The sequence below is a fragment of the Notechis scutatus genome, chromosome 2, assembly GCF_049901735.1.
Source record: "Notechis scutatus isolate UNSWTSFEM ecotype Mainland chromosome 2, rNotScu1.2, whole genome shotgun sequence".
In the NCBI taxonomy this organism is placed as follows: Eukaryota; Metazoa; Chordata; class Lepidosauria; order Squamata; family Elapidae; genus Notechis; species Notechis scutatus.
This window is the reverse complement of record NC_142010.1, coordinates 140,449,001-140,593,179: the sequence shown is the minus strand read 5'-3', so window position 1 is coordinate 140,593,179 and position 144,179 is coordinate 140,449,001. Positions and strand designations below refer to the sequence as shown.

The following is a 144,179-nucleotide window of genomic DNA, read 5'->3' as shown; positions in this document are numbered from 1 at the left end:
ATTGTATCTTAATTTAATATTTTATCTCTTATATTGTATTGTCTGCATTCTTTCTTTCTCATACACAACACACACATTATGTTAAATAAATAAATAAAATAAATGCTGATGCTTTGTTAAAATTTGTATATAGTGATCGCATGACTTCTGTAGATGCCATATGCTAAATAAATAAACAAGACTAATAGGATATAGGCCTAGTTTTAGTTGTTAATCAGTGGAGTCTCTTAATACAGTTGTTTAGCATTTTATATATATATTTGTTTCTGTTCTTCATTGTTAGACAAGGTCAGGCAAATCCCTATGACAGTGGTCCCAACCTTTACGGCTTGGCAGCCTAGTGGGAACCAGCCTGTGCATGCAATGGAAAGGCCTCTGTGTGCATGCATACACACTGGCCTGTCCAGTTCTGAACAGGCTGTGGCCCTGTAGTGGGACGCAGCCAGGAGTTGGAGACTCCTGGCCTATGACATTTGGCCTCCAAAATGAGACTCCTGCCTATAATCAGCACTGCCTTGATTTCTTTATACATGGACAAGGAGGTTGGCAATTACAGCTCACTGTTTCTAGCTCCGCTATCTGCTACATGATGAAACTAACCACTGCCAAACTCTATTTCCATCAAATGCAATGCTAATCCAGTGGCAGCCTTACTAGATAGACTAGACCAGGAAATCAACTCCAAAGGAAGATTAAAACTTAAATATGAGTCAGTTGCCAAGCGTCTGAAATTTGATCACGTGATCACGGGGATCCTACAAAGGTTGTTAAGGGTGAAAAATGGTCATGAGTCACTTTTTTCAATGCCGTTGTTAACTTTGAATGGTCACTAAATGAACTGTTGTAAGTGGAGGGCTACCTGTATTTAGAATAAGGAAAAGAAAGAAGAAAGAAAAAAAAAGGCAAAAACAAAAGTGCAGAGGGGAAAAAAGACAATAGCTCCCAATTTAGAGCAGTTATTGAGTATAAATTTACCTCTTCCTCTATAGTTACAGCATGACTTTCATTTCCCCCCCTATAATCGAGTTAAGGTGCCAATGGTTTTCCATTTGTAAAACAGACCCTTCCGGAAAGTTATGGGAACTCCCTTAAGTGCCCCCAGCCATGAGAACCATCCAAGAGCAAAACTTCTCATCAGTAAATTGCGCTTAGAAAAAACTTCCTTTTCAGAATCATGCAGGTATATGTTTCCAATTTTTCAATACTAGCCATGTGCCTCCACTCTTTGAAGGGTTTTGAAGGACTCTTTGATAGAGGACAGGCCTGTCTTTGAAAATGTGCCTTATTTGAAGGGCCAGTTAGAATATGGGTTGTTTTATTTTAAATCTCTAAACCATGTTTTCTTAAAAGAGAAAGCATAAGGAAAAAGAGCGGGCAAATTTTAGAAGTTCCCCACCAGCCCTTAGCATCTGCACCACAGACCGTGCAGACACGCAGACCACCTACTTTTAATTTTCCCCATCGTGTATTGTATTCCTATTTAAAATATAGGAGTGTCTCTACAGTTTCATCTGGATAATAGTAAGAGTAATCATAACTTTGACTTGGTAAGTTCTTTTACCTCAGTAAAGGAATATGAGCAAAACAATAGCAATTACAACAGTGGGGGGATTCAAATTTTTTTTATTACCGGTTGGGTGTGGTTTGGTGGGTGTGGCAGGGGAAGGATACTGCAAAATCTCCAGTCAGAGGTGGTATTTGCCGGTTCTCCGAACTCGTCACAATTTCTGCTACCAGTTCTCCAGAACCGGTCAGAACCTGTTGAATACCACCACTGAATTATAGGTAGCCCTTGACTTATAGCAGTTCTGTTAGTGACTGATCAAAGTTACAACACTGAAAAAGTAACTTATGACTGTTTTTCACATTTATGATCTTCACAATTCAGATGCTTGGCAACTGATCCATATTTATGACGGTTGCAGTGTCCTGGGATCATATTTTGTGACCTTCTGACAAGCAAAGTCAATGGTGAAAAGCCCGATTTATTTAAGAACCATGTCACTAACTTAACAACTGCAGTGATTCTGAGGCAGGAAAGGTTGTAAAAATGAGGTAAAATTCACTTAACGAATGTCTCACTTAGCAACAGAAATGTTGGGCTCAATTGTGATCATAAGTCAAGGACTACCTGTATTATGTATATTGAGAATTTATATGTTTGGTGGATCATGTATACATGATTACCTTGCTACCTATTAACTGGTGGTGGGGAGGTTTAAGGAAGTCTTCACCTAACTCTGAACACTCAACCAGAACTTTGCATATAGAGAATTCACTAGACCAGTGATGGCTAACCTATGACATGCGTGTCACTCGTGACACGCCGAGGCACTTTGACTGACACGCCTGTTGGTGTGGGGAAAACCTGCACATTTAGAGGCTGCCTGTGCTCTGCTCCAATCCCTGCTCCCTGCTTGTTGCGTGGAGGCGTGGTGTCACCGCTGCCGCAAGATCTTTGCAGCAGAGAACCAGTTTTAACCGCCATAAACTGAGGTTTGTCAGTTTCATTACCTCAGGAACGCTACAGGAGGAAAGGAGATCCATGAGGTTCACAGCCCTGTAAGGTGGCCTTCCGATCCCACATCCTGCACCTGCAGCCCTGAGACCAGGGAGATGAGTTTCACAGCCCTGTGTGATCACCCCAGCCCAGTCCGTCATAAACCAAATTATTGATATTTCTTGAAGTGACACACGACCTGAGGAAGGCTACACTTTTTCCCGATTTTCGACACACCAAGCTGAAAAGGTTAGCCATCACTGCACCAGGCCATCCCTAGCACATTCAGGTAAAAGGTGAACTGAACTCTAGCTGACACCCTGTGAAGTGCCACAAATTAGATATTACTGGGCAAGGCACAGAAATATTCCAACTAGGTAGAAGATTGCTCCCAGTAAGGAATTCAGATAATTGTGTCTATAGAAATAGCAAGATCTTTTTGGTCAAGAGCTGCATTAATTGTACCAATTTCTCTCCATCAAACCAAGACAATGAGGATGGGAAAAGAAAACCTCAAGAAAGGATAATATTCTTTTTCAGGCTGGTACAGTATATCTAAAACCACAAAAGTACAGCCTTCAAAAAATAATAATAATGGTTTTGGGATTTCATTCAAAAGCAATATTGTGCTGAGAGTAAAATCTCTATTCAGAATCTAGATGTTATGCTAAAATTGGTAGCGTCCTATTATAAGTGAATGGCGTCCAATGATGGAAAAAAAAACAGGATAATATTCTTATCATTGGTGAACTGCCTTTCTTCGTCTCTGAGATAAGACAAAGATCACACGATTTCAGTACAATCACGTCTTCTTGGCTTGGTTTGGCCTAAGAACATTCAACAAATCCTGCCTGCCTCCCCTCGATGACCGTCATCACACTTTCCCAGATTGCTTGTGTTGGGGGAGGCACTTTTGTTGAGAAGCTCCCTCAGGAATGTTGGCTAACTCGATGTCTCCTCCCCGAGACACCCCTGGCACAAAGAGAAAGGCTGATGACAGCCTGCTGAGTGACTTGTTGCTGTAAGAGGAAGCGATAACACCCATGAGTTCTGAGCCTTGCCTTCTTTCATTGCAAGTTTCTAACTTGTAAGGAAAAAAAGCAAACACAGAGGGAAAATTCTGAGGAAGTGCTGGCTTACAAGCCTTCCTTGACCTATCACGCGTGCAGAAATGTCATCTGGCAGGCACCATTTTCTATTAGTAATAACAATACCAACAATAACTTTTCCTAGAGCCACCGGTTCTTAATTCAGTAGAGACTCCATCTAACCACCTGTATAGCTTACACCTGGGTGCTATTAACAGACTGGAATTTCATTTCCTTAGGAATTTAAATGACCATCTATTCTCTGCCTCCCGAGTCCCATCTGATCGGCTGGGTCTTCTTTTGTTGCCCTGCACAGGAGAATGGATCTGGAAAGCAGGTTAGTGGGGTGGGGAGGGAATGGGATTTTGCAATGTCCTTTCCCTGCCACGCCCACCAAGCCAAGCCCATTAAGCCAAGCCACGCCCACCAAGCCATGCCCACAGAACCAGTGGTAATTTTTTTTAATCCCATCACTGTTTGGGGGGGGGAGAGGGAGAGATGATAGATAGATAGATAGATAGATAGATAGATAGATAGATAGATAGATAGATAGATAGATAGATAGATAGATAGATAGATTATTTTGAGTTAGGGGGAAATCCCTAAAAGGATTTTCATTCATTTCAACCTCCCTGAACCATTTCATTTCACATCTCATCCTCAGTGAGTTCTCAAATTATTTCATAAATCGTATAGGTTTGAATGATTCCTATTTCAGAGAGTAGCATATTTTGAATTAGAGCATTTGTTTGGTTTTATTCCTTACAGAGACCATGGGAGGGTGGAAAAAACAAGACAATGCTTGGGACCTGATTTAGCAGAGAGATTGAAACAGACTATTCAATATTTGGATCTATACATCAGTGAATGAATGGTCATTGAATCGTGATTTTGCAAGTAAGTAGCATCTGTTGAAGTTTTTCTTAACTCTTGGCTCCTATTCTCCACAACAGTGGTTCTTAAACTGGGGATAATTGCCCACAAGGGGGTAATTTGGGTATATCCTAGGGGGTAATGGAGCAATTTGTTACTGCTTGTTTGTGAGTGGAAGATTCATATTGGAATTGCAGCTACTGAAATGCTTGTGTAAAACAACAGAGTTGTCCTTTTTTTAAAAATAAGGCCAGGAAAAGGTGCAATTGAGTCAAACAGGTTAAGAACCAGTGCCCAACAGGTACTAGAAACAGGCATGGGAGTTGTAGGGACCTAAGGATGACATATAGTGAAAAATAGGAAATGCAATATAGTACCTGAAAATCCTTACATTTCCAATATTGTTGCCTATTCTTAAACATTTCTAAAGTTTATTATCAGCAAACACATGTGGTGTTCAAAAGTCTATGTAATAGCATGAGATTATTACTGCATTGTAGTTTGGTCATGATGTGTTTTTTTACTTTATTTTATTCATTTGTCAAACATGTACAAGATAACAAGTAAACATGAACAATGAAAGTAAAGATAAATTGGGACAGAAAGACAGGGTTGGTAGGCACACTGGGGCACTTATGCACGCACGTCCCCTCTAAGGACCTCTTAGGAATGGGGTGAGGTTTTGTTTTATATTTATATACCAGCTGTGGCTATTTTAGTTTAGTTTGGTGTTTATACAGTTAATAACTTTTCCGATCAGCATTTAACCAAGAAAAAAATGCCAGATGACTTTGATTTTAGTGTGTAGAATAGAATAGAATAGAATAGAATAGAATAGAATAGAATAGAATAGAATAGAATAGAATAGAATACTTTATTGGCCAAGTGTGATTGGACAAACAAGGAATTTGTCTTGGTGTAAATACTCTCAGTTTACATAAAAGAAAAGATACATTCATTAAGAATCAAGAATCATAACATACAACACTTAATGATAGTCATAGGGTACAATCAGCAATCAAATCATACTAGGAAACAGTCAATGTAGTGTAGTACAGTGTGGTATGTACATAGAGGGAATTGTGTTGAAGAAAGCACCATTTCAAGATTTTTGTACTTACTATTCCTATTTCAGCCAATAGAAAGACAGAGAATGCTATGTGTGTGTATCTAAAAAGTCACAAGTGCACAACTGAAGCCTGACCATTTTTATTATTATTATGTATTTATTATTCTGCTATTGAAAGCCCTGAACCTTGGTTTGTTTCTGAATTATACTTTATATCTGCTCTTCTGGTTCTCTGGTATCATTCTGATTCCTGGTCTAGACATTTCACTTTCTTGTTGCCTTCTGTCCATCATTCATAATTCCTATGTATTTAACTTTGCCCAAGCTATACACTCTACTTGCACTCTTTTGGAGGAGAGAAAGACAACCACAACTGTAGTATATTCAAATAGAGACTTCTAAGACTACATTCCTATTGGTTAGTTAATGCAACATAATGATTGGTTAATAACGACAGTTTCGGATTGGCCGCCTAAGCGGTGGGAAGTTTAAATAAATGCCATTGGTTGCGAGCCGCGAGCAGCCGCTATAAAAAGGGCTGCCGCGGCTCGACTTTAGTTGAAGTTACTGGTTACTAATAAAGAGCTGAATTCAACTCCGGTCTTTGAGTCTCTTTTGTCCTGGCGATAGAACAACAACCCTCAGGCATTAATCCTTTGCAGCAACTGGGATTCTGAAGCTGAATATAGAGACCATCCCTGTGTATAGCAATAGCACTTAGACTTATATACCACTTTACAGTGCTTTACAGCCCTCTCTAAGCAGTTTACAGAGTAAGCATCTTGCCCCCAACAATCTGGGTCCTTCTTTTACTGACCTTGGAAGGCTGAGTCAACCTTGAGCCGGTCAGGATTGAACTCCTGGCAGCAGAATGCAGAGTTTGCCTGCAATACTGTATTTTAACTACTATGCCACCACGGCTTTTATATATGGTGAACACCTCTAGCAACTACTCTAAATGCATTTACCTTCTGTGCATTTGTACACAGATAGTCCTCATTTAACGACTGTTCTTTTAGCAACTATTTCTAAATTATGATGGGCTTCCCTAGAACTACAGTACTTTAGACCTGTTTTCAAAGACACACACACACAAAATCACATGACAGCATTTGGGGGATTTGGCAACTGGCCCATATTTACATCCATTTGCAGTGTCTCGTGATCACACGACCACGATTTCCAGCGTTTTCTTGCTGGCTTCCAGCATTTACTTCCAATTTCTGGCAAAAAAAAAAAAAAAGAACAGCTCCCCATGGGTACAACAGATTCGCTTAAACTATTGCTACGTTGGCTTAACAACCACTGTGTTTATTTAACAACCACTGCATTTGCTTAACAAGCACTGCAAAGAAACACACCAGTTTGTAAAATCAGATGCGGTCACATGGTAACCTACTTAATGACCACCAAGACTTGCAACTCTAATTCTGGACTCAATTATGGTTGTAAGTTGAAGCCTACCTGTTCACACACACACACACACACACACACACACACACACACACACACCCTGCTAAATTTGGGTGCCTACCAGACATGGAGCGTGGTTACTTGGAAACCGAAGGCTCCCTGAATAGCCTTCCTCTCTGGAGCTGGTCCTACCTTGCTTGAAGAGTTAGCTGCCCTTTGACTCTTGGTGTATCTTCATGCTTGACATAGCGATGAAGCCAGCCCATGGAGTGAAGCCTTTTGCCGTTTCCATTTCCTACTTTCTAATCCAGCACTCGCTCCCTCGCCTCTCTTCATTTATATTAACAGGATTATAATATTAATAAGTCTGTTTATTTCACCCCGTAATTAATAAGGGGAAAGAAAAAGAAAAAGGCAGATGAACAACTCGCCTGCCTACTGCTAATTAAGGTGGTGTTATAAGGATGGCATTGACACTGTGGGGAGTCTGGACGCCTGTGATGTTTAATGAATGCTATACAACCCGTAGTGTTATTTAATTTAATAGGAGAATTAATATCAGGATGAAAAGAAATTGCCTCTACTCTGCAGATGGGAGCGGGATGCAACATTCATCTTGTTTTATTCCATGCATCAACCCACCAAGTGAGCCTCTTAAAGGCTATTTGATTATGCCATAATGGGCATATTGGCCTTGGTGGCAGGAAGCAGGAGCAAAGGCCTGTGCACCTTTGATAGCAGAACAAATGAAATACACACCTAACCCTTCACCCAGTGCAATCCACTGATAAAGTTCCCCAGTCTTAATTCGATCTGTAAAGATTAGCCCAGCAATAAAAAGTATTACAAGGCTGACGTCCATGGAGTCTCCCAGGGCATTTGACAAATGGCTTTATGACAGTAATAGGAGAATTAGAATGCAACATTAAAATCCGTGCACGGTTTTGTTGAGCTAAACTTCACAAAAGAGCAGCCAAGGCCCTGCAGATTCTGCAGAGAAGCACTATGCAGCCTTTTCTCAAGAGTCACATTGAATTGGAAGTGAGACCAGTATGCCAATAAATAACAAGGTCTGATAAAAAACCTGGGCTGCCCTCTTTATTTATTTAGGATGTCTGTTATCACTGTGTGCTCAGTTCCCCTGGTTTGGTCTGGAGACACGACATCTTGGCACGAAGCAAAGAGGTTTTACAGCGGTTTTACGGCCCACTCGATAGGTGGGCTGTGGATCATCTTAAGTGATGTTTGTTCTTTGGATGAATATCATTTCCAGAGCCTCACAGTCACTTCTGAGCATTTATAAAGTAATTGTTTAACGATTCTCACGTGGGATGTAATCCACCAAACAACTCTCTGCCTGTGGTGTTCAATGCCCTGGGATAGATTCGTGCTACTGGTTAAATAAAGGGATGTGGTGGCTCAGTGGCTAAGACGCTGAGCTTGTTGATCAGAAAGGTCGGCAGTTCGGTGGTTTGAATCCCTAGCACCACGTAACGGAGTGAGCTCCCATTACTTATCCCAGCTTCTGCCAACCTAGCAGTTCAAAAGCATGTAAAAAATGCAAGTAGAATAATAGGGACCACTTTGGTGGGAAGGTAACAGCGCTCCATGCGCCTTTGGTGTTTAGTCATGCTGGCCACATGACCACGGAGATGTCTTCAGACAGCGCTGGCTCTTCGGCTTTGTAATGGAAATGAGCACTGCCCCCTAGAGCCGGAAACGACTAGCACGTATGTGCAAGGACAACCTTTACCTTACTGGTTAAATTGCAATAATTGGGGAAGGGCACCTGAATTAGTGTTTGTATACTGGTGTGGCTATGTTGAACAGGGGCAAAAGGGAATTGAAAGTTACTTCCTGTCACAGTGGCCCCCAAACCTTTTGGGCAACAGGAGCTGGTCCTATGGAGAAAGGTTTTTTTTTGGTGGACTGGAGAGGGTGTGGTTTTGCAGGCTGCCTGCATTTCAAGGATGGGGCTTCACTTGTTTATGCAGCCCTGTTTCTGGCAGGTTGCGGACTGGTACTGATCCATGGACCAGGGATTGGGGAACTCTTTCCTTCCTATCGCACCATCATTCTTTAACATTCCTACTAGCATCACTGGGCCAATGCTTATAGGCAGATCTCTGGCCAGCTTCTCATCATTCATATACAGGTAGTCTTCAAGTTACAGGCATATGGAGCCTGTCCATTGTGGGTTATAAGTTGTAACGGTTATAAAATGATTTTGTGCTCTTTTTTTGGTAACAGTTATTAAGTGACCATGGTAGCTGTAAGTGTGAACGCTATGAAAACCACAGTTGTTAAACGAACACCGCATTTGTCAAGCAACTCTGTTATTGGCATGGTTTTGTCGAAAACTGATAATGCTGGTTTTCAGCAAAACTGTCGTATAATATGGCCACATGCAAATGGTCATCAATATGGCCACATTGCTGAGTGCCCAAAGTGTGGTTCCATTAAGGGGAGGCGACTGTCAGAATTTTGGAATTGGGTCAAAACTTCCCTTTTCAGAGAGGCCATGTCTTCAAATCTTCGCTATACAACTTGGTTGTAAGTCAAGGACTACCTGTAATTTGATGTGGATGACCTAAAGCTGATTCCACCTAGATGGAAAAGGCAACATTTTACCAGCCACGCAAATCCTTTGATGTTTTTTCATCTACAGTGACTTCTTCACACATGATGGGAGAGGAGGTGTCAGATGAGGAACACACAGATGTGAACCAACCCATGATAGAAGCACATTGTTCGGAAGCACAGTGACACCAGACAACAAAAATGCAAAGAGCACACTCTCTTCAGCCATGTTTAAGAGTTTCCCCTCTAAGAAATATATAAGCTGAAAAGTCTGAAAGCAAGAAAAAAAAGTTGTAATCAAGAATGGTCCTCGGAACACTTATTCTATATACATGTAGTCCTTGACTTGTGACCACAATTGAGGCCAAAATTTCCATGATTAAATGAGACAAATAACAGATAACAGTTAATCAGAGTTGGAAGGGACCTTGTAGGTCATCTAGTCCAACCCCCCACCCAAGCAGGAGATCCTACACCATTTCTGACAAATGGCAGTCCAATCTCTTCTTGAAAGTCTCAAATGATGATGCTCCCACAACTTCCGAGGTCTGTTCCATTGGTTGATTGTTCTTACTGTCAGAAAGTTTCTCCTTATTTCCAGGTTAAATCTCTCCTTGTTCCGTTTCCATCCATTATTCCTTGTCTGGCCTACAGGCACTTTGGAAAATAGCTTGACCCCTTCCTCCCTGTGGCAGCCCCTCAAATATTGGAAAACCGCTATCCTGTCTCCCCTGGTCCTTCTCTTCACTAGACTAGCCATGCCAAGTTCCTGCAACCGTTCATTGTATGTTTCAGCCTCCAGTCCCCTAATCATCCTGGTTGCTCTTCTCTGTACTTTTTCTAGAGTCTCAACATCTTTTTTATAGTGTGGAGACAGTTGTTAAGTGAGTTTTGACCTATTTTATGCCCTTTCTTTCCACAATTGTTAAGTGAATCACTGCAGTTGTTAACTTAATAACATGGTTCTGAAGTGAATCTGGCTTCCCCTTTGATTTGCTTGTCAGAAGGTCACAAAAGGTGATCACCCAACCTCAGAATATGGCAACCATCATAATAAATATGAACTAACTGCCAAGCATTTGAATTTTAATCACATGACCGTGTGTCAACAGTTGTAAGTGTGTGAAAAATGGTCATTTTTTTTCAGTACCATTGTAACTTCGAATGGTCACTGAACAAAAGGTTGTAAGTTGAGGAATATCTGTAAAGGGAAGTGGTTTTTTTTTTTTTTTGTTCTGTAGTAGAACCATCCAGAACGTTGCCTTCCTAGAATTCTCCTATCACATTCCCAGAAGCTTCTGTTACAGGCAGAGTAAGAAATCTAATATAGACATATAAAGCAGAAATTGCTGAAGGAAAAACAATAGAACTAAACAAAAAAAAGGCAGAGATAATGGGGAAGGGGAAGGGGGAGAGATAGCCAGTTTGTTTTAAAAGGATATTTTTATTCCAGACTAAATTTATGCTGGTGCCAAAAATGTACACATAAAAAGCAAAATAATAAAGCACTATACACAATCCAATTAAGACATCGCTAAAACATGCGGATTAAAATATGCTCATCAGAGAAAAATTAAGGAGCAACTATCAAAATCAGACTTTCTTTAGAAACAAGTCAGCTTAAAATTAGAATTCCAATTATATCGTATTTTCTCTTCAGGTCATACAACTCTCTTTCCCTGTTCCCTGATCTAAAATTCTGATTCAGGGTGCCTGTCAGAAATATAAATAATGTGGCTCTAACTAATGTGGCTCTTTTTCCAGCACCTGGTGGTCTCATGTTGCAGGAATATTCCTGCTGAATTATTAGGAAAAGCTGGAAAAATCAAAAGGAGTTTGATGTGGAACCAATTACTCAGAAAAGTGATGGGCTCTCCTTTTCTGGATCCATTTAAATGCAGGCTGGACAGCCATCTGTTGCTTTAATTTGGATTTCTGCACTGAACAGTGGTTGGACTCAACTGTCTAAATGGCCTCCTTCCAACTATATGCAATTGAGACAAGATTCTTGCCTGAAGATACATCGCATACAGCTCCTAGCTGTTATCACTGAGAAGCAGCTTGGAAACAACCTGTGATCATCTTTGTGGCCTCCGATCTTGCATGCTGAGAACAAGGGGCAAAGACCAGCGGTAGAAGCACTGATGATGTTATCGAGTCAGGTAAAGAAATATCTGCAAGAAAGCAACCAAGCTCAGAAAACACCAAGGACCCCATATTTCAGGGGTGTCAAACTCAAGGTCTGGGGGGGAGGATCTGACCTGCGGGGTGCTTATATCTGGCCTGCGGGGCCACCCTGGAAACAGCAAAGGACCAGCCCGCGGTTCCTCTGCCAGCAAAAATGAAGCTCAGGAGGGCCGCACGCCCTCCTGAGCTCTGTTTTTGGCCGCAACGGATTCCTGCAACCCTTTGCCAGTGAAAACGGAGCTTGGGAGGGCGCCCTCCCAAGCTCTGTTTTCACTAGCAGAGCGCTCAGTGATGTTGAGCTGGCCACTCCCACCCCGCCCACCCCAAGGTCAAACACCATCCTGAAGCGGCCCTCAATGAAATCGAGTTTGACACCCCTGCCATATTTCAACCCTGAGCTATAGATATTCTCATTTATTGGACCAGGATTCTATCCTGAGCTGCTACAGGTCTGAAACTTCCTTTAATACAGAGAAGGAGGGAGGAAAAAAAATGACATCAAAAACCCAAACCGCAAGGCAGCTGTCTTTCTGTTAGTGCCCTGGCCTCCCAACACTTGTAAAGGGTAAAGATCAGAAACATGAAAGAGAACTCAGGTTGTTCAATGTATCTGGAGAACTCCACTAGAAGAAGGCTGTGGAGAGGCCTATGGAAGATCAATACTAGCATGTGGAGTCATAGCCAATTCCAGACTGGCTAGTGAATGCATGGTCACAAGGGAGATACCTGCTTCCTAACTCTGGCTGATTGATTGTTTGAACTATAGCGATCCAGACCATTTGAATGTTCTAAAGCTTTCTAAAAGCCAAGGGCCATCTAGAACATATTACAACTGACCAAGAGAGAAATCTATGGTTTCTATTCCCAAAGAGGCAACCAATTGATATATTTTTTTTCCTGATCTAAATAAAGCTACAAAATTCCCCTTTACGCTCAATCAATCGGCTTATAATCTCTAACGGTAGTCCTCGACTTACAACAGTTCATTTAGTGACTGGTCAAAGTTAACAACATCACTGAAAAAAATTACTTCCATTTTTCACCCTTATGATCATTGCAGTGCCCCCATGGTCATGCGATCAAAATTCAGGTGTCTTGGGGTCATGTGATCACCTTCTGACCAGCAAAGTCAATGGAGAAGCCAGATTCACTTAACAAACCTGCTATTAATTTAAGAATGGCAGTGATTCACTTAACAAGTGTGGCAAGAAAGGTCGTACAATGGGGCAAAACCCACTTAACAAATATCTCACTTAGCAACATAAATGTTGAATTCAGTTGTGGTCATAAGTCAAGGACTACCTGTATTTGAGAAGATTCTCAATTTAAAGATTCCCCCATATGCTCAAAATCCTAAGAAAAAAAAATTCTTGCCTATATGTTTTTAAAAAATCTGTACAGCTGCAGCATAACCTACACATTGTCTTCTCCTCCCTAATGAAATGCTTTGCTTTTCTAATTTAATTTTAATAACTGTCTGAATTTGTATTTATAAACTACAGATTTCGCTATGCATATTTTATCCAAATTGGTATCAGTGCAAGACATTGCCAAAATGTTTCAACAGATCATCATGGCAATTATAAAATACAGAGAAATGAAATCCTTTTGAGGTTGCTACAGGTTTAGTAGAAAAGGGTGGCTTCTCTGATCATTCCCAATAGGGGAACAAACATTTAGCCAATTAGCAGTAGCCCAAGATGTTTTGGAGCCTGGAATGGAAATAAATGATACCTTAAATGCCACCGTTAATATTTCTCAAAGCCTTGATAAAATATTCGGACAATAATTTCTGCCTTCCTCGACCATTCACTGTTGCATCCGGAATTGTTGTTTTCAAAAGAACTAAAACAGTATCTCACATTCTAATGGATGTAAATTCTATTAGATCGTGAACTCATCCACCGAATATTCAAATTCAATTTAATTTTCTTTTATATACTGCTCAGGAGTATTATGCTAATAGGTAATTGGATTAGACTCTTAGAAGTTGCTTCCAACTTTGATTATATGAAGTCATAGATGGAATAAGAATCAATTCTTTTAGATGTACATAATTATTTGTTTGTTTGTTTAATCCTGCCTTTATTATTATTTTTTATAAATAACTCAAGGTGGTGAAAGAATATCTAAATATTCTTTCCTCTTCCTATTTTTCTAATAACAACAAGCCTATGAGAGAATGTCTGGCCCAAAGTCACTCAGCCAGCTTTTATGCCTAAAACCTAAAACTCACTTTTTCCTGGTTTCTTACAATCACTGAGCATACATTGGAATAGTCTGGTTTTCTAAGTCATGGAGAATAGTGGCCATTGCTGTACTTTGCAGCAGTGAAGCTTGTAACTTTATAGCAATAGCATTCAAACGTATATACAGTAGAACCTTGGGTCACGAATGCTTCTGACCACGAACAAATCGAGTGACGACCAAAAATTTTAGAAATTTTTTTGCATCTGGTCGTGAACACATCTTCAGGTGGTGACCAAACACAGCTGCGGTGATTTTCCCTTCCGCACATTTTTTTTTTGTCCGCGCATGCGCAAGTCAGTCTTGCTTCTAGTCATGACCAAATCAAGTTGCAACTGAAGGCCTGGAACTGATTACGGTCGTGACCGGAGGTTCCAATGTACTCCAGAGTGTTTTACAGCCCCCTCTGAGCAGTTTATAAAGAGTCAGCATATTGCCCCCAGTAATCTGCGTCCTCATTTTACCGACCTCAGAAGAATGGAAGGCTGAATCAACCTTGGGTCAGTCAGAATCAAACTACTGGCAGTCGGCACAATTAGCCTGCAGTATTGTATTCTAACCACTGTTCCACCACAGCTCCTATTTTTTAATCTTTATATATATCATATAAACAATGATAGCTTTAATAAGGGGGAAATATTGATTAATTTTAATGGTGATTGGAAGCCCCTTCTTTTTGCATGAAAGAGAAAAAACAAAATTATGGTACATGGATTTGATGAATGAAAAAAGTACATAATAGAAAAATAAAAGTTGTAAACTTAGAGTAAGAGTTTAATGTAAACTCATACTTATATCTGCTGTGAAAGAAAGTCAGAAGTCATTTCTTCATACAGCATTTCTCCTTTTTTCTGCACTGTTGGCTTTGCTTTCATTTTCATTCTTTACCCTTTTCACCTTTCTATCTTAGTTATTAGTTTTTATCTCTTTATGTTAAAATTGTAATCTGTGTCTGTGTCTGTGTATATCTTGCCTTGTCTCTGCACTTGTCCAGAATAGTGCAGTATTAGGAACAGCTAAGATTCTGCCCAGAACCCTCAAACTCCCAGGCCTCTGGTAGAGGACCTGAAGAACCAGCTCAGTGGGAAGAACAAGATCCATTTCATGCCAATCATCAGATACCCTACTGATATATTGAGCTGGCCAAAGAAGGATATGGAACAGAGGTGGGTATTCAGCAGGTCCTGACCAGTTCTGGAGAACCGGTAGCGGAAATTTTGAGTAGTTCAGAGAACCAGCAAATGCCACCTGTGACTGGAGATTTTACATATCCTTCCCCTGCTGTGCCCATCAAGCCACGCCCACAGAACCGGTGGTGAAAAAATTTGAATCCCACCACTGATATGGAAGCTGCCAATGTGAAGATCTGGAAGCTCCTCACAGAGTCCATCCAAAGTTCAACACCCAGTGACTGTACACAAACTGGAAAGAGAGCAGGTGGGGGTCTGGTGAGTATCAAAGCTAGTGTCTTCTATGAAACCTAGCATAGAGAGGAACACATCAGTAAGGTGGCCCCCAAAGACGAACTGCTAAGAGAATGCCTGAGGTAGCAACAGGGGAGGAAGATCAAACAGAGGAAGTTCTATGACCCAAGAGAAGACCCGGCATGGGATGTACCATCTGGATGTTCCAGATAGCTGAGGTGGCATTTCCATTGGGAAATCCTACCAGTGGTTGGAATGAGTTGTACCGAAAGACAGCACTGAGGCATTGATCATAACAGCATAAGAACAGCACAAGAATAGATCAAAGCATCAGATCCATAGGAGCAGGGTTCTAACCACACTAGACAGGATCTAAGGTGCACATACTCTACAGACAGGTCTCAGAGATAATTCAACACATAGGGGCAGGGTGTAAGATGCAGGCAGGAACAGCATACACTGAATGGAATCACTAAGTAGCTGGCACAGAATATGAGCTAGATGGGAGCCAAGTCCAGATGAGAGATCCTACTTTCTTATTCCATGGAGAATATGAAAGCTAAGATCCTGTGGGACTTCCAGATCCAGACAGACAGGCCAATCAACCAGACATCGTGGTAACAGACAAAGACCAGATGACAGCAATGACAATAGATGTAGCAGTGCCAAATGACCACAGCATCACAAAGATGAAGTATGAAAAGCTAGAGAATATACAATGTGCAGAAGTTTCCATCCCAAATCCAGAGCCTGAAGGAGAAAATAGAGAGGATGTAAAAAAAAAATTTTAAAGGCAGGATTAAACAAACAAACAAACAAATAATTTTGGCCCCAGTGGTGATAGGAGCACTTGGGTGGGATTCAAATTTTTTTACTACCGGTTCTGTGGGCGTGGTTTGGTGGGCGTGGCAGGGGAAGGATACTGTAAAATTTCCAGTCAGAGGTGGTATTTGCCGGTTCTCCAAACTACTCAAAATTTCCGCTACCGGTTCTCCAGAACTGGTCAGAACCTGCTGAATATCACCTCTGTTGGGGAAGCTGTAATTCCTAAACCGGAAGAGTGATTCCAATAGATTCCAGGAACAACATCAGAGCGCTCCGTCCAGAGAAATGCAGTACTAGGAACAGCTAACAACTCTCAAACTCTCAGCTCTTTAGTAAGAGGAACAAGGTTGAGGAAGACATATATGCATCTATATGGGTGAGAAGGGATTTTTTTTCCCCGTCATATGAACCTGATATGTCACCTGGTAGTAAGACTATCTGAAGAGACATTTCTTTTTCTTTCTTCGGACATAGAACATCTGGTGTGGGTGGGTGAATGGAAGTAAGAGAAATATTCCAAGCATGGCCTACCGCAGCACCTTACAAAGGATTACTGATTGTGTTCAATGTTCAGAGGTGGATCTGACTGCGCTTAAAGTTTGTCTATTCCCTGGACCAAATCATTCAACTATATCTAGCCCAGCGGACCGTTTGTTAATGCCCCTGAGAAGATGATGAGGGGAACAGAGATTGGTAGTTTCCTCCTGTAATAGATCTCGAGTGCCTGGCATTCAGAGCTAAGAGGTGTCATGTTGATATCCATCCCAGAGGTGATGAGTGTAGCAGGGGGAGGTTTTAGAGGCTAGAACTGCAACCGAGCTTGTAGCAGCCTTCTTTTGTGAAGGCCTGATAGCTGTTGTTTGAAACAGAGCAGTCAGTAGTGGACACCCAGCAGTTATGAGAGTATACCTAGACAAAATATGTCGATCCCCATTCATATACTGGAAGTGGATCATTTCAGTCTGAATGAGAGGCCTACTTGGGAGCCGGACAACTTGAGACTAGTTGATTTCACAGCACTACATACAGTCTGATGGAAACAGGAGAAGATGTATGGAATGGGAAGTAACATTACTGTTCTCAAGCACCAGTGGAGGCCTCTGTAGTAAGCCATTTGCAAGCTGTGGTTATAGCTTTGTCCATTAGTGGAAGGGGAGGGGTGAGTGTAAAAGGAGAAGGGTTGCTGAAACATTCATTACTGAAATTCTGAGCTTGCAATGGACCAAAGGCCCCCTTCTGACCTTTCTGTCATGTTAGATACAATTGAGTTAGCACCGAGTTTTGATTTAATTCCATGAATAGAGTTATAATTTGTTTATAGGAGACATTTCCCTGAAAATGCCTGCATTAGACGTCTGCAGGAAGGGTAGGGATGAATGCTCAGTACTACAAAGCCGAGAAAGGCTTTTGGCATTATAGCCTCTGGCCCAACTTTACAGGCCTCACCCTACTAAAACTGCCTGTTACTGGGCATATTGGGCTTCTCAAAGGCAGTTGAAGACCTGGCTCTTCCCCCAAGACATGTGTGGTAAATCCAATAATTCACCATTGTACTGAAATAACATAACGGTATGCTTTATTATGCCTGAGTGGATCTGTCTGGCCTTCCTAGATCTAACGCAGGCGGGGCAAAAACTGGTATTATTTGAAGAGCTAATTTTGATTCATAGGAGTACTATTGCCTTGTTTTACTTAGGAGGAGCCACTGGAACATTGATCAAGAATCAGAAACTAATAATGCAGAGGTGTCCAACCTTGGCAATTTTAAGACTTGTGGACCTCAATTCCCAGAGTTCTCATTCCATACTGGTTGGAGAATTCTGGGAGTTGAAGTCCACAAGTCTTAGAGATGCCAGGGTTGGACAGCCCTGTAATGGTATTTATAGCAGATCCCACCTCTTTATTTTCTACAAACACTTGCCCTTTGCCAATAGCGCAGTAATTTGGGGAAGACCCTATTTTTGCAAGGGCTGATAAATTTAGAGATTTCACAACTGTAGAAGCCTGATGTTTGGACTTCTGAAGTAGTGAGAAGATTTAATGGCTGCAGGACAAAATAGGACCTTCTAGAAAATCAATAGCAGGTTCCTATATTCTATATATGGTAAGCAAAATGGATGGGGGGGGAATCTTTCCTTATCTAATTCTACTAATTGGGACCCTGGATGTCTGCCCAAAAGTTCTGTCTGTTGACAACGCCAGTGTTTATCAACGGAATTGTATTCTGCTGTATTTTTATTTGACATTGTTGTTTTATTGTGATATTGTAAATCTCTCCTTTTTGGGGTGAGTGCTATGAGTAATGTATAAGCATCAAAAGGTTGTGGGTCAGAATATTTATCAAGCTATATTAAGCCCTAATGTAACAGGATTTTAAAAAAACATCAAACCTGCAAAAATTGATTTCTAGAATTAAGGGTGGGATTTATGTTGACATGGGATGAAGAAACTTCCCTTTCTAGAGAAAAACATACACTCAGTGTTACAGTACTTTGCCTATTGGGATCCTCCATTTATAACAACAGTCTACCCGGAAGTACATCTTAGTCTTGAAAAAGTGATTGCTTAAATGGTACAAGATGAGAAATCAAGAAGCAAGCAATAAAGGTCCTGCCTCATTATTACTATCAACTGCCAGGATATCTAAGTCTTAGATTAGCTGTATTTGTATTTCAGGATACTCAGAAGAGTAAACTGTTTCACCTAATTTATTGTAGGTAGTACAGTTTGCAAAATGTTTTTGTTTGTTGTATTTCTTGCCTGCCTTTTCACTGAGATTGATTTTTCTTCTTCTTCTTCTTCTTCTTCTTCTTCTTCTTCTTCTTCTTCTTCTTCTTCTTCTTCTTCTTCTTCTTCTTCTTCTTCTTCTTCTTCTTCTTCTTCTTCTTCTTCTTCTTCTTCTTCTTCTTCTTCTTCTTCTTCTTCTTCTTCTTCTTTTTGTACCAAAACCAGAAATCATATTGTTATTCACAATGGAAAGGCCTAAGTGACAAAGTAATTTTTCCACAGGTGCCTAAAAGATGTATACAGTGGGTTGGAGCATTTCATATTCAGAAGCCAGCCCTGCAATTTTGCTTTTGCCTCGTTGTCCCCTTGACATTGTCTTGATTCCCAGCATGTGAAAGAAAACAGGCTTAAATCATCCTTAGCACTAGAATAGTATTCTTCCTTTGCTCTAACACTGTCAAAGAGCAATCTAAGATTAAGGGACAACAGATTTATACTGCACCCCACTTTTAATAATTTTTAATAGATTTAATTATTTATATGTACTTCATGTGTCAAAGCAAATTAAGATTTGCAATAAAAACAGTAAGAAAAGATATATATTTAAAAGCAATAATAGTATAAAACAATATCCACTTAAGCATAGCTTCATACCATATGGTATCAACCTTGTTAGCTCTCAAGACATTTCGCTATGTATTCAAAATGGACTGATTTAATAGAGATCTATATATGTGTGTGTGTGTATGAATATTTACAGCATGTGTGTGTACACACACACACACACGCACATACACACAAACACTTTCATACTCCTATATACCGTATTTGCCGGCGTATAAGACGACTTTTTTGCCCTGAAAAAGATGCCTCCAATTGGGGGGGTCGTCTTATATGCCGGGTATCCTTATACGCCGGCAAATAGTAATTGGGAAGCACTGCGGCTGCCCGCGGCTGAGGCACTTTGCGCACCGTGGAAACGAATCCCGTGAAGCCGAAAGGAGCAGCCAGCCTTCTCCCAGCTCCCAAGGAAGCGAGGCTCGCACCGCCCGAGCTCCGCTGAGGTATCCGGCTGGGGCTGTCAGGAGTTGTTACCGCTGGCGCGGCTCCGCGCGGCTCCAGTCCCGCGTTGCCTCGGGAAGGGAAAGGCAAAACCAGGAGCCGCTGCTGCCATTGCAAAGCGCCGCCGCGGCTCTTCCTTTTTGCCTTTCCCTTCCCGAGGCAACGCGGGACTGGAGCCGCGCGGAGCCGCGCCAGCGGTAACAACTCCTGACAGCCCCAGCCGGATACCTCAGCGGAGCCCGGGCGGTGCGAGCCTCGTTTCCTTGGGAGCTGGGAGAAGGCTGGCTGCTCCTTTCAGCTTCACGGGATTCGTTTCCACGGTAGACAAAAGTGCCTCAAAAAAAAAAAAAAAGTGCAAAAGTGGAAGGCGTGCGGAAGAGGGGGCGAGTATATAACAAACTATATTTTGAGTGGAAATGTTGGGGGGTCGTCTTATACGCCGGGTCGTCTTATACGCCGGCATATACGGTACTTTTGAGAGCAGGCACCACAATTTAATTTTAATGTGTGCCCGTGTGTACACATAAAAAGTGACAATTGAGGTTATCTTATCATATTCATCTGAAAGATAGGGGAAAGAAAGGGAAAATCATATTCTGGTATTCACAGTGAAAAGGCCTAAGTGACAAAGTATTTTTTCAACAGGTACCTAAAAGATGTATATAGTGGGTTGGAGCATTTCACGGTACAGACTATAGAGAAGTGCCAGAGTGCCATTATAGAGAAGTCCCAACTCAACAAAATAATGTCAACAAAAATAGAGGATGTGATATGAAAGGATACACAACAATGGTTCCAGCCTTCTTAGAAATAAATTATAATAATCCCAGACAGTTTAGCTTTGCCAACAGGAAGTCCATGCAACAGTAAGTTATCTTGAGTAAGTAGGTTTACTGCAATTCACTTATTTTACTATTTATTTATTTTATTTGTATCCTGCTTTTATTATGATTACAAATAACTCAAGTTGGCAAACACATCCAGTCAGGGGTGGGATTCTACCAGGTAGCACCTATTCGCTAGAACGGTTGTTAACATTCTAAGCAGTTCAGAGAACCTGTTGTTTGAAGAAATTACTGGCCTAATCCTGTAAGGAAGGCAGGAAGGAGACATTCTGGTGTTGCTTACAGAAACTGCCTCTCTGTTAATCCTTATTACATTCTTGGCAGGACTAGACTTCCTGTCTCAGGAATGTCTCTGGAGTTTTTTTCCCCTCGTTTGCTGGCACTTTGCTTGTGTGGAGTGACCATTCAAAGTTACAATGGCACTGAAAAAAGTGACTTATGACCATTTTTCACACTTATGACTGTTGCAGCATCCCCACAGTCATGAGAGGCCAGGCAAGGAGATGCGTGCCTCGATGTGAGTGATGTTGAGTTGGCCAAACCCAGCCAATAACATGACCACCAAGCCACATCCACCCAGTCACATGACCACCAAGCCATGCCCACCAACTAAGTCACACCCACAGAACTGGTTGTTAAAAAAATTGAATCCCACCCCTGCATCCAGTGCACCTCCTCATCTTATTGTCTCCATAACAACAGACATGTGAGGTGATTTGAACAGAGAGAGAGAGAGTGACTGGCCTAAGGTCACCCAGCTGGCTTTCATGGCTAAGGCGAGGCTATAATTCATGATCTTCCACTTTATAGGAGTCATGGTGGCACAGTGGTTGGCATAGGACATATAAAGAATATAATAAAGAATATGTCCTACATTTGTATATTAAACAGTCCCATTCAAGTCAAAAATTGATTTCCCCCACAACTGAAAAACCAGTAGGCCAGGGATGGGGAACCTTCTATGGCTCACTCAGGAATTCTGGGAGTTGAAGTCCATAAGTGATAAAAGAGCCAAGTTTCCCTACCCCTGCACTAGACCAAATTGACTCTCAACCTTTGAAGTTGCAACTGAAGCAAATTGCAATTTAGGACCACTCATCCATACCAAATGACACTCATTCTGAGATTGTGTACTGGCTACCAATAGGCTCTTGGGGCCAAATTAAATACCTCCTAGACATGGTATCTATCTTATCAAACATGATTCTCCCTCTCCAGTCAAAACATTGAGAAAAGATCTACTAAATATCTCACCATCACTTAAAGTGAAAGGGTCTTGTACAGAGGTGGGATTCATAAATGATCTGTGAGCATGACTTGATGGGCATGACAGGGGAAGGCTACTGTAAAATCTCCAGTCAGAGGTGGTATTTGCCGGTTCTCTGAACTACTCAAAATTTCCACTACTGGTTCTCCAGAATTGGTCAGAACCTGCTGAGTACCACCTCTGGTCTTGTAGTAGGAAGCAGATCTTCTTAGTAATAGTCCCCACATTATAGAATATTCTGCACCCAGTCATGCAGTTTACTCCCATGAGTCTCACTTTAGGAAAGCTCTTAACACCATCCTATTCTGACAAGTCTTTGAATCCTATATAATTTTGTTTATTTACTAAGGCTAATTTGCTAGTTCAATTGAAAATAACTGAGCAGTTTACACTCCTAATCCCATAATAAGACTACAAGACAAACTAATACTTTCAAACCATATGACCCAACACTAAGTTATTCTCCTTGTGCCACCATATCCATCCACAACCAGCGATCAAGTAAAATTATTCCATCAATAATCACTCAACATTTGTCTGTCTCCAAAGACCCTCCAGAAAAGCCAAGTCTTAAAATGGTTTTCAGAATAGCACCATCTGAGGACATCCATCTATTACTTCGATTCAACTAAAAGTAGTTTATGTTGAATGGATTCTTATTGTAATATTTCTTAATTTACATACAGTACATGGTTTCTGGATTGCTCATGTACACATCCGATTCAGTCAGATTTGGGTTGTTCATCAACATTGTAAAATAAATAAGCCAACAAAATATTCCTTCGTGCATTCCAACCATAAGAATCAGACTAATAAGCAGCCACATAGGTTTATCAGATCTGAGAGTTAAAATATTTTTAATGAGAAGATATAGAATTGCAGTTTGAGCACAATATAGTATGCAAATTTATTACATGATATTATGTAAATCCTGCCTGTATACCAGAGAGTTTGTTTGTTTGTTTGTTAAATTTGTTTGCAGCCCATTTCATTTCTAACAACTCCTGGGTGTTTCATGATGGATCTGAATCCAGGTTGCTTGGAATCCTGTCCATGATGAACTATTCCATAATCATCTATCAATTGGCAGGCTTAAATCCAGGAAGCCCTCTCTGGCACTTGCTCAACAGCTGTCTAACAACTTTGACATCAATATACAGTGGAAAGCCAAATGGGCTGCTGAACACCCAGATAAAGGCATAGATGACCCTACACAAAAGGTGCCAGGTTTTGACCTTCCTCGCCAATATTGGTCAACGCTGAACAGGATCTGTACCCAACATGGTGACTGCCAGGACTCATTGCTTAAGTGGGGTCTTGCCTCTACCCCTCAGTGTGGCTGTGGTGCTCCTCGACAAAATATCCATCCCATTGTGTCCGAATGTCCATCAAGAGCTTACACCAGCCCAATGTCTGGTTTTTTTTCAGCATAGATCTTGAAGCGTGTCCTTGAATGGCTGAGTGTACTGGACATTAACATTTGAACCACTATAAGTACAGACAATAAAACATGGTAATGAAATATGTAGATTCTTAGAAAATAATAAATATATAAAGATGTATTCTTTTCTTATTATATCTACAAAATGATTATAGGATAGATTTGAGATGATAATATGAACTGTCATAAAACAAAGTAAGTAAAATATGGATTATTTCGTAAAACATGAATGAATAAAAGTATAGTCAAAGGATTGATTAACAATGATATTAATGTATTTAATATTTGATTGAAAATATGAGAATATATACAATGTAATTGTAATTGAAGGCTATGAAATGGAAGCACAAAACAATTTGTAAACCAGCCGGCACACTGTATGTATATATATGGAAGTTGGCTTGATGTTTTTATGTTTTGTTTGTCTATGTTTGTCTTAAAAACCAATGAAAATTTTATAAAAAAAAAAAAGAGCTTACACCAGCCCAATGTCTGGTTTTTTCAGCATAGATCTTGAAGCGTGTTCTTGAATGGCTGAGTGGACTGGATATTAACACTTGAACCACTATAAGTACATGTATTTGCCATACGCTAAATAAATAAATAAATAAATAAATAAATACATACATACATACATACGTACATACATACATACATACATACTCCATAATATCACAAGCGGGTTATTTGTGAGGTGTTGAGGGGGGGAGTCAAAATGGTAGCAATGACTGCAAGATAGAAGCTTTGCCTTTTCTTCCATGCTTCGAAAGCATCACATATTATCACACACACACACACACACACACACACACACACACAAATAGAGCTTCAATCCCATAGTCATGGTTGCCATCTTGACATTTTAATACTTCTGCCAACATAAGGAGCATTTAAACACGTTCATGGAAAAGTATCCATTACATTATACCACAATGAAATGCATTTAATTATTTAACACATGCATTCTGCTTTGCATTTCTAAGGTTGTTTTTCATTTTAGTTATAACTAATTGCCTCAGCGAATTCAGCGCTACATCTCACAAGTATTTTAGCTAACAAACCGAAAGAACAATTTTGAAATAGCCTTTTTAAAAAGGGAAGGGGAAAAGGCTGGTCTTGAAAGTAATCACATCTCAAGCAATTTAAAGTCTGGGCTAACGCCGCTTTAATTAAATGTAATTTAAAATTGAATTAAAGTTTCTTTCTGCAGTTATTCTGCAGCTCTAAGAAACCGAAAGAAAATAGAAAAAGTTGAGCAGAGGAAGAAGAGATTATTTTTCTTATTAACTTTAAGGGGGAAGAGTACATTTAATCTCAAATAAAGGAACAGGCTCTTGAAGTATGGAACTGCCAACAACAAAGATTCCAGATGAAATTCTCTCATTCACGCTTACACAATTGTCACCTCACTTAGCAGCCCTAGAGCAGGTCTTGCTCTCTTATCCTGAAGTGCACTCCAGGAAAGACAGTCGTGACATACTTGAGAGCTGTTTTTCAAACTTGACACTTTAAGATGTATGGACTTCAATTCCCAAAATTCCATAGCCAGTCCTGCTGGGGAAGTCCACATACTGTATCTTAAAGTTGCCAAGTTGAAAAGCACTGCATTAGAGGGTTGTTGAAAAGATTCAGAAATAATGCAAGTGAAGTGGACTATTACTCTCATAACAATTTTCAACCAAAATATTTAAAAAGGTATTCCGTAATTCCAATGCTTCATTGGCTCTGTTTCCATCACAGCACCCACCGTACTGGATACATATTTCTCATATCTGTATTCAAGATTGGCAACTGTCAGGTTTTTCCCCAATGAATCAGAGATGGTATCCAGCAGGTTCTGACCAGTTCTGGAGAACCAGTAGCGGAAATTTTGAGTAGTTCAGAGGACCGGCAAATATCACCTCTGACTGGAGATTTTACAGTATCCTTCCCCTGCCATGCCCACCAAGCTATTCCCATAGAACCAGTAGTAAAAAAAAAAAAAATGAATCCCACCACTGCACTGAATGTACACACGCACAATTCTTATTCAGAAAAGTACTGTCTGGATAAATTAATATTTCTGAATAGAGCAATGAAGAACGGCAGTACATCATGCATAGCCTCTCAGGTCTAAAATGGGACTAGAACTCACCATCTCCTGGTTTCTAGGCCAGCATCTGAACCACCTGATCAAACCAACGCTATAGATATCAGAGATAAATTCCTTATTCCTTAAGTTCACAGCTAGCCCTAATATGGTTTAGCAAAAGATCATTGCTCTAGTCTAGGGACTTCCCATAGCTAGTGCGCCGCTGTGCACAAGTGCTTATCTTTTGCCAGCAAAGCATTCCAACCTCAGAGAGATTGGTGTAGAGAATTGGTTGATGTAAACCAATCACACAAAATTAGAATTCTGTTTTCTCCCTCTTTTTTTTTCTGCTTTGAATTTATTCGGCCCTCTGCCCATTTCTTTACTACGTTTGGCGCAATGCAACTTACCCCGAAAGCTGACAATGTGTTGGCCTTGTCCATATCTAAGACCAGGCTGAACATTCAGTGATAAACAGACTTCCATTGACCAATCCCTTTTACTGGAAACGCTACAAGGATAGTAGGCTATAAAGATACAGGAGAAAAGAGGTTGTGTGCAGCTCACAAAGTATACACAAGTGGTAATACCACTAAAGTTAGTAGTATAACTTCAATGGTTAGACAACTGGTTGTATCAAATGAATGGGCATCAACCACACAAAAAACATATAAGAATGTATGCACTGTTCTCTTCATCCCACCAAGTGCTTACAGAATTACTATTAACCCAAGTGGAAAGTATATATAGCTCACTACTACTACTACTATCATCATCAGCAGCAGCAGCAGCAGCAGCCCACGTTCCCCAATTGTTACTACTTAGAATTCTCAGCCAACCTCTTTTTGCCAACCCCACTGGGAATTTAGGGACTAGGGTTCTCCTAATACATCCAGACGTACATGAGTAGGACTTTACCTCCCTGCTGTTTCCTTGGTTTTATGGGCTGGGGAAGCCAAATAGCAGTGTTGCAATGGATTAATACTTCATTTCTAATTTGGGGAAAGTTCTCTTTTTCCTTAATGAAATAACACAGCAGGGTAAATGTTCTTTGCCATGGGGAATCACATTGCCTGCAAAAAGCAGCATTATTGCAAGATTGTGAGGTGAGTGTCCTGTGGAGGAACGGCTCAAATTAATAATCAGGTTCTTGAAACTGGATTACAGGTAGTCCTCCATTTACGACTCACAACTGAGCCCAGAATTTATGTTGCTAAGTCAGAGATTCGTTAAGTGAGTTTTTGCTCCATATTTACGACTTTTCTTGCCACAATTTTTAAGCGAATCACTGCGATTGTTAAATTAGTATCACCACTGTGGAGTGAAACTGGCTTCCCCATTGACTTTGCTTGTCAGGAGGGCACAAAAGATGATCACGTGACTCTAGGACACTGCAACCATTGTAAATATGAACCAGCTGTCAAGCTCCTGAAGGTAAATTATGTGACCGTGGGGCTGCAGCAATGGTCATAAGTCAACTTTTTTCAGTGTCGTTGTAACTTTGAACAGACACTAAATGAACTGTTGTAAATCGAGGACTACCTGTACAGTTTTAATCCCATGCTACGTTAAGCTCATTCCGTCTTCAGGAAGTTGCGCTCTCTTAATCTCGAAACCTGATCTTTCTAGCATGCTAGCGCCCATGATATAATAGAATGCCCATAATGGGCAACGCTAGTGAGAGACATTTTAGTTTCGGGGTCGTTTTTCCAAAATTTCCCTGGAAAATCCATCTACCGGGGTTAATGAGAAGTTATTCATTTAGGTTTAAATTACAGGGGACTTGGATTATTTTAAAGTTTATTTTACGAATTTCAGTTGTGGAGATTTGCACTAGGAATTTATATTGCTTGAACAGTATTCTTACGTGTGAATTTAACTGTGCATGAAACTGGATCATTACATTTATAGAAGCTAACATTTATAGAAGCTAAAGGCCTTGCAAAACAGGTCATCCATTACTTAGTGGGCAAAAAACTGGGTTGTTCAATCAGGTGCAGAAGGTATTGCAATTCCCAAATGTGCCTGGGGAGGAGGGAGAGGGAATGAAAGAATTTAGAATGTTAAGGATACGTGTTATTTGTTTGGATATCATTAGAACCAAAAGAAGTTTGGCTTATTGATGACCCTTGCAGTGATTTTGGTTAGATCAGTGCTGATGTCATTTAGTCTGTTTGCAAGTTGTGGAGCCTATCATATATGGTCAAAAAACCCTGTAGATTCCAAATGAGATAAGATAATTATAAAGCATATTACGGTATTAAGCTTGTGATAAAAGAACAAAGAAAAGCCAGTGTGGATAGGGGTTAAGACATCAGCTAGAAACCAGAAAACTGTGAGTTCTAGTTCTTCCTTAAGCTAGTTGGGTGATTTGGGGGCCAGTCACTTTTTCCCAGCCCTAGGAATGAGGCAACGGCTTCTGAAATCTCATCAAAAAAAACTGCAAGGACTTATCTAGGCAGTCAGCAGAAGTCAAAACAGACTCAAAGGCACCAATAAATAAATAAGTAGAGAGATAATTATTTAGCCACATTTTAAATGTAAGCCTGTCAATTCCAGTTATTCACATGTTGGGTGGATATGGCTGGTACTTAGAGGGGAAATGACCAGGGAGCCCCGGGCCTTATGTTAGACTGAGGAATCTGATAACAAGCAGAAAATAATGGCAAGCCATTTCCATCCTGTTGCGAAGCAAACATTGGCTATATCTGGGAGATCTCCAGGAACCCAGCTCCACTCATAGAAGGCTTTACCTGTCATCATAAATAATGGACTTATAAGATGTGTTTGCTAGTTTACTAAGGCTTATATACCACTCAGATCCAGAGGGGACGCCTAAAGTCTTACATTCCTTTCTTTTGGTGAGAAAATATGACGGCAAATCAATATTACAAAATTATAATGTAATAACTTGTAACAACTGTATTAATTATATTACAGTAGAACCTCTGGTCGCAAATGCTTCTGTTCACACCAAATCGGGTGACGACCAAAAGTTTTTACCTCTGGTCATGAACGGGTGCTCGGGTAGCGACCAAACACAGCCACGCTGATTTCCCCTTCCACACCAATTTCCCCTTTCGCACTGCGCCCTTTTTTTTTACGCGCATGTGCTTCCGGTGACAACCAAATCGGGTGACAACTGAATTCTCAGAACGGATTACGGTCATCACCGGAGGTTCTACTGTATTAATATATTTTAATATAAAATTTTAAATTATATTAATGTTAAAACATGTTAATGTTTTAACATTAAAAAAAAACCTATACGTACCAAGGAGCAAGAAACACCAAAACATAAACTAAAGTGAGGGCTCCCAATTTACATATTTCTTTTTTTATTTATTCCCTTCTGTGGGTCCTCATATACAAGTCAAATTTTAATGGATTTCCAAAAGCTCTGTAACGTTGTTGGAGCTAATCTAATTTTGAGAGAAAATGGGCTGCAACTGACAAGGCCAGAGGTGGTATTCAGCAGGTTCTGACCAATTCTGGAGAACCGATAGTGGAAATTTTGAGTAGTTTGGAGAACCGGCAAATACCACCTCTGACTGGCCCTGCCCCCATCTATTCTCTGTCTCCCAAGTCCCAGCTGATCGGCTGGGTCTTCTTCTGTTGCCCCGCACAGGAGAATTGAGCTGGAAAGCAGGTTAGTGGGGTGGGGAGGGAATGGGGATTTTGCAGTATCCTTCCCTTGCCATGCCCACCAAGCCATGCACAACACACCACATACACCAAGCCACGCCCACAGAACCGGTAATAAGAATTTTTGAATCCCACCACTGGACAAGGCGCAGCTCTTGAGAAGGCCATGTACATGGAAGTTCTTGAAAGAAGGGTCAAAAGTTACCCTTCACTACCTGGTCTTAGTTTTTGGTCAGAAGCCACTGGGTCTGAAGATATCCAGGTCCTGAGCCACAAAAGGCTTTAGAAGTGACAACCAGTATCTTGAATTATTCCATTGAAAACAACTGGCAACTGTTGAGTTTCTTGAAATAGGAGTGTTATATGAGCCATGATGGTGCAGTGGTTAGAGTGCAGTACTGCAGGCTACTTCTGCTGACTGCTGGCTGCCTGCAATTTGGCAATTCAAATCCCATCAGGCTCAAGGTTGACTCAGCCTTCCATCCTTCCGAGGTGGGTAAAATGAGGACCCAGATTGCTGGGGGCAATAGGTTGACTCTGTAAAGCAGTATATACATCTATTGCTATTGCTACATGGGAAAATGTTGACATTCCTATTGCTTTTTTTAATGGCTCTTTTTGCTGCAGTTGTTAAGTGAATATTTGTGGTCATTAAGTGAATCACATATTCATTAACTGAATCCAGCTGGGAAGATCCTACATGGTGATCACCTGATCCAGGGATGCTGTAAATACATACTGATTACCCAGCATCCGAATTTTGATCCTGTGACCCAAGGGACGCTGCAATTGTTATAAGTGCAAGAGCTAGTTGTAAGTCATTTTCTTCAGTACCATTGCAACTTTGAACAGTTGCTGAATGAATGATCATAAATTGAGGAGTACCTCTATTGTAGCTACATAGCTCTTCTACAGAGATAAGCTAATAAAATAAAATTATATTTAATTTACAGCAGCGGTATAGATTGATATAGTCTTGCCCTTCTTTATTTGAAACCCATAATTAATAGTCCATTTGCATACAATGAACCATGAAACTGAACCAGATCTCCGTTCTTTCCACTAATAATTTTTGTTCTTAGGAAAATATTTTTTAAACCCAGGTTCGTTTTTCTGCTGTCCAAACTCCTATTACTTTATTTCAGATTATAATCTAGATGTTGCTTATGTCAGCAATTGTACCTTCCCCCAACAACCTTTCCGATTAATTTTCCCTTCCACGTTTCCTTTGCAGATTGTGCTTCAGCTTTCTTCCTTTTAAAGCAATAGCCAAAAACATACTAATAAATTCAAGCTCTTGAATTATGAAGAAAAATAATATTTTTAAAAAGCTGTGCTTTTTTTAATAACAACAACCAAAAAAAAACCTGTATACCAACTCTCAAGTTTGTTGGTAGACCAGAAAAGATAAAGTTCTTGTCCTTATTAAATATTTATCAGTTAATTACAATATGTAGATTGCACGGGTGGGTCATTCATCTTTTAAGGGGGAAGACAATAAAAAACAGGGGAAAGTTGTGTTATCATAATTGCCTGCTGCCACTGGAAGCAGCCAAAGCTGCTGCAATGTATTTTACGTTTATCTGCACCGCCGCATTCCCATTTTGTGCACACAAAGCTGCCTCCGTTATTATTTCACAGATACTTAATGACTGCAACCTCTGCATTTTCTTAGGAGGGCTCTTTGCCAAAAGAGAGTTGGTTATCGCAACAGCCTCAGGGCGATCTGTCTCTTCTTATCCTCTCCCACCAAAAGAAAATAAAAGAAAGGGTGATTAGAACCAGAGATTCTCTACTTTCTTGCTGCTTTAGTTCTAGTCCAGTGATGGAGAACCTTTTGACATGGCTCTGTATATCAAAAATTCGGAAAATGCCTTGTCTCCTCTGTCTGTCTGTCTGTCTGTCTGTCTCTCTTTTACACACACACACACACACACACACACACACACACACACGAGAGAAACAATTATCTATCTCTCACCTCCATCTAGGCCAGGGGTCCCCAAAATTGGTAACTTAAAAGACTTGTCGAAGTCAACTCCCAGAATTCTAGGAGTTGACGTCCACAAGTCTTTAAGTTGCCAAGTTTGGAGACCTTTGATCTAGGCCATCCTAAAAAGAAGCATTCAGCATCGGGTGTTGGTGAACAGTGGCATGTTGCCCGAAGTGTTATGATCACAGATTCACCACTGCTGGTCTAGTCTGAGACTGCCAACTGGACTCAATAGAGTACTGACCAGAAGTGGTACATTCAGCAGGATCTGACCAGTTCTGGAGAACTGGTAGCGGAAATTTTGAGTAGTTCAGAGAACCAGCAAATACCATCTCTGACTGGCCCCGCCCCCCCATCTATTCCCTGCCTCCCGAGTCCCAGCTGATTGGCTGGGTCTTCTTTTGTTGCCCTAAAACAGGAGAACGGAGCTGGAAAGCAGGTTAGTGGGGTGGGGAGGGAATGGGATTTAGCAGTAACCTTCCCCTGGAGTGGGGTGGGAATGAAGATTGTGAAAAACTGGGAGCCATGCGACATGTGCTCAAACAGCTCTTGAGAAATGTGCACTGCATTCCCGTAAGAGCTCCCTATGAATCAACCCTTGGATAATCCGTACCTCTAAGTCCTTCCTTCGCGCGGTGCACGGTGTCACCTGCTGCTATTATTTACTTGTTTTGCTTTCCTTTAACTCCGAGGAATAAATAAATTGGAACCTACATCTTCAAGTTGCAATGCATCATCTTATTTTTACAAGGATGCCTCCCAGCTCTGTGGGCTTTTTTTTTTTTTTTTTTTTTGGAGAACATAAACAATGAATAGCTGATGCTTGGGGTTTTATCAGAATGGTGGTCCACCTATCCAGAAAAAGAGCAAGAAAGATAAACTACAGTAGACAGATTGGAGGTGGATTTAAAAGGAGGGGGGCAAGTTTATAGGGGTTTTTTATTAGTGGTTCTATCATAATTATTTCCCTCACAGTGGAGCCATTTAGTCAGCTCCAACTTGTTCCCAAATTCCAAATGGGGTCCCAGTGTGGAGAGCTTTTTAATGGTTAATAATTGAGAGCTCTGTCTTGTCACTAGTTCTACAGGCTATAAACCTGCCTTTACCAATTCCTGTAGCCTGTGGGCTTTCCATTGGCCTCTGATAAATCAGTAGAATTTGAGCTGACCCATGAATATACTTTAAATATTTTCTAGTAGAAAAGTGGAATAAAAACACTTAAAGTTATTTTGTTTTTCTTTAAATCAATGTACACATTAAAACAGTAATGTAGAATGAAGGTAAGCAAATACGAATAAATAGAAGAACTGGAAAGCCACGGTAAACTGCTTATGCCCTAATTCTAAAATTCTGCTTCTGAGTGTTTCTTAATTAATCCATAATTCAGGAGGAACAGAACCTAGGGTGCAGTGGACCAGAGAAACAATAAATGAATAGAATAAGTGAATTCTTGCTATCTCTGCTCACGTTTGGTTCTCATCTCTAACTAGTACCGAGAAGCCCTAGCAATTTGGGCAAATCATCGCATTAAAACCATGGGCCACAATTTCACAAATGATTTGTCATGCATTGCAAGAATTGCATTGTCGTGGGGAATTCAGAAAGGCAGAGCACAACACTGAAGTGAAACAACCAACCAATTATTCAATCATTATTGGATGCCTGCTTTACAAGAAAGAGGAATCCCAAATTCTTATGGAAGATCTGGGTAGGAAATCCTAGAAATTTGATTTGTTGGCCACCTTTAGTGAAGCCAAGCATCTTCTTGTCTGTGTACCTATGTAACAGGGGTGGGTCTACTTTTAGGCAAAATGGGCCTTTCAGGAGAGCAGCAGAGTTGGGAAAGCCCATTGTTAAGATGATGGAAGGCTGTGGCCATCTTAGAGCTTCAGTGCTACCACACTGGAGCTAAGAGATAGGGAGAGACAGTTCGGGCTGTGTAGTCAAAACAAAATATTTTCTCTTGGGAACCAAGAACGTTCTACCCTTGGCCGGATGAAGGAGGAGTGAGGTCACCTGACCAGTGGATGCTGCTTTGATTGGACCATGGGACTGATGTTTGGAATTGGGGGGGGTGTACTTTCACTTTTAATTCGGTGAAAACCTTGGGACCCTTCAGAGTCAGTTTTCACCAGATACGTGCCAATATGATATTTCCAATAAAGCTATTCTTTGAGGAATCTACTTGCTTCAGAGTTTTTGCTTGCGATGGAACCCTGACAAGTAAAACTAAGTATAAGCAAATTAAATAAACCCAGAGAATGTCTCATAAAACAATGTGTTCATGTTGCCCTACCCCAATCAGTAAGAGCTGACTCCAAATTTAGACATACGCTTTTTTTTTTCTAATATTGCTGCCTGGCCACATAAAAGCAGAATTAGAAGGATTCTCAGGGACCACATCATTGATTCTCTTATAGTGCCCAGAATAACTACTGTACCCTACTGAACATACAGCTTCTGCTTTAAATCTAAGAAATGTTAATGTTTTTCTTCTTCATTTTCTGGAGGTTTAATATAACCAGTTTTTTACAACAGGTTCCTATAGCATTTGGATTCCTGATTCATCAGTTTTGTCATTATCCACCTCTTAAGTGGATCTGCCATGAGTGGGATACAAACTCAGTTACTTTGCTGTCTGTAGAGAAGATTCTTAGTCTGCATGTACTTTTAGATTGACAAAGTAGGAAAGAAAACATTTAAAAATGTTCAAAAGTAGAAAAATGTTGCTTTAATGAGCTATTTTTAACATTTTTGCTTTTCAAATTTCGTTAATAGTTGTAAAAACTATGTGAGAGAACTGATCCAGCCAAATTGATGAGGAATTCCTTTGTTTTCGTGGGGAATATTTTTCCTATTGGAGTTGATACCACTCAGAAGTATTAAACTTTGGCTGATGTTCATAATGGAAAACTAAAATTCATATTCAGTTTACATTCTGATTCATTTTTTAATATCTCCTAAGGTATAAATGAAATTTTCAGCATCAGCAGCAATGATGCTTGATAACAGCAGGTGCCAGACCTTTAACCTTAACTATCTTTATAATAACATTTCACATTTTTCAATGTTTATGCTATTGAATTAAAGGAAATCAATAGTTAGCAAATAAGAAATAATTGTTTTGAAAGAGTGACGCTTAAAGCTGGATTTTCCAAAGAAATTGTTTCTTACTTTTAATACTCTTCAGAATTTTCCAGTAATCTTTCTTCTGCAGAAAAAAAAGTCTTCTCTTTCTCTAATTAATTTATAGAGTGTTGTAAAATTAAGGGTAGCCACTTTTATATTATTGTGAAAATAGGGAGTGCTGTATTTTTTTTTCCAACTAGGCATCGCTCCATAATTGTGTATCTTCCCTGGCTATTCAATTTGAAGAAAGTCCCATGGGAGCATTTTCTTATAATTTTATGGAAATGTGGGAAGCCAGAGAGGTTACAGACATCAGGAGAAATGATTAGAAGTGAAAGACCAGAGATAAGAAGAGATTGGACAGCCATTTGTCTGAAATGGTATAGAATAATGCTTGAGCAGCGGTTAAACTAAAAAACCTCCAAGGTTACTTCCAACTCTGCTATTCTATTATTCAGATATCCATGTGCATCCTGGCCTTCCTATACAGATAGTCCTCAACTTGCAACAGTTTAGTCACCATTCAAAGTTTGTTTAGTCACCATTCAAAGTTACAGTGCCACTGAAAAAAGTGACTTACCACCATTGGTCACACTCCTGACCTTTGCATCCTCCCCATGGTCATGTGATCAAAATTCAGTTGCTTGGCAACTGATTCATATTTATGACGGTTGCAGTGTCCCAGGGTCATGTCATCCCCTTTGGCGACCTTCTGATAAGGAAAGTCAATGGGGAAGACAAATTCACTTCACAACCGTGTTACTCATTTAACAACAGTAGTGATTCGCTTAAGAGCTTTAGTAAGAAAGGTCGTAGAACTCACTTAACAACTGTCTCGCTCAGCAACAGAAATGTTGGGCTCAATTGTAAGTCGGGGACCATCTGTAACTAGGAGGAGTGCAATTCCACAACTGAACCCTAAGAATAATGCCTCCTTTTCACTTCTTCTTTGAGGAAACAAAATCAAAAGCTGCTACTTTTACATCAAGTGGAGTTAGAACAGACGGGGGTGGGAAAGGTATTTTTTGATGCACACAAGGACTTATGTTACGGCCCTCCATTTTCCCACACGCTGTAGAAGCTGGGCCTTTTCACCACACATAGGCTTTCCATCCTTGTGTTGAAGTCTCGCACCTAACACTCCTCGCTGGGCAGAAGCCACTTCAAGGGAGCCTGGAAAATCTAGCTTACCCTGTCATCTCCGGAAATGGAAGCCGTTTAATGGAAGGCAGGGGCCAGTTGTGGAGGGATTGGGGAGGGGGAGAACCGTACAAGCCAACTAAGCTTCAGAGCTGCATAGTAACTGGGAGATGAAAGAGCTAGAGGCCTTCTGAAGTATGTGCTGTCTCAATGATTAATGGGGGTGAGGGAAGGGTGAGGCCCAGCCCTTCGTATACTACAAGATGGCAAAGTGATTCTAAGAACAACAGAGCAGTGTTCATGGAGGAGAGCTAGGCTGCCTTCACCAAGAAAATCTCCTGGTGTGGTTTTTAAAAGTCTCTTTATTTCCAGTATCAAAACACTACATTAAAATAGATGCCAGAGAGCCAAGCGATCATTAAAAAATAAACCAACAGTGACGTGTAACGTGTAGCGAAAGTGTGGCTCACAGCAGCCGGTCGGTTCTCCTCCTTCTGATGCATTCTTTCAATTCTGCTTCAGATAGTGAGACAATGACCCCGGCTTGCAGCCATTCGCTCAGCCAAGAATCCCAGGACAGCAGGTAAAGAGTTTACGGCAATCACGGTTTCACAAGAGATATTTGCGTGGGTTTCTTTTAAGGTGTTTTAAAATACAAACTTGTACTTTGGGATTTTTACGAGGTGCTTTAGGAAGGCCTTGTTCTCCACAGAAATGGAATGCTTTCTCTGTCTCTCTCTGTCCCAAAAATGGGCCTTTAAGGTTAAGTTGGTTTGGAACAGAGTTGGCTGCTTGCGTCCTAGGCACTTAAGGTCAGCTGGGCTTGGGGAGAAAAGGGGAGAGAGGTAGGAAAATATACAACCAGCTATCTCTGCTGCAGAAGCATTAGTCTTGTCTGGAGATGTTTATAGGAGGCAGATAATAACAAAACAGGAGAGTGGGGTTTAAGAGGCTATTCTAACCTCTGTGTTGGGGTTTTTCATTTTACCTGGGGGTGTTCTCAATAAAAAGAATTTAGACCTAGCATAGCCTGCTATCAATCCACCCCCTGCAGATTTTCCTTTGCAATGGCCAAATTCAGGGGTGTCTTCAAGTGAAATTTCATTTCAGTTGAACCTTGAATTGGTTCCTCATGGATAGGAAGGACATTTCCTAGCATTCTTCTGGGGCCTGGGACTGGTTCCTCAGTGAAAGAGACCAGAAGAAAAGGTTAAAAACTTGAAAAAGGGGGAAAAAGAAGACATGTAAGTCTACATTTCCACTGAGGTTTCCAGGTAAACACTTGGAAGCTCCTAAACAACTTTTCTGAGAGAAGAGAACTTCCGTCACATCTTGTCAGGCTTTTAAGAAAGGGAGAAAAAAAGTTAATTCCTGGGGACCATTTTTTGCTAAAGGGCCCCCAGTTGCTTACTCTGCCCTCAGTTACACACATGTTGTGGCGAGCAATTAGTTGTCTGTGTTTGCCCATTGAACTTGTAAAGATCCCTGCCATTAGGGCAAGATGACTGTAGCGACAAAAGGAAAGTTCCACCCTGTAGATAAATGGAATAAAAAGGAAGGCCCTGAGATTCTCAAATAGGCTAGGCAAAAAGAACAAGGCTTGGAAGTATCCAATTTTAATTACTTTAATTTTAGGGAAAGCAATGCCTGGAAAACGAAAGTAAGTCAGATGAGACTTCCTTCCCACACCTGGGGGCAAATGGCTGTTTCAGCTACTGAATGGCTGAGATCCAGAGTTTCATAAAAGTATATTAGAACATGTGTTTCATGCAAGAAACAGACCAGATTTTTAGTAATAGTAGTAGTATTAAGGTCCGTTGCACAGACAGCCAGATGTTTAAACTGGAGTTGGAATTTTTATCCACCTGTTGAGTCCTATCCCCAAGATAGGCAAATGCTGTTGCTTGATGGTGTTTTTATTATTATTATTATTACTATTATTATTAAACAAACTGATCTTTCCTTGAGTAAAACATCCAACAGTGGCTTCTACCTTTCCCCGGCCAATAAATTTTACTTCAATACAGTTAAATAAATAGGAGGTAATGGGTGGGCAGGAAGGGAGGGAGGAATACTATTGGTTGCACTTAGAGGTATTTGTTTTAATGAGATAATAGGACTGTAGCAATTTCCCCTGCTCTGCTTCCGTCCAGGCTGCTCTCACAGATGCATAAGATTTACAGGTCCCTGAGAATCTCCCTGAGGCACAGGATGTGTGGTTAAATCTGTGTAAATGGGATATGAGTTGGATGGCCCAAGCTGGGGATGGCTTGGGATTTGAGCAGCACAGCTGTACTCCAGGTTTCCAGAGGAGTAATCAGGGTAGCTGAAGAAAGAGTCAGCCCCGGGCACATTTCCCAAGTAATTTTCTCCCACTGCTCTTGGGCTCCCTTGCAGAACTGGAAGTCCATAAGGATGGCTTTCTCCTGGCCCAAAGAAAGGGCCATAGTCCAAAGAGATTGAAGTCACAGGGCTGTTACAGTGGGGACCTGAACCGTCAATCTCTTCCAGGGATTTGCTGCATGAATTCAACGGGGCTATCTCGTAGTCGGCCTCCACATGCCCGTAATAGTCACCCACTTCAAGGCAGTTATTGGGCGATGCCAAGATGGTGCCCTTGACCCTGCTGTCTTTCTTGTACTTCATTCGTCTGTTCTGAAACCAGATCTTGATTTGCCTCTCGGAGAGCCTCAGAAGCTGGGCCATTTCCAATCGGCGGGGCCGGCAGAGGTACCTGTTAAAATGAAACTCCTTTTCCAGTTCCACCAGCTGTGTTTGGGTGTAGGCTGTGCGAATTCTCTTGGAAGAGGCGAAACTTGATGGAGAGCTGCTGTCTAAATAAATGGAATGAACATTCAGTTCAGCTTGAACCCTAACCATTCTGCATTCTGAACAAATTCATCGCCTTGCAGAATATTCATCCTACTGAAATCAACACAGAAATAGGTCATGTCATGTAACAGCTACCCAATGTTGCTCACACCCATATGTGTGTATTAACTCTACACATAACTGAATGATGAACATGTTCATGTGGTGTGTGTGTCAAACTAATGGCTTAGCATGAAAAATACCAACACATGCTGTTCACTCTTGGATTAAAAAGCTAGGAAACAAGTTGTGATCATTACTTCATATACATTTACTGGGCCAGCAAAGTGCTGCCAGCTGAAAGTAATAAATAGTGTAGACAAAGTGTCCCTGTACAATATTTGTTTATGAGTACAGGTAGACCTCAACTTACAACCACAGTTGGGATCAGAATTTCCCAAATTTGCTAAGCAAGATTCATCATTAAGTGAATTGTACCTGATGAACTGAAGGTTCAGTGGTTAAACACTGGAAAGCTGACAATCCAGTTTGAGATCTGAGCACTGCACGATAGTGTGAGCTCCCGTTCCTTGCTCCAGCTCCTGCCCCACCTAGCAGTTCAAAAGCATGTGAGGAGATAAACAGGTACCACTTCGGTGGGAAGATAAAGAGTTTTCTGTGTGCTTTGGCGTATAATCATGCTGGCCACATGGCCATGGAAAGTGTCTTCAGACAACGCTGGTTCCCACAGCTAAAAAACGGAGGTGAGCACTGCTCCCCTAGCGACGGATAACTGGACAAGGGAAAACTTTACCTTACCTGATTTCAATACACAGTTGGGCTTTTTGTTAAGGAAATCACTGTAGTTTGTTAAGTGAGTCATGCAGTTGTTCAGTGAATCCAGCTTCTTCTGTTGACTTTGCTCATCAGTAGCCAGTTGGGAAGGTTGCAAATGGCAATCACATGACCCCAGGATGCTGCTGACAGCTGCAACCATTGCAAATAAAGGACCGTTTGCCAAGTACCTGAATTTTGATCATGTAAACCACGGGGGATGCTGCAATGGTCATAAGTGTGGAAACGAGCAAAGTAACTGAGGTGCTGTTGCAACTTAGAATGCTAAACTAATGATTGTAAGTGGAGGACGACTTGTAGTTTGTTTGGAAAGTCTCAGTCAGAAATTTCTGGTGGACTGCATTCAGATCACTGGATAATTTGAAAACAAATCTCGGAATGGTTGAATTCCAGCCACATCACTTGAGATGGAGGTAGAAACCAGACATCATAAGCAGATAAGTCCTCGACTTATAACTTCATTTAATGACCATTTGAAGTTACAACGGCACTGAAAAAAAATGACTTATAAACATTTTTCACACTTATGATCGTTGCAGCATCCGTGATCCAAATTCAGATGCTTGGCAATGGATTTATATTTATGATGGCTGCAATGTCCTGGGGTCACGTGATCACCTTTTGCGACCTTCTAATGCAGTGATCCCCAACCTTTTTGACGCCGCGGCCCGGTACCGGCATCAGCTGGGCGCCGCGGCCCGGTACCGGCATCAGCTGGGCGCCGCCATCTTTTTTTGATGAAAAAGTGCTTCCGGTGACCTCACGGAAGCACGTTTTCATCAAAAGATATAGCGGCAGCGCTCGATGAGCTTTTCCGGGTAGAAATGGCTTTCTACCCGGAAAAGCTCACCGGAAGCGCTGGCGCCGCCATCTTTTTTTGATGAAAACGTGCTTCCGGTGAGCTTTCTACCCGGAAAAGCTCACCGGAAGCGCTGGCGCCGCCATCTTTTTTTGATGAAAACGTGCTTCCGGTGAGCTTTCTACCCGGAAAAGCTCACCGGAAGCACTTTTTCATGAAAAAAGATGGCGGCGGCCAGCAAGCCGCGGACCGGTAGGAGTTGTTCCGTGGACCGGTACCGGTCCGCGGACCGGTGGTTGGGGACCCCTGTTCTAATGAACAAACTCAATGGGGAAGCCAGATTCACTTAAGAGTTGCATTACGAACTTAACAACTGCAGTGATTCTCTTAATAACTGTGGGCAGAAACGTCGCAAAATAGGGCAAAACTCACTTAGCCAAGGTCTCACTTAACAGAAATCTTGGACTCAACTGTGGTTGTAAATCAAGGACTATTTGTACTTTCCATCTTAACGTTTTGAGCCCAGCAAGATATTATTAGAATGTACAATATGTCTAGAATGTAGGTCTGCATGTATGTATATGTATTGGGTAAGAACTGAACCAGAATTCCAAATAATGTGTTTGCAAGTATTTCCAGTGATACTGAAGGATCTTCCCTCCTCCGAAGTTATATTGTTCCAGTACTCTGCAAAGAATGGTTGTTTGTTCATTCTCATTGTATTTCAGAGACATCGTGAGATTTGAAAAAACAGCTCTCTAGCTGAACTACACCTTATTTAGTTTTGTTGCCTCTGATCCTACTAGTAGCCTAAACCAGTGATCCCCAACCTTTTTGACGCCGCGGCCCGGTACCGGCATCAGCTGAGCGCCGCCATCTTTTTTGGATGAAAAAGTGCTTCCGGTGACCTCACCGGAAGCACGTTTTCATCAAAAGATGGCGGCGCAGCTTTTCGTGAGCTTTTCCGGCAGAAATGGCTTTCTACCCGGAAAAGCTCACGAAGTGCTAGCGCCGCCATCTTTTTGATGAAACGCTGCTTCCAGTGAGCTTTCTACCCGGAAAAGCTCACCGGAAGCACTTTTCATGAAAAAGATGGTGGCGCCCAGCAAGCCGCGGCCCGGTAGGAGTTGTTCCGCGGACGGTACCGGTCCGCGGACCGGTGGTTGGGGACCCCTGGCCTAAACCCATCATAGGCAATGGCCACTGGTTATTTCGTTTTTCATTTTGTCTAGCCCTGACACTTTTTAAAATCATCAAAATTATTGCCCATAAGTTCACATTCATTCAGCTAACCCAGAATGACTGCATATCCCTAATGTCACACCTGCTGTATAATCTATGATTGGATGGGATTACTATAACTTGTTTTAAGAGAAGGAGAAACCCCAGGACAAACTTATAAACTGGCACCAAAGAGGCAGGATCAATCCTAGATAACGAGTATTGGAGAAAAGTGCGTATTAGGATTCATGAGTGTTTCATTAAAATGGTAAGCTTCTACTAAAAGTCTGAAGCTGAAACCTCTTCAGTACCATAAAGAAACTTTCTGAGTTCTTATGAACATCATTTAAAAAAAAAAAACTTTTTTCTGTTTAAATATTTGCAGAAAATGGAAATGTTCTGACTATCTACGGTATTTATACTTTCAGTGATCTGCCCCGCTGTGTGTCTAGATCAGAGGTCTCCAACCGTGGCAACTTTAAGGCTTGTGGATTTCAACTCCCAGAATTCCTCAGCCAGCTTTGCTCTGGGAGCTGAAGTCCACGAGTTTTAAAGTTGCCAAGATTGGAGACCCCTGGTCTAGATCATGTTATTTGTTCCTACACTCTTAATGAGTAGCTAATCAAAATGATTTTCCAAAATGTAATACAGATAGTCCTCAAATTATGACTGTAATTAAGCCTGGAATTAGGGTCTTTAGTTATGATAGTCGTTAAGCAGGTCATTACTAGAGGGCACCCAATTTTATGACCTTTTTGTGGCAGTCATTATGCGAACGCCATGGTATGTCACTGTCATTAAGTGAACACCATGGTCATTGAGCGAACCCATTGTCCACAATGGGCATGTTTTGCTGGATACTAGAAGTAAATGTTGGTTTCCAGCAAAAATGTAATAAATCGCAGTCACATGACTGTGGAAGACTGCAACCAGCGGTAAATGTGGGACAGTTCTGGGCATCCAAAATGTGGTCTGCGGGGATGGGGTGGCCATGTTCAAATCTGGGTCATAAGTATCCTTTGGGGGAGGTCTGTTGGAACTTCAAATGGTTGCTAAGCAACCAGTCAAAAGTCAGACTGCCTGTGCTTAGATACTAGATACTGTATATAAGATCTGTTAAAAAATTTCAGTCATATGAGTATTACTTTACTTTTTTTCCTGTGAAAAACGAAGAAGCAATGTGTTATTAGGGCAAGTGGTAAAATAAAAATGTGTGTCTTATAAAGCAAAACTCCACTCAAGTGGCAGCAATTCTAGATTCAAGTAAATCTAGAATTTTGCGATTTTTAAGATGCAAGCAAATAAATAAAAACACAGAAATACTTTCCAAGAAATTTCCCAGACACACTCATCTAGAAGCACACATCTTAATTTAGCTGCTAAAGTTACGAAGCTACACCCAGTATGTGGCTAGATCTGGATGGGGTAGTAGCACCAAGAAACGCTATATCAAGGTTTGCTTAGCTCTTTTGAAAATCAGTGAGTGCAAAGAGGTGAAAGAAATGCCTAAAGTACAGCATAGGAACAGTGACTTAGAAAGTTATTGTCTACTCTGTGCCAACCTTCCCCAACTTGGTCCCTTCCAGATATATTTGACGACAGCTCCCACAATTCCCGTGGAGAAGACGACAGTGAAAAGAAAGTACCTGAAAAAGGAAGGTTGGTCTTCTGCTTGGTGCTGTGTCTTGTTTCTTTCATCCAAGGGAAGACCTGTTTGGGTACATGGCCGCTACACAGTTTGCTACTGCCATTGGTGGGAGTGGCCTCGTTGTCACAAGGACTGGAAGAGGTAACCAATGACAGCTGCCCTAACCTGGAGGTCTCATCATGACTGTTTCCTAGAGGTCTCAGGGATGCACGTTGGGAACCTTTGGAGCCCTCTGAGGAACCTGTAGGTGCTTCTGACTCCAAGGATATCAAGGAGGCTGGAAGGTGCTTCTGGCTAAAGGAGGGCCTCCTGCTGAGAACTCGGCACCAGCTGTCTTCTGAGGCCTGTTGGTCATCTTCCTCCACAGCCTCGTGCATGTCCCGTTCTTGTCAGACGGAAGGGGTGGATTGAAGGGGTGGGTAAGGAGACGGAGACCTTGCAATGGGTGTGGAAGGAATCCAGAGACACTGCCAGTTCTTACTGCTGAGAAAAAGACCCCTCCTCAACCACATGCTCCAATAGCTAAGGGCAACCCCCCCCCACCCCGTAAGTAGGTAGGAAGGACGTTCCCTGGCCTTCCTGAGGCAACCGCTGCTTAAAAAAGGAACAGGAACCTTAAACAGAGGCAGCCCAGTTTGGGTTTCAGTGTTTCTGAGTGGAAACAAATGTGTCTCCCAGAATGATGATCTGCAAATGTGGTGCTGAATATGCACTAAAGAGTTGACATCTGTAATCTGCCTGATGGTGATGAGTTTATTTTATTATTTAGCATTTCAATACCAGCAAGCAAAATGCCGGTGCTATTGGGCTCTGAACTTTGACTTGAGGTTATATTCAAAAAGTGATTCTTGGGGGAGGGGGGGAGTGGGCAGTTAGAATAATGCTTACTTATTTGACGTAACAAGTAACAATAATCAATTCCATATCCTGTCTTCTGGGATCTCTTCCCACTTGATCAGATCTTATTAGCTGCTATTTTTAAAAAAGAAATGCTTCTTTCCTTCCCCACAGTTCCCTCTCTCCCTCCCTCCCTCTCTCTCTCTCTCTTTTAAAAAAAACTTCTCATGGATTTTTGGAAATGGTTAAAAAAAATCTAGCTTCTCTGGAGAGCCTTTGGGCTAATTAGCTGTTGGATACCCATCGGTACCAAGATTTGCATATCAATATATTAAATATACGTTATATTGATTAAATATGGTTTTGTGTATGTGTGTGTTTATGAGTGCACTGTGTATATATTTGATAAAGTTTTACTGACGAAATGCTCCTATTTATTCAGGAATCCTGCCAGGATCCAAAGGACTCAGTTATGTTCTTAAATCTATGAAGTTCTCAAATTCTGTGAGAAAGGTTAGCACCAGAATAACAAAATATGGTCCTGGCATTTTGACTCCTTTGGAATATCCATTCCAGTGTCCATCTTATCTTTGTAGATAACGGTGCAGATAATAGCTGCTAAAAGAGGCCACCTGAAGCTAAAGAAACAATAGAATATGGAGAACTCACAGATTGTTGCATCAATAATTATTTTCTATCCAGCAAAAAACACTTTATGTGTGTACATATGTGTGTGTGTTTGTGTTTGTGCGCGCGGGCATAACAGAAACTTCTAAGTATCTCCCTCATACACATCTCTAAAGTGTGAAGGAGATGATAGATACAATGCTAAAGCCTATTGCTTGTGACAGGATAGCTCATTTTTCCTAAATCCACCAGCCAGCAATGTTGTGCTGGGGTAGGGCGAGAAGCTGTGTACTGATTGGGGCGGACAGATTGGAAATATTTATGGAATGGGGGAAAAAAAGTCACTGGAATGTCATTAGTGTTGCCCTTCTAAGACTTGTCCCATAAAATAAGCCTCCTAGAGCTCAGCAAAATGCCATTCTAAGATATGTCCTATGAAGTAAAACTTGCAGAGCTCCCTAAAAACATTTTTTTGATTAATCAAGCAATAGATTTCATTGTAAGCTATGATTTGTACAAAAAAAGCTATTAAAAAATCACAATAAAATAAAATAAAATAAAACCTCTGCATTTAAAACCACGATATACACTTCGGAAAGTTGGTGAAAATTTCTCTCCGTTATTCTCAATGGTCTTTCTGCAAACTGCTTGCCTTGCAAGGGAGGGGCAATGGGTATGGATAGGGCACGGTGGGGGGAGAGGAAAGGAAAGGAAGAATAAATTGTAATGATCACAGAGGAACCCAGCCATCAATTCCATTATTCCCTAACCAGGGGGAAAAAATCTGCATTTTATTTCAGCAAATGGGTGGCCTCTGGGGGCAAGAAACTTGTAGCTGTTTCAGTCTTGCTGAACTTCGGCTCCATACAGCTACAAACTGCAATGATTGGGGGTTGAGGGGGGGAGGGAGAGTGTTTGAGGGGAAGGAGGAAAGAACATCCTGAAGGAAAGTGTACTTTAGTGACATGTTTGCAAACCTGCTTTTTACATTTACATTTTTATGTGTACAAATTTAAAATTATAAATTGTCATTGGCGGTCCCTGCTCTCAGGCAGGGTAATGCACAAAGCAGACTTTAAGAGGCACAAATCTCCTGGGTTCGTGATCAGGAAAGAACTTTTTTTTTTCTTTCTTTCTTTTTTTTGGCTTTCTGGGGGATGAGAAGTCCTCCGTGGAGGTGTCAAAAGAAGGGCTGTTCAAAAGCAGACGGTCTGTATATGCCCCGCAGCCAGGAGATGAGCTCCTGTCTAGCCAACTCAACAGTGAGAGAGTGCAATGGGGTAAAAAAAAAAAAATCAGTATTTCATAACTACCATTGATGCCTATGTTAGAAGTAATGGCTTATTTCACATAAACATTAAAATCATTTGTGGAATAAAAAGCCTTGTGGTCAATACAGCATTTATATATACTAAACTGGCTGGCTTCAAATGGCAGAAAATAAGCAGGGGATATTTTTTTTAAATTCCTCCACTATATCCGGGGATAAATACTGACATAAATTATTTAGTGGGAAAGAGATGGTGATGTTGGCGGTGTTTATATTTAAAATAGAACGCTATTCTCAAAGGGGCAACTGAGCCTATCAGCAAAATCATTGCTTTCTACAAACGTTGACAGGCATACAAGGAATCTCACAAAGAACACATTAGGAACTAATATATATAATAAATATATATATAATATATATTAGGCCGGTGGCTGAGCTACATAAGAAGTCCTGATTGTACTGATAGAAAGGAATTGGTCAGGATTTTAGGATTTTCTGAGCTGACTGCGTTGCATACTTGGGGTCGATGCTCTTTCCAAGCTACTCTGCAACTTGAAACATAATTAATATATTCATTTATTAGCCCGTATAAACAGAAGGCTGATACTGACATTCCCTAAACTCCACTGAAGATGCTCTGAGAACTTCATTCTCTCATATTCATTTATTTATGCTGCTAACTTAAACAAAGAATTTGGCCAAGAAAACTTTGTAACCCTGATGTTTAAGTCACTAGGAATTTGATTCACTACTTTCATCAGACAAAGCCCGTTTTTGTTTTCTAAAAACTGCCTGCTACTATTGTAAGGATTTTTAAAAAAAATTAAGTGAGCAGGCAGTATATGTTCATCCTTTAATATTAATCCTCGCAAACAGGGTTTTCTTACGCACATGAACAGAATGATGTAAAAAACCTGAAACATAAAACAACAAAAGGATCTGAATGCAGCCCATGCATCATAGGCACTTACTCTTCCTGTGTCATATTCGCCAGCAGCGTGTGACATTTTAAACTTTTGAAAATTGCACAGACTCTACTAAAGGTGTGATGGTTTAACTTGCCTCTTAACTACTAACACTGCATTTGAGGTACAAAAACTCAGAATGTAAGGCAGCTGATTGACGGGAGCAGATGGCTCATGGATGTTGGGCACAAACCAGCAAGTTTTTATCATCACAAGTGTAAAAAAGCAACAGCAAACTTGAGTTGCATTGATTTCGATAGCCCTACAACTCTTTTTTTTTTTTTTGCATTGGATAATGGCTGCAATTTGTATGTCTGTGTGTCTGTGTACAGGTGTGTATGTATTGTGTAATATGTTTATTCACTCAAACTGGTAGAATATTATGTGTACGGGTAGGGGAGGTGATATTCTATCAGTTCAATGTTCACAGATAGTTAAGTCTGTAAGTTGAGCAATAGCATTTCAGAAAAGATCAATTAAGGAAAATTCATGCAATGTGGGTGATGATGGTGGTGATGGATAGCAACAATAGATGTCTATAGGTTTCACACATTAAGTATAAGACTTTAGTTGTACCACCATTCCATGTAAATTATTACAAGTAATTACAATTGCAATCTTGAGTCCACTTTTCCCAGGAATAAATGCCACTGAAGAGACTTACTTTAGAGTAGGCATAGATAAGGAATCACTGCTCATTTGCCTAATGCAGCCTTTTTAAAAAGCAGGGTGGTGGGGAGGAGGAGAGATGAGAATAGCCTTGCTGGACCCCCGCATCTTATCTCCACACATGCACAGTAGTTTTGGGGATTCCAAGCAGGAGAGACTGTGGGGAATGACTTTTGACTTTTCTGGGATGAGCCTTGGCTACAGACAATGCCCCTGTAGATGGATGTGCTATTCAACATTTCAAGCCAATAGCTATACTGTAGGCAAAGTCTATCTACCCCATGAATTTTCCTAGCTTTCTAAAGTTTTTTTTCTTTTCTTTTCTGGATTATCCTACACCAGATTGTTAGAGAATACCTTGCTTAATCACGTGGACTTAGGCCCATTTACCTACAGCCTTTTGACTCACCCTTGATTGCCTGAATGAAATTTTCTCTGAAATGATCTGCAAACCCCTTGGAGTCAGAACAGAAAACTTGAGAGAGAAGAGGGGCAAGGAGGGAGAAGGGGAGAGAGAAGAACAGACAAACGAAGAGAGAAACTGGTGACACATTTACAGATCTGCTTAGGGATGGCGATTTATAGCAGATTAACGGAGGTAGGCCACTGATTTAAAAAGATTGCTTTCTTTTAAGTTCTCCCAAGGAAACCATTTCAGCAGAGTTTGGTACAAACGGCTTCGGCAGTTTTGCTGAGTTTTTGTAGGCCAGCCCACCCCGGCCAGGGACGTGACAATTGAAAACAAAAAAATATTTTCAAGAGGATGCTCCCAGGGGCAGGACAATTTAAGACAAAATAAAAATATTTTCAAAAGGAGGCTCCCAAGTCTCGAGGGGCCCGTCAGCCAAGCAACCCCAAACCGGTTTTCGGCCTTATTTTTTTTTTTAAATTTATTTCCCCACCCCTCCCCCGGACTTATTCGACCTGGAATTCATCCCATCTCACTTGCGCGGTTTCTTCCTGTATTAACCCCACACCTGAGCTAATTGTAACGGGCCAGAGAATCCATCGTTTGCTTTCAACGGAAGATTTGTTTTCTCCCTCCACCTCCCACGGCTTTTTCTTCTTCTTTTATTTTTAACATTTCGTTCTAGGGTTTTGCCAGCGACCTGACAAGCATTTGGGAGGACGATGGATAGCTTTGAATTGCATTAACAGAACCTCTCCGCGGTTCCCTGTTATTTCATATGGATTTATGCATCCCCAGCCGCAATAGGTTTTCTAGAAGCCGTCTGCATGTCCGCACACGGGACAGTTGAAACTTGCGGGGAAGAGCGACCAATCTTCAGAGCAAAACACTTTCTTTAACCAAAGGCTTTGGTTTGGGGCGGGGGGGGGGCGAGGAGAGAGATGGGGCGCCTCCATTTCTCCTTATTTAAGGCCAAGCAACCCCGAGCGATCCAGCCTGGCCTTCTTTCCAAAGCTGGAAAAACTTCGCCGGCGAGACCCGGTCCCAAGCGCGCTGAAACCAGATCCACTATCTCTGGGAGGCTCGGAGCTTCTGAACCGGACTTAGAGGGAAAGGGTTGCTTATGCCAAGAGTTCGTTTTGTGGGCGAGGGAACCGAAACTCCGGCCGGCCGGCGCAGTTGTAGTTGAGGAAGGCGCTGACCCAAGATCCACAAAGTGAGTCAGGAAGTAGGGTCAAACTTATGGAGCGTCTCTTTGGGGAAGGCACACGGCCGGGAAATCGCGGTTGCAAATGCCTCCGGCCACAAAATTCCCTGGGAATCGGGGGGGTCCCCTTGCAAACTAAAGTGCTTTTGGAGCAGGACAAAGCCTCACCCCATTCCCGTTTAATTTAGCTGTGCTAGCAAGGCAGACATGGCTGGCACGGGGGCTTTCTGGACGACCGGCCCGTCCCGAACAAGCAAAGCGATTTGCGACTGGCACTAAAATCTGGGCCCACCAAAATCGAACGCGGGGGGGGGGTCACTCAACCTGGCCGAGCATCCTAACAATGGCCATCCAGTGAAAGCATCTTGCGGGGCGGGGCAACGGGTTGTATGGATTAGGGTGAGACGAGTATTAAGGGGCTGACTTCGCCTAAAAACGAATTGGGTCGGCCAAAGGAAGAGGCGGCTGGATATAGCGAAGTTTGAATCTCTCCCCTTGCACCATCGCTAGATGGGCAGTAAATCCAGCTTCCCGGGTTTTCTGAAATATAAACTAGACGCGGGAGAAATCCCTGTGACCTCTGAGACCCTTTGCACGATGCTCTCCGTCCCAAGTCTCCTATCCATCCACAGTAATACGGGTCTTTTAAATCAACCTAACGAAATTTGTCACCCGTTTCTTTTTTTCCTTTTGTTCCCCACCCCTCCCAATATTTCGAATTGTTCCATTCCAGCAAACGCCCTAAGGGCTAACTTTTGGCAGGCAGGTCACGTTATGCAAACCTGGGCTTCGTGATGTTGCAGCTTCCTTTTTTTTTGTAAAAAAAAATAAATAAATCCCCAAACGCTTATATATATTTAATAAACGTCGTGCGGGGAAAGCTTGTTTTAATAACACTTAAAGGTGGAAACACGAGGGGAGGGGGGAAACAAAGGCAACGAATAATGCAGGGTCGCTCTTTGCTCTTCTCTCTCTCTCTTTCTTCCCCTCCAAGCAAGAAGCGTCCCCATTTCTCCGAGCTTTAACAGGAGGCCAGCTTCAAATGGCTCCCTCCCTCCCATCCTCCTCGCCTCGCAATTCTGCTTTCTCCCTCCCCAAGTCAGAGTGGCAACAAAGAAATGGGGAGGAAAAAAGGAGCGGGGGGGGGAGGAAAGGCTGCCTGGGATCCGACCCAGTCCCCCCTCTAAGATCCTCACTTCGTTTGCTCTAAAGATTCCTGTGTCACTCTCTGTATTGTATTATGATATTGTATTGTATATATTCTAAGGCACCTACCACGCATTATCGCTCATGTCTATTGTATATTTGTTCGCCCAACCTTACATGCACCCACCCCCTAAAAGGGATCTGCTATAAAATGTCTTTATGTAATCGGTTGGATCCCTAAGATGGGAGGGCTGCCCCTTTTAAAAAAATAAATAAATCCGAGGCTTTAAGGTTCAATTTTAAACGATTTTGCACTAGAAGGGAGGGGGAGGGGATGGGGGGGGGAGAAGAGAGAAAGAGGGAGGGGAGGGAGGGAGGCATTTCGAATAGTCACACTTGTCAAGTGAGACCATCTTTTAGCTCTCAGAAGCAGCAAATCCATGTGAACTCTGGGTGAACCAAGATTGAAGCCATAAATCACCGCTACAAAAGCCGGCTGCTGCCTACGAGTTCCAGACCCTTACCTTTAACGCTTTCGCGGGCGAAGACGGAAAAGCAGAGCTACAAAAGTTCACTTATCTTTGCCAAGCCCAAACAAGGAGGAGGGAGGGAGGGTGGGAGGGATGCAGCTCAGGGGAAAGAGGGGGAGTGCCAATCGCCTTCCTCCCAGCGAGCGGGCTCGGTTTCCTGGAGTGGTGGTGCTTAGGAGTGGTGGGCTAGGGCTGGGAGAGAGGGAGGGCTGGTGCCGGGGAGGGAGACGCGGGACACGTAAGCCAACGTCATTCAACAAAGACCAGGGACAAGAAAGAGCCGGCCAGGCACGGGGTGGGGGGTGGGGGGTGGGTGGGGAGGGCGACGGGAATGGGAGAAGAGGACCCATTAAGGAAAAAAAAAAAAGAAACCAGACAGCAAGCGTTAATCTTGGGGCTTGGGGGTGGGTGGGAATCCCTTGATACCCTTGCTATCCTTTCCCCTTTAAGTAAAATCAAATCAAACACGGAACCGCCTGGCAACCAGAAAGGGCGACGCATCTGAAAAGGACCGCCAGCCCTTTTGCACTCTCGCCAGCGGAATAAGACCGGCGGACCTCCCAGGGAATGGAGGGGCCAAGCGGGCACTCCGGCCGCCCCTGGGCAGCCAGGTTCTCACTCTGACTCCCAGCCGACCCACACACAAGTTCTCTCATTGGCAGGCGGCTTCGTTTGCCTTTCTTTCCCCACCCCCCACCCTCGCTCCCGGGTTTCATCTGAGGAGCTGCCTCCATCCTTCTTCCCTACGTCTTGTGGAAGCGACCTGCCGCGGGCTGCGCGCAATTGATGCTCGCCCTTCCCTCGCTCTCGGAAGCAGCCGAGGCTTGGGTGCGTGGGAGGAGGAGGAGGAGGAGGTCCGAAATATCGCGGGTCCTTGCCTGAAAATTAGCCCGGCACCAAAGGATTGGGAAGAAAAGAAAAGAGAAAAGAAAAGAAAAGAGAAAGTTTCACGCACGCACATCCATCGTTGACTAATCTATTATGACAAACAATATGATGGATATAGCTTATGTTAATCGTCCTGGCCTTTCCTCTAGAATTTAACTGTCAGTTAATGGACACCGGAAACTGGAATTCTACATGGCTCGCTAATGGGTTTAGGTATTAGCTAGTTCTAACGATGCATACAAATGCACTTGTCTCTGTGGGCTGCCTTAAGATTTATGGCATTCTTTTTGCCTTCGGTAGCTGTAAACAAGGAGAGGAAAACAAGAGGAAAGCTACTAACCCCAGCTTTGGTGCACTTTCTACCGCTTAAGGAGCCCTTTCGCCAGGTTAATTCCCCCTTTCCTCCCCCCTCCCCCCCACCTTGGAGAGAGAGCGGGCGGGGAAGAAATTGTCCAAGGTGTAGGAAAGGGTTTTGATGAAGTCCCAACTCTCCCTAAGCTAAAACACCGTCCTGGGGATTTCGGGATGGGTCTTTCTTGGCCCACGCTTCCCACAAGCGAGATAGAAAGGCCTAGCGAATAGATAACTAGAAGTTTCGGGGCAGAGGCGTTTCCCCTCCTTTGGGAAAAATATGGGGGACTGGGGAACCGGGGCGACGATAGTGGGGAGTTAAAAAGAGCCGGCTAGAAATTTGCCCTCTTGTCTCCCTGTGGAAACCACGCGCTCTGATCACAGCAACCTTGGTGTGCCAGCTCCTTCAAAGGGAACAGTTACGTTTGGGGCAAGGGAGAAGAGAGTGCGAGAGCTAAGCGTTTGACTTGGTCCGTTTTCTCTTTATAATCTCCTCCCTCGCTCCACCTTTCCTTAGTAGATTTGATTTCTCCGGAGTTCTTTTGATAGATCCAAAGCCATCCGGAGTTTTCGGAGAAAACGGCTGTGTTGGGGTTGGTCAACGGAGACGAAGGAAGCCGTACAGCCCGAGGAAGAACACATGGATGGCTGTTGTGTTTGTTGTTGTTGTTGTTTTAACCTGACCTAGTAAACTGGATAGAACGATTCCCAAACAGAGGCGCGCGTGGAGGTGTGGCGTTTGTATTTCTCCTTTCTTTTTCTAGGTAGGGATACCTGAAGGAGGGAAGGCCAGGGGAAGGGGAGGAAGAGGAGATAAAGTGGACGCCTCCCCCCCCCCAAAAAAAAACCTCCAAAATCCCAAAACGAGGAAGGCTGGGGTTGCAGCATCCTTCTCCGCGGTCAGAGGTGGCCTTGCGCCCTGCCATTCGGACACTGAGCTCCTGGACGCCTTTGTAGGAGCGCGGCGGTGATCCAATTCAGCTGCCCGAGTCCTGGCAACAAAACGCGAGGTTTCGCTGGCTGGCGGCAGACGGGGAGGACATTAATCCCAGATTTAGTTGCACTTTCCCTTTAGGGTTGAGGGGGGGTTGACTCTCCCTTCCTCACTGAAGATGGGGAGCAGAGAGATCAGGCAAGAATCCGGGCATCTATTCATGCATTTAAAGTCGGAAGGCACTTAGGATACCTTTTCAAGTCATCAGTCTGAGTAACGCATACCTGGTTGTGCTCATCCGGTTGTAGGGTCTTTATCATTATAATCGTTTTAGGTGGGAAATCTAACTCTCTCTCTCTCTATCTCTCTATCTCTATCTCTCTATCTGTCTATTTATCTATCTATCTATTTATATGTCTTCTATATTGATATCTATATATCCTTTAGTTTTTGTAAGGAATCGAAAAAGAGCAGGGCTTCATTTTCGGAGGACTTTCTCGGCCTCAAGATTAGTTTACAAGAATTAAGTTTTAGGCACTAAAGTTACGCCACCTTGGATGAGCAAAATTGCAGTTTCAAAGGAAGCATAATTGGTGGGGGAGGGAGTACCCCAGTACATAATACCCCCACCCCCACCCCCAGCCTACCTATCTTTACTTGAAAGGAAGTCCTTGTGATTTCAATAGCGCTTACTCCCAAAACCTTGTGCCTCTATTGTTGCTGGTATTTTTGCTTCTACACCTCATTCAAGGTGTTATTTTCAAAATAAAAGAGAACTTTCTTTCAAATGCAGTGCACTGGGTCTCAAATAACGATAAACTAAAATACATTTGGGGTGCACTTTGTTCTAAAGGAGTTTGCTAAACACACTCTACCTTGACTGGAGGTGGGGAAATGAAACTGAGAGTAAGATTTACAACAACAACAAGACCCTCATTTCTGAAAGTCCTACTTGCTAATTTCTCAGGGCCTCCTTACATTTCCTTAACAAAGATGTGAGATCCTAAGGAAAGAGAGAGGGAGAGAAAGAGAGAGGGAGGGAGGAAGGGAGAGGGAAGGAGAGGGAGAGAGAGGGAGAGGGGGAGAGGGAGAGGGAGCCAAGGTGTTTTAAGCTGACTTAGCAATTATGTGTGTACTTTGGATCTCTCAGGGCAGATTAGATATGCCTTAGCATTTTAATTCTCCAGACCAAACACTCTTCTTGTGTAAATCTAAAATGCATCATTGGGCAGAGGAAAACAAAGAGGATTTTACAACCTTAGGATATTCCAGTAACTAATTTTGTTTACTCTTTTTTTTTTTTTTTAAGCAGTTGATCAGGACAATCCAGCCCACGCATATTCTCTTCCTTGGAAAATGGAAAAATGTAACAAGAATGGCAGAACTGAACCTTCCTGGGGGAGTGGGAATAAGGGGAAAAGGTGAAACAGAATGGAAAGGGTATAAAAGGCTTTGGGAAGATGTGTGCCACTCATTCCAAGGGAGTCTTGCTGTTTTGCAATGTTCACTTGGAGATCCATAACATACTTAAAACTCCAAGCCAACCTTTTTTTCTATTTATTACTGTGTATAATTCAACATTATTGCAGATTAATAAGCTAATAATGATCATCTCAATAGGGAAAGTATACTAGCCAGGCTGGTTTTATGGCCGCCCTTATCCTTTCTAATGACCTTTGAAGTAATAACTCATTACAAAATGAGCAATTGTCTGGAGTGCCTTTAATTTTTCTTTATTTTTCTCTTTCTGTCTTACTTTCTTTACTCTTCCTTCCTCCCTCCCTCCCGTTTACACACTCTGCTTTCAAGATCTGCCCAATAGAGTTTTAACTTAGTCTCCAGGGAGGGGGGGGGGGAGATCATTCGGGGCAGTCCTTCTCCAGCTCTGTTGCAACAGTGGTTAGAAGGACAATTTTTCAGAGTTTCTTGACTGAGCCAGTCATTTTGTGTGTGTCTCTCTCTAACAGCAACAACAATGCTTTACCTCTACTGTGATTAAAGATCCTTGTAACATCTCTCTTCAGGAAACTTTTAATTGCTGTTAGACCATAAGGGAGATCAGAGATGTTAAGAATTGGAGTATTGATTTGGAACACAGGGAGGCCCAAGGACAAGATCCTGCTCAGCGATGGAGCTTAGTGGGTAGGTGAAGCTAACCATTAATGAAATAGCAAGGATAAATTGGGGGGAAAGTGTTTGAACTGCTTTAAAGAGTATTGAGCCCTTAGGGCCAAGAGACAGAAGTATTACCTAAATAAATAAATGTTTTGTTGCAGAAATGTATGTGCCAAATTTAAATGATGTAGATTTTTAGTAGGAAATAAATCTCTTGGTGCTGAGACATTTCTTAAGGTGTGCTTATTTATAGCTGAGACTCTAAAACTGCTTTCTAAGGTTTGTAAACTGAATGGTTTCTTGGCACACACTGTCATATCTCAATGGAAATTTGCAACTAGGAATGGGCATGAATTTCTTTAACCTCCTAGGTACTATGTCTCTTTAATGAATTGCTTCCAACTATATTACTGGCAGCTTTTAAAGTAAAACATAGCCATCCTGCTTTAGAACTTTAGATTTCAATTGCCGTATACATACATACTGACTGGAAATCAGGCTAATGTGTTCCTTGTACATGTTCTGAATGAAAGCATGCTTTGATTTTACTAGATGCAGCCATGAGGTTTCATTTTAAGTAGATATTTCAGCACAGTGATAGTTATAAATAGGAAGGGAAGAGATCACTTTAGGCCAGGGGTGTCCAACCTTGGCAACTTTAAGACTTGTGGACTTCAACTCCCAGAATTCCTCAGCCAGCTTTGCTGGCTGAGGAATTCTGGGAGTTGAAGTCCACAAGTCTTAAAGTTGCCAAGGTTGGACACCCCTGCTTTAGGCCTTCCCTATCTGTATAATTTTGTAGGTTACCCAATTGCAAAAATAAAAACTAGATTCATTCAATACACGATCGGTATAGAAGCCATCCATTATTACATCCTTGTACCATTCCCTATAATCAAATGTAGGGGGGGGGAGGAACACATAAGGAAATCAGGAGCTTAGAATATGGCAAGGGGTCTACTGTTCCCATAATTTGCTTAGCATTGGTTTCCCAAATTGGGATGGAAAAAAAAAACAAACCCACAGGAAAATTTGGAGCCATTCCAGTATGCAAGGCAACAGAACATTTCTTACTAGTTATATGATCCAGAGATTAAAAACAAGTGCTTTATCGTAAAACATCCATGAGGTTTTAGCATCTGCAAAGGCAGTCTTTTACCACCCTGAATTGCTTTGCTAATTTAGTTTGTGATGCAAATGAAAATCCGATGCATAAATAGGAGAGTTAAAACTTCCAGTGTGAAATGGTTGGGTCAGAGCAGGTGAAGAATATCTTTCAGTGGACTTGATCGTTTCCCACATCCATGTAAATTCGCTGCTGCCCTACTCTGCGATGTATGGAGCAAAAAATATTAATCATGAGAAGACGGCCTCATGTGCAGAGATCCACAGTCCCATATACTGTGATTGAAACTGGCTGAATAATTTCAAGCATCCTGTCATGAAATCCTTTTTGTTGTTGTTGTTGTTGGTCAAAATAGGAATAAAAAAGCGAACCCAAGAAAGACAAAGATCTTGTTGCTGCTTTTTTTTTTTTTTAAGGTGAAACACTTTTTGGCAGGGTATATGTGGTTACATAGCCATGTGCATGCAGCAAAGGTATCAGCTAATGGATCACTCATGAGAGTAGCAGCAATACTATCTGCTGCTCTGAAAAGGAGGAGGACCAGTCCTAGAAAATGCCCCAGAGTCTTTAAAAATAATGCAAATGTGGATTTCCTGGATTTCATCTGGGTGCCACTAAAGATCAAGCGCCCACGCAAGAAAATTGCATTAGAGAATGGCAACCATATTTTAAAATGCAAAGGAGTTTTTCACACCTACAGTAGATTGAAGACTTATTCTGTCACATAAGCACTTCAGAGCCATCGGTCTCATTCAAGAGAATGAATTTCCCTAGCCAGCCCCCCCCCCCAAACCATTCAGCCCAGGGTATATTCTTTTCCTGTGGTGGGTTGGTGAGGTTGAGGCAAGTCAATAGGAATGAATGCTTGCCGGTGGACTTCTGCATACTCTGCACATAGCACAGACCTTAGTTATTTCCACAACTAAAGCAAAGAGCCAAAAGAATATCACCTCCCACATGCACCGGGTATGCTTGTGTGTGAGTGTGCATGTGTGTGAGAGAGAGTGGGAGAGAAGAAAGAGAATCCAAAAATGAGCACACCTCCTGTAGATGGACATCAGTGATGTTAATGGGAAGAGGGCATAGTTAAGACACCCCATGCAGGAGATGGTTGCTCAGCTGTTCCAAAATGCATAGCCGCCATCACCCAAATCCTACCACCCGTGGAAGTGCTCGTGCAGACTGGTGCTGAGATCTTGCTGTTTAGCCTACAGTTTTTTTAAATCCAACAAGGTGATAAATTTGATGCCAAGTTTATTCCAAGTTTATTATCTTAGCTGTTGCCATAACAACAACATAACCCATGGAACAATGGAATAATAGAGGAGGGAAGGGAGGGGGAAAGAGGCAGGAGAGAGAGGGAAAGAAATTGAACACTTTATTGCTCCAATGCAACTATGTTTCTGTCCATTGGGCAGAAGATGACATCATAGCTTCCACAAAATCCTCTGGTTTTTGGCAGCCAAATGTATGGAAGTGAGCACGTTAACCACTGCATAGAAATAAATATGAGTTTCAAAATGGTGGACTGATACTGGATCTGGAAACTTCTGCTTCATTTCCTAGTATAATAACTAGAAGTTATCAAATGAAAGATAGTCAACATCTTCATCCCCATTTCTCCTATACTGGAGGTCAGTTCTGAAGTTCAGTTCCCAGGGCAGTCTTCAAAGTGACAAATACTCTTTATAATCCCAGTTCTTTTTTTATTTAGGCCAAGGATCCAGGGAAGTAAACCATGGAATGCTTTTTCAGAAGGTGCTCTCTTACCTTGGATATATTTCTGTGAACGGTATAAACAGAGACAGTATTCAGTTTCACCAAAACAATTGCTAGAGGGACATAACATAACATTGATTTAATGCTTCCACATTGTTTTGTCTTAGATTTATGGATGACGAACAGTTCCATGCTGGATTCCCATAATTCCTTATGAAATATGAACTCTTATCTAGTGGTTACCTCTGCGTTGGCACTGAAAAAGCGGAGGAGGAGAGAATGACAGGCTGGGGAAAAAAGGATCCCATCCAGTTCTAATCGCTGATTTGGAAAATTAAATCCCATATGAATTGTTGATTTCACTCAATCAAAAGCAAAAGCCCATCTAATCAATTTGAAGCCATCCAATTCTGCTCAATGATTTGATTCAGAAAGCTGACTCGATTCAGAGATTTGACAAGGGCCTTCCTATTAATTCTGCTAATAAAATAATCACACACTAAAGAGCATTTGTTGACGCTTAAACAGGAAAAAAGCTAAATTTAAGTGTGCTGGGTGATATCTAATTCTTTAAATGATCTGGGATGGGCCTCAATGTCAAGCCATACTGTCACGATATATACCTGCTGTCTATAGGTAAAAGCAATCCTGATAGTAATTGCCACATATAGATAATCCAGACAAGCTCACCCATATCCCCCTGTCTTTTTGACAGACATAGGCATTTAGAAAATGTACTGTGGACACCAGTGTGAAAAACTACAGAACTGGTAATACATAACCGTATTGATCACATTCCACTGAGGCTAGAAAATGTCACGAACCAATTTCTAAGGATCACCATATTCTGTTCAACTGAAGTTACTTTTAATCAAAGGGCACTGAGGCTTTCTTGTATCACACCCCAGAGTAAAATACTATCTTCCTATGGTAGCAGCTTTTAATGAATTGCAAGGAGAGTAAATATTTTCCAGGGTGGATAAAGCCAACCGAGGGCATTTAACACATCCAGGATCATCTATAATCTACTACCCCTTTGCAAAGAACCTATAGCTGGCAACTTTATAAAGGGCAGCACTTGCTTAAGAGCAGTCTGTTTATTGGCCAACTTAGTACAACCATACATCAGTCCCTCCAGCACTGGAGGGAGCGAGGGAACGTCCTGGGAGAGATTGGGGGGGGGGGGAAGCAATGGGAAATTGCTCATACTAATTCTGATTTATTGATGGCAAAACAAATTCATTAAGGGCTGATGGTGAAAGAGCTTACCTCTTAAAAAGCTACCCAAGGTGTGGAGCTCTTAAAGGCCTACTCTGTTAAGGAAAAGTGAAAGGAAATTAGCATGAAAATGAACCAGCCATTCATCCTGAACTGTGTGTGTGTATCTCTACACTTCCCATCCTTTGCATTTTAAGATCTTAGCTACTGGATTTGGGACCGTACACAAAGAAATCCACAGCCCCGCTGCACTGATAAAGTTCCATTTCTCTTCTTGAGCGATAAGATTTCAAGCAACTGGTATGATTCTGATTATTTCAAATCAACAGGAATGCTATCTTCTGAGAAAAAAAGAGACTTGCATTTTACTCCATATCACCACAGGCTTTGATTATATCTTACTCTGCCTAGGATCAACCTGAAGGCTGTTTATGCTTCAGCTGTGTGCCTGTGTTTGGCTGACACATGGGCTCGGCATGATACTCACAGGTCAATTAGACCTCATGTGTGTACAGCAGATGCTCAGCTAAAGTGCATGATCTACAGTACTAAACTTTGCAACTGATTAGCATGCTGGTATTTGTTGATATCAGAACAGAGCTGATGCCCAGTAGTGATGAAGGGTAAAGTCCTACTTGAATGCTGACCTTGTCTGAATTAGAAATATAAAATAGCGCTATATAAGATACTGTCCAGGGTTTCCTTGAGGTAAGATGGGTGGCCTATGATTTTATAAACAGACAAGTAAAATTTTGCCTGCCACTTCCCATTTAAGTTGGTGATAGGGAAAAAATATTTTTCAGTGTTATTTCACAAGAGAAGAACTTAAAATAAGTTCTCAGGGCAAAGCATGAGGTTCTTACATTTATTTAATAATGAGATGGTCACTGCTATTCAGGATTGGCGGTAGTGCCCAATTTTTCATTATTCCATCATTTCTACCAGCAGTTTTCAGCCTTCCTGGTTTTCAACCCTTACATTCACTTGCAACAGAAGGAAGATCCTTCCTGGGCAGTTTCTTTCAATCAGAAAGCAGGAGTAGTCAGGGAGGTTTCCAAATAATGGAGAGAAGATTATAGGTAGTCCTTGACTTAGAAGAGTTCATTTAGTGATGGTTCAGAGTTTCAATGGCACTGAAAAAAGTGACTTATGACTATTTTTCACACCCTATGACCGTTGCAGCATTCCCCAGGTCACGTGATTTACATTTGGATGCTTAACAACTCACATTTATGACAGTAGCAGTGTCCCAGGGTCATGTGATCACCTTTTACAACCTTCTGACAAACAAAGTCAATGCGGAACCAGATTCACTTAATGACCATGTTACTAATTTAACAACTGCAGCAATTCACTTGACAAATGTTGCAAGAAAAGTCATAAAACAGGACAAAATTCATTTAACAAATTTCTCACTTAGCAATGCAAATTCTGGCCCCAACTGTGGTCATAAGTCAAAGGCTGCCTGCAATAGAAAGCATATCAGCTGAATTTCTCCTAATATGTTTACAGTAAATTTAAAAAAAATGCTACCTAAGAAATACAAAATTAATTTTCAAGCACCCTACAGATAAAGTGGAAAAGCCGAAAATGCTTTAGATGTGGAGGAAATCATTAAGCAGGCTTTGACACAGCATTGTGGGAAACTTAAAACTTGTTTCTGAAGTACTGTTGACATCAGAAACATTGTCAATTCCATGTTGATCTTATTATATTCTGCAGATCCCAATGAAATCAGCTTTGTTAGAGGGCTATTCTGCATCAACCAGCCTTAATCCCACAATCCTATGTGCTCTTAGTAGCAACCTGTTCTGGTTTTAGAACTTGAAAATCCATTGTGTAAAGTAAGCATTAGAAGATACATATTGTACACAGATGGCTGTAATTTGCAGAATCAGATACGCTATGTTTTAATGTTATCAACCAATAGTAATATATAGAAAAGCAGAGTACTTGGCAGGACTCTTCAACTAATCCATTCTGCAGGGATACAGGACATTTTTCTGATAAATATCTGTGGATATTCTTCATATATTTGTTCTACAGCTGCATATAGTCTCTCCAATTAAACTAAAAGTAGGATAAAGTGGGAGCCAGGGGGAAATTATTCAAGGTCACACAATAACAACTTCAAAATTAGCAAAGATTTTAATCTAGGACTTTCTAATCTTATGCTAATTTTCTGACCGTGACACCAAATTGATACATGACTATGTTAACCCAGTGGAAGTTTATATTATTAGACTAAGAAACCATAGTCCGCCATTCACAATTGTTCTTCCAATCCAGTACCTTTCAGATGTTTTGAAACAAATTTCCATTATCATTGGCTATGGTAGCTAGGGTATAATGAGAAATGGCAAACATACACAGCTGGAAGAATTCTTATCTATAACTACCATTTAAAAGTGTTCACTTTTTAGCCTGTGTATTCACCGTTCCAATAATCTGTTTCTGAAAATACCAATATTATGGAGTCATATTTTCACACTTATTTTCTTCTAGAAATAGAAGAACACTTAATATTCTTACTGGAGATGGTAAAAAGGAAGTTTATACTATCTTCAGTAAGAATATTCAGTGTTCTAAGGTCCCAGAATTCTTTGGCATAAGGCCCTAGCTTGAGATTGCTGGGGGAGCACTTGATGGGAGGCAGATGTTACAGCTAATGTCACAATCACTCTATCCTTTCTCTTCCTGGAATCTAGAATCTATCAAAAGAAAGTGGGAACTAATGATCTCTAAGAAAAGTCTCAACATTTCATGGCGCTGCCACAGTCAATATATGGAGATAAAGCTACATATTTTTACTCACTTAGCAACTGCCTTGTTTAGCAATGGAAAATGCGGACTCCACTGTGGTCACAAGTCAAGGACAGCCTGTATTAGTCATCAGATTATCTGTCTATCCAAATAGACAGGATTAGGAAAACCGCCTAGATTCAGAACCTGATAGCACTAGCAGTTATCAGGTACCATTGACTAAAACAACTGGAAACTAATATGGGTTGGGACAGGTTTTCTATTTACTACACATTGGGAGGAATGGGTTAATGGGGATGAACACTCCATCCATTACCTGGATTCCAATTTTTTTTCCTTTCTATTTTACACAGTATTTTAAAAACAGAAAGTGTCCATGGAGATTCTCAGTCATTCAGGTCATGGTTGTCCAAAACCTGATGTTCAAAAGGCAACTGGACTTTCTTGCTTTTTTTTCCCCCTTGAAAACATTTCGCTTCTCATCCTCTTCTTGAAAGTCCAATTGCCTTTTGAACAGCACCTTTGGAATTAAAAACAGAAATGTAAGTCTTCTGGGAGAGATATAAAACTCTCATGCCAGAAAGTGGCTTCCCCATCACTTTCTTCTCTCCCAGTTCCCTCCTCCTCTTCCCCAATTATATTCCATTCTAGTTCATCACCAAGAGAGTGGTCTTTAAGCACCTGCTTAAATTCACTTCCCTCCCCCCAAAAGCGTTCTTAATCACGTGCTTAACTTTGATCAAGTGGTTAAATGTCACTGCGAGCCAGTGGGACTTAAGCAGGTGCTCCTAATGTTTTGATGACTTTAGACAGCATTTCTTATTTCCACCTATGGATGTTAAAAGAACTTTTCCTGAGCTGAAGCTCCTTGATTGTGGATGTGAGAGAATTGCTTTGTGCTCATTTCAGAAGTGAGTCATCCTCCTTTCACTTCTCTGGAGTCTCTCCTTCCCTTCCATCTTTTTTTGCCTGATTAAAACTTCAGATTCTGACTTGCCCTAGGAAAAATCCTGCCTGCCTACTAGAGAACACTGACTTCCAGGAAAAAGTAACCTTAATGCAAGATTGCATTCCACCATCCCTGTGGATCATTTAATACATTATGTGGCAGCATATGTGGGCCTGCCACTGAGCGCACACCTAGCAGACAGCTGCAGTCATTACCAACTCCATGGCAAGGATGTCTGCACAATATCCAAGCTATTTGTATTTTCTACTTCACATTGTTGCCAGCCGCCCAAAGCTGCTTAAGATGGGTAGCCATACAAATCTTTTAAATAAATATTATAAGACTCTATGCTTTGCATAACTCTACACTATGTGTGCATTGATCTGGCACATTTCACTGTTTACCTTAAGATGTAGGTAAATCTTTTTTTGCTTGTAATCTCTAACTACTTGTTTGAATCCCAACCTGAAGCAACAGAAGATAAATTGTGCACATCATCAAATATTTGAAAGGCGGGGACATCAGTGGCAGAGGAAGTTTGCTTTCTCTGTTGTTCCAGTTTTATGTGTGTGTGTGTGTGTGTGTGTGTGTGTGTGTGTGTGTGTGTGTGTGTGTGTGTGTGTGTTTTCTTTTGACTCAGTGTTGACTCCTGGAAACTGTCTGCAGTTTTCTTAGCAAGGTTTTTCAAAAAGTGATTTGCCATTACTGGTTCCTAGGGTTGCAAGAGGATGACTGGCCAAGGTTACCCAGCTGGCTTTGTGCCTAAGGTGGAACTAGAACCCACAGCTGCCCAGTTTCTAGCCTAGTGGCTTAACCTCTACAACAAATCGGCTCTCAGGTTTTCTCCCAGGTCATCAAATTTCACCTATGATTTCATTTATTCAAGTACCACATCTCCTCCCAATAAGAAGATTCCTTTGTTTGTTGTTGTTAGTTGCGAAGTCATGTCTGACCTATTGTGACTCCATGGACAACATTCCTCCATGCCTTCCTGTCCTCTTATTCATAGCAAATATATAAGCTGTTATATGCACATCTTCAGTTAATTTTGCAGTGATCGGGTAATATAATAAATATTCAAACAAGCCCATGGAGAGATCAATAAATAACAGAGATAGCTTTGTCCTGCTAAATGTTTTTTTTTTTTTACAGATCTGCTAACATAGGTGGAACTTCTTTGTGACAAAGATGATTCACTTTAAAACTGTATGTGGTTTCCACTATCACAAAGAGTTGGTTTGTAATTTCTAATGTACTTACTCCACATCACTGAATTGAATTCCTATTTTCTACCAACTGGTTATTTCACGTAGTCCCAATTTCAGGACAGCTGGAATGGGCTAAAAAAAACTAGTACAATATTTCTAGAAATTATCATTCCTGGACATAGAATTACCATTTTTAGAAATATTGTAATACTACAAATTTAGAAATATTGTAATACAAAGAAATACTGTACTAGTTTTTTTCAGTTAAGCATCAGAACACCCAAGTACACTGAAGTCTGAGTAAGCATGTTTAGGATCACTGTATAAATGGTTCAATATGACCTTTGTTTCTATCAGCCCCAACTTACTATAGCAATTACAAGGTGCAGAACTGGCATATAAATCAGTTTCAAAATCTACTATCTCAGGAGTTGTTCCCTTAGACCCATATTAACCATTTCCATATTTTAGATACAAGGAGTTGAGGTAGTGTATCTAGGCCTAAACATACCATAGCAAGGTTAACATATAAACTGAGGATTTCTTCATTCATAATGATTGTTAGCTGGTGTAATATATTGTGGTTTCGCATTTTTGTTAGATATTGTTTTTTTCCCCTTTTCTTTTGTAAGCCATTCAGAGTCCCCTTGTTGATTGGAAGCCATGTAAATATAGGAAATCAATATTTTAATCTCATAGTGCCTACACCAGCTTGGTAACTAATAAGTTAGATCCAGATTGGGAGATTTCTGCTTGGCTTGGAAGGGGTAGGGTGAGGATTCTTATATTTTTCTTGCCTTGTTGTTTCGAACTCTGCCAAAAAGCTACCAAAGCTCTTTCCAGAAATGATACGATGGGCTACAAAGACAACCGGTGAAGATCCCTGGTCCTTTTTAGTTAGATGTGCTTGCTGGTTCTTGGTGACATCTGTGAACAGGAGGTACTTTTTCATTCATACAATACTCCATCTGGCTCCAGCCCAATAGCTCATGTTTTTCTATTAAATTATTTATTGAAAAGATTTATATGGCATGTTTGAAGGCAAACTCTCACATGATTTACCATGCCTTTTTCTGGGGTGTTTTTTTTTAGCTTCCCAGCCTAATTTATAACTCTAGCCTTTCCTGGTGGTATCCTACGGAAATATTATCCAGATCCAACCTAGCTTAGCTTAATCAAGATTAGCCAAAAGCAGATAGTTACTGCCAACTCTATTGTAAAGATATTTGGGGTGATACATTTATTAACAACCATGAAGAAGTGACTTGCCATTGCCTTCTTCCAAGATAAACTAAGGTAAATAAATATGTCTCCGGGTTCCTCTTCAAACTGTCTAGCAATGGAGTTAACAGGAATCAGGTCAGAGTCTATAAGCAATAGTTGCTATAGGTATCCCTCTATCTTTCCTTCTGGCTCATGTAGTTACTCCTACAGCTAGGCACATACAGTATAAACATACGTACATAGAGATACTGACTTCAGGGTGTTGGAAAGTTAGAATGAATGAAGGAAATCCTTCCTGTGATCTAGATTCCAAATATTTAAAGCTTTTAAAATCCAATCACACTTTCATTTTGATCTGGAAATGTATTAGCAACCAATACAGTTGGTTGGAACTATCTGACAGCACAACACCTTCTATGGCTTCATATATGCAATAGTTTGATCTGGTTTTTTTTCCTAAACATTTTATTAGATTATAGAATAAATTATAAAAATATAAAAGCAAATAGGAAGACACAGTAGGGAGGAAAACAGGAAAGAAAAGTGGGGGAGATGAGAAAAGGGGGTAAAGTGTTCACTCTGATGCAGTGGAATAATGTGCTTGAGGTGGGGGGGAAATGGAACTTTGATTTTGAGCTTTACTGATTAGATTGATTTGTCGTCATAGAAATGGCTAGTTTATATTATTACAGAAAAGTAAAGCGTTGAGGTTCGATGTTAACAGTTTGATCTGATTATTGAAATGACCAATATTTGAGGTTCATGCAATAGAGTGAACCATACATGAACTAAATGGGTTAGCTCCACACGGATGCCAAGCCACAAAAGAACTAACGTGTGATAAGATTGCAGTTGGGAGTAACAGCGCACGCAACTAAGGAAGCACACCTGGTCAGTAATGCTACTTGAATACCCCATTTTGGACCAAGCTGAGGAGGACTCTCTGACTGCAAACAAGTAGTCCTTGGCTGACAACCATTTCATTTAGTGAAATGGCACTGAAAAAAAGGTAACTTATGACTGTTTTCACACTTAACGACTATTGTAGCATTCCCCATGATCATGTGATCAAAATTCAGGTGCTTGGCAACTGGCTCATATTTATGATGGTTGCCGTGTCCTGGGGTCATGTGATCACCATTTGCGACCTTTTGATGAGCAAAGTCAATGGGGAAACCAGATTCATTTTACAACCACGTTATTAACTTAACAACCGCAGTGATTCACTTAACAACTGCAGCAAGACAGGTCATAAAATGGGGGGGAACTCACCTAACATCTCAATTAGTAACAGAAATTTTGGGCTCAATTGTATACATGGTATTTTAAGCAAAGTGCAACTGGTTCATCCAGAGTGGTTGATTTCCCTGATCATGGGTACCTATTTTTTTGTACAGATTATATTTCAGCATGCTTTCCATTGCCCAATCCCATCCTGCTTCAGGTCACCAGTTCAAAAGTCCTACAGCCTCCCTTCATAAGCCCACAGAGGTAGAAGTTAGGCCTGGAAATCTTCAGTACGTGAAAGTAAATCTACAGGATGATTAATCTAGTGGTTCCATGTAGGTATTAAAAACCATAGGAAATAATTTTGTGACATCCATTAATCTATTAGGCCAAGTAGAGTTCTAATCCCTAAGCACCACTTGTGAGATGAGTTCTCTAGAAAGGAATGAAATTGTAATAACATCCAAGCTGGACAGTTGATTCAGGAAAAAAGGTGATGACATCAAAAGATCCTCTGAAAATCTAAAAGAACTGATAAGAGTTCTATTTCCCTTGTTCCACATTTTATCCACCAATATAACCCAACCTGTTTTTTTATCCTCAAACCAAATATGACACCAGATCGGATTGTATCCAAATAACATCATCACCACATCATCATAAGTGTTTCCTGAAGAGTTCAAAATGAGATTCCCGGGTACTTATACCAAATTGTATGAATCCCCTAAGATCAAAGATGTTTAATCTTTCAAACATGAAAATATAACAGATACCACCGGCACAACACAATAAAAAAACAACAACCAGTCCTTTGATCCACAGACCTAGGCTCTTTCATATCGTTCAAGACAAAAGCAAGATAAGTGATTTTTGATGCAAGTGCTGATCCAATGTAGGAATACCCTTATCCAGTGATGTCACCATCATATTTTATTTTAATATAATCAGTTCTGACTGGGAGAATGCTTACAATGTTTTAAACTTCCTTGCCTTACTTAACTCTGAAAATTGAAGCTAAACTTTCCACACTAAATGTTCAACCACCGCACTATAGTACTATCCCATTTCTTGACTGGTGAATAATAACTATAAGCTACTGAAAAAAGTTATCCTAGCTTAATAATCAGATGAATTGATGTGGTCCATTCTGTTATGGGAATTCAGTGGTCCATTCTGTTTATGTGAGCAATTCATATAGCACATTAAACTCTGATGCTATTTTCAGAGTACTAGACCCCAAATTGCGGCTATGGAAAACAGACTCAAACATTTGTAGCTCTGTCAGAAGATAATATCCAGAAGCAGATTCTGTGCTTCAGCCAAAAAAAGGACAAAAGAATTACAAAGACTTGTTAAAATGATTAGGGGGCTTAGTTTTAGTACTCCATTAATATAAGTTATCATCGTTTGGGTTATGATAATCATTTGCAGAAGAGAAAATGGATATTATTATCCCAAGTCTCTCATCCCAAATAAGCAGTGAAACATAATAAGGCATATTTCATATTTATCTAGTGGTTCAGACTTGTGTGAAAGCTCTTCACAAATGTATTCCCAGTAATTCAAATAACAAAGTTGTATAAAGCTACTTGCTCATCTTATTCACAAGCTGTATATTCAATACTGTGGTTTGGGAAATGTAATAACCGAACTTAAAGAACCTTTTCCCCTGTTGCCAGGAATTCAGGACTGTGGGTGGTTAAGAAATTGCCCTTGCAGTCATTCACTGCCACTACAGAAAAAGCCACACATTTTCATCTGCATAATTGTTGTGTACTTGCCACTTCTTGACACCCAATAAGTCCAAGTCCCTATTCAGGCGACACTTATATCACATCTCAGATTATTGCCACAGTCTACTGGCAGGTCTCATCTCTTATGTTCTTGCTTGTTTTGCTGATCTGAGTTTAAGATTCTGCAGTCTAGGTTCCTTTGAATCTTCCCTCTTTCACCCACATTTCTATATCTCATTATTGCTTCCATCTTATAGCACTATAAAATCTTAATTCTGGACAGTATATACACTGTGGCCTGGAGCTGCTCCTTAGTCATCCTCATTATTGTTTGTAAATGTCCTCCTTGGCATTTTGTTGCTACTTCAATAGCAAATTCAAACTTAGTACCTTTTGAGACTTGGTTCCATTGCTTTGGAGTCAGCTGCCCTTACTCTTTCGATGATGCACGATTTGTTTTGTCTGTAAATATGTGTATAAATCTATTTTTGTTTGATTCTGAGAAATAGGGAAGAAATTGAGACTGGCGGGTTCTGGACTGGTTTAGTTAACAGACTTCCTTAATCTTACGTTAGATATTGTTCATTTTACTTAGTTATAATGCTGTATACAGTTAACTGGTTTTATATAGTCTTTTTTATTTAACAGAAGCTTTTAACAGATTAACAGAGTTGGAAATCCAACCCCACCACCCAAGCAGGAGACCCTACACCATTTCTGACAAATGGCAGTCCAGTCTCTTCTTGAAAGTCTCAAGTAATGAAGCTCCCACAACTTCCAAAGACAAGCTGTTTCATGGGTTGATTGTTCTCACTGTCTGATAATTTCTCCTTATTTCCAGGTTGAATCTCCCCTTGTTCAGGTTCCATGCATTATTCCTTGTCTCGCCTACAGGTGCTTTGGAAATCAGTTTGACCTTTTTGTCTCTGTGGCAGCCCCTCAAATATTGGAAGACTGCTATCATGTCTCCCCTGGTCCTTCTCTTCACTGACTAGCCATGCCCAGGTCCTGCAACCATTCATCGTATATTTTAGCCTCCAGTCCCCTAATCATCCTGGTTGCTCTTCTCTGCACTTTTTCTAGAGTCTCAACAGCTTTTTTATAGTGTGGTGAAAAAAACTGGAGGCACTTTTTAAATTGTAAATACCTGCTTGGTGTTCTGCTCTATTTCTTTAGAACCTGGCTGCCTAGTTTTGTGATATACCATATTTATTTTCATATTAAATTGATATTCTGTTATTACTGTCCTGTGCTTATTTTTTACAAGTGCAATGTTGGAGCGTGCAATACAGTTACTATTGTTGATGTTTCAACATGTACTAAACCAGTTCTAATATATATGAAAAGCTTTCTTTTTCTAATGAGCAGAATCTGAACTTCTGCCTCAGTGTCCTGCCTTGAGGTACCACTGGATACAAATTAGGGCAAGGGTCTCCAACCTTGGCAACTTTAAGACTTGTGGACTTCAAGACTTAAAGTTGAAGTCCACAAGTCTTAAAGTTGCCAAGGTTGGAGACCCCTGAATTAGGGTGTTTGAATCAGAGTAATAAAGGGTTTTCTAGAAAGCCCCCAAAGGAGGTAGAGTATTCCATGAGGCTTCCTAGTTCATAACTCGCAGCACAATCCTACATACTTTCAGAAAAGTGAAGTTTCATTGCATTCAATATTATTGGGAAAGGTTGTGTTTGATTGCAATCTATACAATATTGTGTTAGGAAAAGAAAGACACAGGTCGTCCTCAGCCATTCATTTAGTGACCAATTGAAGTTACAACAGCATTGAAAAAAAAGTGATGAAGCACCGGTCTTCGCACTTATGGTCATAAGTGCGAAGACCAGTTTGCACTTATGGTCATAAGTGCGAAGACCAGTTTGCACTTATGGTCATAAGTGCGAAGACCAGTGCTTCATCCCATCCCATAAGTGCAAAGACCAGTGGTTCATCCCATCCCATAAGTGCAAAGACCAGTGGTTCATCCCATCTTTCCCACAGATACATGATCAAAGTTTGAGAGCTTGACAATGGGCATATATTGATGACAGGTGCAGGGTTATGTGATTGCCATTTGCAATCTTCCAGCTGGCTTCCAACAAGCCAAATCAATGGTGGAAGCTGGATTCACATAGTGACTGCAATGAATCACTTAACAACCACAGGAGAGAAAAGGTTGTGACTTTGGGCATGACTCACTTAACAGCTGCTTTGCTTAGCAACAGAAATTCTGGTCCTAATACAGTCCTAAGTGTTGCACTTATGCACTCAAATGTATAAGCACCTACACAGTACATCTGAATGGCATGTTCAGCTCTGTAATTAGACAGTTGAATGTTTTTTTTATAATAAAGTTTGGGTACTTTATGAAACTACTCAACATTTTTCCATATATCCTTTTTGTTGTTGTTTCTAGCCCCCTGCCTCAGAAATACAGTATACATACTCTCAAAACTACATTTAACACCACTTCAGTACTTTCGGAGTAGGGTGTCTTAAGTGCTTCAAATATTTTGGATTATGAAAATCCCAGAGCGCCTGGCCATCATCCATGCTGACTAGAAGATGCAAAATAGATTTCTAGTCCAAACATTTGGATGATACTAAATAGCTTGTCTCTGCACTATATACAAATACAGACATATCCAAACAAATTTCCCCCACCGGTTTGGTAAGAATGGATGATCAGAGTTGTATCCAACAAATACTATGCAGTGAGGTGGGGGAGAAAGCTGGTTAAAGCTGTTCTAACTTGGACAAGTCAGCTTGTCCAGTGAGTGACAATGAGTTTGTTTTCATCGATCGTATACCTAAAACAGGCTTTTGTGACCTAGTACAGTCCAGATCACTAGAAGAACCAAAATTCCTTTAATTTTTACCCTGCAAGAAAAATGGCGATGGGGGTTTGGAAGTTGTATTCCTAAAATATCGAGATTCTAGACTAGAGGATAGTAAATTGGAGAAAGATGGCCTTAAACATACAGGAAGAAGAGCTGCCTAATGTTCTCCAAATTCCAGGTTTGATCAAAAACTATCATTTCAGTGAACGTTGAGAAAACCAGGCCCAATGTCTGCTCTTTCGCCTGTTTTTCCTGTTTTTAACAGAAAAGTTCAAACAATTGCATGCTCTCGTTTCCGAGATCAGCCTTCCCTAGACCAGATACTGTCCAACCAGGTTCCTCGCATTTTCATTCAGAATTCCTCTCTGAACAATTTAGCAAGAGGAAAGAGGCACCAGGACTAGTGTTTTCTCTTGCAAACCATCCAGTTTGAGGGAAAAGTGGATATGGGTGCACTATCAGATCATACGTGGCAATGCTTTTGTTTGTGCAAACTGGGCGTGTGTACTCACAGCCCTTTGCTAGATGGTAGATGGTGGTTCACCCAGGAAAACTAAAAATGAGAGCAAGAAGGTTAAAAACTGAAAACAGATTGTTGTGCTGACAATTTGATGAGCATTCACATATCTTGGATAGTGAATGCTTTCCTATATAACAAGCCTGCAAACAGTACAAATCAGTGTTACTGTTATACTCTCTGAAACAAAAAGTAGAAAACAGAACACCTTGTCAGTTCTGCACAAGCTTCCTTGTTGGGAATTACTATTCATCTGAATTGGAACAGCTTGGTTGGCCCTCACCTGAACCGCACTATAGCGCAACTCATGACTGTATTCCACATGCCACACCCTTGACTCTGCCCTAGACTCACAGAAGCACAAAGAAGCCAGCTATGCAAATGTTATGCCAAAATTAGAACTTTTCTCCAGTCTGTCACAGAATTTAAAAAAAAAGAAAAAAGGAATGCATCAAATTCTGAGCTATAAGTTATTTCTGGCATCTCCAGCCATTGTTTGCCTGCCATATGGGACAGGCTAATTGTCCTTTTAAAAGAATCTAGACAATAGAGATCATTCCAATTGCAACGGGGTCCCTGTCCTGGTACCTCTCTCTATCTTAGGATCTTTAATTTAATGCTAACTCTCTTGCTGCTGTCTTCGCAAAGGTCATGCTCTTTTGAAGTATCCTGCTCCACTGACACCGGCTCCTTGTACAAGTTAATACATGGGCTTCATACTTATGTAAACAAAAGGATGCAAACAGTTCTCTGTTTGACAGACTGTCAGTCCTCCGTTTGAAGGCATTTTCAGTTTGGCAGGCTGGTTTTCCACATCTACTTTATACATAAGGAAAGGGAGGGAGGGGCCATCAAGGACAACAGAATGAGCAATCATGAAAGTCCCTTACCCACCATTTTTTCAAGTTTGTGAATATACTTTTAAGTGAATATGCATACAATTTATGGAAACCTATAACTCCTTAAAAATTGCAATGGTGGGACAGACTATGCAGGTGTTCACTTCAGAGTTTAGATTTGAGGGAATTCCACCCAAATCTCCAAATCATTCTGAACTAAATCACAATGTCTGTTTGAAAACGGTATCAGAAATTTCCCAACTGATCTTAAGGATTCACGCTTTCGTACACATACAGAAACTGGGTTTTCTTCCCTCGTAAATCAATTTAGAAACCTGACTTAGATAAACCAATCTGACTATTTGCTCTGGACATCTGAACTGAATGGCATCAATTTTCTAAATCAATCAATGTTTGAATGGTATTTTACTGATGTACACTCTTTATTAATAAGTAATGAAAGCATCTTAGGGGTCAAACAAATTTACTCCAGGTAAAAATTAAATAAAGTGTTTTTTATTTCATCGTTGTCAAACTTCTCCTTGTTAATATAATGCGTCACTATTGCATTTGCTGCCACCAAAGCCATTCGAAATTTCTAGAAATGGATCAGCAGTGAAAATAAACACAATGAATGTTAGAAGCACATAGATAACAATTTCCAAATGTAACCACCAGCAGATCAGCCAATCTTCAACAAATGGTGAGCAAACAAACAAACTTCTGGCATGATAGCAAAAGCAATAGCACTTAGATTTATATACCGCTTCACAGTGCTTTACAGCCCTCTCTAAGCAGTTTACAGAATCATCATATTGCCCCCAATAATCTGAGTCCTCATTTTACTGACCTCAGAAGGAGGGAAGGCGGAGTCAACCTCGAGCCTGGTGAGATTCAATCTGCCAAACTGCAGGCAGCCAACAGTCAGCAGAAGTAACCTGTGTACTGTATTCTAACCATTGCACCACCACAGCTCTGATAAACACATGTGATACGTGAACTATCTCATCTGCATGCTACAGCCACTCCTTGGGATCCTCAACCTCTGAAGAATACAGATGCAATTACAGAGCAGCCCCTGAAGGATAAGCCATCTTATTTGCCAGGCAGTTATACGCTCCTTTATGTTTGGATCTGAACCCGCCCAAGAAATTCCCCCACCCTTGCATACAAACTGTTAAAGTAAAAAAAGGTAGTCTTCGACTTACAAAAATTCATTTAGTGACCATTGAAAGTTACACCCAAAAAGTGACTTATGAACGTTTTTCACAGTGACGACTTTTGCAGCATCCCCATGGTCATGTGATCAAAATTCAGATGCTGGGACAACTGGTTCGTATTTGTGACGGTTGCTGTGCCCCGGAGTTATGTGATCACTTTTTGCGACCTTCTGACAAGCAAAGTCAACGGGGAAGCCAGATTCATTTAACAACCATGTGACTAACTTAACAAATGCAATGATTCACTTAACAACTGCGGCAAGAAAAGTCGTAAAATGGGGCAAATCTCACTTAACAAATGTTTCACTTAGCAGCATAAATGTTGGGCTCAATTGTGGTCGTAACTCGAGGACTACATGTATTTGATCCCAACGCCATTAGGCAACCTGTGTACGTGAGCTAAAATTCATTCCCACGCATCATCCTAATAATTGAGGAGTGGCTGAACTGTGTACAAACTGCAGCTTCTGTAGCTATTTCTGAGTGATCCCATAGAGAATGTGCTGGGAGTTTGGAAGGAATTTGAGACATACTGTAGCACAAGGGTCTTCCAACTTGGCAAATTTAAGACTTGTGGACTTCAACTCCCAGAATTCCCAAGCTAACATAACTGGAGGAGGAATTCTGGGGGTTGAAGTCCACAAGCCTTAAAGCTGTCAAGTTTGAAAACCCCTGTCGTAGCAGCACACTAGGCTGTTCCAAGCAAAGCTGCCTTTTGCAATTGGCTACTGGTGATTTTGTCAATGTTGATGGTGTTCAAGTGCTACATAATGGTTGCTCACACAGTTTGCCTACCTATTGAATCCTTCCGGAGGATTTGAGATAGGCTGATGTTATTTAATGACATTCAAGTTATTATCACAGGATGTAAGCTATTCTAAGTAAAGCTGCCTTTTGCAATTGACTAGGGTGATTTTGTTAGTGTTAATGGTCTTCAAGTGGTGTTCCAGATGTTTTGAAACCACAACCAAGGACCTATTGAAATTGGTACTATTGCTTTTTTTAAAGATGTTCCAGTCATTCTATTTGCAGGTGTTTATATTTTGTGATTTTCTCCAGTGTTTTCTCTTCTATTCTGCTGTTGCCAGGTATTACAACATACACTATGTAGACTTTTTTGTGGTGATGCATTATGATTTATTTACAACAATGTGAATTCATACCTGCCAGTTTTTTAGCTGGTATTGGCCTTCATATGCATCAAGTTCTTCCCAAGAACCTAAGATGACATAAGGTATCAGAGCAATGTATGTGTGGATCCAAGCAGTGGGGTCTTTTGTAATTGACAGGTGGAAAATTTGTTGATGTGCAGACTTTTTTTTTGAATGGCACCCAGTATGCCAATAACCACTGGGACTACCATAGCCACCTCATGCCATGAGCTTTCAATTTTGATTTTCAGAACTTGATAGTTTGTGATCTTCTCTAATTCTTGGCCTTCTATTCTAATATCTCCTGCTATTGTCACATCAATTGTCCACATTTTTTTCTTCTGAAACACAGTTAAACTTGGTGTGTTACGAGTGATGACTTTTGTCAGTTTGTATTTGGAAATCTCACTATATTTAACCTGCTCATTTTTTACTACTTTTTCAACTCTATGTTCCCTATGTTCAACTCTATTTTTCATTACAGGAACATGATAAAATTTACAGATGTTCCAATGAGTCATTTTGGCAACTGTGTTATTATTTATTATTATATTATATTGTTATATTAATTATATTATTTGTGACAACCTTGAATACGATATTCATTTTTATCACAAATTCACAGTCATGTGGGAGTGCCAATATGGTACAGTGCTGAAATTTTTGATCACAGCTAGGAAAAGGAAGATTCACACTCAGCTACTAAAACTCACTGCATAATTTTGGGCCAGTCACTCTCTCCCACCTAGTAGTATCTACAAGGGAGAGGAAAGTAGTGATGAAGACTATGTTTTAATAATGTGGTGATCCCCTCTATATTTATGCCACATTAAAAATGCTATTCTTAAGAAGCCAAGAAGTTAAAAGTATGTTTGTTACATTCACATTATAACATAGATTTATTTACCTCAGAGTATGTCTCACAGCAGGAGCCAATTTGACGTAGTAATTATGGCACCAAGCTAGAAACCAGCAAAATTCTAATACTGCTTGGGCAGAAAGCCAACTGGATGACCTTGTGCCAGTCACTAATTCTCAACCCTAGGTAGCAGGTAAGGGCAAACCACTTCAGAAAACCTTGCCAAGAGAACTGCAAGGACTAGTCTAGGCAGTGCCAGGAGTCAAGCTGACCTGAAGTCACCAAAATAAATGTCTGACAGCCTCTGTCAGCATCCAAAGGTGGGGTCCAAAAATGCCACCACATGACTGAAACCACATATAAAATAGACAGGACTTTGCATGTTTATGTGTATTGTCTTGACTTTTTGGACTCTCCCCAAGTTGACCCTGCCTCACAGTGTTCCCCATCTGTCATGTCTGTGATATACAAGTCCATTTATTGCATGGAAAGCACAAGATTTTACTCTTTGCTAAATGAGAGACAAAACAAACATGCACATTTTCTGTAGACAGCTCTCTTCCAAAGTCGACTTTTTTAAAAAAGTGCAATTGCAAGTTGGGCAAATTTCTGTGTACAATTTTTGATGTTCTGTGACAACGAAAGAGCAGAGAGGTGGAAAGTGTGGCAGCAGATGGGAATCTACAAGCCCAGAAGCAAAATGTCAGAAATGCATCAAGAAGAAGTAAGTTGCTAAAGAGAAAGGTTTTCATGTGTTAGTTGGAAATTACCATCCAAAGGGATCTTGTGAATGTTTGAATAGCAATATCACTTTCAAAATGTCACACATTTTACACACTCAAGTTGTGGACACCTGAAAAAGCCAGCTGATGAATTAATTAAAATGTAACCTGCTTGTGTGAACTAATATTAATTAATGATTTATTTAATATTCAATATAAAAAATATGTAAAGAGAAAAAATAAAGCAGCAGTCCAGTAGTAAGGGTACTATATCCGAGTTACAAAAATCCAGACAACCTCTGGAGGGCAGTAAAAACATACCAACACACAGATTATTTGCTGCCATCTAGTGGTCATTCAGAGAGCCAGTTTGGTGTAGTGGTTATGGCATCAGGTTAGAAACTGGAAAACCTTGAATTCTATTCTTGCCTTAAGTATAAAGTCAGCTGGGTGACATGGACCAGTCACTTTTCTCAGCCCTAGAGATGGAGGCAAAGGCAAACCACTTCTGAAAAACCTTGCTAACAAAACTGCAGGAATTTGTCCAGGTAGTCACCAAGTATGAGACATAATTGAAGAGAAGAAGAAAAAAAGTGATTTATTTTTTTTGCAGATCAAGTATGGTAAGTATAGAAATTTTATATTAGTTCAATTTTCAAAGGCACTCCCACTGCCACATATTGATCTACAAATAGTTCTAGTGCCTACACGATGTCCAGGCAAAGGACACAGTTTAGTGAATCTCTTTTTTGATAGGCAATAGTATCCTACGGTATGTTTCTCTATTCTGGTGTCCTCCGGATATATTGAATTTCAGCTCCCTACAGTTCCACCTGGGTTACCCATGGAGTCAGGGAGAAGTCCAACGACACATCTAAAATGTTCAAGATTGGAGCAAACTATGGGATAGGAATTATAAAGTAACAATGTCAACTGTATAGAAAGAAAATTTATATTAAATGTTTTATAAATGGCATTTTCCACCAGCAAGATTAGAGAAGATGTCTGCTAAGTGTTGGAAGTGTAATCAGATACCGGATTCATATGTGATGGACATGTCCAAAGGAAAAAAAATATTGGACAAAAATACATACATGGCTAGAAAAAATAGTAGAGCAACATATAGATCTAAAGCCAGAAATATTTTGGGGGGTATTTTACCAGAAAAATATAATAAAGGGAATACATATTTAATTTTACATGTGTTAACAGCAGCCATAATTGTGTTTGCACAACAATGGAAAAATGAAGAGATCCCTACAGATGAAACTGGAATAAAAATATTAGAATATGCAGAAATGGATAGATTAAGAAGAAAATTAAAATTAAGAAGAAAGAAACTGAATATTTTTTAACATGGGATTTGTTTTATCAATGGCTAAACAGCAGAAACAGAAGTTAGAAACCTAAAAGTATAAGAGAAGGATTAATTACAATGAAGATTTACTAAAATGGATAATATTATTATTAGATTATTATTGATATTAAGAATATTACTATTATCATTACTATATCTCAAAGTCAATTGCACTCAGACAGCACACTGTTTATATAGATATTGAATTTTTATGTTTTACAGTTAAAAAAATAAACTTATATATAAAAAAAGATTGCAGCAAGAGAAAATAAATCACAATTGGCCACCTGCTTTCTCTAACACTCTGAACTAGTGAGGTGGCTCCCTTATTGTTAATATTTTTCTGCCTACTAGTTTCTTTCTGTCAGTTTCGTTTTTAAAGTTTTTAATGCTTTTTAATTATTATGTAATGATTTTAGATAATGATTGTTTCATATTTCTACTGGTTTATTGGACTGTTGTACGCCATAGAGTTGCTTTATGAAAGATGGGCAGCCATATAAATTTGATAAAATAGACAGACAGGCGCTTTTCAAATTACAAAGGTTCCATTTCAGGCATCTGGGCTTGGGATCCTTCTACAACATGGAAGAGCAAGGGAGACATGTGCATGAAGTAGATTTAGTGGTAGCCATTCCCTCCAGCTCTGACAGAATGGCTTAGGCTCTCAGAGCCAATACTTTTAGCAATGTCCCAAAACTAAGGTAGGACTCCTTGAGGCTAGGTGGGGAAGTCATATTGAACATTAAATAATGAGTTCTTCGTTTCACTTGCATAAACTCAGCCACAGAGAATGGCATGGAAATCATGCCTTCTGCAGTCCCTCCAAGAACCCAGATGCTCATTGTGCAACCTGTTACGGGATTGGGGTTATTCAGAGGAATCCTGCCAAGAGAACCTTCCAGGCTGCTATGGAAATGCGTACAACCTGGCTGCAGGCTTAAGCCATAATGAAGGGTCTGGACTCTGGGCATTCCCACTGCTGAAAACTGAATTGTGGGGAGAGGGGGCAGCGAAAGCAAAGAATAGGCAAAACTGGGAGGAGAGAGGAGCTGCTCCACTAGCCAGTGACCTCTGAGTGCCCTCACTTAACGAATTCAGAAAGACAAAGCCACAGACTTGGGAATGGGAGGGGGAGAGAACTATGATTGCGACCCGCAGTATAAACTCCCAGAGAAGCTGCCTAGAACCTTCGCTGTAGAAAGGCCAAGGCAGATGGGATGGCTTGGGTAGGGCGGGACAGAGAGAGGAGAGCGCGGCGTCTTGCTGAAGGTTAAAGTAAAGATTATTTTTTATTTTTTGCAAACATGCCCTCCCCGCGAAGGAGCAAGACCGGAACTTTGTTCTCTGGCTGGCCTTGCTGGGAGGCAGCCTTCAATCCCAACCTTTGTCCTACCACAATGCTGCAGACCTTAGTAATCAAATGTCGATTCACAAAACGTTCAACGCAAATGAATGGATGGCAAGCAAAGGCGCCATTTAAGGAAGTCTCTCTCTCTCTCACACACACACACACACACACACGCACACACACACACAGAGGGACTAGAGGGAGAGGGAGGGAGAGAGAGAGATTCATTTCAAGTCATCCAAGATTGTCAAATACATACACATGCAAACTCAATGCTTTTTTCTCTCCCTCCCACTTCTCTGTGTTTGAAGAATATGATATTTTGCAGGGTTTGAAATGAGGCTCTGAAACAAATGGGGGTCGGGTGGAGAAGTTGTATCACTGTTGTAGCAGAAATAACAAAGAATCTTGTAATTTTGCATTTGAGGAAATGAGGTAGAACTGGATACTTCAAGAGGAGATTCCCAGTTAGGAATGTCCTCCTTGCCAGCATCCCAACATTTGCATTTATGAAAAGGAGAGGGGTTTCCAAAGGGAGAGTAGGTTTTTTTTCTGGGTTTTTTTTTTATACCACCAATTTCAATGCAATAAAATCATAAAAGTCCACCGAGGTGCCGAGGTGCCGTAGGCAGCATGGAGGGGAAGTCCTCCACATCTGGAGAAACAAAAACAAAAAACCCAGCCCATCCAGATGAGAGAATTCATCAGTCTGGAACTTGCCCTCAGGTGAAACCAGTCTGTCAGCTCCTCTTTCTCTCCTGGTCTTAAAAAGCCTTTGGAGAAGGAGCTGCTTCCATGGGTGAGTAGTTAGAGCCATAATCTCAAACGACTGGAACTATCCAAGGGGGGTTGGGCCCAAGAGGATGTAAATAGAAAAGGTCAGGCTCAGGATCTTGTCTGGAGGCTGCCTTTTCTCATCACACATTTATCTGAAACCCAGCAGCAGAAAACACGCTCCTTTGGATATTCTTTGACAATTATCCTTTTTTGATTTTGAGCTCTCATCTTTTCAGGACTTAGCCCTACTATGGGAAATGGCTCATTATAATCAGTTTTATCAAGTTTGGACTTTGGATGTCTCCCAACTACCCATTCTCCCAACTTACCATGAAGTGTAGTAAGCGATCCAGCTGTGTTTGGGAACCCTCCATCTTGTTCTGCCCACAAGCCTAATCCTATAGTTACCAACAACTCATTTAATGATTTATTTTATTGCATTTAAATAGGACAGTGCCATCACTAAGCATAGACTCCTAAGAATGTACCAAGGACAGCCAAGAAATAGACCAATGGCTCCTTGAACAAATCATCCTAGAGTTCTCACTAAGTGATCAGGCTCAAATTATCCTACTTTGGATACATTATGATAAGACTTGTCTTTCTGGAGAAAGCTCTAATGTTGGGAAATGTGGCAGAAAAAAAAAAAAGAAGAGGACCAGTAGCAAAATGGGTAGATTAAGTTATAGTAACATGAATGCACCATTGGAAGAGCTGAAGGACTAGTTTAAGGACAGATTGTCATGGCAAAAACGTATCTATGTGATGGCTAAGTCAATAATGACTTGACGGTACATAATCATCACTAGGCAATCTGTAAATAATTTGAGTACTCTTAACATATACATCCAATGTATCTCAAGTCACATATTTTTAAAATGTAATTTCTGTGTCCCTTTTAAAAAAAAATGCTGCAGCCCCCTCCACAGTTTCTGGTGTTAGTGCATTAGGAAAAACCACATCAGAAATTTGCTCATGAATTATTGTCCCCTTTATTTTCATTCAACACTTTTAAGCTGATTTTTTTTGAGGGGGGAGTGGAGTATGACTAATGAAGAATTCTAAAATGTGCACATCACTTTGAAAACCTAGTAATTAAATAACATTATTGAGCTGGATTTCAGTTTTGGTTTCTTTCACATTAGCCATTGCTGCTTTTACTTTTTGGCTTATTGTTTTAGCTTATATTTAGTTGTTTCAGCTTATAAAAAGCCTCTTTGTTAAATCATACTTGTTGACAGCTGAAATAGTAAACATTTAACAGTTTTATAAATATGATCATTGCTGGGATGGGGTAACTTAAAATTAATAATTTAGACTACAGATCTGACAGTAATAATGTGTGACAAACCCATAGTAAGTATGGAATGCTATCATCTGGTTGTGATCTGGGAGTAAGAAAATAAAATTGACCATAGAAAACAGTTTTGTTCAGTTTATGGTTAATTATGAATTCAACTAAAATCATGTTTAATTGTGAATTCAATTCAAAAAAGGAAGGAGAAAAGTGATTTCAGGAATTTAAACTCCCCCCCCCTTTTCTTTTTCTTTTTTCTTTTCTTTTTTTTCTATTATTCAACAAGAAACAACAGGACAATAAAAGTATATCCTACCCTTGCTTCCCAAAACAAATCTTTCCATTCATCATCATAACGGAGATCCATGGATTCCAAGATATACATTTTTTTTTTCACTTTGGTTTTTTTTCTGAACAAAAGTTTGCTATTATTATTCCTGCAAAATTTGGTCTGCACCACTGCATTTTCCAAAATATTTGGTTTTTAAAACAATGGAATTACAAATAGCATCTTCTGACTACAATCACTGGGAAATTCTTTAGGAAAAGGGATAAAGATCTGGGATCAGTTCCTCACTCAGCCACAACTTTTATGAGATTCCTATTTTTTTAAAATAAGGGTAAAGACCAAGCAAGCAGCTGGACCCCTGTACTTCATTAATCTATTTATGAAAAGATAGATTAAAGAGGAAGATCTGTGTGAAGTCCCTTCTAGACAATGAAAGTCAGTTTGATATAAGCAAAAGACTCTGAATTGGCTTTCTGGTTCATAAATTAAGAAGAATATGTTATGGGAGATGATAAAATGCTCCAGATTAAACTCCACAAATTGAATTTACATCTGGCATTACTTTGGACTTTTTTGGTAGGAACTATGCAAATGATATTGTAATCTAGAACGGCTCTTGTGCAAAACTAGTGAAGCAATTGTCTTTGGACTATCCCATGTGACTTTCCTTGTCCTGAGATGAATCTCCAACACCCTGTTAGAGGTAATTTGCCCTTCGTGTGACCCCTTCATAGAAATCGATTGACAGTCTTAGTCCAATAGATCAGTGCAACCTATGAAGCAGTTGGTTCTCTTATGTTTGTTTGTTTGCCTGTTTCATTCTGGCTGCATTTACTGGCCTCTAACTGATGCAAAAGCTCACGGGAGTGAGTGAGAAGTTACATGTAAAGTATTTATTTAAAACTGATGATTTCAAACTTGTAGAGGGGAGAGCAAAGAAAATTTAAGATGCCTGGAATTAAGCCAGTTTTCTTTGGTCCAGATTCAATGAGATGCTGTGTTATTCAGCATGGGTAGCCTTGATTTAACCACTGCTCCATCCTCTTACTCATTTGCAAATTGTAAACAAAATGGCTATTTCTGGGTAAAGATCAATTGATGGCCAAGATTAAAACCAGATTTCATTTTAACAGTCTCACTCCTCAGAAGTAAGCCTATTGAGCTTTACTTTCAAGTAGGTACACAAAGGACTGTGCCCCATGTGTGGCACTTGGACAACATTTAGCAGGGAGATAAAAAAAAACAGCTGGCATGTGTGGGGTGGGGGATATATTAGTTGTCTGAAGCTGAACATATCATTGGGCGAGCTCTTAGGATCAATGGGAGGGAGGATTAATTTGAATGGGGTCAAGTATATTTACATTGCAGATTTAAACTGCTTTCCAGCCCAATACCTCAAACTTAAGGGACCTTGGAATTGATGCTCTTTGCAGCAGCTAATTATCTCCAACAAAGAATTTATGGCAGCCACTCCACAACAGTATCTAAGGTTCTTGGGAAACATTGATCATTAAATCACTTTCAAGCTGTTTAAAATTGGTTATGGAAGTGGACCAATTCTCTGAATGAGTGTTAAGCATCAAATGCCCCGGCCTCGACTGTGAAGCCATACATTATCATTCAGGTTCACCTGGAAGTAAGCGTCCAGGTATTTACAGGGGCTCTGCTTAGTGCCAGATTTAAGATGCTGCAATCCTTCTGGTTTTACCAAAGAGTCCTTAAATCTCCTTCATTTCAGTTAAGCACATCCGTCTCTTCCCCTGAAAAGGATTGTTGTTTTTTAAAAAATGATTTACCTGCTCCTTTTCTGGATTTATTCCTCTGTATCTTTAGAACCCAAGCAATGGGAGGGAGTGGATGTTAGGGAATCTATTTGAAGCACTAAAATCACTTCTAAATCATATGAGACTACTAGCAACCATGGTTATTTTACTGACAGAATCCTGAAGGCAAGATAGATAGATAGATAGATAGATAGATAGATAGATAGATAGATAGATAGATAGATAGATAGATAGATAGATAGATAGATAGATAGAGATATAGAGATATATATTAGATATAGAGATATAGATATAGATATATAGATATATAGATATAGATATAGATATAGATATGAAAGATGGTGCAGTAATTTATACCTAGTTGGGATTTCAATGCTGTGTGGCTAAATTTGGTCTGCATTCCCTTTGTGACTTTAAAATACATCCCCACATGATTTATTTACATGGTGCATGCTGTATAGATAGAGTCCAAGGCTGTTTCTCCTCCCACCCCACCTCCCGTTTTCATCCCACGTAAGTCTTCAGCAAGGCAAGTTCACCTCTGTTTCTGAAGCAAAGCTGGGGTGCTGAAGATGGTGAGAAAGGAGGAGTGCTTTGGAGGTCAGTCTTGTTAAATTCAGCAGGAGTTACTTCGGTATTTAATTCTCTTTCTAGGGAATTTACTTCCACCAGGACTGTTTATTCCTGAAAAACCATTTAAACAGAGGAACAATTCAGTAGAAACACAAGCTTCCTTTTTGTCTGAAGACCACTCCTTAATTTTATGCCTCAGTCTTAGAATATGCAAATCTGCCATCAGTGACAGTTACCCCCTTTCAAGTTGGTCGGAGGGATGTGAATTTTTAGGTAAGAGTGTGGCAAAGAATGCGAAGAGTTCTTTCTCTTTATAGCTATTAGCTAAAATAATGACTAAGAGTCAGAAGTTCACCTAAAGGTCCGCAGAGCACTAATTTTCAGTAAAGCTGTCCTTTCCGAGCAAAGTTGGCTGGTGTTGGTAAAAAGATTTGGCAGAACCTTAGGGAGAACTGACACCAGCTTTCAGCAGCAAATTGCCAGTTTAAAAGAGGAAAGCAAACTCTAAATCAAAAAGAGACCAAAGAGGAAATGGTATTAAAGGGAGAATGAATCTACCAGCCACCCAAATGAACCCTGTGTGAATTAGCAGAACTGGGCAGTGGGAAGAACATTTAAGCATCTCCAAACAGACCTGATTTGGTTACAAAGATATCACAAAGTTAGCAGCAGCCATTGTCTTCCCCATCTGTGCATGCTGCATGCCAGGAGGAAGCACAAGGCTTACAAGCGAGATCAAAATCAGAGAATTGAGAATGGCTTTTGTATAATCTAGGAGGAACATAGACAAGCTGGTCCTTTAATAAGCTTCAGGAATGCAGCTAAACCCAGAGAGAAGAATGGAATTTGTTTAAGAAGGCAAAGAAAGGAGTGGGATAGGGGTATCCTTCTCTCTCTGCCCTGGGTGGATAAGAAATGCACTCCCACTCTTTCAAGTTCTGCCCCACTCCTTAAATCAAGAGAAGTCAAGAAGAAACCTCAGCGACTAACTGATTTAAAAGAATTTTTTTCAAAAAAAACCTAAAACCAAGAAAAACAACCAACCTGTCTCTGAAATCTATACACACAAAGAGAGTGATAGAAACTTGATCAATCATCGAGAAGGATAGTTGCCCTAGCCATAAGATCACAGCCCCTACACTGTACTCCATAAAGGCCAGGATGGGGAGAGAAGAATGACTTTTCACAACCTCCATGACCAGGTTCCTACAAAGCTTGGCTCCTTTTGTGGAAATTGTCTCTAAAAATAATTTAAAAAAAAAATCTCTGGAAGAAGTGTTCCCCACATCTGCCAGGAAGCAAAACCAGACCATGGGGTGATTCCAGGAGACACTTTCTATATAGAACCTCCTAGCTAGGGATGAGTTTTCCTACCAATCCTCCCAAGGCTCCTTGACAGTATAAAAGGCTTAGAAACCTGCCCATTTCAGTCACCTGGACTTAAGGGTCACCTATGGGAAAGATAAGAGCCCATGGGAAGGAAGCCCATTGGATTCTAATGAAAGGTCCTTCTTTGACACTGTCAGATTTTCGTTATAGAGGGTGTGGAGAGAAATGGCACCAATAGATCCATATATCAAAGAAAAGGGCAGCAGAGCCTCTCATGCATCTCTTGTCTCTTTGCAAAAGATCACACCATGCAACGATATCCCCCCCCCCCCACCCCAATATGCTAGAAAGGGGTATCACAGCTCCACCACCTCAGGCAGAACTTTTTCTCTTCTCCATTCAGCTGTCATTCATTAAAATAAATACATTCATTGCTGAACTAAAATGTAGCTAATCCGGCTTTTCTACTTCCAAAGGGCTCTAAGTGATGGTAAAAGTTTCTGCAGAGAAGGCAACCCTACGAGATCAAGTTTATTTAGAATCAGAGAGGAAAGGAACATCCTTGGGTGTTAATGTTGCAAAGTGGGATATGGTACGGTAGATTTTTTTTTAAATTTATTGGGTTTATTTATTAGACTTATATCCCATCTTTATTTTGTACAAGTCAAGAAGATATACATGCAATGCTTCTTGCCCTTTTCTTTTCCACACACCAACCTATGAGATGGGCTGAGCTAGGGAGACTGATTGGCCCTAAACTGATTTTCATGCTTAAGGCAAAACTACTACTCATAGTCTCTTGGTTTTTAAGTCCTGCACCTGAACCATTATACAGAATTGGCTCTCTGCCACTAGATAGTATCATGATCACAGGTGAGTAGCACATAGATGCTGGTCTTCCATAGATGTCATTCCCAATGGCCAAGGTTTATAGGGTTTGTAGTGGAGTAACAATTCTAGAGGGCCAAGTATTCCCCATTCATAATTAACTGATGAAGTTGGATTCTAATTCCTGATCAGACCAACCAACAAATCCAGTGGTTAAAATAATGGGAGCTACGGTCAGAAAACATCTGAGGAATGACAGGTTGCCCACCATTTCTGACAGGCACAGCTGGTATAATAAATGGGCACATCCCAGATGGGCTGGAGTGATGAAGCTAAGGCAGATCTTTCTGCCAGCATATCCCCAAAATGCTGACACAATACTCACGGGTTTGGGCCTTTATCACCCACTAGACATCAGCTGCACCTGAACTCTATTGCACATTCAATCACACACCTATATAAATAATCTTTTACAAATGGATACTTCTATCCTATGGAGACATCATCAATAAGGGTGCACATGGGTTATCATTGCAGTACAATTCTATGAACCAACGCTTTGGAGGGGGGAGGGGAAAGGCATTTGTGGGCATACCCAACTGCACAGAGATATACTGTCCACCCAGAAATACTGTATTTATATAATATAAATAATGTAACACCATACAATATTAAGGAACTAAAGACCTATCTAATTTAACAAAAATTCCTGGATGTAAGCAGACAAATTATATTATCATCATCATCCTCTAACTCCATCTCCTGTAACTTGCAGAGGCAACCATTGAAGCATTTTAACAATAACTGCAACACCCTAAGTGTATTTAAATACTGGTGTTTAATACTTTATAGCAAAAGGAATTGGAGGAGTTTGGGGCAATTGAGTCTCTCCCCTAGTTTAGTGGGGCTCGTTTCTGAACCGAAATCGAGAAACAGAAAGTGTGATCGAAATATACAATCCGCAAACCCACACACACGAAAAATATTGGAGAGATCGTTTTCATTTCTAACTTTCTTGTTAAAGATCAGGAACAGACGGACACATACACGCACCCCAATAAGAGGATATCCCAGGAAGCATTTTAAGGCGGTTGCCAATCCCAGCAAGCTCCTGCTATAGTCCTCCACCATGGAGGCGCGGAAGATTTTACTTTTCTTCTTCGGTCTCTTTGAACCGGCGGGTCAAGCGCGTAACCTAACAGAAGCCTCCGAAAATCTGGGGCCGCCGATCCGCCGAGCAAGTTCAGCGGCCCAAGCCCGAGGCGCTTGCTGCTCAGCTCAGTCCCACCGACTTTCCTCGGTTTCCACGGCAGGAAATTCCCCCGGATGAAATCGGGGCTTTCCAAAAGCTGGAGAAGCCGAGGCCGCGGCAGTTCCACTCCGCCTCTGCCCCTAACCCCCTTTGGGATCCGGGAGGCAGCCGGGGGATTTTTGAGTTGAAAGCGCTCGGGTTCCAAGGAAAGAGAGGGACTGGCGGCCTCAGATGCCTTCGAGAAGCTGGTGGCGGACAAAGTCCCCGAGCCCTTTTATATACTCGCTGTACGTTGGGAAGGCTGAATTTCTTCCGAGTGTGCCGAGATACACAGGCCCGCGTGCGCACCCCTCGCCCAGGACCCCCAGAGCCTTTGGACACGATCCGTCTTTTGGAGAGCTGGCCGGGGGTCGATTCCCAGAGCGAGATTTTTTTTTTCATTTATTCATTCTTCCTCCCCCACCCAATTTAGAAACGAAGCCCCGAGCTCAACTCAAAGATTTAAAAAGAAAAGAGAAGGATTTCTAAGCCGCTGTCCTTTCCGCCCTGGGAGAATAACCAATCTCTTTCCCTGGGCCCTGCAGTAGATCTTGGGGCGTGTTTGGGGTGAGGCTGGGGACAAGAAACCAAACCAGCCGCCATCTTAAACCAGAGACTCGTAAGGTGGCTTTTCCCCCATTTAGAATGACCTTCTACGAGGTCCTTCTGGGCCTGGTCGCCCGCTTCGCATTCATCTTTCTCTTTGTGCAGGGGAGGGGCGGATAATTCAAACTCATGCTTATTCAGTGGAGGGCAAAAGCGGAGTGAAAACCATTTCACCCAATTCCAAAAACCCGGAGTACCTAACGGATGTTTCATACCACTATGTTACAAAAGACCTACGAGTAACTTGAACCTTACTAGATAAACGTAATGGTGAAGCATGTAACCAGGCATAGTTGAGAGTTTAGCCCCTAAACTCGGTATTGTTTTGTCAACCTTTGCTGTTATCTGGTCACCAGATCAAATATGTGTCAGGCAGGGCGGGATGAGTGGAAAGAGTGTGGCGCATTTAGGCTTAGATCACATTGGTTTAATAGATCACATTTTTTTAAATTTTTCTTTTCTTTTACCCTTTAGAAACAAAACAAACCTGGTGACCCTGCTTTAAATCTCAGTCAGCTCAATACAACCCAGTCAGCTCAAGGCCGCCTGGTGTTTAATTTCTGACTGAATTCCTGGGTCTTTAATCAGAACTCCGTAGAACAAAACTATAGAATGGAAGCTGCCTTATTGCTCCCGATTTACAGAATGACCTCCTCCTGTGCTGGAAAGGGACCCTGGTCAGCTCTTGTTCTCCACTCCTCCCTTTCATGCCACTGACTGACCACTTCTACTTCTGGAGACCAACTCTAGCAGCCAGGGAACCTGCGGATCCTCTTCCTTCGGCCTCAGAGCCTAACATACCCCTCTGCCTTCTGCTTCTTCCTTACCCCCAGGAACAGCATCTGCCCTCAACCCATCAAGAAACAGGGGTGACTCTTGTTCCTTTTGTAAGTGCAAAGACTGGGTGGAGGGGTGGGGTGGGACCTAGACAATGCCTATACCCCTCTGCAGAATTAAAGGGAGTAAGTGGGTGCTGACAGTGTGGAGGGGAGCTTTTCAGCACCTATGGTTTAAGTGTGATGCCTCCTGATGCACTGGTCGGTGGGGTGTCTTTGCGTGGAGGTTTCAGTTGGGAGGAGCTGATCTAGACATATCACAATAGGAGTCTTTTGTTAAGGAGGCGTGCAGTTGTTTATTTTCAATTAATGCACATATTTCATACCAAGGTCACTCATTTCTCTTATGTGTTCTGTGCTATATAGAAGCGTTCTAACTGCGGCTATGCTGTGCCAAATCTTCCTTGTATGGCAAGAGTCCCTAGTCGGAGGGTGTGAACAAAGCCAAATCTAATCCTGTCTCAAAACCAGACATCTGGGATAATCAGATTAATCTTCTTTAGGATGTCAAGTCTCAAATATTCAAACAATAACAAATTTATCCTTATCTAAAAAAGGTGGGTCCCAAGGCCAGATTTCTCTGCAGAGAAAGCTGGAGAGAAAGGAGAAGAGGGGAATCATTCTTACACCAAACTAGGAGTGAACACATTTTGCAGCTTTAAGTTGATGGCATCCTTTTAACATTTATGTACGATGTAATCCACAGCTATAGAAGTCAAAGGGAGAATAAAAAGGGTGTACCTCAGATTTGAATGCTACAAGGGGCTGTAAACCACGCTCTTCCAGATACTGTACATCTAAAAGAGAAAATCCAAACCAGATAAACAGCAAACGCAGGGGGCCCACTCTGTCCTAAAAGGCTCAAATGGCCACATTTTCCTGCTAAATCATTCTCCTTGGTGCCAGCCAAATCAGCTCTGACTTGTTTGGAGCAATATGTGCTTCAAAAGCCTGGCTCTAATTTACATGGGAGGAAAGTTCCTTGTCTGAAATCTGCATCTTGGAGCACCAAAAAGTAGTTTGTCCCAGGAAAACTGATTTTCTACTAAAAGATTCAGAAGGGACTCTCTTAGAAGTGCCACCTTGAGATGGAGGAAGATTTCATGGGTACCTGGACTGCAAAAAGGGGCTGTGAAAATGTCACCCTTCCTCACTGCCTAACCATTTACAAATAAACATTTTAGCAATTTTAGCTAATATTCCAGACCAGAAGGAGGATTATTTTTCATCCCTCCCCGAGTAGCAAAGTTCTCCTTCTAGACTTGTGAACTTTTGCCCAACAATCACATTAACCTGCTGTTCCAAAGAACAGTCACTCCAAGAGGATGTCAACAACCAGTTTTCAAAGCAACCCTCCCCCATTCCTTTGTTTTGCACTCCGAATTTGGGGTTGTGACCCAGCTGGGAATGGAGTAAGTAAACAGGTTTTCATGGGGCTCTTTTAAATATTGCAGACAGAACCAAGATTCTCTCTCTCTCTCTCTCTCTCTCTCTCTCTCTCTCTCTCTCTGTGTGTGTGTGTGTGTGTGTGTGTGTGTGTGTGTTAGGGTTATGAAAAAATGAAGGTTCTGGAAAAAAAGACCCAGGCCCCTTGGTGGCATTTATGACACTGTGGAGGGGGGCACTTGCAACATGACAAGTCTTTTTATGGGTTTAGCAGAGGGTGGTGAAAGAACCGTGGTTTGTAAGGATGCCCTTATGGGCCAAGGCCTGGTTTGGTGAGATACTCAGAGCAACAGCCCTACAAGACTTCCCCATCCTTTTATTTTATTTTATTTTATTTTGCAAGGCCCAGAAGGAAGCCTTGATAGAAGGAATCAAGGTCCCTTTCTTTAAGAGAGGATCAGGAGCCTTCTCCCTTTTCACACACACACACACACACACACACACACACACACATGCTAACAATATACAATACAGACCCGCACAGGAGTGTGTTCAGTGCAGGGTTTGTCTTCCTATTCCACAAATCAGAAGGACCTTTCTGCTTCTGCTTTTTGCTGCCTAAGCACGCTGTGGATTTTCTGGGAAGCTGTTTTAATGTTAAGCAGAGTGGAGCGGGGGATGCAGAGAAGGTCCCCCCCCACCCTTCTAGGCTTCACCTGCATAGATGGGTAAATGAATCTGAGCCATTGAGAGCTCGTGGGTCAAGGGAAGGACTATTGGAGTTAGGGAACCTTTGCTCAGATGGCGAGAGATAGAGGTGATCAGCACCAGCTTATAAGATAGTGGGGAAAGCCTGCTAGCTTAAGAACAGACAGGGAAAAGAAATATAACAGTAAGAACAATAATAATAATAATAATAATAATAATAATAATAATAATAATAATAATAATAATAATAATAATAATAAATATGTGAACTGCACTTTGCCTGTAATTGAGATAATATTTGGCTGCGGAGGGAGAATCCCATATTTTTCATCTTTGGCTGCTGTGGCTCATGAGGTCTTGAATCCAGCATTTTATCCATCGCTCTTTATCCCTCTTCTTAATCTACCCTCCAAAATCAATGATCATCTTATGGCTGATCTTGGTTGGGTCAAGAATGTTGACAGCTTGTAAGCAACTGCAGCCAGCCTGGAGCCTTTGGTAGGACTCCTACCAACCAGGATGCTTTTAGGAGCTCTCTGCCACAGGGCAAAAGGCATTGTGCCTCGCCTGCCAAACTCCCTCATGCAAGGAGCTCCAGCATCATTCCCCTTCTCCCCACCCCCCCTACACACACACATCCAAAATCAGAATTTGCCACCAAACAGGAAGCAGGAACTGACTCACCAACACCAATTAAGCACCTCTGAAGCCTTCTAAGCCAGATCAAGGGGTGTTGGCTTCCCTTCCTAGAAAGGGAGAGGTGTTGGCTAAGAGTGTGGCAGGCAGCTCCAGGACAAACAATAAGCTCCACTTTAGCCTTCCTTCCTTTAGCCACCGGTCAGGTCAAGAAAAAATAAAAATTCTCAGAAGAGGCAGAAAGTCAGCTATAGAATCCATGAAGGACCAAGACCAACATTCAGGGCAGAAGTGGGATGATCAACCCAACCCAGTCAGGCAGAGTAATAGTGCTCCCCAGTATTCTCCCATCAGACCATGAAGTCAAGACTAAGATGGTCTTTGTGATGATGACCCTTATTGCTACTGTATTGCTGCTACTGCCAGGGTATTGTTTGGTATTCTCCATATAGCTCATTAGCTCTAGAAGACCCTGGTTAGTGACTCTATGGGATGGTGGGAGAGACTTGCAGAAATCCAGGTGACTGGGCGTTAAGAGTAAACCCACCCATCTGGGAAAGCTTCAGGATATCCTTATCCATCCTGGTGACCTGCAGCCATGGTGGGCTTTATTTAGGTCTTATAATTCTCAAGAAATCCACCTTTGGGCTAAAAGTCATAAAGGTGTTGTACAATATATATTTGGAAGGGTTGAGGCTGAAGAAGTAATTCTACAGGTTGTAGGAAATGCGAACTAGAAAAAAAGATGCATTCGCATTTAGGGGCTTCTCACCCTTTCCCTCCTCCAGGTTGCCTTATTGCTCCCTGTGGCAGGAGCAAGAGAAGAAAAATCTCATGCTGTTCGTAATTTACAGGCTTATAACATTTACGAACAAGTGTCCAGAGTGCAGTGAGAAATAAATGATCCCTTTTTTCTGGTAATCCTGGGACTTGAGGGGTCACCCAATAAAATGATTCTGTGATAGTTTCAGAAAATTATGAGTCACATGTGGGGGGTTATGATTTACTATAGAGAACTCAGAGAGGGCCACTGGTTTGGAGGAACATCAAAAGGGAGGAGCTAAATTCATGGTGATATTTAGCAGGAGCTAACGGCCTATTGCATTTCCATGTTCAGAAGTTGTCTATCCCAGAATGAGTGAGGCATGCTTGGAATGGAAGCAAAACAATATGTTTCATCCCCAAACATCACTTTCCTGTTAGCCAGGAGTATATAGTTGGCTTGAGAATTGAAGGTGCCTTTGATTTGGGTTAGATGACTGCGAAAGGATGTCAGTGCACTGGCTCAACCTTTCAAAAAGAAGAGTTTTGCTGTTCCCTCTGATCCACCTGGGATCAATCTTGCATTGCACGGTGTGCCCCAATTTTTTACTTAAGAAAAAGTGCTGAGAATTAGGTGTATAATACCCAATTGCAGCCTAGTAGTCTTCTCTCCCTAACAGGGAGTTAAATCATAAGTCTCTTTATCCCGGTTCATTTTAAAAAAGAGAGAGAGGTTATTATTGTGCCTGTAAGGATTTGACTGTCAAATAGCAACTGCTCCTTTTCTCCTTTTATTTTTACTTTAGGTATCTTAATACCCCTCCTGTAGCAAATAAATTAGAAAGAGGAAACTGAAAACTTATCCAGTCATTGTAAATAGTAATAATGGCAATAAATAAATAAAAAATCCGGGTGTATTTACAGTTCCATATGTTACAGAAATAGGTATGTATCTAGCTATGTATGAATGCATGTAAAAGCAGATGCAGGAGCTTATGAAGGAAATATTACTCTCTCTTTTGGTTACAGCTGCATTTGGTCTGCTAATATTGCCCTGATTCTTTCTTTATAGAACAGAAGCTGAAGGTGGTTTTCCATCCAAAAAAGTAATTTGTGTCAACTGAAGTGCTACTGTACATGAATGCCTATAATATATATGCCTACACACAAACACACAAACATACATGCATACTAAGAAAAAGAAGACAAGAAACAACGAAGGCAACAATTTTGCCAGAAATCAGTGCCATCAACATAAAAACTATTTATTGGCTGTTTGCTAGGAAATACTACTCTTTCAGTAAAGTCCCAAAATGTTTGGTTTGGTACCTTGCCCATCAAAATAAATCAAGGCGACAGATTAGGAAGTACATAAAACCGTATCTCTAGATAATGATATACGAGACCACAATAAATATAAGTTACATGTTGAAGCTGCTGGCAGTTATGGTTGGAAACCTGTAACTCATTCATTTAACCCTGGAGGAATGTTTGTCTTTTAATTACAATTAAACGGCACACTTGAACATCCCCCCCCCCCAAAAAAACCTGTACAAGAGGAAAGAAACAGGGGAGGGGGAAGGGAGAGATAAGTAGCAAAGGAAGAGTCTAGAGCTGGGGCTGTAGAAGGGAGTGATCAAACTCTTTGCTTAAGAAGGTAGACTATGTCAGGGATGATTTTTTTTAAAGGGGGGGCGGGTATTGTCTTCCTTTTCTCTCTCTCTCTTAAAAACACAAGTCCTGTCCAACCATACAAACTCTCTTCAGCTTCTCAGCCTTTCCTTTTGAGAGGTATTTTCCTAAACAGCATCAGAAGTGGGGGGGAATTTGGAGATCCCAAGGAATCTGGGACAGCTCTTTCTGGGCAGGAAGTTTCTTTCAGCCCTCTCTCCATCATCTCCAAGGAAAGAAGGGGGAGGGGTGTCTCCCAGGGCCCGGTTTCCCAGGATGGAGGTCCCCATTTGGCTTCCCCCTCAAGCCCCTTTGCATCCTATGGAGACTTTATCAAGGAAATGAAGGGAAAGGACTTGAAAAAGTTTTGCCCGTAGCCTGGGCACCCGAGGGAGGCTGTCAAACCAGTCAAACCAGGAGTTCCTCCAGAAATGTTTCTACAGGGCTCCTGCTGCATAACTCCACACACCCCCGCCCCCCATCCCTGGGAAAAAAATAATAATAATAAAAGGAAATGGAGGGGAAAGGTACTGAACAACCCGAGCTACCTACCAGGAGAACAGGAAGGAGAGTCTTGGGTGCTGTGGTCCCGAGGGCCCAGGTGAGCCAAGGGAAGCTTCAGAGACAGATCCCGCCACCACAGTAGGAAGAAAACCTCGCCAACACAACGGAGCTGGAGGCCCAAAAGTACAGCCATCAAGCGAACCGCTGGCCTGCAAGGGTTCCCTCAATTGGCAGCCAATGGCCAGAAGCTTCCAATCCGGATTTGTTCAGGAAGGTCTCCCCTCCTGCCAGGCTTCGATTCCCAGCCTGGACCAGAAGACTGGCTCCCCTGTTTCTGGTTGCCTTCGTCCCAAGGAGGAACTTGCCTCTTGCACGCAGCAGAAACCCCAAAGCGTCTTGGCGCACCTTAACCAACGTAACCGATTTTTTTCGCTTTGCCTCTTGGCATTAAACTATATATTTTTTCCCCTTTTCTGAGAAAAACCTACGTAGAAAGATGAAGCTGTTTATCTGGTGAAGTCCCCCCCCCCTCGCCCAAAAAAACAAAAAAATAAAAACAGGCAAGCGAACTTACTTGACGTTGGGAAACGTTGTTCTCGCCTGGACTAGCCCGCTATAGGAAACCTTTCAAGTTACGGGAAGGAGGGGAAACGAAGTAGGCAAGGCTTGGCTGAGACTTCACCCTGCCTGCTTTTCTCTGGAGTTATTTTGGTGACAGCACCGACCGATAAAGCGCATTGAATCTGCCCGAAGCCCAACTATCCCCGCTTGCCTCCCCCTCCCCTCCCCGCGCGCCTCCCCACCCACCCGGCTCTATTACGAGGGAAAATTTCTTTACAAAGAGCCGAAACAGGGGCGATGCCTTTAAGTTTGTCTAAGGCGCGTTGAGAGGGAACACGTTGAGAGACTTCGCTCGGGTCACCGGGGGCTCAGAGGTCAGCCTGAGCCGTTAAGAATAAAACTGCTGGCCTAGAAAAGTTGTCCTCTGAATGAACCCACTTTTTCCCCCCTTTCCCCCCTCGAACTTCAATGAAGTACCTTTCAGGCTCTCGACGTGGAAGCTGAGAAAGAGGAGAGTAAAAGGGAAGAGGGAGGTGGGTAGGGTGGGGGCTTTGTATCTCTTTAACTTTCTTTTCTCTTCTCCACCTCTCACTCCATACCTCCTCTAGGCTTGCCTTTATAATCATAATCTATGTTGGGAGGGGGGGGGGAAATTATGTCATGGCCAAGTCTAAAGGCTAAATTAGATGATTTAACAATAAATATTAAAAGCCATTGCAGAAGGGCAGATTGCAGAGGATGGAAAGGGAACTTCAGGAGGAAAATAAAATAATGCAGGAGAGGATGGGGGAAGGGATAGAGGACTATACATATTATGCAGCCGCATATTTAAATAAGAGGTTTGTTGAAAGGTTTTAAAAAATGGAATATGCAGACTATAGAGTTGCAAATGTGATCGATCACACACACACACACACACACCCCTTTCCCCCCCTCCCTGGCTTCATAGGCAGGCCCAGAGAATGCCCCCAATACAAAGTCCCTCCACATTCAGAAACTGTTCTTGGTGACAAGGTATCGAAGTGTGGTGTGTATGTGAGAGAAAGGAGGACGTTAAAACAAACCATCTAGTGCAATACAGACACATCCATATAGTCAGAACACTTAATGGTTTAAGTATGAGATATCACTGGGGTGGGTGGGGTGTTAGAGGTTTGTTTGTTTTTTTGCAAAACTGTGACCTTTCATTTTTACCATGAAAATCTATTGAGAACTTTGGATTTTTTTTGTACCCCTTTATTTTTACCCTTTATTTCACAGAGGGCCTAGGTATGAAAAGTGTGTATTTACGTTGGTAAAGCCTTTGAGAAAAATGAGTGTGTTTGTCTTCTTACACCAATAGGCCAACAATAGTATACTTGAATTCTTTTTTTAAAAAAACTGGGCAGCTGATAAACATACACAGTTGAAGCATTAAATATGTAGCTGAGGTCTTATGCATGCACAGTAAATCTGTGTTCAATGGCATTTCCTCAAAAGTTAGTCTGCCCAGGACTGCAGTCTGAATGCTTATCTATTTCCCTCTCTTATAATCTATAAAATAAGAGGCCTGATAGTGTGATAAGGAAACGTTTTAATTTACAATTCCCATACACTCAACACGTAAATCTGTATTTTTTACTGGGAATAAGTAAAAATAATGCCATAGATTTTCGCCTGGCTGTTCTGTCAATCATCTCTTCAATATACATCAGATGGATTGAACAAGTAACAGGCTGAACTGTCATCCTCTTCAGCTGGACCTCAAGTTTCTTTGTGAAGTGGTTTGTAAATTAATCTGGATGATTACTACTAGATTTAATTATGCACCATTTGAAAACCACAAAAGTTCTATATTAACCTGAATGGAATGGTTGAATAATCTGAATATGCCTGTCAGTCATTTCCTGGGTGTTCCATAGGCCTTGGATGCTAAACTGATTTTCTTCATCATCAGGCTATAATAACATGCCCTTAAAAAAATCATTTCCCAAATCTTTCAAACTCCTGAAATGTATATATATATTGTTGTATGATAGCCCACAATTTTGCACACAATTTAAATGTAACAGTCATATATACAAATAAATTGATTCTTCTACTCTTGCAATCTAACTAAGTTTTGCTTTCAGGCTGTTAAAAGATTTACCCAATGCAAGTAAAAATCTCAGGCACTGCTATCTAAAAGAAGAGTTGAAAAGCATAATTTGATCACCTAGTTATTTTTCCATTTTCAGGGCCTGCTGATCAATAGGATAATCAGTGCACTTAAAAAGGCACTTGCTAAAGTATCTATCTTATCTATCTACAATCACAGTAGAAGTATTCCTTGTGCAAACACATCTGTGCTACATTTTTTCCCAGTCACCCTTTCTGTTTCCCCTCAGAAAGTAAACATCTCCAGATTCTCTACAGGATTACTCTTTCTCTCTAGCATCTCCAATATATGCTAGAAACTTAAAGTACAATAACAAGGGGTAAATTTGAGCTAAAGTTGTTTAGGCAGCAAAAGAAAGCAATTAACTCGATAACATGATTAAACCAAGGGAAAGACGCTCATGTACCTATAAAAATTTAAAAGACACGTTTAAAAAAAAAGTAATGCACAAACACATCCTGAATCAGCTGAATCTATTTCTAATCAAACGTGTGTGTGTGTGTGTGTGTGTACCTCCAGGGCAAAGATTGCCTGGTAAAGTGTGAGTTCAAAGAAAGTGCCCATCTTGTGATGTCACAGAGTAGAAGGAGTGCAAGCCACAATTCCTAAAATCAATGGCAGATTGACAATTAGCTTCCATGGCCCTAGAAGACTTTCAAAAAGAAAAAAATACCCCATACCTAACTATGGAAAGTTCTTCAAACTTAGATTTAAAAAGGGTCTTTTTTACTCAGGTAATTCTGCCCCTGCCTATTCTCCCAGCATTTTATTTTATTTTTTAGTAGCAGGCAAAAAAGCAAAACAACTCACCAAACATTCCAGAGTCAGTCTGTGTCACACTCACTGTTTTGTTTTGTTTTGTTTTATTGAACAAGGGGACTTTCACATATACACTTAAACTCCTTTATTGCAGGTTTACAATGATCATGTAAAATTAGTCCAAAAACACAAGAACCACCACGAAAAGCAAAACAAAAAACAAAAAAACCTACCCAGATTTCCCCCCCTTCAATTCACTGTCTAGCTTGCTCTCCTTATCTCTTGCTGCTCACATTGAACTAACCAGACATTTATTAGTTTCTACTAGCTCCTGTGTGCCGTCCCCACTTTTTGTAAAAAAAAAACAAACAAAAAAAAAATCTTTCTTCGCATTTATACAAGAAAAGGAAGAGGGGGAGGGAAGCCTTCAATGGTCCTCTTTTTTTTTGTTCTCCATGTGTAAACTCAGAGAGCAAAATAATTACATTCTTTCCTTGCCTGTATAATTATTAGCATATGCCCCGATTTTTCATCTAAAACAGAACATTTAGTTCCACAACCCAACACGCACACGCTTATATACATACACACATCCCCATGCAGACACATCAGCATACACAGCCCATCCTTCCATTCTTTCCTTTTTTAAAAAATAAATAAAACCCTGAAAATGGTGATTAAAAAACCCCCCCAACAGGTATGCCACCTGGCCTCTCATGCTAATAATACATGCACCTAAAGCTTGAGATCTCCAAGAGACCTCATTCTTTTGTGTATGTGTATGTATGTGTTTCTCTCTCTCTCTCTCTCTCTCCTAAATATATATACACACGCACGCACGGGAAAACTACGAGGAAAAAAAACCCAAAATATATAGATATATATTAGATTCTATAAATAATCAAGAGTCAATTTGCATGGGGCGTTTTTTGTTGTTGATGTTGTTGGCTGGTTTGTTTATAACCTTGTAATATCCTCTGCTCGTGGCTCCTGAGCTGAGCTCTGCGAATGATCTTCGCCAGCAATCGCGTTGGAAGAAGAAGCGGGCAAGGAGCCGGCCGAGGAATTTGCCGGAGCCGTGGATCTCACTTTGGTATTGGGCAGTCGGTGGTCTTTTTTCCATTTCATCCGCCGGTTCTGAAACCAGATCTTGATCTGTCTCTCCGAGAGACATAAGGAATGGGCAATCTCGATGCGCCTCCGCCTCGTCAGGTATCTGTTATAGTGGAACTCTTTTTCTAATTCCAAGACCTGCTGACGGGTGTAGGCAGTCCGGGACCGCTTAGGCTCGCCTCCATTGTAATTAGGGTTCACTGGAGAAAACAAACAAACAAGCCAAACCAAACCAAAGATTCGCATGGATGCAAGGAAGCGGGGGAAGAGGGGGGAAGGGTGGGAGACAGAGAAAAGAGCCAGCGAGATCTCCGGTGGCTCAGGGCGCCGAAAGAGAGAGGAGGAGGAGAGGGAGAGCGAGATCGAAAGAGGGAGAAAAAGGGGAAAGGGGGGGAGAGAGAGAGAAAGCCACCCGCCTACTGGGTTATAAAGAACCCAAGACTTTTTGCTCCTAAGAAGAAGAAGAAGGGGGTTTCCTTGGCTTGGGAAGAGCCTGAATTATTTATGCACCCCTCTCCAAGCCTTTGGAGTTTCACACATACATAACAGAACGAACCACATGGCTGGGGCTGCCCAGACTAGCTCGGCTATAAAATTTATGGTGGGTGTAATTACCCGCTTGGAGTCGTAAATCCAGCTCAATTGTGCTAACCCAAAGACTCTCGTCGAAGGCAAAGGAGGAGACGGGGGAAAAGGGGAGAGAGGGAGGGAGAGGGAGCCTGAGAGCTTGGTGGGAAAGGGGGGGGGCGCAAACACACACACACACACACGTCTACACACACACACATCCGAGAGAAAAGGAGCAGAGGAGGAAAAGTTGCCTACCAGTACTGACGTGGATTTTTTTCATCCATGGGTAGACTATGGGTTGCTTAGAGGCCGTGCTGCTGGGATGCTCGGGGTTTTGCTGGTTGCAAGCTGGAGGGGCTGGGGAAGGAGAGGTAGCCGCGCTGGAGAGAGCCGTTTGGTCACAGAGCTGCTGCGCTTTCTCGGGGAGATGGTGGCCTCCTCCGGGCGTCTGTCCATGGCCCCGTGGATGCGCGGAGGGGTTGCCGGGACCTTGGAGGCTGGCACAGCTGTACTGGCGCTCAGGGTAGCTGGGTCGCTGTGGAGGAGGAGGAGGAGGTGGTGGTGGAGGTGGAGGGTACAATTCCTGGTGATGATGCTGGAAACTGGACTCCCTAGTCCGACTGTAATATTCCGGACTGTGGTCTGGGATGTAATTATTTTGCGAATATTCTTCGCATGGAGGAAATTTCGGATCGATGTAGTTAGAGTCCATCAAATACGAGCTCATGATCATTAATTTCTGGAGTGGAAAATAATTTTTCTCGCTTTGTCGTTTTTCTGCTCCATAAAACCCTCCTACTAGCTGGCGACCCCGTAAAGTTACTTTCACCATGTGACTCGTTGCGCCAATCACGCCAGCCGCGCTAGTCCCCGGATAAGGAACCAAAAGCTTATTCAAAGTGTATGCAATTTGTGTGCTCGCGCGAGTGTGTGTGTGTACACGAGCGTGTGCGTGTGATCTTCTTGTTTGGTCGGTGGTCTCTCTCTCTCTTCCCTCCCTCAATTCCGAGCAGAAGGGAATTTGGGGGGGGGGGGGTTAAATAACGTAGGCAACTAGAAATGGCTCTTCTCTTCTCATTGCATTTCCTTCTGTGTGTTTTTTTTTTTTAAAGGACCACGTCAAGTCAGGAAGATGGTCGAAATAAACTCCATCATTTTTGGCGGAGAGATGGGCATGTAGGAAAAGCTTCTTCCCATTAGGTTTTCCCCGCCCCCACCCTAACCCACCCATCGCCTTTCAGGTACCCAAGCAAGCCCTTTCTTGCACACAACCAAGAATGGAGTGAATCTCGCTTAGGAGAAAACACCCAAGATCTCTTTGCAGTGCGGAGAGAGGAAAGCGCGCTCAAAATTGCTTTGCTTCTTTCACCTTAAAGAAAATCGGGACGGGAGAGGGGGGTGGTGGTGTTGCCTCCTCCTCCCTCCCCTCTTCCCCAGAATCCAGCTAGTATAATTGTCTGCAGAAGCGCCCTCTCTGCTCCTCCCCATAGACCACAAGCTCCCTTCAAGACGCTCGGGCTGAAAAGTAGGAAGAAGTTCAAGATTTGCATGCCAATGATCTGTGGGCGAGAGGGGGGGAGGGGAGACAAAGAAGTCAGTTTACCTGGGAGGGAGGGGGGGGGAGGGGGTTTGGGAGAGGAGCGGGGGCATATGCAAATCACCTTTGCGTCCTTTGGAGTGTTCCAGGAATGCTCATTAACCTTTGCTTAAGGGCAATCTGAGGAGTTGCAAGAAGAGCTGGAAACTAAAAGCGGAGGAAGTTCTTCTAGGCAGCCATTGGGCAGGTCCATTGCCCTTCCGAGGGTAAGGAGGAGGAAGGAGAAGGTGACAGTAAGGAGAAACACACAGATAGCTCTCTTCATTTCGATCCGGACTTCAGTCAAAGGTCATGGTTTATATATATATATATATATCAGCTGAATACCATATATATACAAAGCTGAATACCATACATGTAAGTGCCCGCGAAAACTTCACACACACACACACACACACACACACACACACAATATATATATATATATATATATATATATATATATATATATATATATATATATATATATATATATATATATATATATAATGTAAAATTGGGGGAGGGGGAAACGTGCACACCCTACACTCATCTGGACTGAATGTAAGACTGAAGGGTGGTAGTAATGTCCCATCCACACACAAGAGGCAGGCATGACACAGGCACCTCGACCCCCAAGTAATTAAAAAAAAAAAGTATAGGGCTTTAATTCAGAACATATGGTTTCCTTATGGAAATAGGAGTGGACAGAATATATGCCCAGATGCCAATATAAACAGACCCCTGGGTAGGCTAAAGGAGTTGATCTGAAGCAAACATTTTACAGTGTTCATTTATTGCAGTTAAGGGCTTTATCTATAGCCTACATGAAGGAGAAGGGGGCACCGAGAGTTGGATTAATCCCTTGTATTGCTTGATAACAATTATAGTTGAAAATCATAGCTTGCAGGGCATTGCAATATTTTACTTGATAACAATAAAAGTGACACATAAAGTTAACTGTTTATGTTTTATTTATTAGACTAAATGTGCCAGCGGTGTCGGAGGCTCTGGGCTGGTTGTAGCAGTTTTTATGGGGCTGTAAAACACCATAAATCAGTCACTTGAAATGGTTAGCTCTCTCTCTCTCTCTCCCTCCCTCCCTCTCTCCCTCTCTCCCTCCCTTTTCCTCTTATGCATGTTCTCTCTCTGACAAGGGCTTGTACAAGCCTGTGTTTGCAATGCTGACTGTTTATTCTTTCCAAGAAAAAAGTAATAATCCTGGCTTTTATTATCAGAGAACTATTTAACTTCCTTTTTATTTTAACTATTATTCATTATCTATTCATTATTAGTTATGAGAGTCCATTAGATCTATCAAAATTATGCACATAAAAAAATACACATGCATCACCCACCCCCAAACATTTGAGATTTTTAATTACATTAGCAAGTAAGAGGAAATCAGAGAAAACAGAACATTAGCAAGCTTTTTGCATCATCCATATATCCCCCTAGAGACGAATTTGCAATAGAGGTGCTCACACAAATTCGATTCTACAGGGTATATATAAACGACTGATGAGTTTGTTCTTTATGGGACTAGGAAAATCTGAGAAATATATTCCTCCTCTTTCCCAATAAAGTTTCTTTTTCTTTCTTTCTTTCTTTCTTTCTTTCTTTCTTTCTTTCTTTCTTTCTTTCTTTCTTTCTTTCTTTCTTTCTTTCTTTCTTTCTTTCTTTCTTTCTTTCTCCTTTTCTTTCTTTCTTTTCTTTTCTGTTCCAAAAAAGCTTTTTCATAAATGAAACTCTTTCTAGCTAAGCACAGTTTTGGTAGATTTTAGCAAGATGGAATCCATTCACTTTGGTAATTAGGCCTAAGAAAGCAATTTCTAATTGGACTACAGCTTATATTTATTGCATTTGAACTTTTAAAAAGAGTACACCCAATAAGTACTTAGTAAAGCCCTCCCACCTCTGATCCTTTACTGAATGCTTCTCATATGCAGTCTTAAACAGGAAAATACATTCTGGAATGATATTCTACTCATCTATGGTATCTAATCCTTCATTTGACTGCTTATTTACTGGAAGAAGAAAAGAAGGTTAAGGCTGGTCTTATATTCCTGAGGAGAAAGTTATTTATTATTATATATAGTATCATTCTATTCTATTCTTGAAAATGTATTAGTCTTGAATCACCTTATTACAAACATGCCTTCCTCAGCTTGGAATCCTCCAGATCAGTTGATGGCTGGCAGCAAAGTATGAGTGATGTAGTCCAACATGGTGTAAAAGGCAAAAGAGAAATATTGTGAGATTAACTCAGCAGCGTACCAAATCCCATTGATTCAGATAAGGTTCCTTTCATAGGAAAGGTTTTCTGACACATGCTCGGATAGGAACGATTCAGTCTAATGTATCTGTTGCTGTGTGACAAGAAAAAGAAGAAGAAACTGGTGAGTGGGGTGGGCTGTTTCGCCTTAAACCATTGCTTAGAAGGTAAACTAAATACATGTCAACTGGGGAAAAATGACAAAGGTTTCTGATTTTGCAACTGTTATTAATGCCAGAGGGTTTTTTAAAAATCTCTCTGTTATCTCTTTTTTTCTGAGAAAGAGTACCCTAGTACTCTTGCTACTGGTGGTGATAGTATTGTTATCCCTAGCTCTGGTATTAACACCAGCAGCAGCAAGCAGCCTTTACAGATGTTTCTTCTGAGCTTTTCCTATCTCAGGGATCTTATCGCAGGCATTTACCTTCCTAGTGCATTTTATCCCACTGCATTCAAGGAGATCAGTTCAAGGAAATTTCTTGCCTTATCTCCTTTTTGTAAACTTTAGCAGAATCCCCCTGATGACAGTGAAAGGAAGGGAAGAAGTTTGAAGAAGCACCTCCCAATACTAAGGCTCAAGAACCTCAGGGCTGTTCTGGGGTAAGGAAGAACTTTTGAATGAACCTGTTCGGCAGGCACTGCAAGACCATGCTAGCAATTTTGGAACTTAGATTAACGTTTTAACTATGTAGAAAATTTCAGTGGCAGGATATCATCCAATTCTTGCAGGAATGTTTGGAAGTCCAAAGCCAATCCGAATTTACTCCCTAGCGTGTGAGTGAGTTTACTTCCTAGCTGAGCCAACCATTTGATTATTATTATTATTATTTATTTCAAATTCATTTATTTTGCAATCCAATTATGACTTGGCAGTTTTATTTGTGTCAATTTCCTCTTCATATTTTAACTTACATACATTCTTTTTAAGAAATGATATTTTTCTCCTGGGTTATTACTCCCCCCCCCCCCGCCCAAAAAAAAAAACCTCAGTCTCTTTGCTTAGCTTGATTCCTTCAGGGTTTGGGAACTTTTCCTCTTATTGTCCCCATCAAACAAGGCTCCAAAACCCTGTGGGACAAAAAGAAAACCAAACCATAGCTGAGTACAAACCTCTTTTGTTTCTATTTAGCATCCTTCTCTCCTTAGCCTCACTTTCTCCTAACGGGCAAAAAAAAAAAAAATCCAATGTGGGTGACACATTATTTCTGTAATAATTACTCTTTGAGATCAGCAATCGTGAAAAAGAAATAGAACCTCTCAGGGAAATAATTCCTGATTCTTAATTCCTATCCAAAGCAGGGAATCGGGTTGGAAAAACATTGCTTCCCATTTCCAGGACTATTTCTGAGTACAAAGCGTCCCTTTGACAGTATGGAAGAAAAATAAGTGTCCATTGTCCCTGTGGATTCATTGTGCAAGCTATTACCATACTGACCGCTTGGTAACCCACACCTCTAGCCATTTACAATCTGTGCATCTTGGATCCACCCTCCCCGGGCAAATAAATAAATAAATATAAGAGTCCACCCCACCCCACCCCCAAATGTAGTATTGAGCCACAGAGGGTTTGTTATTTCCCTGCTTAGTGATTCCAGTAAATCTTAAATGAATAATCCCCCATCACACAAAGCTTTATCATGCAAGCCATATACTCCTTAATGTTAAGTATAACCAAGGCCATTCCCTAGCCGAATAAGGCAGTCAAATATATGTGCAATAAGGCAGTCATATACACAGTCACACAGACACAGGTTGGTTTGTTTGTAAATGCATCTCAAAGCTGTTATTTGCAGACACCTAGAAAAGATCCAAGAATATAATTCAACTTCCAGATTACACATTTTTCCATGCAGCAGAAATTACTTTGTTCCTACGAGAACAAAACATTTCATATCTCTGATTAGTGAGTTGGATTCTTCTTCTTTTTTTTTTTTTTGGATCAAAAGATTGTTCACTGACTAGATGGGAAGATACGTTTGCATGTACTACATATGGTGAGAAAAAAAAATGGGAAATGGAGAGAGGAGGATCAGTTGTACAGAGCAGAGTTCTTTATGGCACATTATTTGAATATAAAAATAAATAATCCTGTTTTCATTTTTTTAAAAAACCCACAAACTTGTAGGTATGAAAAAAAAAAAAAATTCCGTATTGGCCCTTCTTCCTCCCTCCCCACCTTGTTCCCCACAATGTCAAGAGGTAGATCTAATTTATGCAAAGAAATATGCAAATGTTTAATTGATTCCCCCCCCCCCTTAAATCTCTTGTCACAAAAAAAATGAGTTGGACTGAAACGATTTGAATAACCAGAGCATGTCACTAAAGGTAAAACTCACACAACCCCCATCTTTTTACCCCTATTTTAGTCTCATTTGTTTAAGTATTTATTACCTCTATTATTAAAATATTAAAATTCTTCAGAAAGGAAGGAAGGAGGAAGGAAAGAAAGAAAGAAAGAAAAAGAAAGAAAGGAAAGGAAAGGAAAGAGGGGACGCATATTTATGCAAACCATTTTCTCGTTTTCTCATCTTCTCTTCTACCAGTACCCCGTCCCCACTGCATTCACCCCTCCCTCTCTCCCTCCCTCTCCCAGGAATTCAATTTTCTTCAAATCTCGTTGAAAGTGGCTTTTTAAAAAGTGGGCGCATTTTAATATTGCTTAGACAGCGTGACCTGAATTTCACCTCCCCTGTTTGACTTGATCCAATAGGTCACTGCCAAGGAGTTATTGATGGGGAACCTCCATTGAAATTTGTCTCCTCGCAAATGGCCTTTAGATCTTCTAGCGAGTTCAATAACTAGTTATAATGTAGAAAGGAAAAAATGAAGCCCAAAGGCAAACTAATATGATGTTTTATTTTTATGTTGGAGAAATTGTTGGTTTTTTCCTTTTCCTTTTCTAACCCTCCAACCAACTCATCCCCCCCCACACTTCAAAACAACTATCACAACGGTCTTCCTCTCCTCTCTTTCGCTCATCAGCCACATTCAAATCTATATTTCAGGTTTTCATTTATATATTTATTTATGGTTTGAAAGGGAACTAATTCAGATGCCCCCGTTGTTCATGAACTCTTCAAAGCACATTTATGTTGCCCAAGTAGGGAAGATGTTTGCTTCAATTTGTCCTTAATTCTTTTAAAGCTAATAGCTAACCATAGACTTAATGTAATTAAGGATAAGGATAAGCTTTCCTGCCAACGTGCTCCGACTTACTTCTGAGTAGAAATGTACAAAATTGATAGGAGTGTTACTATTCCTTCCTTCCTTCTTTAATTTCTCTCTCATATTTTAAAGATAAAGGTGGGGAGCCATCCCAAATGATATAGTAATGGAAACGTTTTTTGGGAGAAAAGGGCAGGAGGTAGGGCAGAAGAAACTTGTTTACTTTGCAGAGCGGTGCTAGGAAGGAAATCCTATTTGAGTCAATGGCATTTGTTCCCTGGTAAGGATGGATCCTTAATAGATTCAATTTCCCCACTGTGTGTGTGTGTGTGTGTGTGTATGTATGTATGTGTATATGTATATGTATATGTATATATGTTTTCTTATATATATACATATGTACATACATACATACATACCTATTATTAAACCAATGCCCCTTTGGCTGAGAATTTTCTGTGACTTGGCTTGGAAATATTTGGCCCTTGGAAAGGTGAAAATATATTTGCTTTCTTTTCCAACTCTGCCGATCCATCATTGGTAATTGCTAGTGTTTGGACTAGTAATAATTGGAGAATGAAAACTTGGTATTTTGTTCTTTTTTTTTTTTTTTAAGTGCTGAGATAAAGACTTAAAATCCTTGCTGGGGAAAAGCATAGGGGTTTCTCCCATTCTCCCCATAAATACCTCTGATGCCTATCTTATCGCCCTGTGGCAGAATTTTCAGAGAGGCTATAACAACAAAGGGCTTCTGGGAAAGATACAGAGAGAGAGAGAGAGAGAAAGAGAAAGAGAGAGAGAGAAAGAGGGAGAGAGAAAGAGAGAGAGAGAACAAACTTTGGGGTTGTCTAATAAATATCTGAAATAAACAAGCTTTCCTTTAAAAACAGAGATCTATTTTAGATTGCTTTTGCTGCCAAGACCACAGTGGAAAGCTTGCTGAATAAATTAGTTCATCATGACTCAGAACATCTTTTGTCTTTTGGAGGGGAGAAAGATGAAGAACATGGTTTAATAGTCTAAAGGTTGGCCCTATCTCTTCTTGCTGGTAAATCCAAAAGTTTGCCCCCTTAAAGGAAACCACACTGGTGCTAGCAGTCAATGAACTAATAATGGTGCAAATGGTTGGGTGTGATTACAATAAGAGGAGAAAGGAGAAATAGCTTGTTTCCATCAGAGGTAGGGACTGCTGGGAGATAGAATATAGGGTCCCAATAAAGGAGTATATTTGTAGCTCAGGGTTGAAATGAGGGGTCTCTAGTGTACTCTGAAGCTGGTTGTTTTCTTGCAGATCTTTCGTTAACCAAACTAAGTAGCACTGGTGATTTTACCTTGTTTGGAAAAAGAAACCCCAATATAGGGCCCCTTTCATATATGTGGAGACACATCACCATGTACACCTTGTTCTGCTTCACCTTGCAACTACAATAATATTTGTTTGTAGGGATACACTTGCTCCACTCTAGGTGATGGCATTGGCAACTGATATGAAAGACCTTTCCAAGGCATTTAATGCAAAATAGTTTGCTCAAAATGTCACTGGATGTTGCAATCCTCTAGCCACGGATTGGCACTCCCAAAGGATAATCTACTGGTTCTGGATTATCGCTGGTAATTTCAGAGCATGTATTTGCTCTCAGATTCTGGCACAGGTTGGGTTTTCCTGTGTCTGGAACAAGCAGTCCCTTTTGCAGTGGTCTCTGTTCTCCTGTTAATTACTCTGCTCTACTTCTAACTCTCCCAGAAGAATTGAACTTCTAAAATAAACATTGTCTTCCTAAGAGCAGAAATATCTAGAATAAGCAAAGTGGTGATAGTTTGCTTCCTTGATTATTTCAGCTGAAAATAGACTAACTGGAGTTTTTTTAGATGGCCTGAATAGCTTCTCCCATAAAACCTTGAATGTTGGTTACATTGGCTGTGGAATCTGGGAGTTTTAATCCAAAACAGCAATGGGCACCAGATCGAATATCTGGATTTAAAATATAGTGTAATATTCAGGATGGCTCATATATAGGCTTATATAGGACACATCCTATCAGATACATCTATGGAGCATAGAGTAAGCTTATAGAACCATTGTTTCTCTTTCTATTTAGAAATAAGATCTTCAGAGTTAACAGAGAATACTCCCAGGAAAGCGAATTATAGGCTAAATGCTTTCAGATCAAAGATATGCTGAAATGATAGGGACTAAACAGCCACCAAAAATATTCAGTGTAGTTTAAGATGAGCTAGCTATGGTGAGCTATGCCATACAGGGATAAGTTAAGAAATAAACTGTGCTATGCCTTTCCCCAAAGGAAAGAACAAATGTTTAAATAGATGCATAACCAGTCTTCCGCCTTCTCCTCTGCTACTGAGGGTTTGGAATACTATACTGGAAATGAAATAAAAAACAAACAGATCATTTGGATTCTTTAAATGAATGTTCCTTTTATCTGAAAAGTTCATTTATGCTTTCAAAGCAATACACAGCAATGTGACATATATTACTTTCTATGATGTAATGCATTAGCATATATACCAATGAAAAATACATATAGGATACCATTATAGGTACAGCAACACACACACACACACACACTCTTGCTGCTTGTGTTTCTTCTTTTCCCTCTGCAAATATACACACATTACAAAGAGCCAGAGATTTAAAAGATATACAGGTAATATACCGCTGTAATCATACTTCTACGGGTTTTGTGAATAAACCTTATTTGCATCAACAGCAAATAATAGCGTCAACAAAAAGCTGAGAGATTGTGATGCAGGCATATGTAAGCTTTCCCCTATCCCACCTCAGATTTGGGGGGAAATGTATAAATGTGAAAACTTGAGAAGAATCAGGCTGCTGTTCTGGGTAGGGGAATCATCCCTTACCTAACAGACCAATATTTAAAGGATATTTTGCAAGAAAGAGTGTGGTTCCATTTATAAAAAGATCACTTGGATCCTTTTAGCACTATTTAACCTTTGCGCTGTTCTATACAGGATGCTCATCTTGCATTCTCCCTACTTAATTTGAACTTGTGGTCAGTTGGGTCCTTTCCTCTTCCCCCATTTTTTAAAAAAAATCAGTAAAGAAGAGAAATAAATAAATGGGGATGGATGGAAGATAGATAGAGATTGATAAGAGATAGATAATGATAGATAGATAGATAGATAGATAGATAGATAGATAGATAGATAGATAGATAGATAGATAGATAGATAGATAGATAGATAGATAGATAGATAGATAGATAGATAGATAGATAGATAGATGATAGATAGATAGATACTGTAGACAAATATAGATGTAAGCTAGCTAGCTAGCTGATAGATATGATAGATAGATAAATAGATAAATACTGTAGACAAATATAGATGTTAGCTAGCTAGCTGATAGATAGATGATACAGACAGACAGACAGACCTACCTAGCAAAATTATCCTAATTGCCTTACCATGGGAATGTGAATCCATTAAAAAAAAATCCAGTGACTTATATCTAGAGTCTGAGAACAATAGTGCATTATGCTTAATCAGGAGCTTTGTTATTTGTAACGTTTATTTTTTTCCCCCCACCAGGATACTCAGTTTAATTTTTTACAGTGTAATAAACTATTATCTTAGTTAATCCCAATGGTGAATCCATCAAAACCTTTTAATAAAACATTTATTAGTTCCTGTGATTCAGGGAAAGCTGTAAACAGTAAGTACAGTGCAGCAGGCGGAACTTAACAGAAAGTTGAGCTGACGTGGTGGAGGTGGGGGGAAGGTTTTGTTGTTAAATAAATGTGGGAGGGTCTATATTATCTCCCATCTGAGCTTAGCAGTTATAATTCTGCAGGTTTTGTCAATTGCAGCTGCCATTAGTCAAGCCTACAGAAGCCAAAGGAGCTGTGATGCTGGATAAGAAACATTTCAGGGATGATATACAGAAGTGCTCCTCTGAGGCATCAAGTTGGAGTTTTAAAGATAAGGGGGGAGGGGAGAAAGATGATCCTTTATTGAGGGATAGAAGGGAAATTCGTCTGGTGGGATCATATCCCTTAAAGGTGGAGATGGAAAACTTTGGGAAAAGAGAGATAAATGAATCTATCAAGCGCACCTCTTTTAGAGTCAATAACGGGGACCAATCCTTCTGTCACTTTCATCTCTATCCTTCATTCTGTTAATCTTTATCCTTCATTCTGTGGCATGTGAAATCCAGTTTCAGAGGTGGGATTATTCAGTCTCAATTTCTCTGCTTATGTATGTAACTCCATGCATAGCCTCCCTAGTCCCAATTTGTCCACAGCAACAGCATGGATTCGTTTCAACAGTCAGCACAATCACAAAGCCACACCAATGCAACTGCCAGGTACTGCAAAAATATACTTCCATCTCTTGACCACGGTAGGTCTCCTCAGGGAGAGGAGGAACAATACCGCTCCCCCCCTTTCCCCCCTCCTTTCTGGAAACACCTATTGAGTTTCCTTCTGCCCTGTGATTAGAAGCCAACAGAAGAGCTCATGCAGTACAAATATGGTCCATTCCAGAAAGAAATAGAATAACTTGCCAACTGTGTTGGATGGATGGATAGGATAGATAGATAGATAGATAGATAGATAGATAGATAGATAGATAGATAGATAGATAGATAGATAGATAGATAGATAGGAGATGGAGAAAGAGGGAGAGGGACACACACACACACACACACACAAACCACACACACACACACAGAGAGAGAGAGAGAGGAATATTAGGTAAGTAGATGGCAGCCAGCATTCACTGAAAGAGAATGGGCTTTTCCCCACGTCCTCCTTTCGACCATTGTAATTTCAGTTGTTAATAGCTCGGCGCTTACAGGCGACTGACGCTCTTTACGCCCAAAGCTGATTTGCTTCCCCGAGTGTGCGTGGGCGTTTGTGTTTCTCACACAAAGGGGCGACTCCTCTCTCGAGGAGGACAGCGATCCGAATGGGATTTCAAGCGTGTTTCCAAAGCGTTAGGCTCCAGGAGGAAGGTGGGCTCCGCTCCCGAGGAGCCCCTCTCGCTTTCAGTTCCTTGCAGTCCCTGCAGGAATGCTGTACTTCAAACTCCCGGTGGAGAAACGGGAGGCAAGAGGTGGAAGGAGGAGGAGGAGGCCCTGCTCGCCTGGTTTGGCAGGCCTGCAAACGACGCCTCCTCTCTTGGAAGGAGCCTCGCTCCCGCAGCCGCTCGCCCGGCCTCATTGCTCCCCAGCGGATCCTTGAAGGGTTTCCCCCTTTTGGGACGGAGCGCCCAACGCTGATCGGGGCTCCCGAAACGGCGGCAAGCAGCCCCTCTAAAACGGGGGAGATGAGGCCCTTCCTTGGGACCTGCACCAACTAGCACCAATCCTCCACGCGGAGTTCCTACCCCCACACACAACACGAACACACAAGCACCCGTATACACACACACACAATCCCCGTCGTTCCCTTGAGCTTCCCCCACCACCACCACACCACACCCCCCGTGTGTGTGTGTGAGCTTGTTTTATCTTTTCACAGACACCTCTGAGAAGGAAGAGAAAGCAAAGGGCCGACAGACCGGTGGTATTTACAGCCCGAAGTCAGCCAGGCAACCCCCCGCCCTCCCCAAGCCGCTTCCTGTGATTAGATAGATCAAACCGGACACCTGCCCGCGTTTACGACACTCCCCCCCTTTTTCCCCCTCCTTCTTCCCCTGACTGAGAGGCTCCGTAATAAAAGCCTACTGTAGCCTCCCATTAGATTCCAAAGAAAGGGAGAGTAGATGCATTGTTATAAGCCACCTGGTGGAGCAGGGAGGGGGCAAAGAGGTATGGGGTGGGGGCCACACAATGCTGAGAGAAAGTCTTCTGCCTTAAAAAAGAAGAGGCATTGCTGATAATGTCCCTTTCCTTTCCCCTTCCCCTTTCCCCACAGGCACGCTGCTTAACAGACTTTACAAATCTCTTTACAATTGTGTATAAACAGCAATTCATGTTACCTCGACTTTTTTTTTATCTTATACATTCAAAACAGCTATAATCCTGCCTTGGCCAGAATAGAAGAGGAAAGGAAGCAGTGTATGTATGTATTTTTCTCCCTTCTTTTCTCCCGCCATATGCGATTTTTTTTTTTTCTGCTAAGAAGAAACCTGAACTCTTCCAAACATGGCAGAGAACATTGGCAGATAGGAGCGTACTGCCTTGTATATTTTCATGTTTGGTATAATACACAAGTAGACAGAGAGGCAGGAACTAGCACATGGTGTTGTGCAAGGGATTGCAGATATAAAAGGATGGCTAAGCATGACAGATTCTGCAGAATAAGGGTGTAATGAGCTGGATGGATATTGGTTGTTAGTTTTTGCCTCCTGAAATTACTCTTTTCCATTTTCTAGGCTTCAAAAAAATCAGGCCCGGATATTAGATAGGCGTATGGTTGGGTGGACAGATAAGTTTTAAGAGCTTCTCTGTCAGCCTGCTTTCTTTTCTTCCCTTTTTTCCCTAAAATATGACTATTGTCCTTTGCTTATTGAATGAGGCTATTGGGTTATGGATTATATTTGCAAAGAAAGGAATTCACACCCTGAAATCGAAGTAATCAACAATAACAGCCACAAAACAGGTTTGCCACCACGACAGGGAATGGGCTTGAATTGGGATTTATAGGTACAACTGGCAGGAAAGGTAAAAATGGCAAGCCCAGGCAAATTCCCCCCCCCCATAATCGATAACTGGGAATTCAATTCTTAACCGAATAGAAACGCCATTTGATAGCGGAGCTCTTTCTGAACCAAATTATAAATCAATACAAGCAACAAATCAGTCCATTCTTGACATTGGTATAGATGCTTTCTTTTTTGCTTTCTCTTTTTTGAAAATAAGGAGAGGCAAAATATAATATCTTCAAAATATAATATCTTCCTTCCTCTAGTAAACAAACATAGAGAGAGTGGGGGGGCAAACACACACATGGGGAGGGAGGGAGAGAGAAAGAGAGAGTGGTCGAAATATACCAATTTTGAGAAAATCAGAACTGGAGCCAATAAATTCTGCACAGGGCTAACATTTCTGCACCATAAGACTAATTTTTAAAGCATGGCAGGAGAGTTGGAGAGAGATTCTTACAAACCCTAGCATCCCTTTGGAGAAGTCTAAATGTTAAAAGGGAGCCTGAAAATTATCATAATGGCTAAAAATACACTTCCCAAGGGGTGTGAGGATTTTTTGGATGCACTTATTCAGGCCCTATCAGAGATCGAAAATAATCAAACAACTTTGTTCCACCCAAATATTTGCACAAGATCTGCTGGCAAGAAGAATCACAATTCTTACAACGCCCCCGATACCCCCAAAACCCATCCAGGCTTGGCTCCCACCTGCTTATAAAACATGGGCCTATTGGAAATCCAACTGTCCTGAGAAATAACTTCTCCCTTTTTGCTTTTCTTGTCCTTCTGGGTCTACAGAATAAAAGCACACTCCATGTAGATGTAAGAGAATTTTGCTTCTCTCTCCAAAGGGACACCAACAATTTATTTCCCAAGCACCTTTTCCTTGCTTGCCTAATTTCCTTCTCCTCTTACTTTCTGGCAAAGCACATCAAATAGAACAGGCTGAAAGGGGCATGCAGTTGACTTTCTGTTTGCTCTTTTCCCTGCCTTTTTTTCTGCAGAGTAATTCTATTCAATGAGATCACCTTACAGTTTAGCAAGGATGCCACACAACAACTTGCTGCGGGAGGATGCAGTTCTACAAGTAAGCTTGCAAAATGCCTGCCATCTATCCCATTACTTAAGACATTACAAGGCTGAAGTTAACAGGATATGGGGGGGAGGGGTTTGCTTATACTGTAGTAATATAAACAAAAGTTTAGTTTCACGTTCCAGATTTCTTCCTTTAAAAAAAAAAGAGCAACAGGGATATCAGTTGATGCTCATAACAGGCAGACAAATAAATTGATTCCTGCCTCAGTTTTTTTTTTTAAAGAAAGCATTTGAGGCTTGGCAATATGGGAAACTGCTATTCTGTCAGCCACATTTCTCTTTCTATAATGCATGTGATACTAAGGTGAAGTTTGTAGTCCAATCTTTATTTAAATCACTAAAAGTAATAATCATCTTAAGGTGAATATCCATGAATGATGAATATTTTCAAAAAAGAGCTCCTTGTGATCTATTCTCTCTACCTGTGGCAGAAATTATATTTATGGGTTGTTGTTTTTTGAAAAGAGGTTCATTTTTTTTTTTAAAAAAAAGCAAGTTCCCCCAGATGTAACACATTCAAGCAAAATAACACATTGAGCTAAATAAGGGATTAATGAAGTCTGAAGAATTATGAGAGGGACTGATGGCATTGAAAGGAAAAAGGAGAAAGAGGGCAGGCATGTTTGTGGCAACTCCACATCTCTTATTTTGATCTCAATTCATTTTCCTCTGGTTGGCTTTGACACTCTTCCCTGATGCCTCTTCCTGATTTCTCTCCTCAAGGAAAAAGAATGGGCCCTGTGATCCTATTCCAGCCAAGCTCCTCATCATCTTGGAATCACTGGAGGTTTTTAAGAAGAGACTGGGCAGCCACTTGTCAAGAATTGTACATAGGGTCTCCTGCTTGAGCAGGGGGTTGGACTAGATGACCCCCAAGGTCCCTTCTAGCTCTGTTATTCCGTCATTCATCAAGAGACACAAATCTCCTGCCTCCCTTTCTATATTTCAGTAAGCAGAAAGATTAGAAAGGGAGCCAGTTTTGTCTAGTGCAGGGATGTCCAACCTTGGCAACTTTAAGGTGTGTGGACTTCAACTCCCAGAATTCCCCAGCCAGCATGTGCTGGCTGGGGAATTCTGGGAGTTGAAGTCCACACACCTTAAAGTTGCCAAGGTTGGACACCCCTGGTCTAGTGGTTAAAGCACCAAGCTAAAAACCAGGAGAGTGAGTTCTAGTTCACGAAAGCTGACTGGGTAACTTTGGACCAATAACTCTCAAACCAACTCACCCCAGAGGGTCCTTGTGGGGGAAAATAGGAGGAGGGAGAGGCATTAGGTACAATACACCCAGTGCCTTGAGTTATTTATAAAAAATAAAGGCAGGATATAACTAGGGAAATAAAGGGGCGCCCTCGAGAGAGAAAACAACATCTGGAAAAGAAAGGGTGGGAGCAGATGACTCAGCACTTCTTTGGCAACTTTAAAATATGTGGATTTCAACTCCCAGAATTCTTCAACTCCGCATACTGACTGGGGAATTCTGGGAGTTGAAGTCCACATGCCTTTGAGTTGCTAAGATTGAAAAATACTGCCTTAGAGGATAAAATATTTGAGAGTGGCTTGCATCCTTTCTTGCTGCCTTTTTTTTCTCACTCTGCTTTGGCCAAAGACCTGTAGCTGCGTGTACTGAAGCAGGAAGTGAGATGAATTGGAATCCCAGTGGAAAACTTCTGGTTGTAAATACCAAAGGGAATTATCTACCTATCTCCCTACTGTCTACCATATCCTAAACCAGAGTTTGCCAGCACACTCTGGCTTTGGAATGGAATTCCCCAAATTCTCAGGAAGACCGGGGGAAATAACAGCTAGATGTCAACAAACCATAAAATGCCTGCTTTGAACATTGCCTTGATCAAATCCCATCCTGCTGCTCTTATCACTGTGTTTCCAGCAAGTCAGGGCCCTGTTGAACACCCACTGGTACTGAAAAGTGTATTGTTACAGGGCTGTGGAGGGACCTGAAGTACAAGTCACACAGGTTCATGCTACAAAAAGTCTAAAAATAAACTTTGGGGGATTCCCCAGCCTGACCCAAGAATCAAATGAGAACCCAAACTGGACTGTACCGTCTTTGGTTTCTTGGATTCAGTGTTTCTTCTCAAGGAAGTGCCCCAGGTGGATGCATTTCCAAAGCCACCAGCAGATAAACAACAGTGAAACCTCTGAGTCAGGCCAAGTCATAGCCACGATTCCTCCTCTCTATCTACTCTTCTATCCAACCCAATCTTTCTATCAAGTGGAAATGGACTTATCCAGATATGTGCTGCTTTTAGAAAAATCCATATCGAGGCTGAGATGACACCCAAGAGTAGGATGGCTTCCCCCCACAGGGATGGATCTTAGTGTTCAGGATACTAAGGTTATTTTGTATTTAGTTTTAAGAGAAGTAGATAGTGCAAGGGTGGGCAACTATGGCCCTTTTATGAATTATGGACTTCAACTCCCAGAATTCCTGAGCAAGCCATGTTAGCTCAGGAATTTTGGGAGTTGAAGTCCACAAGTCATAAAGGGGCCATAGTTGCCCACCTCTGAGATAGTGGCTTCACATACAATAGAAGAGATTCCAATTCAACCCCTCCGAGATGAGTTCAGCTGCTGCCTCTTTCAGTGCTCCAGGGCCACAATGCCAGATCTTCTCTGCTCCAGTGTAAAATAGGCAGGAGAAGCCCTGTGGGCCTTTCACTCCATGGGTTTGAAAGACTGGGTCAGTTCTTTCTTCATTTCTGCTCTTATCAAGGAGTTCCCCTGAGATAGATGTTATAATTGTGTATAGACTAAAATGTTGATTTTTTTTTTTTAAAGGAGCCTGTGATTCTGCTGCTAGGAGGGATGTTACTTTTGGAAGGCTTGGAAGGCCATGGGTATCTGATGATCTTCCTCTCCTTTCTCTATGGAGATTCTCAGTCATCCAAGTTACGGTTGTCCGGAAGGTGCTTTCTCAAAAGACAAACTGGGCTTGGTTCTTCTTTGAAGATGTTTCGCTCTTCATCCAAGAAGCTTCTTCAGTTCTGAACTGAAGAAGCTTCTTGAATGAAGAGTGAAACATCTTCAAAGAAGAACCAAGCCCAGTTTGTCTTTTGAGAAAGCACCTTTAGGACTTCCTCCTCTTTCCTTACCTAAACTGGCACAGCTCCACGAGGCAGCTTCCAAAAGGATTGTGGGGAATGTAGCTTATGTTGAGTGACCAATAAGACCAAAGTACTGGAAAGGACGAGAGGTACCATCCCAGATTCTTGAGAGGACTAGCTTTATTTTTTTTTCTCCCCCTCTTTGAAGCTATGGAGGCCCTTTTAAAGTAAATTCAGTTTGTGTTCAGAAATCCGGATTAGTTTAGTTGAACTAGTACTGCAATGCTGCTGAAAACAAATCTCTGTAGGTGAGTTTTTTTGTGTGAGCTGGGGCAAGGGCTTATGAAATTTTAGTAGTTGCAGCCCTCAATAAACCAAGGCAGTAGAAGAAGCCAATTCCCCCATTATAACCCTGATTGAATGTTGTCTGAATGCAATTGAATTATGCAAAATGTAACTGCTGTGCATGTTGTTCATATTCATGTCTATAGTGATAAAGATGAAGACACACATAGGATATAAAAATGTGTGTGTGGGGGGAGTATTGTTGTCTTTGTTGTTTTCTTGAGAGATTCTTTCATGACATCTTTCTTTATGGCTGTTGTTATCTTCCTCTTTTTTCTTGTGTAGACATCGAATGTCCTCAGTCTTCAACTTTGTCAAAGATATGGGATCATCATAAAACCTTTGGCCACCTTAGAAAATCTTTATGTGCAACCAACTACATATTTGCATTCGGGTTCCCAGCTTTCTATCCCCAAACAGGTATAAGCCTCTTCAGGGCTGAAACTTAGGTGCCCTCCAGGGTCGTGTGTCTTTCCATATCTGGTTCTAATCACATGCAACTCAAAGCCAGTTTGAGAAAGACAGTTTCTTTTGGGGAGAGCTGTGTGCATGTAAAGAAAGGAGAAAGTCTTCAGGTGGACTTGAGTTGGTGTCAGGGCCAAATCTTTTGTATATGTGTGAGTGCATGTGAGAGAGGGGAAGGAGAGAGAGGAGGAGGAAGATGAGGAGGGGGCTAGGCAGAGAAAGAAACTGGGGGGAGTGGGGAAGGAAGGAGATGCTGCTTGCTATCACTGCCAGTACTTCCTCTGGAGCAAGGCACCACTTGAACACATTACTATTAATTTACTATTAACCCAGACCATAACCTCTTGAATGTAAAGGGTGGCTTTTCAACATTTGGGCAACCCAATCCAATATGTTTTCTCAGAACTCCATCTTAGTAATTTCCACAAGTCTTCACGCTTAATATAGAAGCCTGCTGAAATTTGCAATCTTCTGCTGTAATACAGTGAGCCAGAAATCCCTAATATGGAAGGGGGGGGGGGCTTTTTCCATATTCTTTCTAAGGGAATACTTGTAATAGAAGACCTGGGACTAGGTATACACCTCAAGCTATGCAAAGACATTCAGGTTTAAGAATACTGGCAATGGCAGGAAGATATTGGAATTAAGCAATGTACGGGCTTCTACAGACAATTACATTAATTTCCCTCTTGGGATTCTTTCCAAGGAAGCTTATTTAGACAGGAAGCAAACAGCCAAACCTGAAAGTGAGGAGCAGAATGGATAAATATTTGTGCAGGGCTAATTTTTGGTGCCTCCAGTTGTATTAGACTACAAAATCCCATTTGTCCAGCCAAAGGGCGATATGTGTCCATGCATCAATGGAGAAATAGGCAAGGGTTAAAAGTCTGGTTAGAAGAACCATCAAGAATGGAACCACTTCTGTCATAGAATCTGGCCCTTTAAGGAAGGACTCCGGGAGGCTTAAGTCAGAAAAGGACCATTTGGTACACTTCTAGAAAATAGGATCTATTCCCTTAAAGCTCCATGTCCCAATCTTCATGCAGAAGGCTACACATAGGCCTAGCAGAACTAAATCTTCTTCTGAGCACCAGCTTCTGCCTTAGCCTGTTGGAAACCTATTTAAGTGTCATTTGATTTTGATAATGTCCTATGGCAAGAGAGAGTCACAAGGAAGGAGATAATATCCACTAGAGGCTGTTCCCTTCCATCAGAGACACAACAGCAGCTTGTGTTGTTTTCACACAAAAGTAGAAAAAGAAGAAGGGGGAGAGGGATAATATCCTTTGTTGATTATCTCCCATATGCTCCTGTGTGTAGAAGAGATGTGGCTATTGGAGGGCTTGTGGGAAGGCAATGGAGGAGTGGGAGGTGGTGATTTTCAATATTTCCACTGCAGACTATTGTGAGCACCCCATCTCCTACAGAGATTGGTTCTCTCCTTTTTTTGGCAAGCTCCAATCAAATTTATTCACTTCCTCTCATGGTAAGATAGCACTTTTCTTATGCCCCATGGATGCCCCAATGCAATCCATTGTCTCCACTTTCACTGGACAATTTCACAGTTGCTTACCCTTAGGAAATAAAGGATAGCTTCTGCACTATTGTTGAGATAGTTGTTTCCATTCATTGACACTTAGCCAATGCAATGTAGGAAAAACAAAACAAAGTTATAAAGCCCTAGGTCTGGGCCTTCATGCATGCCCTTAAAATGCTAATCCTGTGCTAGCTAACTGGGTAGGGCTTAGGAAATAAGGCTTTTGGATGAGAAGGTCCTATGCTACTTTCTTTTCTGAATTTTCAACCCAGATATAAGAAAAACAAGGTGAGATCAACATGAGCTGATTGTGTTTTAATTTCTAGCTAAGATGATAGGACTCCCTGGATCTACTCCCATTCTCTTTATCAAGTTTAAGTTAATTATCCATGATTGTCATTTCAACAACTGTTAAGATCTGTCTATGTATAGGGTCCATATACAACCATTATACCTATAGACGTGTCCCCAGGCTTGAATAGTTAAATTTATTGGGAAATTCTGGGAAAGGCGCTGATTCATAATAGGAGGAGGATTGGAACAGCATGGAGGGAAATCCTAAAGAGAGAAGTAAGGTGTTGTCTTAAGATTTGCCTAGGAGCAAATTAGGCCTTCCTAGGGTTGCCCTGAACCTGATTTATGACCAGAATTTCTGGTTCATTAGCCTGCTTTCTAGGTATTAGTGCATAAGACAATAGGAAAAGAAAAAGGGAATAACCGGTATTGCATAGCACATATGGTTCCTGGAGAAAGCCTTGTTGCTAGGCTGGCAAATTGTTTGCCAGAGTCCACTTCAGGTGCAAAGCAGGTCTCTTGTTTGAAGTGTGCAAAGGCCAGGTCTTCTTTCATAGCTCGTTCACCACCCATGAAAGTTCCTGGGAACCAGGGTGGTCAGGGAGTGGCCTTCAACCATGACATCCATGGGAAAGCTCTGCCCGGCTTAACTTGCTCAGGCAAAGCAAGAGGCAAGGACATGAGTTCGAGGCAAAAGAGAAGCAAGCTGACTTAAGCAACACAAACAAAGGGACATTGCAAAGCTCTGGCACACAACCTCCAGGGAAATGTTTTTTTTTTTTTTAATCCCCTCCTTTCCTGATCACACAAAGACGTGGTCTTTTTGTCCTACCTCCAGCCATTCTAAGGTCTGTTTCCACTTGACAACCTCTCTGGGAAGAACAGAACTGCCCTGCATAAACCCAACTGCAAGGTTCTTGCACTATCCCTTCTTTCTTTCCTTCCTTCTTTCTCTCTTCTTCTTCTTTCTCTCTTCTTCTTCTTCCTTCTTCCTTCCTTTTCTTCTTTCTTCTTCTTCTTCTCCTTCTTCCTTCTTCTCCTTCTTCCTCTTCCCCCACCATGCAAATCAGGACTCAAAACTTCTTAACTGACTTTCTCTTTAGAAGAAACCTTCCTGACTCCCATTTCCCTCCATCCTCAACAACCAAGTGGCAAAGGAAGCAACTGAGAAAGGAGAGAGGAATAACCTCTACTAAATCCCTGGAACAAGCTTTAGGACCTTAACTTAATTTCCAGTTAGACCCAAGGAAGTAAATGGAGCGGGGGGAGCTGGGGGGGTTAGGTAGGACAGAGACCAAAAGTCTAGATCCCCACAGTAGGACACCCCCTCAAAACCTTCTCGGCCGGGGAAAGAGAACTAGAGGCAAAACCAGCGCTCCCAGCTTCCCCAGCAACTCCGGAGATAAGGTGCGGCTGCAGATCTTTCCGTTCCCGAGAAACAGCTCCTCCCGTACCACCGTCACCACAGCTCGACGCCCCCCTGTGAGAAGCAGGGAGGATTTGGAAGGGGAAGCAGAGGCGCAAGGAATGGGGGAGAGAGAAAACAACGCACTTACGCATCTCGCCAGGGATCCATTTGGGAAGATGTACCTTCCCAAACCGCAGCCCGAGACGTCGTAATCGCACTAACTGCCTTGGTCCCTCTGTCCCAGCGTTAAACAGCTCTAGCAGCTGCGATGGCAGACAGTTAAGATTATATATGATGTAAATATATTGTGGGTATGTCAGCTCCCCCAAACCATAAAACTTAGTTTAATGACATCACGTGCTCCGCGAGAGCCATTCAGGACTTTCGCTTTGGGCAATCCACATAAATAACCTTCAAAAGTTTTAAACTGCTAAATTCAGTCAGAAGCCATTGGTATTTCTGCTAATGTTCTCAGGGAAAGTAAAAGCTTTGGCTGCAAAAAAGAACCCCGGATTATTATTGTCCTTGTTATTCCCACTCCCAAACCCCCCACCCCCCAAAAGCTCACCGGCACACAGGGACAGATTTGAAACTTGGTGCCTGTCATTTCTCTTCCCCTCCCCCCAACCTTTCCCTTTCTTGTTTGGAGGCTTTTTAAAAGTTCCCACTGTGTTGACATGGATGACTATGAAAGGTAAGCGATGTTTCATTTCCTTCTCGGCTTTTCAAGAGTTCTTTAGGAAAAGGGGGCTGAGTGAAAAGCGGGCAGAAATTGAGCGGTGGGTGGGTGGGTGGGGGGAAGAGGAGGTCTTGCACAGCAAAAGTCAACGACAAGCCCGACCACCAAATATTAATCAGTCCTGAAAAATTACTTTTTAAAAAGACAGGAAAGTGGCCAAAATAGACCCACGTTGTACGCTGGATAAACGAATAATTAATCATAAGGCAGTGTATCTCCCCGGCTGGTTCGTAATGGAAAAGTTGGAGCTGGTGTTGTGGGCTTGCAAATTCTCCCTCTCCCCCATTCTCCTTACGATAAAACAAAAGTACATCGGATTTTGTTAACCCTAACTTGTCAAGTTCAGTTATTCCTTGGCACATTTCCGACCAAACGAAAAGGAGGTGCCTTGGTTTGTGGAGTTGAAGGGAGGGAATTCAAGACAAACCAGAATAAATGAGACAAGATGTAAAACAGCAAACCTTGGCTTAAGGTTAGAGAACAGTTATCCAAACATGTCTACATTTCTCCAATGCCTTAATAAACACCCCCTTCGGATTACATAGCAGAGTTTATGTTTTTTCAAACATCTACACTCTCTCCTCCCCCTCCCCCTCCCTTGTAGGCATTTTTTTTTTTTAAACAAAACGGCTCCTGTTTGGAAATTTCATATCCTTTACAAGGCGTCACAAATGAAAAAAATTGGGGGAAACCAAGCACTTTTGATCTGTGTTTGCAAAATGTGACTGTTGGTGGCAGAAAACCCAAATGAAATCAAGCTACCAATAGTGTAAATGCCAGAAAGGAGGAAGGGGGAAAAATGGTTTTCAGGTAGACAGAAAATTGCAAATAAAACAATTGCCATTGCCTTAGTCACCTTATTATTTTATCTTGTCAATAATAAAAAGACAATGCTAAAAATACCAATGAACTTAGAGGAACACAACAGATATTTGGAGGTCAGAGACAGAAAGCTATGGGTTTTAGGAATATCTTCCAAAGCTCCCACCGTCCTGAAAAGTAACTTTTGCTTCAGGGTTCAGGAAATTGCTCTCTTGTTTGAGATGGCGTAGAGGAAAACAGTACAAAGGTTTATTACTGTGCTACTGAGATCATTCCCAGGAATTCCCAAGCATGCATTTCTACTGTAAACAGCCCCAAAGACATGCCAGGCATGAGCGCTAGTTTGGGTGGGCTTGTGTGTGTGTTTGAGAGAGGATTTGACAATTGCATTCCCCAGACTCACATCGATACATGCAATTCAATAAAAACACATATATGGATCTACATAGATACACATGAAACATCTATGCACAGAGTTCTGCCTCCCACACTTCCAGAGGCCTGCATCGGTCCTAGTCAAATCAAACTTCCATCTAACTGGGTCCAGTAATACCACCAATAGGCAAACCAAATAAACAAACCCAAAATATAGATGCATGTGAACATATGTATATGCAAGTTTCATATTGCATATTCTGGATACCTTTTAGCTTACACCTAGCACATAGAAATGTCCCCTTTGTTCTTTAACCCTTTTAACCCATGTTCCTTGAGAGTAAAGTAAAAAAAAAACAACCTGTCATTCTTATTTCGACTTGTTTTAATAACCACACACACTCAGAAAGTTCAGATATTGTCACCAATAGCCCAGTTTCTTTCTGCACTGGTTTCACTGGAACACCATGGGAAGTTAACTGTGGAGCAGTGGGAAAGAAGGAACTTTTCTTCCAGTTGAGTTGGAGAGGAGGGAAACAATATTATGGTCAAATTCTTTAGAAATGTGACCTTATTTGGACTATTGTTATAAGGTGCAATGGAAAGAAAACGCTAAGAAATGATGGAGACAAGTTTTGAAGACACCAACTATGCTGTGTAAATAGGAAAAGTTAAAACTTCTCAGGCTATCCAAGAAAAGAGCAAATACTTTTCCTTCAGGGAGGGAAGGGAGTGAATTGATCATCTGCAATTTATTTTACCCCAAATTATTCTGTAATAATAATAAATAATAATAGCAGTAGTAATAGTAGGAGCTGGAAGTAGATAAGAGCTCATTTTGAAGCAATATTAATTGGCTCTTAAACTGATTTCTATTGCATTTCCATTTTTGTTCTTAGGACAGAGATCTAAAGTTCCACTGATCTGACCAGGCCTTTCAATCTAAAACTCAGGGACCCAATTAATTGAAAAGTGGAATGCCCTGAATTATCCTAGATTTCAATGAAAGCAATTGAAACTCAGCCCTTTCACAGAAAATAATTTGGTGTGCTAAAATGAACGCACCTTGTCTCAAATTTGATGTCCTTAGTGCCATAACAAAAATAATATTTTTTTAAAAAAAAATCAAATGAAGGAACTAAGAAAATATTAGTCTTGGTGTTGGGCAGTGCTCAAGAAAAAAAATGTTTCATGATTTCCTTCATCTCCACCCACTCCAAACGTGGCCTTAATTGTTTCTTTACCGTTTATTTTGGTGAATATATGTATCTATGAATATTCATATATTCATTCATTCCATTCATTCATTCCACGGGCTTTCACATATGATATTACAATCAATAAATATACTATAGGTATTACAACAGCAGGGAGAAGGAAGGGGGAAGAGACTAAATGGACTATATGTAAACAAAGTGTAATTTGGATAAGGATTGTATATATATGTACATACTACATTAATTACACAACAAATAAATACACGGGAATATTTAAGCCAAGTGAATTCACACACTTTTCCACTAATCCTCCGATTCCATTCCCCCACAGTGCTTTACTATTTTGCACGAGTATTTCCCAGGAGAGATGCGGAAACAGTGTTGCTCTAGTCCCTTTCACTTTCTTTCATAGGCCAATAATACAAAAATAAGTAAATGGGGAAGAAATAGGATAATTACAGAAAAACATCCCCAGCACGGAACAACACATCCTTGGAGCAAACAGATTTCCCAAGGTTTTTTTTTCCCTTTTTCTTTCCCCACCCCGGTTAGAGCATCTAGGAAACGACTTCGGGGGGGCAAATTTTCATTCCACGCGCGCGAGACGTCAAATATCGTCTCGAGACCACTAAAGCTCGCGCTTGCCCGATCCTAGGAGGCAAGTTTACTCGGGAGGCGGCGGCCCAAGGCCCGGCGGTAGGACTGGAGCCGCGAAGAAGAAGTGCTCTCATATCGCGTGGTCGCTTCGGGCGCAAAATCCGACTTGGACGCAAAGTATTATTAGTTAGGCATTTCAAGAGACCTCAACTTTCCAAGTCTTGCAGTGGATAGAAAGCCGAGGCCTAGGACTTTCGGGAAATTGAAAAAGAAAAAAAGAAAAAGAAAGAAAAGAAAGAAAAAGTAGCGAAGGTCGCACTCACCCCTCTTATGCATAACTTGAGCTTCCCTTTTATTTTTTTAATTATTATTATTTTTCCCTAAAGGGTGTCCTTGCTTAGAGGTTAGCACTAGGGAAAAGGCGTCCCTAGGCTGGAGGGCGAACTTCGAGAAGGAGCAAGGCATTTCCTCCCCAGATCAGCGGGATCCAGGTTAGAGAGCACGGGGCCCCGGTGGCAACTCCAAAAGGCTTAACCCTGAATTCTTGTTGGAAGCTTAAAGACCCGGTCTGTTTGCATACTAATCAGAGGAGGCCTTTGTCTGCCAGATTTGCAAGGGTACGAGGTAGTCTGTCCCAGGCTGCTACCCTCCCTCCGCCCTTCCTTTCTGCCTTCCCACCTCCCAAAGTGGGGGGGTGGAAAGTTTTTCTCCAAGGTACAACAACGGCCCTCATCCAGACGTGCTTGATTTTTCCCCTTCCCCACCCCACCCCGGCCTTTCTACCTAGACAGACTCCTTGCTTTTCAGTTTGGAGTCTTTCTTCCATTTCATCCTCCGATTTTGAAACCAGATTTTGATCTGCCTCTCATTCAAACACAGGTTGTTGGCGATCTCTATGCGCCTCCGACGGGTGAGATAGCGGTTAAAGTGGAATTCTTTTTCTAGCTCCAGAGTCTGATAGCGAGTGTAGCTGGTCCTAGAACGTTTGCCATCTGCTTCTGGAAAAGAACAGACATCGCATAAGGACGAGGGGGAAAAAAAAAAAGAGTCACGTTAAATAAGCAGGGGCAGAAATGCCCAGGAAGGGAGAAACCAAATGTGCCAAAAGAAAGCAAGAGGAAGGGGACGGGGTGCCGAGGTGGGAAGGAGGTTTGGTTGGTTCTCTCTCGCTCTCGCTCTCGCTCTCACCCACCCCCGCAAAAAAAACCCTTTTAGTATATTTAGTAGTTAAATCGAGGGTTCCGATTGTCCCTACTTTTATCAAAGCTTGGATTCCGGTTCAAGCAAGTCAGGCAGGGGGGCTCACCATTTAAAACCCGAGAAAGTGGCGCTAAAGTGTGGGAATTAAATCCAGGGCTGCCTTTCCTTCGAAAGAAGAGAAAGTTGTAGGTTATGGGACGTGCAGAAGGTTCTTGGGGGGGTGGGGGATGGGGGGGGACATGCTAATTAACCATACGCTCATTTTCTTCCCCAGGAAGAGTGCGCTCGAATTCAAGTTATTTCTTCCCCTTAAAATCTTTCTTCCTCCCTACTTCCTTTTCGCCCCCCCCCCCCCGGAATATTGCCTTTATCCCCGTTTTGTTTCTATGATCCAATTATGCCGTCATAAATTTGGGCGTATATAGCCTCTAAGCCTTTTAGTGGACAGTTTTACGAGCAATTGATGCCTTAGTCGTAAAATTTACGACCCCGGTTTTTTTTCCCCCCTTGTTATTTGCCCCGTATGGCCTATAAAAACCAAGGCAAACCCTGTGAAACAAAATCGAGAAGCGAAAGTTTACCGTGGCTCATGTGTAGTTTGGTCATCCACGGATAGATTTGTGGTGGCTGCTGCGGCGACTGCTGAACAGGCTGGCCGCTGGGCTGGGCTGCTTGCACCGGTTCACTCTTGATTTCCCCACTGGTTTTAGATCTATCTTCCAACGGCGTGGGGTCGTTGGTGCCACCAGCCTTCTGACTGTAAATTCCTGGGTTTAGAGGAGCCTGGTCGTCTCTGCCTAAAGTGTGCCCTGAAGATCCCATGACAGTACAGGAAGGCCGGTCGGGGTTAGATCTGGGGGTTGAAGACACGTCCACACCGTTCAGAGAGTTGGAAGCCCCAGATGGAGGGAATGTGATGCTCAGATCGAGCCCAGTGTAGCAGCACCTGGAGGGCTGAACCTCAGGCAATGATCCATAATTCCCATAACTTTGCATGGAATACGCAGGAACATTTTGATTTTGCTTATAGAAGGAATTGGCTACGTAGGAACTCATGTCAGGAATTATATTCCCCCCCCACCCACCCACCCAGCTTCTCTCTCTCTCCCTCTCTCTCTCTCTCTCTCTTACACCCCTTTGATTAGACTTGATTTGTGGCCCTTTTGAAGTTCAGGGTTTTTTGTTCTCCAAAGTGCAGAATTTATAGGTGGGGATTCTTCTTTTCTTTATTCTATGTGCGCTGCCCAAATATGGGATGTTTAAAGAGAATCACGTGACGGTGTTGGCCAGTCATAAATTTGGCTTGATGACCCCAGGAGGTTATTGATGGAAGCCCGTGCAACGTATGTGATATGTTGGCATAACGAAGCCCTGGGAAAGGGTGGGGGGGAGAAAGGCCCCACACTCAAAACACCGAGACAATGAGTCTAGAGCGTCACCTGGTGCTAAGTTCGGGGTATGACGTCTGATTCGAATTCTACCCCCTGTTCGAACCTTCGAGGCTTTGAAGGGTGTGAAACAACACGGAAACAAATCCTCTATAAAGTCTTCGAGGGGGTCGAGAAGGCAAGCGCGAGTTTTCCACCCCGGCGAGGCCTTGGGGAAAGGTTGCCTTTGATTCAGACCGATGAGTAGGGTTGGCTTTGTAAAATACGACCGTGCGATTCTCCTCAGCCTGTTTCCTTGGGTGTGCCACCACCAGGCTCTCTGGTGGTGGTGGTGTTTCTGACTATGTTGCCCAGGCTGTGTGTGCCAGCGGTGTGAAGGATTGGGGTTGCTTGCCTTGCCAGACCTTCTTTGCCTCAGTGCCAGGCACCTGAGCGCAAAGGGCAGGCTGGTTCCGCGTTCTCCAGGATTCTGGAAGTATCCAAGAATCCCTAATCCCCAGATCTATGTGGCAGGCAAGAAACTCAGCATCTTCCTGGGGGCATTTTCCCCCAATCCCAGGTACAGATCCGGGCATCCAGCTATCCGCCTCGTGGACACTGGTGCCTCTTTCCAAAGTCCTGAGAACCCGGCTCTTCTTCTGCCCAGGGGTCAAACAAGAGCCCTTGGAACTGTAAACCCTATTGCGCTAAATTCGTCTCCCCTCCTTTTTTTAAAAAAAAATCCGCCTCTGAAGATTTCAGTCAAGGGTATCTTTCCGAGTGGGGAGGACTTTGTGCGGGTCTGCGTAAAGCTTCCTTTGAGGTGGCAAGAAACGCGTGGCCTCGCCATAAATCCTCCTGTGTGGGGTTCGCTTTGTTTTTCCGATGTTCTTCCGATGCCTGCAGGGAAACCGGCCGTGGGAGAATTGTCTGTGTATCTGTGCCTGTGCCCTATAGGTAAAGGGATGCGCCATCCTTTCCTTTCCCTCCTCCTAAACTGCCATGCCTCCTCCGAGGAGTTCTCTTGAAAAATAAAGTCCGCTTTTCCTGGCTACCCAGAGAAGATGTTGGGGTACCTTTTTTCCCTTTATTAGACCTCGCCTTAAATTTGTTTGGTTTGTTTAGGGTGGAGTTACAAAGAACTCATTTACCCTCCGCCTGAAGTGGCCTCTAAGTTCTTCCCACCCTTCTTTATGATGGGGGGAAAGCACCCATTTTATCTTTATTTTATTGGGGGGGGGGTCATCTTTCACTCCTTAATAAGGTAGCTTACTTAATTGTTTGTTGTTCGCATTAAGGAACAATCGGTAAAGAAAACCCTGGAAAGTTTTGGCTCAAGTTTCTGAAATGATGTTGAGTCTATTCCTCGCCTCCCCAGGACATGTGCGAGACTTGGCTTTTTTTAAAAAACAACAACGAGGAAATCTCAACTCGGGGGAGTTTTTTGAGGCTCCTTGGGATGATTTGACAAAGGGATGGACTCCAGTCTCCCTTGGGTTCAGACAAACGGAGGTGGGCGAAATCAATTTAATGGTGGAGTGTCAGGAGTAGTTGTGGTCTTTTTTTTTTTAATTATTAAACTGGGACCTGGTGATTGAATAGAACACGTGAAAGAGTAGCTAAGCTACCCAGACACCCAGAGGCCAGAACTTCACACTCAGACATTTGTATTTGGGACAAGAATGCCTCCGACCTAAACCCGAGCCACTGTGGAGCCCTCCGCCACAAAGCTAGCTCCATGGCTGTGTGGCAGTTATCAGAGACTTTGTCTATTACACACTTTCTGAACTTTTCTTCCCTTCCCCCTCCTCGATAATTCCTGCCCACCTGTTCTTAACCTCAAAATAAATTTAGACAAGGATGCGGGGAGATTCCTTTGTTCGTTGGCCTTTCCCTTTGGCGAAGAAATTGGTGCTTTTGTGCTTAAACTGGCCTTGAGAAAACACGCAATTTTTTTTTTTTTTTTAAAGTTGGAATTGTGGGCCTAGGAATTTGTCAACCTGGAATGAAATTTCTTATGCCTACCTATATCTGTGCCCGAACATATCGGTGGTTATGCAAGAGGGGAGAGAGAGAAAGAGAGAGAGAGAGGTGTTAAAGTCATCCTCAGCCTACTTAATAGGAAATAATTTATTTCCGCCTATCAGCTGCCTTGCTGGGGAAATTAAACGGGGTTCGATCACGCTAGGGAAAGGAAAGAACGCGGTGAGTCGATTTGCAAAACGCTTCGGCACGGAATTGTCCCCCATGGAGCGTCGAAAATATATATATATTCCAGGAATTTTTAAAAATAATATCCAGTTTTTATTAAATACTCAACCATAGTCCTTTGGACATGACTTTTTTTTTTTTTTTATACATGATGCTAGGAAGCCTAACACAAGGTCTGTTTTTCTCCTACTCGCTATAGAATGCCATTCACTTTACCGTTTGACCATTACAGTGCTAAACATAAATATAAATACAGAGACCACAAATACAGCTAAAAATATTCACACAGGAACCGTCACAGTTTGTCGTATGCATCATGACTTCAGGTAGTGTTTTCAATACAATGAGTTTACTCTGGAAAGAAAGCGCTATATTTAGGCGGACTTCGAGATGGGTATATGGAGGGAAGTTATTTTCATAGGGCCTAGGAGGGTCGGTGAAGAACCGTGTTACGTTTTCTTTTCTTTTCTTTCTTTCTTTTTTTTTTAACCCAGCTTCTTTCCCACGAATCCACATCGCCACCAGCAGCCGTTCCTTCTCTCTCTTTTTTTCTTTATTTGTTAGGAAGGTGAAACTGCCATTCGTTCTTTTGGACCTTGCGTGGTCGAACTCGGCACTATCCGAAGGCAGCTCCTAACGCGGAACCCTTCTTCCTTTGGCAAGCGAGATTCTGTCTAGGAAGGGCGAAGAAGGAATGGCGGGGCGGGGGGAGTTTCTCTCACTCGTGCCTGGCTCTCTCTCTCCTCCCTCTGTATGTGGTTGTTTGTGTGTGTGAGAGTGTGTCTTTGTGTGTGTGAGTGTGCGCGCACTTTAGGAAAACCCGGGTCACCGGGCAAGGAAGAGGCCAGGAACGAGAGGGGAACAGGAACCTCTCAAGAGGAGGAAAAAGTCAAGGAGATTTGGGAGTCGCGGGTCTGGAACCTGAGCGCTGGAAACAGAAGATGGAGGAAGGGGGTTTCTATCTCCACCCCCCCCCCCACCCCTTTTAATTTAACCCAATGTAGCGTTGGTGCCTGCAGTTAATGAGAAGGGAAAGGAAGGCAGGAGAAAGCCCGGGTGGGCTCCGTGATGTGCTCGTGGGTGAGACCGGAGGGGAGGGAAAGAAAATTGCCTTCTAGACGTAGCCGTCCCTGTTCATTCCTTCGGTTTTTCCGCCTGCGTCTCTTCTTCTTCTTCTTCTTCTCTTTTCTCTTGCTTCGCCCCCAAGCTCTCGGCGGCTTCCCCGACGACACCTCCTCCCCCGGGTAGAGTGGAAGTCAGGTTGCTCTCTTTTTTCCATTTCATCCTGCGGTTTTGGAACCAGATCTTGATCTGGCGTTCCGTGAGGCACAGCGCGTTGGCGATCTCAATCCGCCGCCGCCGCGTCAAGTAGCGGTTAAAATGAAACTCCTTCTCCAGTTCCAGCGTCTGGTAGCGCGAGTAGATCTGACGCCCCCGCCTCCGATCTGCTCCGTAACCGACTCCTAGGGATTCGGAAACCAAACAAACTAAGAACGATTAGCTACGGCTTCGGCCAACAACAGGTCTCTAAGTCCACAGAAAATAAATAAAAACACAAGTAACATTGAAAACAACCCCCCCCCCCCATAACCCTGAAAGGGAGTCGTCTTAACAACCCCACCTTCCGAGGACCCCCGTCTTCACCGTATCCCCACCCATTCCAATTTAATTCTGCTCCTGAAAGCTGGCTATTCATTAAAATTTTCAGCACACATGGAGGGAGACAGAACAAGAAGAAGGGAAGCTTCTAATTGAAAGCATGCTCCGCTCTTATTTGCAAAGATTCCGAATGTTTTGTTTTAATTATTTCGGCAATCTTAAAAAGCCAAAAAAAAAAAAAAAAATCTAATTAGATCTTACTCCAATGCTGCTTTAATTACTAGGAATAGACGCTCCTTCCATACGTTCTGAAGTCAAGCTACTTCATAAAACCCCATCTCTCAAATCTATTACATTGGACAATACATTTTGCATCTCCCCCTCTCCCCCTCCCACCGCCCAAAAATGCCAATTCTCACCTATCAGGGAAACTTCAATTAAAAAAAAAAAAAATGCCCCGGTTCTATTTTCTACACTTATTTCCCCCCAAATCTCCACTACTGGGAGTGTTGGGGGGGATGGGGATGGAATCAGAGCTGATTGCACTTTATTATGGATATTTTACACTCCCAAAGTCTTTTAATTAGAAAGAGCATAACAAGCCATATTTGCTTGCAACAACTTAACAAATAAAAGGCCTGTAGCGGCAACTGTGAGGAAGCTATATGATTGTTTTTATGGGGCCATAAAAAGTAGCTGAGCCTGTTCTGCTGGGGAGACGGCCATAAAGATGGTTGAGTTTATTTAATTTATCTCTGCAAGCTGTAAAACTTACCACTGTGGGAGTTCATGCGCTGCATCCACGGGTATATTTGAATGCTAGCTTTCTGTTCCTGGGACGTGCTCCTGTTTTGGTCACTTGCAAAATCCTGTGCAATAGAAGTTTGTGTATTGTGTCCCATAGAATTTTGCCTGCAGCTAGAGAGCATATCCTTTTCTTGATAAAAGGCATTCGATCCGTAATCATATGGTCCCCGACTGGAGCTAAACACAACATTATCTTGCGGTGAATAAAAAGGAGATGAATAGATCCTGTTTTGAGCGACCGCTGCTCCATAAGTTGAAAAATGCCTTACAGGGTCATAGGCAGTGGAATTGAGCTGCACGCTGGGCAGGACCTCTTGACCACTGGTGAGGTGGCAAGAGAGCGACGGGTTTGTGAAATAGGAATTCATATCTTCCCCCCTTGTACCTGGCTTGTATGATTTCTTTAATATTTATTTCTGTCTCCAGTTTGTAGTCTGAACTAGATTGTTATAGGGACGGCTCCACTCCAGGACAGACAAAATGACAAAGTCAGCTGACCCTCCGTGAGCCAATAGAAAACTGGATGTCAAGACACGGAAAAATGGCTTTGCTTGTGTTGATTCCCCAGTTGAAACTAAGTATGCATTGAAAGTAAGTCTCGAAATTCTAAATATAAAGATGGTTTGGAAGAAGAAGGGGTGGGGGGGAAGAGTAAGTAGTACGGGGTGGGGGGGAAGGTGGGAGATGACTGAAGGAGGGGCAAAAAAGGATAAGGAGGGAAAAAAGGAAAGAAAATCATAGTGCAGGGAAAGCGTTGCCTTAAAAATGAAAGGAAAGGAAAGGAAAGGAAAGGAAAGAAGGAAAGGAAAGGAAAGGAAAGGAAAGGAAAGGAAAGGAAAGGAAAGGAAAGGAAAGGAAAGGAAAGGAAAGGAAAGGAAAGGGACCATAGAGAACAGAAATCAGGATATTTATTCTTTTGAATAAATATCTTGCTTAATACCTCTAACAACCAAACATCCCAGAAATTATAGCCATAAATCTGAAGTATGCATAAAATATTAAACCATAAATTCTCTTTCCCTCCACTAATTTACTGTCAGTCAATAAATGTGCAATTAAATGCTAGTATTTTCCAAAAAAACAGTCTTGAAAAGACAGGCAGGGAAAGAAGTGACAGTTGGATAGAGACTGTGTCTTCCTGGAGAGTATTCCTAGACTTTGGAATGTGAAGAACTTTGCAAGCTCCTTCTTTAATTCCTTCTGGCCTCAAAATTCAGAGCTGGCTTTATTAATATTTCTATTTAACATAATTTAAACCAGTATTGCTTTGCTTCAAGAAAAAAAGAAGGAAGAGGAAGAATTTGTCATTGTTAGGGTCCTGTTTACGTTTGTAGCAAAAGCCCCCCCCCCAGTCTTTCATTACCTTCCCTTTCTCTAGGGAGCGGTGTGGGTGTGTTTACATTTGCAAAAATAAAAGGGGGAGGGGACAGAATTTATGGCCTCAGATATCTGTAGCTGATTAGAAAACTTCCCCTTGAAATATTTATTTAGATTAGAGAGTGGGCTGTATTCTCCTCCTCTGGTGGATTTGCCCCAACACACTAATTGAAATGAAGACAGCTAATCTCATTTTAATTTCAATCCAGGGCCATAAATTGCCCCTTAAATGTAGAATATTCCTGCTGATGTGTAAACAAAGCTGAGGCTCCTTCATCCTGCTATTGGTTTGTTCTTTAAAAATTCAAGTTAGAGCTAGGAAACCTGAGCCTGATTTCTGTGGCTTTTGTTTAGCTGCATTAAAGGGATGATGATGATAATAATAATAATAATAATAGTGATAGTGATAGTGATAGTGATAATAATATATGGAAGGGTCCATGGAAGGAAACCAGACCCACCTCCGATTGAATATATATTTGCTTCCCTGCCCCTGGGAAGCCAGTACTTTGAACATCCCTTGTTGGGATGAAGTAACTCTCCTTGGTGGGCTGAGAAAGAAGCAAATCCCTCCTCCTGTGATCACCCCTGGGCTACAACAGGAACCCGGATGCCAACGGATGCCAAAAGCGTTTATGATCTTTTTCCTCTGTGCAACAAAGCAAAGTAATCAGAGGCAGTAGTAAAGCCATAAACCGGACCACAACAGACAAAAAGAAGAAAAGAAGAAGAAAAGAAGAAGAAAGAAGAAAGAAGAAAGAAGAAAGAAGAAAGAAGAAAGAAGAAGAAGAAGAAGAAGAAGAAGAAGAAGAAGAAGAAGAAGAAGAAGAAGAAGAAGAAGAAGAAGAAGAAGAAGAAGAAGAAGAAGAAGAAGAAGAAGAAGAAGAAGAAGAAGAAGAAGTAGTATTCATCATCGTGTCCAGCATTAGGCGTTTCTGGAGGGTTAGCATTTTTAAAAAAATAATAATAGTACACTTCTTGAGTAAAGCTGTGGAGAGCTTTTTCAATAAAAAAAAAATAGGAAGAGATTGGTTTAATGGGCTAGAAGACTTACAGATGCCCAGTACATTCCCCCCCCTTTTCCCACCTTGCAATAGCTCCCCCCAATTTTATATTACAGACTAGGATGTATTATTTTAAAAAATGGGGTGTGGGGGGAAGGAAGGAAGAAGGGCCAAAACGACCCTTTTCCTAGATCCACCCACCCACCTATTAGAAGGTATTCATTGCAAAGCACAGTATATGGGCACGCATGGACGAGGATGGGTAAACCCATAATCTGAAGGAATTTGGTGAAATCAATTTCAATTCAGATTATTTGAAAAGTCCCGAGATGGAGTGTAAACTAAATCAGTGTTCTAGGCGAACAGGCCCCTGAATTGACAGAAGTAACTCCCTTCCTACTTCCTCTTTAAGAGTTCTCCTGTGAAGACTCTTCAGTGAGTGAATTTATATTTAGATTTAGAATTAGAATGGTGGTCCTTTAAAAGAAAATGCTCCAGTATAAATCAGGAATCAATTAAAAGTCACAAAGCCTCCATAACTCTCCATCCTCCCTTAATTTTTTTTCCTGTTAAGCAAGCGCTACTAAAAAAAAAAAAAAAAAAAACCTTCTTTTTAAAAGTGTTGTAATATTCCTAATCCTGTTGAAAGAGCTGAGATTATGTGATGTAAAAAGGTTTATGGTTGGAGGAAGGGAGGGAGTGTATAGTGGGATATATAGGTCCTAAAGAGCTGTTTTTTTTTGAAAGACCTGGGAAAAGATAAAGGGATTTGGGTTTATTACTTTTCTAAACAGAAAAGAAAACCTCAAAGTTTGGTTGTGTTCTTTGGATGAGAAAACAGCTGACACAAAGAACTTTGTCACAAAACCCTTTCCTTAACATTTGGTTGGATGGCTTAGAAAATGCTACAAATGGACACATGTACACAGTACAGAGCACACGCAGCGCGCACACAAAGTTCAAGATTCCAAAAACTCACGTTTTTCTCAGCCACGTATTTTAGTGCAAATTACAGAACTTACTGGCCTGAAATTTTACATGGGTGTCTAGTCTCGTGTGTCTTTGTGTGTAGAATGCATTTAAATTAAAGGGTGGTGGTGGTGGTGGTAGCCCTTCCTTTTCCACCTTTCCTGAAAACGTATATAGCAAAATGTGTAGGTCTCTTTCTATACAAATTAATCTGCAACCAATTGTATCATTTCATCAGCAGAAGCAAGAACAGATGTTTTATTAAAACTGCTACACAGCAGTGAAAATATGCACAAGTCCTGAAATAGTTCTTGAATAGCAGTTGGGTCTCTCTCTCCTCCCCACCCCCTGCAGCTAAAGTGCCCAAAGAAAGCTGTAATAACATCTCTGACTCATAAGCTATTTTTCCCTTTTTCCCCTTCGCCCCTCCCTCCCAGATCTTATCTCTATCTTGATGCTAAAGGAGAGAAATATGCCTCCTTATGATTCTCTCCTCCTTGTGCACCCTCCACGCATGTTTTCTAACCGGAAATAACGTCTGAAAGGAAACAAGTGTACACCTTTGGAGCTTTTCTTTTTCTTTCTTTTTCTCTTGCCAGGCTCTGGTTTTGTGACGTGATCTTGAATGGAAAAACCAGAGACGTTTGTTTACTTGACTGTTTGTGGAGCACGATGGAGGCGAGAGGGAGGGATGAATTTTGTGGGATGTTAATGACTGGATGGATCAGCTGGGACTGTTCGTGCAAGGGCAGACGGGGCAGGGGAGGGAAGACTCGCAAATTCTCACCTACGCTGTGATCTGGATCTAGAAAATGGATTACTCCTAAATGCAGGTTTTTCCTGGTTCGAATTAAATATGTATATATCAATAGTTGCCTTAAGTCAAATGTGTTGGTTCATAATAGGATTAGACTGAACACTTGTGTGGAAAACCCATGTTATTATCCCTTGATAGATGGATTAGAATCCTTCACTCCTCCCCTAAACACACACCATGCGCACACTGATGAGGTACAGATACACACAGCGTACGACTCTTCACTCTTGCCTATTTATAGAGATCAGTGTGTCTAGTAATGTACCCACTGTATTCCTTTTATAGGTGGATGAGATAAATTAGTATGGCAACCAGATCCAGGACTACATATCCATATGATTTTGCCGGTGCTGTAAAACCCTGTTTACATCCAAGCATATTTTGTTTCATAAGTCATTTCATAAGTCACATGTAGCCACGTAGGGGGAAAAAAACCAGGGAAAAAACAAACAAACCCCAAGCCCTAAAGGAAGATATTATGTATGCATCTCTTGGAAACAGGAAATCGATAGATAATCAGAATACCACATAAGCATATAGCATGAGGTCATCGTTTATATGGAAGCAACGTGGGTTTTAAGGTGCTCTGTGAGAAATACTCATGGCAGCGTGAGCTGTCTTTTTTCATTTGAGCTGATCTCACCTTAGATATGTTATCTCGGCCATTTTGGAGTTGACATTTATTACAGGCAAGGCTTCTTGCTTTGTAATTATTTATTTAGAGAGATTGCACTGAAGTTTCACTGTTCTTACAAAATAAGCTTCTTAATTAAATCTTGACTTTTCCCATAAATAACATAATAGCAACAAACAACAATAATAACAATAATGGCTCATTAGGTGGATTAAAAATGCCAAATTCAGGCTAAACCAGCGGACTGAGTAACCAACCATAATAAGAATATGAATAATAAGCCAGCAAACAACATCTTTCTAAGGTGCTTGGGAAGGACTAGGGTTAGGTGGATTAAAAATGTCAAATCCAGCCTAAACATCTGACTGACTGTGTCACAAATCATAATAATGTTTGAAAACTAACTCAAAATACATGGCACATAAATACCACAAAACAATTATGCCCAAGGAAGACACTTGCTTTGTTTCAAAGTCTCCATTACATAACAGTAATCACATCTTGATTATTTAAAATACATAGACAGACGTATTACTTTTATTTAGCTTGATCCCATTCTGATGTGTGCCATTATAAGGCTGAAATGTTTCTTCCGATGTCACGGAAAAACCAATCTGGAACAATGGAGTTGAATGCCATCAAAATGATTCTGGTTGGTAAATATATCTAGATCAGCAAGAATTGCAAATCAGAACTTTCCTTTCTCTTTCTGCCTTATTTTATTTTTCTTGCTCATTCTCCCCAGACCATTGACTTTTCACTCTGTTTGCCACAGAAATCCCATTTCTGCATTTCACAATTCAATTGTTTTCATCTGGGGAAAAACAACAAAATGTGCAGCTTAAAATAAAAGCAGAATATAACTTATATTTAAATCAAGTCCTGCTTTGTTTATGATTTTGTGGTCCTACAAAACTAATGAAAAGACATGCTCTAACTTCTGTTCTTAGACAATTGGATCTGTAGCTCTTCCCACTATGGTACAGGACATGTTCACACATGCACAATTACCCAGTATTAGTTGAATACTAGTATATAGTAGTTTTAAAAGGAAGCTATTCCCAGAGGTTGCGAGTAGGAGTGTGTGGAAGGGAGGCAATGTGTGGGAGAGACAAAATCTAAATATTGCTTGCATTATGAGGATGGCAAATCTGGGGATAAGCAAAACCCTGCAATGATCCAAACAACCTTCATTGGACATGAAGGAAAGTGAGAGAGACAGAATACATTGTTTTTAAACAGGTTGGAAATAAACGTGTTTCCCTTTCTTTACCAGATTTCAAGTTCTTTTCTGATTTTCTTAAGTATTTCTGCAGATTTCCTACACCTCCCCCAATGCTTAAACCCATTGATGGCATGGTTTTATCCACTGATCTGTTTTTTCTTTTCTTTTCTTTTTTTCCACCAGATCTTCTTGCTTCCCAATATTTGAAACCTTTCAGGTTCACAAAGGAAGTTCCCCTTGAACCATATCAAGTAACAACACCACTATCTCCAACATTTACCTACCCCACCCAGCCATCCTTAGCTCTCTTGAATTAAACCATAATTAATTAAAGGCATGTCTTCTAGAAGCAACGCAAACTAGAGATTTCTCTTTGTTTACTTAAAGCAGGATTCTGTCAATATTTTTTATAATAATTTAATGTCATTTTGAAATAATATGAAATATGTGTGCTGATAGAGGGGAGGAAAGAAAAATGAAACTTTTTTAAAAAGTTGAATTATTTAGTTGGGTTCTTCCACATAACGTTCACGGCAGTCCAATAACATTGCACATTTCACCAAAGGATGTTCAGGTTAGGAAACTTTATGGCTGACTTTGATTACATTTTATTGCATGGAAATGTTCCCTCCAATGCTTCCCTCCTTCATTTTGACATTTAAAGGAGCAGGGGCCATGATGTCACACTGTGCTGTCATGGACAATAGTTACTGTCTTAAAATTATAAAGCATGATATTATAAAGTCATATAAAATATGGTTGTAAGCAACTACTTATGCCTGTGAACATATTAAACAAAGAAGAATAGGAGTTTAATACATTCAGGAATAATAATTCAGCAATGAGAAATGTTTGCCATTATCTATGAGCTCTTATTTTATTTTATTGTTTGCACATGGCGGAAGGGGTGAGGGAAAATTAATCTCCAGATGCTACAAAAAAGGAAAGGAGGCGGGAAAAGGGAAGGAAGGGAAAGAGAGAAGAAAGGAAGGAAGGAAAGAAGGGAGGAAAGGAGGAAAACAGAGAGAGAAAAGAAAGAAAAAGGAAAGAAAGAAAGAGGAAGGAAGGAAGGAAGGAAGGAAGGAAGGGAGGAAGGGAGGAAGGAAGGAAGGAAGGAAGGAAGGAAGGAAGGGCAAAGCATCCAAACCACAGTATTAGTTAATACAATGTGTGGTTTTAAAAAGGATAGTCATTTAAATAGAATTAAACTATTTAGAAAACTACAGTAATGGTTTACGTTGCCTTTCAACGGAAGTCTGGTACTTTAGGACTGCTTAATGTCTTTCTTTCTTTCTTTCTTTCTTTCTTTCTTTCTTTCTTTCTTTCTTTCTTTCTTTCTTTCTTTCTTTCTTTCTTTCTTTCTTTCTTTCTTTCTTTCTTTCTTTCTTTCTTTCTTTTTCTGCCAGGAAAGTGATGGGGCTAGGATGAAGAGAGAGGAAAAAAAGGGTGTCTCGCAGCTGACGCGCCTTATCTATTTTTATGAACGGCCCGATCCGGCAGTGATTTAAAACGCCGCGTTCTCTAGAACGAGAGGAGAGAGCGTATGCGGCGCCCGGGCGAAAATTTCAACAGCAGCCAGCCGAGGAACTTGCAGGGAAAAGACCCGCCATCTCAAACAGCCGACTTCCAATAGCTTTGGCAGTTCAAAACTTTTCCTGAGCTGCAACTATTCACCCAAGACTTTACTAGGAGGCTGCTGGACGTTCAGCAATAAAAGCCTTGAAAGGCTTTCATGAAATGGCCGGGCCGATTCTTCTTCCTTCCCTCAAGCCGTTCAATCCTCTTCATTTATGACAGAAGATTATTTGGGGTTTCACCCTCCCCCACCTCAGCCTATCTTCAGGAAGAACGGGGATTGGGGCGGGGGGGGGGAGGCGAGAGTGGGGGAGACGGATCAAAAGAGAGAGAGAGAAAGAGAATCTGGATTGGAAAATGTTGGCTTGTCAGCTTTCAGGCACTTGGTGGCAGTATACAAAACAAGTAAACAAAAATAGTGGTTCAATTAAAAAAAAAACAAGAAGAGGGGGGGAAGCAGAAGTTACTACCAGGATTAAATAACACTCAGCATTAAAAAAAAGTATCAATTTATCAGAGTGAAGATTTCTGCACACTCATGCTGTCTCTCACACACAACTTCCTTGATTATTTATTTACACACAACCTGGATTATTTAAATCAAGGACAATATCTAAATAATGCCCAAACAACCCTGGTATGCTCTAAACTGACCCGGTAGGGAAATCCAGTGGCTAAAACGGAATTATTTTTTAAATGGAAAGTCGAGAAACAACCTTTGAACTGATCCCGTGAAAACCAGGGAAACCTGCTTCCTACGTTGGGGAAGGCCTCAGGTTTGTCATATTAGATTTGCATATATTAAAAGCAGAAACATTGACCAAAGGAATGGACTACTATACGGCCTACTATATAACCTACCCAGAAAATTATGCCTGTGGAAAGGTGAGCAATGGAGCCAAGAGACAAGGAGTGCTGAAATATCATGGAGATCAACAGAAGGAATCCAGTAGACCTACTATGAAGTAAATTGCACCCCATTGTTGTGGAGTAGTGGGTTCCTCCCTTATATGCTAAGGTAATGTAATCACAATCCCTATAGCTTAAAGGAAGGGAGGAGGGAGGGAAGGAAGGAAGGAAGGAAGGAAGGAAGGAAGGAAGGAAGGAAGGAAGGAAGGAAGGAAGGAAGGAAGGAAGGAAGGAAGGAAGGAAGGAAGGAAGGAAGAAAGAAAGAAAGAAAGAAAGAAAGAAAGAAAGAAGACAGCCAAACTAGAGAGAAAGTCAGCAACTTGCCCAGTGGCTTCTCTATTTGGTATATGTTAATCTCTTTCTGTCTATTGAACCGCCAGATTTCCCCTCTCTGGGACAGAATCAGAACCAAAACATCAGAGAAAGAAAAGGAATAAAAGGAATTATCTGAGCACATAAACTTCCACACTGAGAAGATGCTTCTCAGCATCAGTAGCGAACAGCTCCATTCCCAGTCAACCAAATAATGGAGAAAAAAAACTGTGAAATTCTCATCAGATCGAAAGTCTAATTTAACTCTGCAAGACTGTTCCAAGTAAGACACTGAAGGACGGAAGTGCTGCTAAAATGGCTAAACATATACAAGCTCTGATCTCTCCTATACACGTGGAAGCATTTTGTCTCCCCTCTATATGTAATTTGTAGCATATATCACACAGACGCATGACCATACATGCATATACATTGAACAATTATTAGAACCATATATTCCTTCTACATATACATACACACATACAGATATACATTAGCGTTCCATATTTCCTTCTCCGATTAATCTTTTCTTTCGTTTTGGCCTCTATTGTTATAGTTTGCTTAAAGCACCTTTGGGATGACGTTTTGCTTGGTTTTCTTAATTTGTTTCCTCGAAAACCTCTGGGCTAATCTTGAGAAATTGAGCAAACATTTCAACCCTCATTAAGTTTAAAAAGAAAAAAAAAAAGAGAGAAAATCGCTTTCCGAAATAAATTTGCATTGAAATTCATGGAGGTTAATAAATAATACTGTATCGCAGAAGGAAAACAATATTTATATTCCCAGAGCCCAAAATACACAGAACCAATTCCAACATAGATTCAAAGAAAAAGAAACAAAAAGAAAAAAATGCAAGTCCCAGCCATAGACAAGGATACACACTGCCAAAGGCACCCACACTAACACCCCGGTTGTTGTGTGGCACACACAAATAAAAGCAAAAGCTTCTTTTTGCCTTTTTCAACTGGCTCTTCCTTTAATACACTTTAGGGGGGAAATGTTTTTGGATATGACCAAGCCTGCTTTTCAGCCTGCACATCTTTCTTCTGATTGTTGTTATTTTAGAGGCCCTGACATTATCTGAGTCCCAAACCCTAAACTGCTCATGTGCAGAGCTCTAGTCTCTCTCTCTCTCTCTCTCTCTCTCTCTCTCTCAATGTAAATCGGTATGACACCCATTTCAAAGTAGATTATGACTCTTGTTATTGCAACTGTTATTTTACAAAGCTTTGCCATTTATCCTCTCTCTCTCTCTTTTTCTCAGCCAGCATTCCAAGCTCCCAAGTCAGATCCATTCTACTCTTTCTCTGTTTCTGAGCTTCAAAATAGCTACACAGCATAATTTGAAAATTATCGTTACAGTTATTGGCTATAGCTGTAGCAGCAGTTATATCCGCCCACCCCCCCCCCTTTTTGCTTTTGCAATTGTTACAAAAGAGGTGAGGTTTTTAATTGTGGAAATCTTTTGCATTATTTTAATGAGTTGTTGTTATTGTTATTAGCCGGAACCAATCCATTTTAGAACAGAGGTTTCACACTGAGGGTTTTAAACCATAAAAAACTACCACTCTAGTCCAGCATGGATTAGTAGATTAACCTTATTATTATTACCCTGACAAATCCATGGCTTTCCATTTTCACATCCGTTTATGGTGATTAAAAGCCATTGAAAACTAGGTCAGGAATCAACTTCCCTACTATTGTATTTGGTAATATCCAATTTCTGGCATTGCCAGAAATCTATTCATCCTCTTCACTAACCTTACATGTCAATAAGGGTTGAGATTCCTTTCACCCCATCCCTCGTCTGTCTCAATGATATGGATAAAAGAAACCATTCATGTCCTTCCCTTAACGTCTGTAAAATGCCGGAGAAATAAAACCGCTTTTTTTTTTTTATAAAAAAAATCATCTCCTAATTTTACGAACAACGGCAATAGGTCAATCTAAAAAAAAACCCAACCGATAGATTAAAATGTGTTTTGTACTTGCACAGCTTGTAACAGAGAGGAAGGTCTGTTGGCCCCAGAAAAAAATACACAAGAAATGACAAGGGCGGAACGAAGAAATATGAAAGGGGTGGGGGGGGCATGGCTCCCAACCAGCGGACCTCCACGTGAGAAAACAGGGTTCCGGGAAAACAGGAAGAGAAGGGAAGCGCCAGGGTAGACAACTCAACGGCCCTTTACGCCTTGTACTTCGGTCCTTTCAAAAGGGCTTGGCTTCCTTTATACAACCCGCGGAGCACCAACCCCGGATTTTCTCCACGCGCCTGGACAGGAAGACGTTAACCCTGGCAAGGAAAGTCCCCGGATTTATTTATTTTCATGTATTATTATTTTTTGTCAACACCCCCAAACGAAGCGCGCTCCCCAAACGACCAAGGCGCGCACACACACCCCGGCCCAAGCTTTGGCAAGAGAGAAGGAAGCGTCTTCCGCTCCAGGTTCCCTTACTCTAGAGGAGACGCGCTGCCCGCCCTGCCGAGCCAAAGGGGATTCCCTGGCAGCCTCACGCCACGCCACGCCCCAGCCAGGAAAACCGAGGCTTCTCGAGCACTGGGGAGCCAGGGCTCAGGGCCACCACCTCTCCTTCACAGACGGACATTCCTCCTCCCCCTCCTCTCCTCCTCCTCCTCCTCTGCCGCCGCCGCCGCCGCCGCCAAGAGGCCCCTCGACTCACCGTTGCTGGCTTTTCCTCCTTGGGACCTAGAAGCGGATACGGAGGCGGTGGTCGTGGCCGTGGTGGCGATCCGCTGGCTTCGATTGTTCTTTTCTCTACAGGATAAGATGGCTGGCAAAACCGGACGCCTTGGATCCGATTAGTTCTTCATGCCAACCCACGGGGTGGGGGTGGGGAGAAAGAGGCACTTGGCGTTTGCCACCTTGATCGGCTTCTGGTGCCGGGCGCGGCGCGATCCAGTCGGAGCCCCTTGTCTCCTGGGGGAACATCCCCCCCCCCCCGCAAAGCCTCGCGCAGGCTGCTCGAAGGCAGCTTCGGCCGGGGTGGGGGGGCGACAGACAAGCTTTTGTATACCCGGGTTGCAGAAGAAGCTAAATATTTCATTAAGGAGTCAGACTGGAGGCCCTAAAGATCCCCCCCCACACACACACACACCAGACGAACAGGAGGGTGCCAGTCCCCAAGGCCTGCATTTCCACCTATTGTATTCATAAGGACAAGGGGGAGCTCTTGGAAATAAAATGCTAGAAAGGGAACCTTAGTCATTGTTTCCCCTCCCCCCGCCCTTTTCTATCTTAGGTCGTCGCTGTTTTCTTATGGGTCTGTTGTATATGACAGACAGACAGACAGACAGACAGATAGATAGA

At 41.5% G+C, this 144,179-nt stretch overlaps 4 protein-coding genes and 1 long non-coding RNA gene across 6 annotated transcripts; all 5 read right to left on the bottom strand.

Annotated features, from left to right (window-relative positions):
- Positions 1-37,686: 37,686 nt before the first annotated feature.
- On the bottom strand, positions 37,687-43,255 carry LOC113418463 (homeobox protein Hox-D3-like). The gene is made up of 2 exons (XM_087954091.1): positions 42,859-43,255; positions 37,687-38,360 (listed from the first exon to the last, which is right to left on the bottom strand). The coding sequence occupies exons 1-2, from the start codon at positions 43,235-43,237 to the stop codon at positions 37,687-37,689; spliced, it is 1,053 nt and encodes a 350-aa protein (XP_087810217.1). The 5' UTR covers positions 43,238-43,255.
- Positions 43,256-57,171: 13,916 nt separating this feature from the next.
- On the bottom strand, positions 57,172-94,775 carry LOC148132280 (uncharacterized). The gene is made up of 3 exons (XR_015747798.1): positions 94,674-94,775; positions 58,923-58,966; positions 57,172-57,717 (listed from the first exon to the last, which is right to left on the bottom strand). It is a non-coding gene; the product is annotated as an uncharacterized LOC148132280 (long non-coding RNA).
- Positions 94,776-97,637: 2,862 nt separating this feature from the next.
- On the bottom strand, positions 97,638-100,086 carry HOXC4 (homeobox C4). Its single transcript, XM_026677371.2, has 2 exons — positions 99,495-100,086; positions 97,638-98,869 (listed from the first exon to the last, which is right to left on the bottom strand). The coding sequence occupies exons 1-2, from the start codon at positions 100,069-100,071 to the stop codon at positions 98,514-98,516; spliced, it is 933 nt and encodes a 310-aa protein (XP_026533156.1). The 5' UTR covers positions 100,072-100,086; the 3' UTR covers positions 97,638-98,513.
- A 22,593-nt stretch (positions 100,087-122,679) lies between these two features.
- Positions 122,680-127,100, bottom strand: HOXC5 (homeobox C5). Its single transcript, XM_026677275.2, has 2 exons — positions 126,626-127,100; positions 122,680-125,842 (listed from the first exon to the last, which is right to left on the bottom strand). Exons 1-2 carry the CDS (start codon positions 127,098-127,100, stop codon positions 125,628-125,630), a joined length of 690 nt encoding a protein of 229 aa, XP_026533060.1. The 3' UTR covers positions 122,680-125,627.
- Positions 127,101-130,382: 3,282 nt separating this feature from the next.
- HOXC6 (homeobox C6) lies at positions 130,383-132,399 on the bottom strand. 2 transcript variants are annotated; one of them, XM_087954092.1, is made up of 2 exons: positions 131,997-132,399; positions 130,383-131,109 (listed from the first exon to the last, which is right to left on the bottom strand). In XM_087954092.1, exons 1-2 carry the CDS (start codon positions 132,394-132,396, stop codon positions 130,757-130,759), a joined length of 753 nt encoding a protein of 250 aa, XP_087810218.1. In that variant the 5' UTR covers positions 132,397-132,399; the 3' UTR covers positions 130,383-130,756. The 2 variants fall into 2 exon arrangements, with proteins under 2 accessions (XP_087810218.1, XP_026533058.1); XM_026677273.2 differs by having other exon boundaries at positions 130,383-131,085.
- Between the last annotated feature and the right edge of the window lie 11,780 nt (positions 132,400-144,179).

Excerpts from the sequence above, each read along its gene's own strand:
- LOC113418463 (XM_087954091.1), bottom strand. The coding sequence starts at position 43,237 with ATGCACGAGGCTGTGGAGGAAGATGACCAACAGGCCTCAGAAGACAGC. Across the intron at positions 38,361-42,858 it reads GACCAACCTTCCTTTTTCAG|ACAGCAGCTCTCCATCAAGT; the intron begins GTACTTTCTTTT and ends CCATTTATTTAG.
- HOXC5 (XM_026677275.2), bottom strand. The coding sequence starts at position 127,100 with ATGAGTTCCTACGTAGCCAATTCCTTCTATAAGCAAAATCAAAATGTT. Across the intron at positions 125,843-126,625 it reads CAAACTACACATGAGCCACG|AAGCAGATGGCAAACGTTCT; the intron begins GTAAACTTTCGC and ends GTTCTTTTCCAG.
- HOXC6 (XM_087954092.1), bottom strand. The coding sequence starts at position 132,396 with ATGAATTCCTATTTCACAAACCCGTCGCTCTCTTGCCACCTCACCAGT. Across the intron at positions 131,110-131,996 it reads GCGCATGAACTCCCACAGTG|TTTGTTTGGTTTCCGAATCC; the intron begins GTAAGTTTTACA and ends AATCGTTCTTAG.
- HOXC4 (XM_026677371.2), bottom strand. The coding sequence starts at position 100,071 with ATGGTGAAAGTAACTTTACGGGGTCGCCAGCTAGTAGGAGGGTTTTAT. Across the intron at positions 98,870-99,494 it reads AAAAATCCACGTCAGTACTG|TGAACCCTAATTACAATGGA; the intron begins GTAGGCAACTTT and ends TGTTTTCTCCAG.